General features: G+C 38.3%; 1 non-coding gene across 1 annotated transcript; it reads right to left on the reverse strand.

Moving 5' to 3' along the window:
• Nucleotides 1-137,705: 137,705 nt before the first annotated feature.
• Nucleotides 137,706-137,813, reverse strand: LOC148576940 (small nucleolar RNA R71). Its single transcript, XR_015904447.1, has one exon. It is a non-coding gene; the product is annotated as a small nucleolar RNA R71 (small nucleolar RNA).
• Nucleotides 137,814-144,179: the final 6,366 nt, after the last annotated feature.

Here is a 144,179-nt window from a genome sequence, read left to right on the forward strand (position 1 = left end):
GCGGATTGCAAAAAAAAATTTTTTTTTTTGAAAACCGAAATGAAAAATTCGGATATAAGTTCAAAAATTAAAAGGAAATTGTAAACTAAAATAATTAATTAATTAAAAAGATTTGAAAAATAAGGGGTAAGGATTTTCGAAAAATAAAGAGAGAGAAAGTGGTTAGGAAGTTTTGAAAAATTAAATTTTAAATTTTAAATTTTTTGAAATTTGAATTTTGAATTTTGAAATTTGAAAATTTGAATTTTGAATTTTTTTTAAAAAGTCAACAATATAAGATAAGGATTTGAAAGAGATTTAAATTTTGAAAAGAATTGATTTTTAAGTTTGAAAATTAAATTTTGAAATTTTAAATTTTGAAATTTGAAATTTGAATTTTGAATTTTGAATTTTAAATTTTAAAAGTTGAAAATTGAAATTTGAATTTGAAATAAGAGAAGATCAGATTTTGAAAAAGGTATGATCATTTTTTTTTAAAAAAGATTTGAATTTTGAAATTTTAAAACTAAGATAAGATAAAATAAAAATTTTTAAAATAAAAATCTGAATTTTTAAAAGCAATTTTCGAAAATTCAATTAAAATAAAGGAAAAAGATATTTTTGAATTCAATGAGGAAAGAGAAAAACAATAAAAAGACACAAAACTTAAAATTTTTAGATCTAATGCTCTTTATTTTCGAAAATTTTGGAAGGAAACACCAAGGAACATCAAACTTAAAAATTTTAAGATCAAAATACAAGGAAGACTCAAGAACACTTTGAAGACTCACAAGAACAACAAGAACATGAAGATAGAACACCAAACTTAAAATTTTTAGAAAATCAAAACAAAATTTTCGAAAATTAAAGAAAAATCAACAAGAAAACACCAAACTTAAAATTTGACACAAGATTTATTCAAAGAAAAATTAATTTTGAAAAAGTTTTAAAAAAGAAGATAGCCAATTACCAAGAACATAAGCATCACGCTCTAGCCAATTGAGCTATAAATTTAAAGTGTTTTAACAAGGTATTCAATAAATAAATTTTTTTTTATAGATACTACTAATTCGAAAATGCACAAGAAAAACAAGAAAAATCACAAAACAAGAAAAACTAAAGATCAAACAAGGAAAATAAACAAGAACAACTTGAAGATTAAGAAAGAACAATGAACACAGTTTCGAAAATTTAAAAGGAAATAAAAACATGCAATTGACACCAAACTTAAAATATAAAACTAAACTCAAACAGAAAAACTCAATTATTAGTAAAAATAAAAATAATATAAAATAAAATAAAAAATAAAGTTTCAAAAATTTTTTTGAAAAAGAAAATAAGGATTCTAAAATTTTAACAAGAATAATAATAAAAGACTCTGACCCAAAAGACAAAATCTTCCTAATCTAAGCAACAGGATGAACCGTCAGTTGTTCAAACTCGAACAATCCCCAGCAACGGCGCCAAAAACTTGGTGCACGAAAATTACTTCACACTATGTAATTTCGCACAACTAACCAGTAAGTGCACTGGGTCGTCCAAGTAATACCTTACGTGAGTAAGGGTCGAATCCCATGGAGATTGTTGGCTTGAAGCAAGCTATGGTTATCTTGTAACTCTTAGCCAGGATATAATATCAATAATAATTCTTAGTTTTAATTGTAAAAGTCAAGGGGCATAGAATAAATACTTGTTACTCAATAATGGAGAATATGTTGGGGTTTTGGAGATGCTTTCTCCTCTTTATTTCAGCTTTTCTCTTGTACTCCTCTCCACACACGCAAGGCTCCTTCCATGGCAAGCTGTATGTAAGGTGTCACCGTTGTCAATGGCTACTTCCCGTCCTCTCAGTGAAAATGGTCCAAATGCTCTATCACAGCACGTCTAATCATCTGTTGGTTCTCGATCATGTCGGAATAGAATCCCTTGATTCTTTTGCGTCTATCACTACGCCCAACAATCGCGAGTTTGAAGCTCATCACAGCCATTCAATCCTTGAATCCTACTCGGAATACCACAGACAAGGTTTAGACTTTCCGGATTCTCATGAATACTGCCATCAATTCTAGCTTATACCACGAAGATTCTGATTAAGAAATCTAAGAGATACTCATTCAATCTGATGTAGAACGGAGGTGGTTGTCAGGCACACGTTCATGGATTGAGGAAGGTGATGAGTGTCACGGATCATCACCTTCTTCATAGTGAAGCGCGAATGAACATCTTAGATAGGAACAAGCGTGTTTGAATGGAAAACAGAGATAATTGCATTAATTCATCAAGACGCTGCAGAGCTCCTCACCCCCAACAATGGAGTTTAGAGACTCATTCCGTCAAAGAGTACAAAGTTCAGATCTAAAAATGTCATGAGGTACAAAATAAATCTCTAAAAGTTGTTTAAATACTAAACTAGTAACCTAGGTTTACAGAAAATGAGTAAAGTAAGATGGATAGTGCAAAAATCCACTTTTGGGGCCTACTTGGTGTGTGCTGGGGCTGAGACTTAAGCTTCTCACGTGCTTGGTATGTTTCTGGAGTTGAACGCTAGGTTGTAACCTATTTCTGGCGTTGAACTCCAACTTGTAACTTGTTTGTGGCGCTGAACGCCAAACTGCAACATGGAACTGGCGTTGAACGCCAGTTTATGTCATCTATCCTTGAGCAAAGTATGGACTATTATATATTGCTGGAAAGCCCTGGATGTCTACCCTATTGGAAGCACGCTAATTGGACTCCTGTAGCTCCAGAAAATCCATTCCGAGTGTAGAGAGGTCAGAATCCAATAGCATCAGCAGTCCTTTTTCATCCTGAATTAGATTTTTGCTCAGCTCCCTCAATTTCAGACAGAAAATACCTGAAATTACAGAAAAACACACAAACTCATAGTAAAGTCCAGAAATGTGATTTTTATTTAAAAACTAATAAAAATATAATAAAAAGTGAATAAAACATATTAAAAACTACCTAAAAACAATGCCAAAAAGCTTATAAATTATCCGCTCATCACTCACCTCAGGTAATACTTGGACAACCTTGTGCACTTGCTAGTTCAGTTGTACGGAGTGTGGGAATCCGTGTACCAGATGTCACTAGGTAAGCTTACAATCTAAATTCACAATTCCACAATCTAAATGCATTAAATTGGTGATATGAATGAAAACCACAACAAGTAAGTACCACCTAATAACAAATGCATCAAACAAAAGTAATTTCCTAATGATAGATAATGAAGTCAAATCCAAAAACATGTAATTTTAGAAATCCAAAACCATTCTTGAAGGCATTTTTATAAGTACTTGGTATGCATTAGTATCAAACAAGCAATACTTAATACCAAGCAACAAATAACAACCTCAATAAACAAATTGTTCAAGTCCTAATCCACCGACCAAGAGGCTTCAAGTATTGTTACTAATTAATTTCATTATTACAGCATTTGATCCCATTTTAATCTGTTATCAATTTCATTCGATTTCTCTAAAACAGTCTAATTTAATTCATAAGACTCACATGTTCACTAAAAATATCTTTTTCCACATTGATATCGATTTATGACAATTTCTTGAAATAAAATAAGCTTAAGTAAAATCCCCTACCTCAATGGCGACTCAACTATGCGACAAACTTCCTTTTATTCTTATTTCGCATCAGCGACAACAATTCCGACCGTTCCCGCAGTAGCAACATCATCGAACATGGCTTACAGTTGCAGTTCTAGCATTTTCGAGGACTCCCCACAGCAGCGACAGCCACAAACGTAGCATACAACTATGGTAACACAACCCTATGACATCAACACCTCAAAATATTTAACAAACTATAACAGAACACTAACAGTGAGGGCATCGGAACAAGAATACTTACTGTAACTAACGGAGAAAAAATATCGGTAAAGAATTTCACAAAGATGTCGCGTTGCAAGTATAGTTCTAAACCGACAATTAAACCTCAATCAACATTTAGATTGTTTGAGACAAATACAAACCCAATAAAATTAACCAAAGTATTTAAATCTCGGGTCATTTCTCAAGGAATTGCAGGGAAGTGTAGTTTATTATTGGTTATGGGAAAGTATCTTTTTGGGGTTTTTGAAATAAGGAACAAGAAAAAAATGACGAGAAAATAAACTAATAACTAAGAAAGCTCTTAGCAAGGAAAGCGAATTAGAAGTCCTATCCTCATTATCATCGTCAATTGTGATGGTAAATGTGAATTGCCTTCACTTAGTTAACCTCTAACCAATGGAGGAAGGTCAAGTGCATACAATCAACTTGAGTTTACAAGTCCTATTCAACTCATAGTGAGAGACTAGCTTTGGTGAAGTTCAAGCTAACCGGCAATCTTCAATCACAAATCAACAAAAGACTTTTGATAACTCAGAAGTCTCTAAATAGTCAGTCCAAGTCAAGAACATAAAAATCTAAATTAAAATCCACCCAAACATTTTATCAAACACTTGGAAGGCACAAAATAAAAGCATGGTAAAATTGCAACAATAATAAAATCTAACAACTACCAATTGAAAGAAATTAACAATGACAACTGAAGAAAGGAATAACAACATGAACGTATACCTTGCATTAACAAAGATCCAAAGTATCAAGAGTGCATAAACATAAGGATGACAAAGTGAACGAAATAACAAGTAGAATTAAAGAACAAAGATGCTAGAACAATAAATTGCAAGGAATTTTAAATAAAAACAGAAATTAAATCTAAATCTAAGAAGAAATTAGAGTAGAATCCCTAAAACCTAAAGAGAGGAGAGAGCCTCTCTCTCTAGAATTCTACATCTAAAACCTAAAATTGTGTGAATGAAAGTTTTTTCTCCCTTCCAGCTCCACTCTGCAGCCTCTAATCTATTTTGTTGGGCCTGAAACTGGGTCAAAAGCAGCCCAAAAATTGCCCCCGTGAATTCTGTTTAATGCAGCACGTGATTCTCGTCACGCGTACACGTCGCTGGACCTTTCACTGGCCACGCGTAGGCGTCAGCCACGCGTGCTCGTCATTTGTACGCTGCACCAATGATGCACCTCTATTTTGTAGTACATTTTATGCTGAATTGAGTGGATTTTATCCATTATTCTCACACTTATTCATATAATTCGCATGTTTTGCATTTTCCTTCCTAATTTTGTGCTGTGATTGAAAACATGTTTCTTTGGCCTTAAATTTACTAACTTTTAATCCTCTCTTATTACCATTCGATGCCGTGATTTGTGTGTTAAGTGATTTCTAGTTTTCCAGGGCAGGAATGGCTTAGAGGATGGAAAGGAAGCATGCAAAAGTGGAAGGAACACAAGAAATGGAGAATTTCACTAGCTGGTAGCGACGCGCACGCATGGACGACGCGTACGCGTGACTAGCGCATCAGTCAAGCGACGCGTACGCGTGGATGACGCGTACGCGTGACCAGGAAAATGACCAGCGACGCGTACACGTGACAAGCGTCACGTGCTGCAACTTATAGAAAATGCTGGGGGCAATTTCTGGGCTACTTTGGACCCAGTTTCAGGCACAAAAACACTGATTAGAGACTGTAGAGTGGAGCTGGAAGGGGGAATCAATCATTCACACATTCATTTATATTAGTTAGGTTTTAGATGTAGTTTTCTAGAGAGAGAGGCTCTCTCCTCTCTCTAGGTTTTAGGATTTGTAGTCTTGTTTCTTCTCAAATTTAGATTTCTACCTTGCTTTTGTTTAGTTTTCTTCTACTTTCATTTGTTCTAGTACTTTGGTTTGTCTACTTCTATCATTGATTCTTTTATGTTGCCAATTTAGTTTATGAACTCTTATGTTTCCTTTGATCCATAGTAATGCAATTTACGTTTCCATATTTATAATTGCTTTCTTTAATTTGTGTTATTGATGCTTGTAATTTATTATTTAAATTTAATATTCCTTGTTAATTTTTCTATGCTTTTAGTTTGTGCCTACCAAGTGTTTGATAAAATGCTTGGTTGGATTTTAAATTAGATTTTTACGTTCTTAACTTGGATTGATCAATTAGAAACTCTTGAATTGTCAAAGTCTCTTGTTGGATGGTGATTGAGACTCGCTAGTTGGCTTGAGCTTCACTAACTCTAGTCTTTGATTAGGACTTGTGAGCTCAAGTTGAATTACTCACTTGACTTACCTTCAATTGTTAGAGATTAACTAAGTGAGAACAAAAGGCAATTACTATCACAAGTGACTATGATAATGGGGATAGGAATTCCAATTATCAATCCTTGCTAGGACTTTTCTTAATTGTTAGTTTACTTCTTTGTTGTTTACATTACTTATCTCTTATCACAAAAATCCCAAAAATACTTTTCCATAACAAATTAAAAGCATACTTCCCTGCAATTCCTTGAAAGATGACTCGAGGTTTAAATACTTCGATTAATTTTATTGGGTTTGTTTAAGTGACAAAAAATTTAAACATTGACTGAGGATAATTTGTTGGTTTAGAACTATACTTGCATCGCGATCATTTTTGAGAAATTCTTTACCGACAATTTTTCTCCGTCAAGTTTTTGGCGCCATTACCAGGGAATTGCAAATGTGTGCCTTATTATTGGTTATTGTGAATATTGTGAATAATTTTGCTTTTTTGTTTCTTTTTTAGTTGTTTCTAGTTTTAGAAGTTTATTTTCATTGTTTCTTATTAGTTTTTGTTTTTATTTTCTCTTGTTACTATGAATTCTCACCCCTTTGGATATGAGTTTGGTTCAAATTATGTTGTAGGGAATTGAAGCTACAATGAAGGCTTGCATCAAGGATGGGACAATCAAAGATGAGAGGAGCCACAAGGATTTGATCAACCCTCTTGGCAACAACCTCCTCCAACTTACTATGAGCAAGAGTCATTCCAAGATGCATACCAAGACAATGGCTATGGTGGACCCCCTTGTAGTTACCAACAAGCCCCATCGTATGCCTTTGAACCCACTCCTCAACATAGCTTTGAACCACCATACTCACAAGCCACCTACAACAATTCACCTCCATATTATCCTAACCCTTATCCACCACACCAACCACCATATGAACTGTACGAACCATACATAGAACCAACCCAATTCCAACACAATTACCCCCAAGAACCACCACCTCAAATTACACCATCTCTATATCCTTATCAGAAAGAACCACCTTCCCATTATGAGCCCTTTCTCCCAACAAATGAACCTTTCTATCCACCCCAAGCTCCCATAGATGATACTTTTAGTGTTATTTGCCAAGGGCAAAGAGAGCTTCAAACCACACTTACCTCTACTCTCACTGGTCTCACCTCTACTTTCCAAGCTCTTATATCCCGTGTGGATCCACATTCTAACCCCAATACTCAACCCTCGAGCTTTAGTGCACTTCCTTTTCACCCATATCCATCAATCCAAGAGCAATATGATCCCAATTATGCCAGTGACATGGAACAAGAGAGAAGGGATCGTCTTAGGGACTTAATGGATTGGGTTCACACATCCATACTTCAAGAGAAGTAAGAGGAGGCCCAAAAGGTGGAGGTAGGAGAGACCTTTGAAGAAAGTTTTCAAGAGGTGGAAGTCATCAAGGAGGAGCTGGATTTTGTACTAGAGAAAGTGGAGAACGCTGAAATTATTGAAGAAGAGGAAGTGGTTGAAGACTTAGGAGATGCGGAACCTCCATGGGAATCTCAAGTCATAGAACCTCCCTCCAAGAAGCTTGAAATTGATGTTGAGGAGGGTGTACAACCTCTAAAGCATATTATAGTTGGGGACCTTGAAGAGGTTGATCAAGAGATGGATTCAATCATTGATGAATTCCTATCTACAATTGAATCCTCTCCCATTGATGTGAAATAGCCAAAGAAGAAGTTGGTGAACAAGGAATTGAAGTTGAAGATACTTGTCAAGAGGTGGAGGAATTTAAAGGGGAGCACAAGGGAATAGAACTTGCATTGTCAAAGTGTGGGGAGGTCCCCCTTCCTAAGTCACCATCATCTTTTACACCATTCAAGTGGATAAATCTCTTATCTCTAGGCTTTCTAATTCCACTTGAGTATGGGTTGCTAGAAACGGATGGTCAACTTAGAGCTCTTTACGGATTAAAGACTAAGGGAGAATTGTGTAGTGGTTGGAAACATCACTCTAGGTTCATGATGGTCGCACGCTCAAAGTTTGATAACAATGGTTGGTGTAGAACCAAAGTGAATGGGTCTAAGAGGATGTTTAGATGCTTAAATGAGAATTCCAAGGCTAAACCACTGATAAACTCCAATTTTAGAATTTATTTTATGTAGAATATGAGGGGTTTTATCAACATTCTATCACACTTATTCATATAAAAGCATAGTTTTGTGCTTCCTTCCTAATTTTGCTTAATGGTTGAAAACATGCTTTTTAGGCCCTAAATATGCTACATTTTAATCTCCCTCTATTACCATTCGATGCCGTGATCTGTTTGTTAAGTGATTTCAGAGTTTATAAGGGCAAGAATGGTCTAGAAGAGAGAAAGGAAGCATGCACAAGTGGAAGGAGCATGGAAAATGGAGCTTTGTTGTATTGGCATCGATGCGCGAGCGTGGCTGACGCGCACGCGTGGGAGCTCGGTTCTGGGATTGGCACGCAAAAGTTGACGCATTCGCGTGGCTGGGCAAAAATATCATCAATGCGTACGCATGCTTGAAGCGTACGCATGGCTTGCAAAAACCCGGACGACGCGTACGCGTGACCAACGCGCACGCGACTTCATTAGTGAAATCGTGGCTGGCGATTTCTGAGGAGCTTCAGGCCCAATTTGAGTTAAATTATGGAGGGAAAAGACCCAAGGGACCAAGGATTGAGGGGGATTGAGACATTAGACAATTTTTAGCTAGTTTTGGAGTTTATGTTTCTAGAGAGAGAAACTCTCACTTCTCTCTAGGTTCTAGCTTTCTCAATTTCAATTTCACTTGGATCCTTTGGTTAGATCTGAATTTGATTCAATTTTACATTGTTCTAATTTGTAGATCTCATTCTTCTACTCTCATTTTAGTGCTCTTGTTACTCTAATTACTTTGGATCTAGGATTTGGATCTTGTTTACTTTGATTTCTATTAATGCATTGAGGAATTTCATGTTCATTGTTGTTAATTGCTTGATTGGTGTTAATTGTGTGTAGTAGATAGCTTTAATTCAAATTCTCTTCTCAATTTCATAATGTCTTTCATTATTGCTCACCAAGTGCTTGAGAAAATGTCAACTATAGTTATGGAGTAGATTTCCCTCTTGGCTTGGGGGTTGGGTAATTGGAGACACTTGAATTGTCAAGATCTTTTGTTGATTGACAATTGAAAGTTGCTAGTTGATTTGAATTCCACTAAAGCTAGTCTTTCCTTAGGATTTGACTAGGACTTGTGGACTCAAATTGATTAGACCACTTGACTTTCCTTCATAGTTAGAGGTTAACTAAGTGGAGCAATAGCCAATTAATGTCACAATTGATGGAGGCAATGATGATAGGAATTCCAATTCTCACCCTTAGCCAAGGATTTTATATTGATTGATTGTCACACCCTTGTTTAGTTTAAGTTCTTGTGTTCCTTAGTCTAATTATTAGTTGCTCATTGTTTTAATTCAAGTTTATTTAATTTTCTTGTATTCAATCTCAAAATACCAAGAGAATTCCTAACCAATGATATGCATCTTAGGGCAACTATTAGGGAGAACGACCTGGGATTCTACTCCCGATTATTATTTTGAATTGTGGACACACATTTTCTAAGTTTGATGTGTTATAGCTTGTTGGTTTAGACTATACTCACGATGGAATTTTATTGGAAAATTCTAGAACGACAAAATATTCTCTTCATCAACCACCCGGATAGAACAATGATGATTAACTTGAAGACGGGTGTAGAAACAAGATTTTGGATCCTGGCATACAAGAGGATCTACTTTGGGAGCTCAAAGCTTGTGAAAAACTTCATCAAGGCTTGGTGAATTCACTTCAAAATGTTGGAGCTTATTGGACGTCCAAGCATTGGTGGAAGTTTCAAGATGAGTTCAAGCACAAGCCACCATGACAAGGAGCTCACCAAATGTCCAACTTAAGGACTTTAACCAAAAGTGCTAGGTGGGAGACACCCCACCATGGTAACTTCTTCCTATTTTCTCTTTTATTTATATTGGTAATAAATTGAATTTTTATTTTTAGTTAGGATTATTGAGTTTAAACTGTGGTTTTACTTATTTAATAAAGTTTGGCTTTACTCTGGTAGCTTGTTATTTAAAAAAAAAAAGGTTGTCGCGCGTGCGCGTGACCGACGCGTATGCGTCGATGCCCAAAAATGGCCCATGCGAAAACAGTGCTGGGACGATACGAGCGCGCGGCCTGGACAGAGAGTTGTGCCAGGACCGCACTGGTAGGGTGCTGGGCGCACAACCCAGCCCACGCGTACGCGTCGATCTCAAAATTTTGATCGTCCAGTTTTAAACAAAGAGTTGGGCTGCCACTGTGCGAGTATTGTGCAAGGAGCACAATTCACACCCACACATACGCGTGACTGACGTGTACGCGTCACATCCATATTCTGCAAACCACGCGTACGCATGAGCGACACTTACGCGTCGTTTCCTGTTTTCCATTTCTTTCTTCTTTTTTCTCTCCTTTCTCCTTCTTTCCTCTTCCATTCTTAATTTCTTCTTCTTCTTCATTTCTTTAACTTCTCATCCTTACTCTTTTTCATTCTCTTTTACTTATTGCATTTGCACCATTTCATTCATTGCATTTTAACTTTGTGAATGTTTTTATTTTCTTTTCTAGGTTTAATATTTTTCCATTGGGGTTGTATTTTCTACTCAACTGCCGAGTATTTCTTCTATTATTTTGGTGCTTAGTGACTTGTTTTACATTGTTGGGTGATATTATTTATATGTCAATGCCAATCTTTTATGCTACTTGTATTCCTTTTGCATTGACATGAATTTATATTGTCTTTCATGACCCATTTTCTCTCCCTCCTTGTTGCATTTCTTGCACTATTGATATGCCATGTCCCTATATTATTCCCTTACTTACATGTTGTAGCTACCATGTAGTTGAGAATCTTATTATTTGGCAATTACCCACATATATTTTATTTCTTTCAATATCTTTGTTTGTGAGTTATTTTCCTTCCTTTTCCTCTTCTTTCAGGATGGCCACCAAGAAGGGAAAAGGAAAAGTTTCTAACTGGAACATAACAAGTCTCTCCGCACCATCTTGTAAGGAAAAGCATCAGTTGTAGCCACCTGTCCACTTGCATATCTTTGCATGCACCGAGGATGGTGCAATCTTTAAGTGTGGGAAGGTCGATACTGACTTCCATGAGTTAGTTATTTTCTTTTCAACAGCAATTCTTACTCTTTTTTGTTAGATTAGTTGTTACATTGCATTATAGATCGCATGTGTAGTTAGTTGCTTGCATTTATTTACCACTTGGTTGAAGTGATAATTTCTTTTCCAAGAAACTTTTTATAACATTTCACTAATTTGAATTGAAATTTTTTTTTTGAACTTGCTTGAAGAAATTTATTTTTGGAACATGGTTTTAGAGCTTGAACACAGAAAACCAGTGAGATTTTGAACCTGTTTGATTGGTTGCATCTTATCAACCAATTTTTTATTTTGGTGTGCGTTGTTCTCTCTAAAATTGTGATCTTTGTCTTGTTTGATTCTATATTTTCATTGTTTGATGTATGCATGCACTTATGTGATTGAGGCCTTGTTTCACTATAGCTCACTGGTATGCGAAATTGTTACTCTGAGGTTGTAAAATTTGTTGTTCGTTCTCTCCCTGGCAATGGCTCCAAGAACTGGTGCACAATACCATGGTCCAGACATAACTTCACAACTTCGCACAACTAACCAGCAAGTGCACTGGGTCGTCCAAGTGATAAAACCTTACGTGAGTAAGGGTCGATCCCACGGAGATTGTTGGTATAAAGCAAGCTATGGTCACCTTGTAAATCTCAGTCAGGCGGATATCAAATGGTTATGGAGTTTTCGAATTATAATAAATAAATAGAAAATAAAGATAGAAATACTTATGTAATTCATTGGTGAGAATTTCAGATAAGCGTATAGAGATGCCTTCGTTCTTCTGAACTTCTGCTTTCCTGCTGTCTTCATCCAATCAGTCCTACTCCTTTCCATGGCAAGCTTTCTGTAAGGGCATCACCGTTGTCAATGGCTACATCCCATCCTCTCTATGAAAATGGTCTAAATGATCTGTCACGGCATGACTAATCATCTGGAGGTTCTCGATCATACTGGAATAGGATTTACTATAATTTTGCCTCTGTCACTACGCCCAGCACTCGCGAGTTTGAAGTTCGTCACAGCCATCCCTTCCCAGATCCTACTCGGAATACCACAGACAAGGTTTAGACTTTCTGGATCTCAGGAATGGCCATCCATGGGTTCTAACTTATACCACGAAGATACTAATAACTCGGACTCGGTCCCCTGTATTAGATATCCAAAAGATATTTATTCTAGCTTGGTTGCATGTAGAACGGAAGTGTTTGTCAGGCACGCGTTCATAAGTGAGAATGATGATGAGCATCACATAATCATCACATTCATCATGTTCTTGGGTGCGAATGCATATCTTAGAAGCGGAATAAGTTGAATTGAATAGAAAACAGTAGTACTTTGCATTAATTCAGGAGGAACAGCAGAGCTCCACACCTTAATCTATGGAGTGTAGAAACTCTACCGTTGAAAATACATAAGTGAAAGGTTCAGGCATGGCCGAGAGGCCAGCCCCCAAAACATGATCACAGGATCAAAAATACAATCCAGGATGATCCCAAAGATGTTAAGATGTCTAATACAATAGTAAAAAGTCCTATTTATACTAAACTAGTTACTAGGGTTTACAAAAGTAAGTAATTGATGCATAAATCCACTTCCGGGGCCTACTTGGTGTGTGCTTGGGCTGAGCTTGAATGTTACACGTGCAGAGGCTCTTTCTGGAGATGAACGCCAAGTTGTAACGTGTTTTTGGCGTTCAACTCTGGTTCGTGACGTGTTTCTGGCGTTTAACTCCAGACTGCAGCATAGAACTGGCGTTCAACGACCTTTTGCGTCATCTAAACTCGGCCAAAGTATGGACTATTATATATTGCTGGAAAGACCTGGATGTCGACTTTCCAACGCAATTGGAAGCGTGCCATTTTGAGTTCTGTAGCTCCAGAAAATCCACTTTGAGTGCAGGGAGGTCAGAATCCAACAGCATCAGCAGTCCTTCTTCAACCTCTGAATCTGATTTTTGCTCAAGTCCCTCAATTTCAGCCAGAAAATACCTGAAATCACAGAAAAATACACAAACTCATAGTAAAGTCCAGAAATGTGAATTTAACATAAAAACTAATAAAAACATCCCTAAAAGTAACTAGATTCTACTAAAAACATACTAAAAACAATGCCAAAAAGCGTATAAATTATCCGCTCATCACAACACCAAACTTAAATTGTTGCTTGTCCCCAAGCAAATAAAAATCAAATAGGATAAAAAGAAGAGAATATACTATAAATTTCAAACTATCAATGAAATATAGCTCCAATCAGATGAGCGGGACTTGTAGCTTTTTGCCTCTTGAATAGTTTTGGCATCTCACTTTATCCATTGAGGTTTAGGATGATTGGCATCTATAGGAACTCAGAGTTCAGATAGTGTTATTGATTCTCCTAGTTCAGTATGTTGATTCTTGAACACAGCTACTTTATGAGTCTTGGCCGTGGCCCTAAGCACTTTGTTTTCCAGTATTACCACCGGATACATAAATGCCACAGACACATAATTAGGTGAACCTTTTAAGATTGTGACTCAGCTTTGCTAAAGTCCCCAATTAGAGGTGTCCAGGGTTCTTAAGCACACTCTTTTTTTTTTTTTTGCTTTGGACCTTGACTTTAACCGCTCAGTCTCAAGTTTTCACTTGACACCTTCACGCCACAAGCACATGGTTAGGGACAGCTTGGTTTAGCCGCTTAGGCCAGGATTTTATTCCTTTAGGCCCTCCTATCCACTGATGCTCAAAGCCTTGGGATCCTTTTTATTACCCTTGCCTTTTGGTTTTAAGGGCTATTGGCTTTTTGCTCTTGCCTTTTGGTTTTAAGAGCTTTGGCTTTTTCTGCTTGCTTTTTCTCTCTCTGTTTTTTTCTATTTTTTTTTGCTATATTTTTTTTTCTTTTTTTTTTCTGCAAGCTTTGTTCTTTGCTGCTTTTTCTTGCTTCAAGAATCATTTTTATGATTTTTCAGATTATCAAATAACATGTCTCCTTGTCATCATTCTTTCAAGAGCCAACATATTTAACATTCATAAACAACAACTTCAAAAGACATATGCACTGTTCAAGCATTCATTCAGAAAATAAGAAGCATTGTCACCACATCAATATAATTAAACTAAGTTCAAGGATAAATTCGAAACTCATGTACTTCTTGTTCTTTTGAATTAAAACATTTTTCATTTAAGAGAGGTGATGGATTCATAGGATATTCATAACTTTAAGACAAAGTTACTAAATACTAATAATCATGTAATAGGACACAAACATAGATAAGCATTTAACATAAAGAAAATGAAAAACAGAAAATTTAAGAACAAGGAATGAGTCCACCTTAGTGATGGTGGCATTTTCTTCTTAAGGAACCAATGATGTCCTTGAGCTCTTCTATGTCTCTTCCTTGTCTTTGTTGTTCCTTCCTCATTGCTTTTTGATCTTTTCTAATTTCATGGAGGATGATGGAGTGCTCTTGATGTTCCACCCTTAGTTGTCCCATGTTGGAACTTAGTTCTCCTAGGGAGGTGTTGATTTGCTCCCAAAATTTCTGTGGAGGAAAGTGCATCCTTGAGGTATCTCAGGGATTTCTTGATGATGAGCTTCCTCATGCGTTTCTTGAGCTCCATGAGTGGGCTCTCTTGTTTGCTCCATCCTTTTCTTAGTGATGGGCTTCTCTTCTTCAATGGGAATGTCTCCTTCTATGAAAGCTCCAGTTGAGTAACATAGATGGCAAATAAGATGAGGGAAAGCTAGCCTTGCCATGGGGGAGGACTTTTCGGCTATTTTGTAGAGTTCAAGGGAGATGACTTCATGAACCTCTACTTCCTCACCAATCATGATGCTATGAATCATGATGGCCCGATCCACAGTAACTTCAGATCGGTTGCTAGTGGGAATGATGGAGCGTTGAATGAACTCCAACCATCCTCTAGCCACAGGCTTGAGGTCCAGTCTTCTAAATTAAATCGATTTGCCTTTTGAGTGAATCTTCTATTGAGCTCCTTCCACACATATGTCCATGAGGACTTAGTTCAACCTTTGATCAAAGTTGACCCTTCTAGTGTAGGGGCGTGCATCTCCTTGCATCATAGGCAAGTTGAATGCCAGCCTCACATTTTTTCCAGACTAAAATCTAAGTATTTCCCCCGAACCATGGTGAGATAATTCTTTGGATTCTGGTTCTTACTTTGATCATGGTTCCTAGTGATCCATGCATTGGCATAGAACTCTTGAACCATTAGGATGCCGACTTGTTGGATGGGGTTTGTTAGAACTTTCCAACCTCTTCTTTGGATTTCATGTCGGATCTCCGGATACTCATTTCTCTTGAGCTTGAAAGGGACCTCGGGATCACCTTCTTCTTGGCCACAACATCATAGAAGTGGTCTTGATGAGCTTTGGAGATGAATCTTTCCATCTCCCATGACTCGGAGGTGGAAGCTTTTATCTTCCCTTTCCCTTTTCTAGAGGATTCTCTGGTTTTAGGTGCCATCAATGGTAATGGAAAAACAAAAAGCTTATGCTTTTACCACACCAAACTTAGAATATTGCTCACCCTCGAGCAAGAGAAGAAAGAATAGATGAAGAAGGAGAATAAAATATGGAGGAGAGGAGGGAGAGGTGTATTCGGCCAAGAAGGGGAAGAGAGGGTTGTGTTGTGTGAAAATGAGGAAGAATGGAGGGGTTTATATAGGGAGGGGAGGGGGTTAGGTTCGGCCACAAGGGTGGGTTTTGGGTGGGAAATTGATTTTGAATTTTGAAGGTAGGTGGAGTTTATGAGGTAGGTTTATGGGGAAGATGGATGGATGTGAGTGGTGAAGTGGTGATAGGGAAGAGAGATTGAGGTGATTGGTGAAGTGTTTTGGGGAAGAGTGTTTATTGGGAAGAGAGGATGAACATTGAGAAGAGGGAAGAGAGTTAGTGGTGGTGGGTGGGGATCCTGTGGGGTCCACAGATGCTGAGATCATTCTGTGGGGTCCACAGATCCTGAGGTGTCAAGGATTTGCATTCCTACACCCATTAGGCATGTAAAATGCCTTTGCATGCAATTCTGGCGTTTAAACGCCGAATTGATGCTTGTTCTGGGCGTTCAGTGCCCTGATGCAGTATATTTCTGGCGTTGAACGCCAGTTCCATGCTTGTTTCTGGCGTTCAGCGCCAGCTTTCCTCACTGTGCATTTCTGGCGTCTGAACGCCAGGATGCTGCTTGTTTCTGGCATTCAACGCCAGATCCATGCTCTGTTCTGGCGTTGAACGCCAGCCAGATGCTCTTTACTGGCGTTTAAACGCTAGTAAGATCCTCCTCCAGGGTGTGATTTTTCTTCTGTTGTTTTTGATTCTGTTTTTGATTTTTCTATTTATTTTGTGACTCCACATGATCATGAACCTAATAAAACATGAAAGAACAATAAAAATAAAAATAGAATTAGATAAATAAAAATTGGGTTGCCTCCCAACAAGCGCTTCTTTAATGTCAATAGCTTGACAGTGGGCTCTCATGGAGCCTCACAGATGTTCAGAGCATTGTTGAGACTCCCCAACACCAAACTTAGAGTTTGGATATGGGAGTTCAACACCAAACTTAGAGTTTGGTTGTGGCCTCCCAACACCAAACTTAGAGTTTGACTGTGGGGGCTCTGGTTGACTCTGTTTTGAGAGAAGCTTACTGTGCCTCTTTTCCATGTTTACAGAAGGATGTCCTTGAGTTTTAAACTCAAGGGAGTCCTCATTCAATTGAAGGACTAGTTCACCTCTGTTAACATCAATCACAGCTCTTGTTGTGGCTAGGAAGGGTCTTCCAAGGATGATGGATTCATCCTCATCCTTCCCAGTATCTAGGATTATGAAATCAGCAGGGATGTAAAGGCCTTCAACCTTTACTAGTACGTCCTCTACTTGTCCATAAGCCTCTTTTCTTGAATTGTCTGCCATCTCTAATGAGATTCTAGCAGCTTGCACCTCAAAGATTTTCAGTTTCTCCATTACAGAGAGTGGCATGAGGTTTATTCCTGACCCCAGGTCACATAGAGCCTTCTCAAAGGTCATGGTGCCTATGGTACAAGGTATTAGGAACTTTCCAGGATCCTGTTTCTTTTGAGGCAATCTTAGTTGATCCAATGCATTTAGTTCATTGGTGAACAGGGGAGGTTCATCTCCCCAAGTTTCATTACCAAATAAATTGGCATTCAGCTTCATGATTGCACCAAGGAACTTGGCAACTTGCTCTTCAATAACATCTTCATTCTCTTCAGAATAATAGTACTCTTCAGAGCTCATGAATGGCATAAGGAGGTTCAATGGAATCTCTATGGTTTCTAGATGAGTCTCAGATTCCTTTGGTTCCTCAGAGGGGAACTCCTTATTGATCACTGGACGTCCCAGGAGGTCTTCCTCACTGGGATTCACGTCCTCAACCTCCCTTACAGGTTCGGCCATGGTAATTAATTCAATGGCCTTGCACTCTCCTTTTGGATTCTCTTCTGTATTGCTTGGGAGAGTACTAGGAGGGGTTTCAGTGATTCTTTTACTCAGCTGGCCCACTTGTGCTTCCAAATTTCTAATGGAGGACCTTGTTTCATCATGAAACTCACAGTGGCCTTAGATAGATCAGAGACTAAGTTTGCTAAATTAGAGGTATTTTGTTCAGAGTTCTCTGTCTGTTGCTGAGTGGATGATGGAAAAGGCTTGCTATTGCTAAACCTGTTTCTTCCACCATTAGTAAAGCCTTGTTGAGGCTTTTGTTGATCCTTCCATGAGAGATTTGGGTGATTTCTCCATGAGGGGTTATAGGTGTTTCCATAAGGTTCACCCATATAATTTACCTCTGCTATTGTAGGGTTCTCAGGATCATAAGCTTCTTCTTCAGAAGATGCCTCTTGAGTACTGTTGGATGTAGCTTGCATTCCATTCAGACTCTGAGAAATCATATTGACTTGCTGAGTCAATATTTTATTCTGAGCCAATATGGCATTCAGAGTATCAATTTCAAGAACTCCCTTCTTCTGAGACGTCCCATTACTCACAGGATTCCTCTCAGAAGTGTACATGAACTGGTTATTAGCAACCATGTCAATGAGTTCTTGAGCTTCTGCAGGCGTTTTCTTTAGGTGAATGGATCCACCTGCAGAAGTATCCAATGACATCTTAGCTAATTCAGACAGACCATCATAGAATATATCCAGGATGGTCCATTCTGAAAGCATGTCAGAAGGACACTTTTTGGTCAGTTGCTTGTGTCTCTCCCAAGCTTCATAGAGGGATTCACTTTCCTTCTGTCTGAAGGTTTGAACATCCACTCTAAGCTTACTCAGCTTTTGAGGAGGAAAGAACTTCGCTAAGAAAGCCTTGACCAGCTTATCCCAAGAGTTTAGGCTATCCTTAGGTTGAGAATCCAACCATATCTTGCTCTGTCTCTCACAGCAAAAGGGAAAAGCATGAGCCTGTAGACTTCAGGATCTACTCCATTAGTCTTAATAGTATCACATATCTGCAAGAATTCAGTTAAGAACTGAAAAGGATCTTCAGATGGACGTCCATAAAACATGCAGTTTTGTTGCATTAGAGAAACTAATTGAGGTTTCAGCTCAAAATTGTTTGCTCTAATTGTAGGGATGGAGATGCTTCTTCCATGTAAATTAGAATTAGGTGCAGTAAAGTCACCAAGCATCCTCCTTGCATTATTATTTTCGGCTATCATCTCTTCTTCCTATTCGAAAATTTCTGTAAGGTTCTCTCTAGATTGTTGTATTTTAGCTTCTCTTAGTTTCCTCTTCAGAGTCCTTTCAGGTTCAGGGTCTGCTTCAACAAGAATGTTCTTGTCCTTGCTCCTGCTCATATGAAAAAGAGGGAACAGAAAAATAATAATAATAGGGATCCTTTTTACCCAGATATAGAGGTTCCCCTGTGTGAGTAGAAGAAGAAAAGAATGTAATGTAAAGAAGGGAAGAAGAGAAAATTCGAACACAGATGGAAGAGGGGGTTCGAATTTGGGTGAGATGAAGTGTTAGTAGATGAATAAATAAATAGAAGGAGATGAAAGAGAGAAGTTTTCGAAAATAATTTTTGAAAAAAAGAGTTAGTGATTTTTGAAAATTAAAGGGGGAAAAAATTAAAATCAAAATTTGAAACAATTGGTTAATTAAAAGAATTTTGAAAAAGGAGGGAGATAATTTTCGAAAATTAGAGAGGGAAAATTAGTTAGGTAGTTTTCAAAAAGATAAGAAACAAACAAAAGGTCAATTAGTTAGTTGAAAAAGATTTGAAAATCAATTTTGAAAAGATAAGAAGATAAGAAGTTAGAAAAGATATTTGAAAATCAAATTTTTGAAAAAGATAAGATTTTTTAAAAAAAAAGATATGACAGAAAGATATGATTAGAATTAGTTTTGAAAAAGATTTGATTTTAAAATCACAGTTAATGACTTGGTTCACAAGAAATCACAAGATATGATTCTAGAACTTAAAGTTTGAATCTTTCTTAACAAGCAAGTAACAAACTTGAAATTTTTGAATCAAAACATTAATTGTTGATGATATTTTCAAAAATATGATGTAAAATTAAGAAAAATATTTTTGAAAAATATTTTTAAAATTTTCGAAAATAAATAAGAAAAATGAAAAAGATTTGATTTTTGAAAAAGATAGGATTTTTAAATTGAAAATTTGATTTGACTCATAAGAGACAACTAAATTTTAAAAAGTTTTGAAAAAGTCAACTCAAATTTTCGAAAATTTATGATTGAAAAAGGGAAAGATATTTTTTTGATTTTTGAATTTTTAATGATGAAAGAGAAAAACATGAAAATGATGCAATGCATGAAAATTTTGGATCAAAACAATGAATGCATGCAAGAATGCGATGAATGTCAAGATGAACACCAAGAACACTTTGAAGATCATGATGAACATCAAGAACTTATTTTTGAAAATCTTATATGCAAAGAAAACATACAAGACACCAAACTTAGAAATCTTTCATGTTCAGACACTATGAATGCAAAAATGCACATGAAAAACAAGAAAATACACAAAACAAGAAAACATCAAGATCAAACAAGAAGACTTACCAAGAACAACTTGAAGATCATGAAGAACACTATGAATGCATGAATTTTTCGAAAATTTTATGCAAACTTTAAAACATGCAATTGACACCAAACTTAAAATTGACTTAAGACTCAAACAAGAAACATGAAATATTTTTATGATTTTTATGATTTTCTAATTTTTTTGGTATTTTTCGAAAATTAATTTGAAAAAGAAAAATAAGGATTCCAAAATTTTTAATATGAATTCCAGGAATCTTTCAATATTAGCCCAAAGCTCCAATCAAAGGGTTGGACATGGCTTAATAGCCAGCCAAGCTTCAGCAGTACAAGCAATTCCCTAACATGTGGAGGCCTCAGTCCAAAAGAATTTAGACATGGCTCTACAGCCAGCCAGGCTTCTACATGCTTCATGAAACACTAGAATTCATTCTTAAAAATTCTGAAGAAAAATATATTTTTGAAAAGATTTATATTTTTTTGATAATTTTTTTTTTCGAAAACATGTGAGAAATTTTTGAAAGATTTTTGAAAAAATTTTTGAAAATAAAACAAAAAGAAAATTACCTAATCTGAGCAACAAGATGAACCGTCAGTTGTCCAAACTCGAACAATCCCCGGCAACGGCGCCAAAAACTTGATACATGCGAAATTGTTACTCTGAGGTTGTAAAATTTGTTGTTCGTTCTCTCCCTGGCAATGGCTCCAAGAACTGGTGCACAATACCATGGTCCAGACATAACTTCACAACTTCGCACAACTAACCAGCAAGTGCACTGGGTCGTCCAAGTAATAAAACCTTACGTGAGTAAGGGTCGATCCCACGGAGATTGTTGGTATGAAGCAAGCTATGGTCACCTTGTAAATCTCAGTCAGGCGGATATCAAATGGTTATGGAGTTTTCGAATTATAATAAATAAATAGAAAATAAAAATAGAAATACTTATGTAATTCATTGGTGAGAATTTCAGATAAGCGTATAGAGATGCCTTCGTTCTTCTGAACTTCTGCTTTCCTGCTGTCTTCATCCAATCAGTCCTACTCCTTTCCATGGCAAGCTTTCTGTAAGGGCATCACCGTTGTCAATGGCTACATCCCATCCTCTCTATGAAAATGGTCCAAATGCTCTGTCACGGCATGGCTAATCATCTGGAGGTTCTCGATCATACTGGAATAGAATTTACTATCCTTTTGCCTCTGTCACTACGCCCAGCACTCGCGAGTTTGAAGTTCGTCACAGCCATCCCTTCCCAGATCCTACTCGGAATACCACAGACAAGGTTTAGACTTTCCGGATCTCAGGAATGGCCATCCATGGGTTCTAACTTATACCACAAAGATACTAATAACTCGGACTCGGTCCCCTGTATTAGATATCCAAGAGATATTCATTCTAGCTTGGTTGCATGTAGAACGGAAGTGTTTGTCAGGCACACGTTCATAAGTGAAAATGATGATGAGCGTCACATAATCATCACATTCATCATGTTCTTGGGTGCGAATGGATATCTTAGAAGCGGAATAAGTTGAATTGAATAGAAAACAGTAGTACTTTGCATTAATTCATGAGGAACAGCAGAGCTCCACACCTTAATCTATGGAGTGTAGAAATTCTACCGTTGAAAATACATAAGTGAAAGGTTCAGGCATGGCCGAGAGGCCAGCCCCCAAAACGTGATCACAGGATCAAAAATACAATCCAGGATGATCCCAAAGATGTTAAGATGTCTAATACAATAGTAAAAAGTCCTATTTATACTAAACTAGTTACTAGGGTTTACAGAAGTAAGTAATTGATGCATAAATCCACTTCCGGGGCCTACTTGGTGTGTGCTTGGGCTGAGCTTGAATGTTACACGTGCAGAGGCTCTTTCTGGAGTTGAACGCCAAGTTGTAACGTGTTTCTGGCGTTTAACTCCAGACTGCAGCGTAGAACTGGCGTTCAACGCCCTTTTGCGTCATTTAAACTCGGCCAAAGTTTGGACTATTATATATTGCTGGAAAGCCCTGGATGTCTACTTTCAACGCAATTGGAAGCGCACCATTTTGAGTTCTGTAGCTCCAAAAAATCCACTTTGAGTGCAGGGAGGTCAGAATCCAACAGCATCAGCAGTCCTTCTTCAAACTCTCAATCTGATTTTTGCTCAAGTCCCTCAATTTCAGCCAAAAAATACTTGAAATCACAGAAAAGCACACAAACTCATAGTAAAGTCCAGAAATGTGAATTTAACATAAAAACTAATAAAAACATCCCTAAAAGTAACTAGATTCTACTAAAAACATACTAAAAATAATGTCAAAAAGCGTATAAATTATCCGCTCATCACTCACATACCCATATGGCCTTACCTTTTCATTATCCTTTGTAAATCAATGTTGAGCCTTTTTAACCCCGTTTATTCTCTACTTTAGCTCATCACTAACTCTACGCGGAAAATAATAATGTCCTTAATTTGAATCCTTAGTTAGCTTAGATTTGTGAGAGTGCTCATGATTTAAGTGTGGGGAAATTGGGTTTGAAAACATTTGGTTTGGGAATTGGGTGTTGTGTATTTTTATTAAAATGTGAAAAAATGTTGAGGATATGTTCATGCATTCAATACCTTAATCATATGCATTGAGAAAAACAAAAGAAAATAATATAAAGCAAAAAAAAATAAAGAGAAAAAAAAAGAAAAGAGCAAAGAATAAAAGGGGACAAAATGCCCCGAAGTAAATGGTGATAGAAATGCATATGCACTATACTCCAGTCATGTGTATATGTCATCCACGCGTGTGTGTTGCTACTAGATTCTGAAATCCTTAATTTCTTGTATTCCTTCCACTTTTGCATTCTTCTTTTCCATCCTCTAAGCCATTCCTGCCCTATAAACCCTGAAAACACTTAACAAACATGTCACGGCATCGAATGGTAACAAAAGAGGATTAAAAATTAGCAAATTTAAGGCCAAAGATAAATAATTGATGAAATTTATATGAATAAGTGTATGAATAATTGATGAAATGCACTCAATTCAATACAAAATAAATCGCAAAATAGTAGTTTATCAATCTCTCCATACTTAAACATTAGTATGTCCTCATGCTAAGCTCAAGAGAAGCTATAAAGGAGGGGAAGATGAATGGTAGAATTTATGAAATGAAACCTATCTATATGAATGCATGATAAAACCCAATTTTAGGGTTTATCTTCTGTTGATTTTAGGGGATTTTATCATCTTTTCTCACATTTATTCAATGAAATAGCATGGTTTTGTGAATTTCTCCTAATTTGTGCTTAAGAGTAAAAACACGCTTTTTGGGCCTTTAAATCGCTAATTCTAATTCACTTTAATTCCATTCAATGCCTTGATATGTTTATTAAGTGATTTCAGGATTAGAAGGCAAAGATTGGGTTAAAGGAATGAAGACTGAAGAACTGAAGATTGATGGTTTAGAAGTTATAGTAAATTCTCGTTGCGAGTATAGTTGCTAAACCAAGCAATCAACCTTTCTTACAAACGTTTTGGTTGTCACAAGTAACAAACCCCTTGAAAATTGATAACCAAGTATTTAAACCTCAGGTCGTCTTCTCAAGGAATTGCAAGGAGATGTTCTTATTATTGGTTATGAAAAAGTGTGTTTTGGGGTTTTGGATTAAGGTAAAAAGTTAGTTGAATGACAAGTAAAATAAAATAATAATAACTATAAAATAAATTCTTGGCAAAGTACGAAAATTCGGAAGTCCCATCCTAGTTATCCTTATCAATTGTGATGAGAATTGGATTTTTCTCCCACTTTGTTAACCTCTAACTATGAAGGTAAGTTAAGTGGATGAATTAATTCTGATTCCTCAAGTCCTAGTCTTTCCTTGGAAAAGTTAGAGTTAGTGGAACTCGAATTAATTCTTGAAGAATTCTAATTTTCAATCAACAATGAGTTTGATAACTCAAGTGTCACCAATTAATTAACCAAAGCCAAAAAGGGAAAATATCTAAATTAAATTAAAAGCATTTATAAATGAAGCAAAGCAAATTAAATCTGAAAATACCTCGAATTGCATTCACAAAAGAACTTAAATCTGACATGGACATTCATAAATTAAATTGGAGAAATAAATAAAAGAAACATTGAACCTAGGATTGAGAGTCACTCCTAAAACTAAGAGAAGTCCTAAATCCTAATCCTAAGAGAGAGGAGAGAACCTCTCTCTCTAAAAACTACATCTACTCCTAAAATTGTGAATGTGAAAACTTCTTATGAATGGATGCATTCCCCCACTTTATAGCCTTTAATCTATGTTTTCTGGGCTGTAAACTGGGTCAAAAACAGCCCAGAAATTGCCCCCAGCGTATTCTGGTACGTACAGGTCGCGAAAAACTGACGCGGAGGCGTCGTCTACGGGTCCGCGCGGGTTGCGTTCCTGCCAGGTCACGCGTTTGCGTTGCTTGGCGTCGACACAGCTATGACAAATTATATATCAAATCGAAGCCCAGACATTAGATTTCCAATGCAACTGAAACCGTATCGTTTGGATCTCTGTAGCTAAAGTTATAGCCGTTTGAGTGCGAAGAGGTCAGGCTGGATAGCTTAGCAGTTTCTCCAACTTCTTGTATTCCTTCCACTTTTGCATGCTTCCTTTCCATCCTCTGAGCCATTCCTGTCCTGTAATCTCTGAAATCACTTAACACATATATCAAGGCATCTAATGGTGATAAGAGAGGATTAATATTAGCAAATATAAGGCCAAAGAAGCATGTTTTCAATCATAGCACAAAATCAGGAAGGAAAACGTAAAACCATGCAAATAGTATGAATAAGTGGGTAAAGAGTTGATAAAATCCACTCAATTAAGCACAAGATAAACCATAAAATAGTGGTTTATCAACCTCCACACACTTAAACAATAGCATGTCCTCATGCTAAGCTCAAGAGAAACTATAAAGATGAAGAGGAATGGCAGGATGTATGAAATGTAACCTATCTATATGAATGCAACTACATGCAAAAATGTTTCTACCTGCTTGGTTTAAAAGTAAATAAATTCTCCAAGACAAACATAAATTAGATTTCACTAATTAAAATTATACAGTAAAAACAAGTAAACTTGTAAGAAGATAGCTCATGAAAGCAGGGAACATAGAATTAAGCACTGAACCCTCACTGGTAGTGTATATCACTCTAATCTCTCAAGTGTATAGGGTTAATCACTCTACTCTTCTCTAATCATGCTTTCTAAACCTTGTTCTTCATCTAACCAATCAACAAATATTTAGCATACCAATGCAAACATCATGAGGTCTTTTCAGGGTTGTAATGGGGCTAAGATAAAGGTAAGGATATATATATATATATATATATATATATATATATATATATATATATATAAGGCTAAGTGAGCTAACAAAGTGAATCCTTGATTAGTCTAAGATCTCACCTAACATATACATACTTTATAAAATTTAAAATGCTTTACCTAGTTACCCAAAATTTTCCCACTTTTGTATTACATGCTCATGTATCAAACTTATTTTTGAATTTTGTCCCATGTGCATTGATTCTTTTTATTTTGCATTGGGGATTTTTTTTTTGTATCCCCTTATTTAATTACTAAAATTTTTTTTTCAATGCACATGGTAATTTAATTATTTTGATTTCACATGAGCATGCTTCCCAAATTTTTGAAATAACTTATTCAATTTAATTCCCTACTTTTTCTATCATCCCATGTTCCCATAAAATTCCCCACACTTAAATTATACACAATATTTATCTTAAGCTAACCAAGGATTCAACTTGGGATTTTTATTTTATTTTTCTGTTTAAGGCTAGTAATGTGGTTATAAAATAGAAGGGGGTTAAAAGGCTCAAAGTGGCTAACAAGGGTGACATAAAAGGTAGGCTTATTTGGGATAAGTGAGCTAATAACAAATAATGGCCTCAATCATATGCAAGCATGTAAATATACTAACATATAGACTGGAACAATGTAAAGATTGCAATTATAGTGAAGAAACACACAAGAATAAAAATTTATGGTTAAATAATGTAACCATGTAAATAAGCTCAAAATCTCATCGGTTGTGTGTTCTTTGGCTCAAAAACCATGTTCCAAATACAACTTCAAACAAGTTTTAACACAAAAATTTTTTTCAATTTAAATTAGTAAAATTTTTCAAAGATAGGGTCTTAAAAGAATTTTATTACTTTAACCAAGTAGTAACTAAATGCATAAAATCAAACAAATATGCAAATGTAACAATGAACTAACAAATAAAATAAAATATTGGTGTTGAATTAGGAAATAACTAACCCATGGAGATCGGTATCGACCTCCCCACACTTAAAGATTGCACCGTCCTCGGTGCATGCTAAGATATACAAGTGGACGGGTTGCTTCAACTAGGGCTCTTTTTGTTCCTTTCCTTGTCGGTGATTTGGGAGTAGCTTTCTCTTTACCCTTCTTGGTGGCCATCCTGAAAAGGGAAAAAGAAAGTGACTTTTAAAGATAAGGGTTAGAGCAAGGAAGAGAGCGGGAAAGGTGGTAATCAATGCACAATAAAGAAGAATGACGTTAACACACGCTCATGAGTACATATGAAAAGTCATCAATGGAAAATAGATAGTGCATATGACAACAAGTGAATGCAAGATGTTTATTGGCATGCTGGCAAAGGCATGAGTAGCATAGATCAAGCATTCAATGTCCAAGTTAGATTACCAAGTCTTTCAAACTAACAACATGTTCCAAATAAATTTCTAACACCAATGAAAATAATGCAATGAATGAAAGTATGCAAATAAATTAAAATAAAAAGAAAAAATAAGAAGAATGAAAAAGGAAAGAAGGGAAGAAGAAGTAAATAAGAAAGGAGGGAGGAAAAATTAGGATTGGGGAAGAAAAGATAAGATTTTGGCTGATATGGATAAGCTGTACGGCGCAAGCGACGCGAACGCGTGGGGAACGCGGTCGCGTCACTTGCGCTTTAAGTTAATCGACGCGGTCGCGTGACACGTTTTATGCTACTGGCGCGAGGGCAGCCTCGCGCTTGCAAAACTCTCTGTTCAAAATATTATTTTGCCAAATTTTGGGTGACGCGATTGCGTGGATGGCCAATTTTGGAAAATGACGCGGCCGCGTGGCGCCCGCATTCGCGTCGGAAGGCTTGGGTTTCCAGCACAAGCCTAGCCCAATTCCAGCTCAACTTTCGGCCATACACCCTTGTTACGTCGATTTTCATGGCACGCGGCCGCGTGGGAGGCCAAAGTTCCCACATGACGCAGTCGCGTGGGGTCAAATTATGCTAAAGGCGCGCCTCCAGCCACGCTTTCGCGTGACTCTCTGTTCAATTCTTTTCTTCCAAAACGCACTGGTGACGCGGACGCGTCAGCGACGCTGCTGCGTCGCGTGCGTGCTTTTTTTTTTTTGTAATCTGAAAAAAAATGCAGAATGCAGTGTTAATATGAATGTGATGCAAAACTCTAGGTTCAATATAATAAAATAAAATAAAACTCGAAAACAAATAAAACTAAATAAAAATGAAAAAGGAACGATTATACCATGGTGGGTTGTCTCCCACCTAGCACTTTTAGTTAAAATCCTTAAGTTGGACATTTGGTGAGCTCCCTGTTATGGTGGTTTATGCTTGTACTGATCCAGGAATCCCCACCAATGTTTGTACTTCAAATATCCTCCGGGGTCCCAAACTAGGCGCAGAAAGCCTTCAAGTAAGTTAAAGCAAGTGACAAGACCCCAAGAGTGTTGATTTCTGGGATGAATTCCGGGGTCCCAAATCTTGCTTTTGCACCCATCTTCCTGTTGATCATTATGATTCCATCCAGGTAGCAAGCAATCTGAATTCTCACTAGAGCGGCCAAACAACTTCCTAGACCCATTCAGTTGAGCTTTACACCAACCTTTGCGTTTAAACTTAAAGCTTCCAACCATGATGAACCTTGCAGGACAATTCTTACCACTGGCCATCTTCCTCTTACTTTTAATGTTACAAAGAGCTCCAAGTTGACCATCCGTCTCCAGTAGCCCATATTCAAGTGGAATTAGAAAGCTAAGGGATATGAATTTTACCCACTTAAATGTTGTGAAGGATGATGGCAACTTAGGGGGAGGTATTTTTAATGAAATTGCAAGCTCCACTCCTTTGTGCTCTTCTCTGATAATTACCACCTCTTTGCAAGCTTCTTCAATTTCAACCTCTTCCTCTTGGTAGTTTTCTTCCAATTCAATCTCCTCTTCATTGCTTTCCAAGGGCATGGGAGGTTGTGCTTCTTCTTTTTGAATCTCCATCTCTTGATCAACCTCTTCCAAGTCTTCAACTGTGATATGCCTTGGAGGTTGTACACCCTCCTCAGCATCAATTTCAAATGTCTTGGAAGGGGGTTCTATGACTGGACGTTCCCATGGAGGTTCTGCATCTCCTAAGTCTTCAACCACTTCTTCTTTTTCAATAATTCCGGCTTCCTCTACTTGTTCCAGTACAAAGTCGTGCTCCGTACTGTTCACTGGAGTTTTTAATATCTCCTTCATGCTACGTTCTTCATTAGATTGTCCACATGAAGCCATGGGGGTTCCTTGAGTGTCCAAACGTCGGAAAGCTAATTGATTTATCGCTTGCTCCAATTGATGAATGGTTGCCTGAAATCGATCTACTGTTTCCTTAAAACGATCCTTTGTCTCTTGATGCACTCGGCTTTCATAAATAGGATCATAGTGCTCTTGGATTGATGGATATGGAGATGGTGAATATTGAAGTGGTGGTTCTTGTGAGTAATTGGGTTGGAATTGGGGTGGTTCTATATATGGTTCATATGGCTCATAAGGTGGTTGGTATGGTGGTTAAGGGTTAGGGTCATATGGAGATGAATGGCAGAAAGGGGCTCGTGAGTTTGGTGGTCCAAAGTTATGTTGAGGAGAGGGTTCATAGGTATATGGTGGTGGTTGTTGATAATCAAAAGAGCGCTCACCATAGCCATTGCCTTGATATGCATCACAGAATGGTTGTTGACAGTCCATTGGAGGTGGTTGTTGCCATGAGGGTTGATCAAATCCTTGTGGCTCCTTCCATCTTTGATTGTTCCAACATTGATGCCTGTTCTCATTGTAATTTCTTCTTCCTGCAACATAATTGTAACCAGACTCATAGCCAAAGGGGTGAGAGTTCATAGTAGTGAGAGAGAATAAAAACAAAAACTAAAAAGAAAATATTTTGAAAAAGAGATGATTTTTAAAAAAAAAATTGAATATTGAAAAATAAGATAAGATAAGATAAAAGTTTTAAAATAAAAATCTGAAATTTTTTTTTTTAATATTTACAATAACCAATAATAAGGCACACGTTTGCAATTCCCCGGTAACGGCGCCATTTTGAAGAATTGAAGATTGATGGTTTAGAAGATATAGTAAATTCTCGTTGCGAGTATAGTTACTAAACCAAGCAATCAACCTTTCTTACAAACGTTTTGGTTGTCACAAGTAACAAACCCCTTTAAAATTGATAACCGAGTATTTAAACCTCGGGTCGTCTTCTCAAGGAATTGCAGGGAGGTGTTCTTATTATTGGTTATGAAAAAGTGTGTTTTGGGATTTTGGATTAAGGTAAAAAGTTAGTTGAATGACAAGTAAAATAAAATAATAATAACTATAAAATAAATTCTTGGTAAAGTACGAAAATTCGGAAGTCCTATCCTAGTTATCCTTATCAATTGTGATGAGAATTGGATTTTTCTCCCACTTTGTTAAACTCTAACTATGAAGGTAAGTTAAGTGGATGAATTAATTCTGATTCCTCAAGTCCTAGTCTTTCCTTGGAAAAGTTAGAGTTAGTGGAACTCGAATTAATTCTTGAAGAATTCTAATTTTCAATCAACAATGAGTTTGATAATTGGAACTCGAATTAATTCTTGAAGAATTCTAATTTTTAATCAACAATGAGTTTGATAACTCAAGCATCACCAATTAATTAACCAAAGCCAAAAAGGGAAAATATCTAAATTAAATTAAAAGCATTTATAAATGAAGCATAGCAAAATTAGATCTGAAAATACCTCGAATTGCATTCACAAAAGAACTTAAATCTGATATGGACATTCATAAATTAAATTGGAGAAATAAATAAAAGAAACATTGAACCTGGGATTGAGAGTCACTCCTAAAACTAAGAGAAGTCCTAAATCCTAATCCTAAGAGAGAGGAGAGAACCTCTCTCTCTAAAAACTACATCTACTCCTAAAATTGTGAATGTGAAAACTTCTTCTAAATGGATGCATTCCCCCACTTTATAGCCTCTAATCTGTGTTTTCTGGGCTGTAAACTGAGTCAAAAACAGCCCAAAAATCGCCCCCAGTGTATTTTGGTACGTACAGGTTGCGGAAAAGTGACGCGGAGGCGTCGTCTACGCGTCCGCGTGGGTTGCGTTCCTGCCAGGTCACTCGTCTGCGTGATCCACGCGTTCGCGTTGTCTGGAATTTGGGCAGCTATGGTAACTTATATATCAAATCGAAGCCCCGAACGTTAGCTTTCCAACGCAACTGAAACCGCGTTGTTTGGACCTCTGTAGCTAAAGTTATAGCCGTTTGAGTGCGAAGAGGTCAGGCTGGACAGCTTAGCAGTTTCTCCAACTTCTTGTATTCCTTCCACTTTTGCATGCTTTCTTTCCATCCTCTGAGCCATTCCTGCCCTGTAATCTCTGAAATCACTTAACACACATATCAAGGGATCTAATGGTGATAAGAGAGGATTAATATTAGCAAATATAAGGCCAAAGAAGCATGTTTTCAATCAGAGCTCAAAATCAGGAAGGAAAACGTAAAACCATGCAAATAGTATGAATAAGTGGGTAAAGAGTTGATAAAATCCACTCAATTAAGCACAAGATAAACCATAAAATAGTGGTTTATCAAAGACAAAGCATGCAAAAATGGAGAATTCATGAAGAAACAAGGATTTGCTTAACTAAATGCCACGCGTACGCGTGAGAATGAGATTTGCTAGCAATGCGCACACGTCACCCATGTGCACGCGTGACCAGAGAATTATCAAGCGACGTGCACACGTCATCCACGCGCACGCGTGATGTTGGTTACGTGACTTCACTAAAGGCAAAACGCTGGGGGCAATTTCTGAGCTCAAGGAGGCCCAAATCCAACTCATTTCTGATACTTTTGAACCCAATGATGGCAAAGGAATGAAGGGGGAGCAATCATAGTGTAGTTTCCATCATGTTGTAAGTTAGAATTCTAGAGAGAGAAGCTCTCCATTCTCTCTAGAATTTAGGATAGTTTAGATTAAATTTTCTTAGATCCATTTTTAATTCTTGTTTTATTTCAATTCTCTATAAGTTTTATTGTTCTATTGTCCCAACCTTCTTAGATTTCCTTTCCAATTTTCTTATTTTGCCATTTTTAGTTTTATGAACCCTTGTTGGATTTCTATTTTCTTTCAATCTAATTTTATGTTTCCATGCCTTTTATGTTTATCTTCATTGCTATTGTTGATTTCTTGGTTGTGTTAGTTATGGGTTTCTTTAATTCTTGTATTTTGTGATGTTTACTTTTATTGCACTCTAGGTGTTTGTTGAAATGTTTTTTCTAGTTTTTTAGTAGTTTTCTTTACTCTTGGCCTAGGCTAAGGGAATTGTGTGACCTTGAGTCATTGGGTCTCATTGATTTGGTGATTTGAGAACCCTTAGTGGTCAATTTGATAACCATTGACACTAGCCTACTACTAAGTCAATTAGTAGCTAGGTTAGGACTTATGGATTGATGTTGATCAATCCTATTTGACGTACTTCATGCCTTGAGGTAGATATTGTACGTACTTCAAGCATAGAAATAGACTAAATGGGTTGGTCCCTCATAATTGTCAATATATGGCTTGTACACAAGGATGGTGATCTCAGTTCCCATGTCTTAGCCAAGAGTTCTTTGCTTTTCCTTTTACTAGTTCTTGTCATTTACTTTCTTGTTATTTACTTTTCTTGTCGAATCATCAAATCAAACCCCTTTTCCTTCATAGCCAATAATTGATCACTTCATTGCAATTCCTTGTGAGACGACCCGAGGTTTGGATACTTCGGTTAATTTTCATTGGGATTTGTACTTGTGACAACAAAAAAAACATATTAAAATTTGATTGAGAATTATTTGTTGCTTTGGAACTATGCTTACAACGAAGAAATTCCTTTTCTATAAGAGAAAATTTCTAGACCGATAATAATTCTCACCATCAAATTTTTGGCGCCATTGCCAGAGAATTGCAATGATGTTATGTTATTGGCTATTGTTCATATGTGAATATTGTGAATATCTTGATTTTTGCTTGCTAGTTGTAGAATTTTGTTTCTCTTGTCTATTATTAGTTTTTGCTCTATTTTCTTTTGATATTATGAATTCTCATCACCTTGGCTATGAATTTCGTTACCACTATGTTGTAGGGAATGGAAGCTTCAATGAGGATGTGCATCAAGGATTTGGGAATCAAAGATGGGAGGAGCCTCAAGGGATTGATCAACCTTCTTAGCAACAACCTCCTCCGGTCTCTTATAGGTATAATTCCACTCCTAATGCATATCAATCTAATGGATGTGGTGATCCTCATTGTGGTTGTCAACAACCACCACCATATGCCTATGAACCATCTCCTCAACATGGTTTACCACCAAACACCTCTATATGACCCTAATCCTTATCTACCAAACCAACCACCTTATGAGCCATACGAACCATACATAGAACCACAACCATTCCAACACCAATACTCCCAAGAACCACCTCAATATACACCATCTCCTTACCCTTACCAAGCTAAACCACCTTCCAATTATGAGCCCTTTCTTCCAAATAATGAACCCTCTCTTCCCACACCACCTGAAATGGATGAATCTCTCCATGCCCTCATGCTAGAACAACAAAGAGATATTAGCTCTTATATCCAAAGGCAAGAGGAAACGCAAAAGGAGTTCAAGAAGCTAGAAGTCATGATTGCTACCATGGCAGAAGCCGTTAGCAACATGTTCTCCTCCCGCCTAAGCCTATACGATCAAGGTACTTCCATTGTTGAATGTGGAGAAGTAATTAAGGATCATAGTGAGGGGGTGAATTTGGAGCTTCAAGGTGAAGAAGAGGAGTTGAAGCAAGAATTGCAACAAACGGAGGAAGTTGAGACAATTGACCGGAAAGGATGGGTTAAAGATTTAGGAGATGATGAAAGTCCATGGGAATGTAGAATTAGAGAGCCCTCTTCCAAGAAGCTTGATATTGATGTTGAGGAGGGTGTACAACCTCCAAGGCATATCATGGTTGAAGACTTTGAAGAGGTTGATCAAGAGATGGATCAATCATTGATGAGTTTCTATCTACAATATAATCCTCCCCTATTGAGCTTGACATAGAGATTAAAGAGGAAGATACCTCACTTTCTATACCCTTGGTAAGCAATGAAGAAGAGATTGAATTAGAAGGAAGCTACCAAGAGAAAGAGGTTGAGCAAGAAGCAAGCTCCATCATTGAAGATGATTCCACACCAACCAATGTGTCTTTTGGAATTGATGAACCTCCCTCATTGTGTTATGAAATTGATGACAAGGAGGACCGTGCACAACCTCTGACACATGGTTTGAGCAATGAGGGGTGTATATAAGAAGTTGGTGAGCAAGGAATTGAAATTGAAGAAGCTTTCAAAGAGGTGGAGGTAGTCAAAGAAGAGCATAAGGGAGTAGAACTTGCAAGATCATTGGAACCACCCCTTCCTAAGTCACCATCCAACACAATATTCAAGTGGGTAAAATTCCTATCCCTAAGCTTTACTTTCTCACTTGAATATGGTTTGCTTAAGACGGATGGGCAACTTAGAGCTCTTTGTGGAGTCAAGAGTAGGAGAGAATTATGTAGTGGTTGGAAAAATAATGTTAGGCTCATTAAGGTTGAACCCTCAAGGCATACGTCCCATGGTTGGAAGAGTGCCAAATTGTATGGGTCTAGGAGGAGAATTTGGTGCCCCAAGGAGAATTCTATGTGCCTACCACCCGGATGGAACAATGATGATCAACTAGAAGACGGGTGCGAAAATAAGATATGGGATCCCGGATCACAACATGAAGACCAATTTTGGGAGCTCATATCTTGGGAAGCGCTTCAACCAAGCTTGGTGAAGTCGGTTGGAAATTCTGACAACCGTTTGAGGAGCAAGCATCCTTGGAGTTTCAAGGATGAATACAAGCATAAACCACCTTGACAAGGAGCCTCCCAATTGTCCAACTTAAGGACAATAAATAAAAGTGCTAAGTGGGAGACACCCCACCATGGTAACCTCTTTCCATTCTCTTGTAGATATAATCAATGAATGAATTGAGTTACCATTGTAGGTAGTTTTTCTTAATTTCTATACTCTTTACATTGCTTTGATTGATAGGTTGTTTGTTAAATTCATGTTTTGATTAGAATAGTTGTTGTTGAATTGTATTTTGCTTGAAGTGTAAGTTTTGTTTGTTTTGTATTTGAAAATTTTTCGAAAACCAAAAGATTTTTTGTTATATTTGAATTTTGGTTGCTTTAGATTGTTTGTTGGATAGGAGAGTGCCCTATTTCTGTTTTATACTTTAAAAAAAAACAGAGTGCGTGCCACGCGTGGGCGTGGCTGACGCACACGTGTCATGTACGATGATGGGACTCCTGGTACAAAAACTAGAGAGTTACACTAGAGTGGTGCTGTGTTTGTGTGAATGGCACAATTTAGCCTCACGCATACGCGTGGGTGACGCGTACGCCTCACCTGTCTTTTCTGCAACCCACACGAACACGTGATTGACGCTTACGCGTCGATTCCTCTTCCTGCTTTCCGCGCGCATGCGTCGCCCATGCGCGCGGGTCGACTTCGCGCCCTGTTTTTCCTCTGCTCCTTCTCTCTTCTCTCTTCCTTTCTTACTTTCTTCTTCTCTCTTCTTCCTTTTGTTCTTTCTTCTTTTCCCTCTCTTCAAAATTCCATTTCTCATTTTTCTTATTTTTCATCTTCTTTTGTTTATTGCTTTTGCATAATTTCATTCAATTGCATTTTAATTTTTTTTGCATAGCTTGTTCTTGTTTTCTTTTCTAATTTTTCTTATTTTCATATTGGTGTTGAATCCCTCTACTCAATTGTTGAGAATTTCTTAGATTATTTTAGTGCTTCGTGACTTCTTTAGCATTAATTGTAATATTTGTTCCACACACAAGATTAGTGCTTTAGTCCTTCCTAGCTAACTCATTATTCTTTGTTTTGTACCTCATTATCATTGAGTTAGGATGTGACCAAATGCTCTCATGCTTATCACTAATCTTGTTTGTGTCAATTCTTGCTTGAACTTGATGCTTCCAAGTGCTCTTCATGCTTTGACTTTACTCCTACATCAAGTAGTAGTTGATATGCCCTTTGCTTACATTGCTTTCTCACTTACATGTGTAGCTACCATGTAGTTGAGAACCTTAGTCTTATTTGGCATTATCCCCTGCCTATGTTCTATTTGCTTTGACATCTTTGTTGTAGGCTTAATTTTCTTTCTTTCTCTTTCCTTTTTAGGCTGGCCACCAAGAAGGAAAATGAAAAAGCTTCTAAATGGGGCAACAAACAAGTTCCTCCGCACAACCTTTTGAAGAAGCTCATCAGTTGTAGCAACCCACCCACCTTGCTCTTCTTTGTATGCACCGAGGACAGTGCAAATTTCCAAGTGTGGGGAGATCGTCCGACCGACCTCCGTGGGTAACCACTTACGTTTTCAACACCAATTCTGAATTTTCTTTGGTTAGATTAGTTGTTGCATTGCATGATAAGTTGCATGTTAGTTAGAATTTGTACATATTTTACCACTTCTTAGTTAGAATTTGTACATATTTTACCACTTCTTTTTATGATAGAACTACTTGGTTAAAGTAATGATTTCTTTTCCAAGAAATTATTTTAGGGCACCCTACTAATTTGAAAAAAAATTGTGAACTTGATTGAAAGAATTTATTTTTGAACATGGTTTTTGAGCTAAGAACACATAAGCATGTGAGTTTTGAGCCCAATTGTGTGGTTACATCATATAACCACTTATTTTCATTCTTGTGTGTATTATTCTCTTTCTATGATTGTAATCTTTGATTTGTTTGATTTTTTATGTCCATTATTTCGTGTATGAATGCATTTATATGATTGAGGCCATCATTTCATTTAGCTTACTTACCCAAATAGCCTACCTTTTATCAACTATTGTTATCCAATTTTGAGCTTATTTAATCATTTTTGTTCTTGATTTTAGCACATTACTACCCCTAAGTGAAAAATAACAAATGTCACTTAATTTAGATCTTTGATTAGGTTAGGCTAGTGAGGGTGTGTATTATTTGGGTATGGGAAATTTGGGAACATTGGTTGAGGTAAAAGTGTATTTTTATATTTTTGTTGAAAATCATAGGAATTGGGTACATCCTCATCCATTAAATATGTAAAACCATATGTATTGATATGTTTGTATATACTTCAAAGAAAAAAATATGATAAAGAAAAATAAAAAGAAAAAATATACAAAAGAAAAAAGGAAAAAAAAAAGAGAAAAAGAAAGCAATAAAAAAGGGACAAAAATTCCCCAAAGCAATGTAAGAATAACAATGCATATGAAATGTGAATTAAAGAGAATGCATGAGTATGTAGGAAAACTGAGAATCATGGGTACCTAGGTGATGTATTAGAATTGTATAGGCTGTTATATGTGTTTGGTGAGAGCTTAGGCTAATAAAAGATGCAAATTTCAAGCTCACTTAACCATATGCATCCCTACCTTGACCTTAACCTCATTACAACCTATGAATAAGTCCTTATGATGAATGTATGCATGCATTGAATAATTTTTGATTGATAAAAGAAAAACAAATCTTGGAAAGCATAAGTAGAAGAGAATTGAGTGAATCAACCCTATACACTTGAGTGACTAGAGCGGATACACTTCCGGTGAGGGTTCGATGCTCAATTCCTTGTTCCCGACTTTCATGAGCTTTCTTCGTGCAAGTCTACTTGAACTTCATTTTTATTTGAATTGGTGGGATTCATGAATCGTCATATGACCTTAGCCTTACTTGTTCATATATGCTCTTGGAGATTAATTTATTTTTAATCAAGTAGGTAGAATCATCTTGCATTTAGTTGCATGCATGTAGATAGGTGCATATAGTTTATTTGCATTGAATAAATGTTCATACCCCTTTCCTTGTCTTTCTTGGTTTAGCATGATGACATTGATGAGTCCATATTTGATGATATATTTTGGCTATAATTGGATGGATTTTATCACAAAAATTCACATTTATTCACCTAAATAGCACACTTTTGTGTTTTCTCTCAAAATTGTGCTTGATTATGAAAACATGCTCTTTTGTGCTTATTTTGACTAATTTTATTCCATTGACCTTCCATTCGATACCTTGATGTTATTTGTGAGTGATTTCAGATGAATAAGGTAGGAATGGCTTGGTGGGAATGGAAGAGGAACATGCAATCGGGAGAAAGCATGAAGAAAACAAAGGAGGGGAGCTCAGCCATGCGTGCGTGCGCACAAGGATGCATGCGTACGCACCGAAGGAATTCAGCATGCGTGCGTGCGCACAACCACCCGTGCGTGTGCACAAGACCCCAAGCAGAGCGAGTCCAGAGCATCGCGAAGTGTTCGTGCGTACAACCCTCTGTGCGTCCGCACAGGTCCCAGTGCGTGCCTTCATTAAAATGCACGTGCACTCGCGTTTTGGGGCTCTTTTTAGCCCATTTTTGAAGGCTTGAGGCTGAAATCAAGGGGTATATCAAGGGAGCAACATCTCATATGAAGGCATTAGGACTTAGACATAATTTTTCATAGTTTTACATAGTAGGAGTAGGAGTAGTGTAGATTAGGTAATTTTCTCTCTTAGGGTTTTAATTAGGGTTTGTAGAATTTTGTACTTCAAGCTTGATTTTGGATTCTAGCAATTGCATTGTAAGTATTTCTTTAATTTCTCTTTTAATTATATCACTTGTTCTACACTTTCATCTAATGAGTTTACATAGTTTTTCATAGTTTACATTTCTTTTCAATTTTGAGTTTTGGTTCATGAATTTAATGTTTGATTCTTATTTCATGTTTGTTGAGTTGCTTTGGTTGCTTGTTATCATTTATGGTTCATAGCTTTCATCAATTTACCAATTTTGCCATGTTTTATGTTTATGCCCTCTATGTGTTTGATGAAATACCAATTTTGATTATGGGATAATTTCCACCCCTTGGCTTGGGGAAAAATGAGTCTATGGATTACTAGAGCCATAATGTCCAACATTTAGTGATAGTTCTTGGAAAGTTAGCTGATTCTTGTTTCCATTAATGCTAGCCTTTTATCAACTAGTTTGGTAAGTTGGTTAGAACTTATGGATTAAGGTCAATTATGCTTGCTTGACTTACTCCTCGATGTTTGGGGTTAACTAGGCGAGATTAACTCATGATAATTATCATAGTTGTGGTTATGGCAAGGAAGGGGTTCCATAACTCATCCCAAGTCAAGGTTTCATTTATGTTTTGAACTATTTTTTCATTACTTCATAGCTTTACTTGTCCATATTGCATACATAGCTCTTTTGTTCTTTCATTAGTTTATTAATTGCAATTTTGTTTAGTTTTTTTATCCCTTTATTTGTTTATTGCAATCATTGAAAACCCCTTTGCTCTCCACAACCAAAATTATGCACTTATTGGCATTAGATACTAGGGAGAACGACCTGAGGTTTAACAACTATCGGTTAATTAGAAATTGTAAGCTTCGATGTTTGGGATTTAATTTGCCGGTTCGGACTATACTTACAACGGAAATCTATCTAATTTCGAATTGGTATAAATCTCTCTCATCAGACATGCTTAGTTTAAGTGTGGGGAGGTTTGATATACCCCAATTTTGTGGTTTATCTTGTGTTGATTTTAGGGAATTTTATCACCTTTTCTCACATTTATTCAATGAAATAGCATGGTTTTGTGAATTTCTCCTAATTTGTGCTTAAGAGTAAAAACATGCTTTTTGGATCTTTAAATCACTAATTTTGATTCACTTTAATTCCATTCGATGCCTTGATATTTTTGTTAAGCGATTTCAGGATTAGAAGGCAAAGATTGGGTTGAAGGAATGAAGAAAAAGCATGCAAAAATGGAGAATTCATGAAGAAATGAGGGTTTGCTGAACTGAAGGCCACGCGCACGCGTCACCCACGTGTACGCGTGAGAATGAGATTTGCCAGCGATGCGCATGCGTCACCCACGCGCACGCGTGACCAGAGAATCATCAAGGGACGCGCACGCGTCATCCACGTACACGCGTGTTGTTGGTCACGTGACTTCACCAAAGGTAAAATGCTGGGGGTGATTTCTGAGCTCAAGGAGGCCCAAATCCAACTCATTTCTGATGCTTTTGAACCCAAGGATGGCAAGGGAATGCGGGGGGAGCAATCATAGGGTAGTTTCCATCATGTTGTAGGTTAGAATTCTAGAGAGAGAAGCTCTCCCTTCTCTTTAGAATTTAGGGTAGTTTAGGTTAAATTTTCTTAGATCCACTTTTAATTTTTGTTTTTATTTCAATTCTATTTATGCTTCTTCTTAGATTTCCATGCCTTTTATGTTTATCTTCATTGGTATTGTTGATTTCTTAGTTATGTTAGTTATGGGTTTCTTTAATTCTTGTATTTTGTGATGTTTACTTTTATTGCACTCTAAGTATTTGTTAAAATGTTTTCTCTAGTTTTTTAGTAGTTTTCTTTACTCCTGGCCTAGGCTAAGGGAATTGTGTGACCTTGAGTCATTGGGTCTCATTGATTTGGTGATTTGAGCACCCTTAGTGGTCAATTTGATAACCATTGACACTAGCCTTCTACTAAGTCAATTAGTAGCAAGGTTAGGACTTATGGATTAAATGTGATCAAGCCTATTTGACGTACTTCAAGTCTTGAGGTAGATATTGTACGTACTTCAAGCATAGAAGTAGACTAAATGGGTTGGTCCCTCATAATTGTCAATATATGGTTTGTAGACAAGGATGGTGATCCCAATTCCCATGTCTTAGCCAAGAGTTCTTTGCTTGTCCTTTTACTAGTTCTTGTCATTTACTTTCTTGTTATTTACTTTTCTTGTTGAATCATCAAGTCAAACCCCATTTTCCTTCATAGCGAATAATTGATCACTTCATTGCAATTCTTTGTGAGACGACCCGAGGTTTAAATACTTCGTTTAATTTTCCTTGGGGTTTGTACTTGTGAAAACAAAAAAAAATATTAAAATTTGATTGAGAATTATTTGTTGGTTTGGAATTATTCTTACAATGAAGAAATTCCTTTTCTATAAGAGAAAATTTCTAGACCGACAATAATTCTCACCATCAATGCAACTAAATGCAAAATGCTTTTACCTACTTGGTTAAAAGTAAATCAACCTTCCAAAAACAAATATGAACTGAATTCCACTAATTCAATTTCCAAAATAAAGTACAAGTAGATGTGCAAGAAAAAAGCTCGTTAAAGCCGGGAACAAAGAATCGAGCATCGAACCCTCCCCAGAAGTGTACACACTCTAATCACTCAAGTGTTTGAGGTTCGATTCTCTCAATTCTCTACTAATCTTGCTTTCTAAGGCTTACTCTTCTTCTACCAATAAACAAAAATTTAATGCACGAATACACATATCAATAGCTCTTTTAAGGGTTGTAATGGAGTTACGGTCAAGGTAGGATTGTATTTGGTTAAGTGGACTAAAATCTGAATCCTTGATTACCTAAACTTCCCCCTTAACTTAAGACGATCCATGTAATCAGAATATAAAATCTAACTACACATTAACTATGTTTTCCACATATTCATTCATCCGAATTTGAGTACAACTCATATGCATTGCTACCATCATTTACTTTGGGGCATTTTGTCCCTTTTTTTTCTCTCTCTTTTTTTCTTTCTTTTTATTCTATTTATTTTTATTTATTTTTTTTCTTTCTCTTTTTCTTATTTTTTTCTCAATGCATATAATTAAGGTATTGAATGTATGAACGTGTTCTCAACACAAAAATATACAACACCCAATTCCCAAATCAAATGTTTCGAAACACAATTTCCCCACACTTAAATCATGAGCACTCTCACTAGTCTAAGCTAACCAAGGATTCAAATTAAGGTCATTCATTATTTTTTGCTTAGAGTTAATGATGTGCTAAAGTAAAGAACAAATGGAGTAAAATGGGCTCAACATTGGTTTGCAAAGGATGATGAAAGGGTAAGGCCATATGCGTATGTGAGCTATAGTAAAACAAAGGCCTCAATTACGTAGGTGCATGCATACATCAAACAATGAAAATATAGAATCAAGCAAGACAAAGATCACAATTTTAGAAAAAACGACACACACCATAATAAAACATTGGTTGATAAGATACAACCAATCAAATAGGTTCAAAATCTCACTGGTTTTGTGTGCTCGAGCTCTAAACCATGTTCCAAAATAAATTTCTTCAAGCAAGTTCAACAAAAATTTTAATTCAAATTAGTGAAATGCTATAAAATAGTTTCTTGGAAAAGAATTCATCACTTCAACCAAGTAGTACATGAATGCAAGCAATTAACTACATATGCAATCTATCATGCAATGCAACAACTACTCTAACAAAGAAGAGTAAGAATTGGTGTTGGGAATAGAAATTGTTACCCACGGAAGTTGATATCGACCTCCCCACACTTAAAGATTTCACCGTCCTCGGTGCATGCAAAGATGTGCAAGTGGACGGGTTGCTACAACTAATGCACTTTCTCAAAAGATGGTGCACAGGAACTTATTTGTCCGCTCCATTTAGAAGTTTTCTGTTTTCTTTCTTGGTGGCCATCCTAAAAGAAGAGAAAAAGGAAGGAGAATAACCCACAAACAAAGATATGCAAACAATTAAAATATGGATGGGCTAATGCCAAATAATAATGAGGTTCTCAACTACATGGTAGCTACAACATGCAAGTGAGAAAGCAGTATAAGCAAATGGCATATCAACTAATACTTGATGCAAGAGTAAAATCAAAGTATAAGTAAATGGCATGAATACTCGGAAATATCAAGTTAACACAAGACTTGACAGAGACAAGATTATTGAAAAGCATGGGAGCATTTGGTCCCATCCTAACTCAATGATAATGAAGCGCAAAAACAAAGAATAATGAATCAGAAGGAAAGAAAGCACTAATCTTGTGTGTGGGGCAAAAAATTCCATCAATCCTAACCAAGTCACAAAGCACCAAAATGATCCAAGTTGAGTAGAAAATTTAACACCAATGGTAAAATAGGAAACGTAAGAAGGATAATAAAAATAAGCTACAAAAGTAAAGTGAAAATGCAATGAATAGAAGTATGCGAATACAATAAACAAAAGAGAATAAAGGAGAATAAGGATAAGAAGTTGACGGAATGAAGAAGAAGAAAGTAAGAAAGGAAAAAGAAAGAAAGAGAAAGGAGAGAAGAAAGAAGAAAGAAATGGGGAAGAGAAGCGACGTGTAAGCGTCATCCACGAGCACACGTGGATTGCAGGGTGCGAAGACGTTGCGTAAGCATCGCTCACGCATACGCGTGAAAAACAGAAAAGAGTAGGTGATGCGTGAGCATCAGGCATGCGTACGCTTGGGTGTGAATTGTGCTCCTCGCACACCACTCGCACAGTACCTGCACAACTCTCGGGTTTTAATACTGGAGGTGGTATCATTAACATACAACACGTGCCCGTCGGCCACGCTCACGCGTGGGAAGCCAAAATTGCAAATGACGCGTATGCGTAAGCGACGCGCATGCGTGAGCGACGCGCACCCATGGGTTGGGTTGTGCGCCTAGCACCCCACCCGCACGGTTCTAGCACAACTCTCGGGTTTTTGTACCAGAGAGCAAAATTGGCATCGATGCATACCCGTGACAGCCTTATTTTTTTTTTTAAAGCTGATTGAGAAGCTAACAAGCTACCAAAGTAATGTCAAAGATTATTAAACAAGCTAAATCGTAACTCAAAAAAAATAAATCTTACTAAAATTGAAAATTCAACTTATGACTAATATAAATAAAAAAGAAAATAGGAAGAATTTACCATGGTGGGGTGTCTCCCACCTAGCACTTTTAGTTAAAGTCCTTAAGTTGGACATTCGGTGAGCTCCTTGTCATGGTGGCTTGTGCTTGAACTCATCTTGAAACTTCCACCAACGCTTGGACTTCCAATAAGATATCCAACATTTCCAAGTGAATTCGCCAAGCCTTGATGAAGGTCTTCACAAGATTTGAGCCCCCAAAGTTGATCCACTTGTATGTCGGGATCCCAAATCTTATTTCTACACCCGTCTTTAAGTTGATCATCGTTGTTCCAACCCGATGGCAAGCAATTCCAATTCTCAATGAAGTACCAAACTCTTCTCTTAGATCCAACCAATTGATCACTAGTCCAATCCTTGCATCTAGCTCTTGAAATCTCAACCGTGATAAGTCTTAATTTGCAACTCCAACCACTAAACATCCTTCTCTTACGCTTCATTCCACAAAGCCTCCTAACTTGGCCATCCATTTCAAGAATACCATACTCAAGTGAGACAGTAAAGCTAATAGAGATAAGTTTTACCCACTCAAATAAGGAAGTAGAAGGTAACCTAGGTAGAGAAGTCTCCAATGTAACAACCCTGGTTTTCGAGAACGCGAAATCTTTTTTGAAAGTACGGATTTCTCCGGAAGATCAGTAAAGGAAAAACCTTTGATATATCATCAAGTATCTCAATACTCATTTTCATTATGCCATCTTTAAGTTAGAACCTTTTCCGAGACAAGCTCGATAACGCGGTCACGAAGAACCTGGTTTTTGAACCGTATCGGTTAGAAGTTTTGATTTGGTTTTTTTCGTAAATAGTCTCAGTTTGACGAACCGGACTCGATTTATGAGAGAAGAGAGATAATATGATGATATTATCATTATATTAGTATTAGAAGCTTCTTGAATAATATTATAAGGTTACCTGGTCAGTTTTAGTTAAAAACAGAAAATCGATTTAACCGGGTTTACGGTTTACTGGTGCAGCTTAGCACCAACACTCTCTGATGAATTTAGCAATGCTAAGGCCTCATTATACATGTACTATTCTCATAATAAATATGTTACTAGTGTCATTTATGCTAGTAGCTCAGAAAATAATTTTTAGAGATGTTTTTACGAGTGTTCCGATACACCTAGTTTTAGTAGTAGTACACCAGAGATATTTTAATATTATTTTAATCCACCTCCAAGCCAACCAATCACAACTCACCTTACACCCCCAAGACCTCCAAGGCTATCTCATCTCATCATTTTTGCCGAAATTGAAAGGAGAGAAAAGAGAGAAATTTTCATGAACACTTAATCTTCAAAGCTTGATTTCTTCTGAACTAAAACTCAAATCAAAACTCCGATTTCACCAAAATGATCCTCTCTTCTTCCTCTACATAACCATGTGACTTATCAAGGCTGGAAATAAGGTGAGATGGCTGTCTCCCTCCAATTTCAATTTGGTTTTCAAGGAAAATCATGCAAAACATGTGTTTTCTTGATGTTCTTTGGTGCACGAATTGTGAATCACACTTTTCACAACTCGTACCACTAACCAGCAAGTGCACTGGGTCGTCCAAGTAATACCTTACGTGAGTAAGGGTCGAATCCCACGGAGATTGTTGGTTTAAAGCAATCTATGGTTATCTTGTAAATCTTAGTCAGGAAGTCAATTATGTTTATCAATTGAATTGTGAGTAACCAGTAGAGCATAAATTAAAAGTTACTTGTTGTGCAGTAATGGAGAATATGTTGGAGTTTTGGAGATGCTTTGTCTTCTGAATCTCTGCTTTCCTCTGTCTTCTTGTTCACGCACGCACGTCCCCCTATGGCAAGCTGTGTGTTGGTGGATCACCGTTGTCAATGGCTACCTTCCATCCTTCCAGTGAAAACTATGCTCACGTGCTCTGTCACAGCACGGCTAATCACCGGTTGGTTCTCGATCCGGTTGGAATAGGATTTACTATCCTTTTGCGTCTGTCACTAACGCCCAGCCTTCAGGAGTTTAAAGCTCGTCACAGTCATTCAATCCTTGAATCCTACTCGGAATACCACAGACAAGGTTTAGACTTTCCGGATTCTCATGAATGCTGCCATCAGTTCTAGCTTATACCACGAAGATTCTGATTAAGGAATCTAAGAGATACTCATTCAATCGTATATAGAACGGAGGTGGTTGTCAGGCACGCGTTCATGGTTTGAGGAAGGTGATGAATGTCACAGATCATCACCTCCATCACAGTTAAGCGCGAATGAACATCTTAGATAGGAACAAGCGTGTTTGAATGGAAAACAGAAATACTTGCATTAATTCATCGAGACACAGCAGAGCTCCTCACCCCCAACAATGGGGTTTAGAGACTCATGCCATCAGAGAATACAATGTTTAGATCTGAAATATCATGAGATACAAAATAAGTCTCTAAAAGTTGTTTAAATACTAAACTAGTAGCCTAGGGTTACAAAATATGAGTGGACTATGATGGATGATGCAGAGGTCCACTTCTGGGGCCCACTTGGTGTGTGCTGGGGCTGAGATTTGAGTGAGTCACGTGCAGAGGCCATTTGTGGAGTTGAACGCCAGTTTTTATGCCAGTTTGGGCTTTCAACTCCAGTTTTTGATCCTTTTCTGGCGCTGGACGCCAGAATTGGGCAGAGGACTGGCGTTGAACGCCAGTTTACGTCGTCTATTCTTGTGCAAAGTATGGACTATTAAACATTGCTGGAAAGCCCTGGATGTCTACTTTCCAACGCAATTCGAAGCACGCCATTTCGAGTTCTGTAGCTCCAGAAAATCCACTTTGAGTGCAGGGAGGTCAGAATCCAACAGCATCAGCAGTCCTTTTTCAGCCTAAATCAGATTTTTGCTCAGCTCCTTCAATTTCAGCCAGAAAAATACCTGAAATTACAGAAAAACACACAACTCATAGTAAAGTCCAGAAGTATGAATTTTCCCTAAAAACTACTGGAAATAAACTAAAAACTAACTACAACATACTCTAAACTATATGAAATTATCCCCAAAAAGCGTATAAAATATCCGCTCATCACAACACCAAACTTAAACTGTTGCTTGTCCTCAAGCAACTAGACAAATAAAATAGAAGACTAATAGGTTGAGAAGCAATAATATCTCAGAGTTTTTGATTGAAGCTCAGATCCTAATTAGATGAGCGGGACTAGTAGCTTTTTGCTTCTGAACAGTTTTGGCATCTCACTTTATCCATTGAAGCTCAGAGTGATTGGCATCTATAGGAACTCAGAATTCAGATAGTGTTATTGATTCTCTTAGTTCAGTGTGATGATTCTTGAACACAGCTTCTTTATGAGTCTTGGCCGTGGCCCTAAGCACTTTGTTTTCCAGTATTACCACCGGATACATAAATGCCACAGACACATAACTGGGTGAACCTTTTCAGATTGTGACTCAGCTTTGCTAAAGTCCCCAACTAGAGGTGTCCAGAGTTCTTAAGCACACTCTTCGTTTCGCTTGAACCTTGACTTTAACCGCTCAGTCTCAAGTTTTCACTTGACACCTTTACGCCACAAGCACATGGTTAGGGACAGCTTGGTTTAGCCGCTTAGACCAGGATTTTATTCCTTTAGGCCCTCCTATCCACTGATGCTCAAAGCCTTGGGATCCCTTTTATTTGCCCTTGCCTTTTGGTTTTAAGGGTTATTGGCTTTTTCTGCTTGCTTTTTCTTTTTTTTTTTTCTGCAAGCTTTGTTCTTTGCTGCTTTTTCTTGCTTCAAGAATCATTTTTATGATTTTTCAGATTATCAATAACATGTCTCATGTTCATCATTCTTTCAGGAGCCAACATATTTAACAGTCTTAAACAACAAATTCAAAAGACATATGCACTGTTCAAGCATTCATTCAGAAGACAGAAAGCATTGCCACCACATTTAACTAATTAGAATTTCTCTTATTAAACTCGAAATTTTATTGCCTCTTATTCAAAAGATCTACTATTTTATTCATGTTTGCTGATGATGAGAAAAATAGACTATAACTTAATTGGGGATAAAATCAAACTAGACACTAATTACTACTAATGATCATGTAATGAAGACACAGACATAGATAAGCACTTATCATAGAGAAAACGAAAAACAGAGAAAGCAAGAACAAGGAATGAGTCCACCTTAGTGATGATGGCATTTCCTTCTTGAGGCACCAATGATGTTCTTGAGCTCTTTTATGTCTCTTCCTTGCCTTTGTGGCTTGATTCCTAGTGATTTTTGGTATTTCTATCCTCAGTTGCTTCCAATAATTATGTGGAGGGAAGTGCATCCCCTGAGGTATCTCTTGATTTGCAGCCACATGTTCTACCACTGAGCTATAGATCCTTTACATAATTGTTTTACCACACCAAACTTAGAATGTTGCTCGCCCTCGAGCAAAAGAAGAGGGAATTGCACACAACTCTGGGCGTTCAGCGCTAGGTTGGTGCCCATTTTGGGCGTTCAACGCCCATTTACTAGCCATTTCTGGCGTTGAACGCCAGAACCATGCTCTGTTCTGGCGTTGAACGCCAGACAGGTGCTTCCTCCAGGGTGAGATTTTTCTTCTGCTGTTTTTGATTCCGTTTTCAATTTTTAATATTTATTTTGTGACTCCACATGATCATGAACCTAACAAAACATGAAAAATCATGAGAATAAATAAAAATTGGGTTGCCTCCCAACAAGCGCTTCTTTACTGTCCTTAGCTGGACTTTGCTGAGCTTTTAATCTAGCTTCAGCCTTGAGCATTCTTGCTCAGTGTTGCCTTCAAGATAATGCTTGATTCTCTGTCCATTGACAATGAACTTCTTATCAGAATCAATATCTTGAAGCTCCACATAACCATATGGTGATACACTTGTAATCACGTATGGTCCCCTCCACCGGGATTTCAGTTTCCTGGGGAATAGCCTGAGTCTAGAGTTAAACAACAGAACCTTCTGTCCTGGTTCAAAGATTCTAGATGACAGCTTTCTGTCATGCCACTTTTTTTATTTTTCTTTATATAGCTTGGCATTTTCGAAAGCTGTGAATCTGAACTCCTCTAGCTCATTTAGCTGGAGCAATCTTTTTTCTCCTGCTAATTTGGCATCAAAGTTTAGGAATCTGGTTGCCCAGTAGGCCTTATGTTCCAGTTCCACGGGCAAGTGGCATGCCTTACCATACACGAGTTGGTATGGAGAGGTCCCTATAGGGGTTTTGAATGCTGTTCTGTAAGCCCACAAAGCATCATCCAAGCTCCTTGCCCAATCCTTTCTACGGGTATTTACTGTCCGTTCCAGGATTCTCTTTAATTCTCTGTTAGAGACTTCAGCTTGCCCATTGGTTTGTGGATGATATGGTGTGGCCACTTTGTGGCGAATTCCATACCGAACCATGGCAGAGTAAAGCTGTTTATTGCATAAGTGAGTGCCCCAATCACTGATTAACACTCTAGGGACACCAAACCTGCTAAAGATATGTTTCTGGAGGAACTTCAGCACTGTTTTAGTATCATTGGTGGGTGTGGCAATAGCCTCGACCCATTTTGATACATAGTCAACTGCCACCAGAATATAAGTGTTTGAATATGATGGTGGAAAAGGTCCCATGAAGTCAATTCCCCATACGTCAAACAACTCAATTTCCAAGATTCCTTGTTGAGGCATGGCGTAACCATGAGGCAGATTACCAGCTCTTTGGCAACTGTCACAATTACGTACAAACTCTCGGGAATCTTTATAGAGTGTGGGCCAATAGAAGCCACATTGGAGGACCTTGGTGGCTGTTCGCTCACCTCCGAAATGGCCTCCATATTGTGATCCGTGGCAATGCCATAGGATTCTCTGTGCTTCCTCTCTGGGGACACACCTACGGATAATTCCGTCTGCAGATCCCTTAAAGAGATAGGGTTCATCCCACAAGTAGTACTTCGCATCAGTAACTAATTTCTTCTTTTGTATTCTATTGTACTCCTTGGGTATGAACCTTGCAGCTTTATAGTTTGCAATATCGGCAAACCATGGTGCTTCCTGAATGGCAAATAGATGCTCATCAGGGAACGTCTCAGAGATCTCAAGAGAGGGGAGGGACGTCCCTTCCACTGGCTCTATCCGGGACAGATGATCAGCCACTTGGTTCTCTGTCCCTTTTCTGTCTCTTATTTCTATATCAAACTCTTGCAGAAGCAATACCCATCTGATGAGCCTGGGTTTTGAATCCTGCTTTGTGAGTAGATATTTAAGAGCAGCATGGTCAGTATACACAATCACTTTTGATCCTACTAAGTATGATCTGAACTTGTCAATGGCGTAAACCACTGCAAGTAGTTCTTTTTCTGTGGTTGTGTAATTTTTCTGGGCATCATTTAGAACGCGACTGGCATAATAAATGACATGTAGAAGCTTGTCATGCCTCTGTCCCAATACTGCACCAATGGCATGATCACTGGCATCACACATTAACTCAAATGGCAATGTCCAGTCTGGTGCAGAAATGACTGGTGCTGTGACCAGCTTAGCTTTCAGCGTTTCAAACGCCTGCAGGCATGCTGTGTCAAACACAAATGGCGTGTCAGTAGCTAGCAGATTGCTTAGAGGTTTTGCGATTTTTGAAAAATCCTTTATAAACCTCCTATAGAATCCTGCATGCCCCAGAAAGCTTCTGATTGCCTTAACATTGGCAGGTGGTGGTAATTTTTCAATTACCTCTATTTTTGCTTGATCCACCTCTATTCCCTTGTTTGAGATTTTATGCCCAAGAACAATTCCTTCAGTCACCATGAAGTGACACTTTTCCCAGTTTAAAACTAGGTTGGTTTCTTGGCATCTTTTCAGAACAAGTTTCAGGTGATCAAGACAGGAGCTGAATGAGTCTCCATATACTGAGAAGTCATCCATGAAGACTTCCAGAAATTTTTCCACCATATCAGAGAAAATAGAGAGCATGCATCTCTGGAAGGTTGCAGGTGCATTGCATAGCCCAAAGGGCATCCTTCTATAAGCAAACACTCCGGATGGACATGTGAATGCTGTTTTCTCTTGATCCTGGGGATCTACTGCAATCTGGTTATAGCCTGAGTAGCCATCCAAAAAGCAGTAATAATCATGACCTGCTAGTCTCTCTAGCATCTGGTCTATGAATGGTAAAGGAAAATGATCCTTTCTGGTGGCTGTATTGAGCCTTCTGTAGTCAATACACATGCGCCACCCTGTAACTGTTCTTGTAGGAACCAGTTCATTTTTTTCATTATGAATCACTGTCATGCCTCCCTTTTTTGGGACGACTTGAATAGGGCTCACCCAGGGGCTATCAGAAATGGGATAAATAATCCCAGCCTCTAGTAATTTGGTGACCTCTTTCTGCACCACTTCCTTCATGGCTGGATTTAGCCGCCTCTGTGGTTGAACCACTAGTTTGGCATTATCCTCCAGTAGGATTTTGTGCATGCATCTAGCTGAGCTTATGCCCTTAAGGTCACCTATGGACCACCCAAGAGCTGTCTTGTGTGTCCTTAGCACTTGAATAAGTGCTTCCTCTTCCTGTGAATTTAAAGCAGAGCTTATGATCACTGGAAAGGTGTCACCTTCTCCTAGAAATGCATATTTCAAGGATGGTGGCAGTGGCTTGAGCTCTGGTTTAGGAGGTTTTTCCTCTTTCAGAAGAAAGTTCAGAGGCTCTTTCATGTCCCATGAATCCTCCAAATCAGGCTGAACATCTTTAAAGATGTCTTCCAACTCTGATTCGAGACTCTCAGCCATGTTGATCTCTTCTACCAAAGAGTCAATAAGGTCAACTTTCATGCAGTCTGTTGATGTGTCTGGATGCTGCATGGCTTTGACAGCGTTCAACTTGAACTCGTCATTGTTGACTCTCAGGGTTATTTCTCCCTGTTGGACGTCAATGAGGGATCGTCCAGTTGCTAGGAAGGGTCTTCCTAGAATGAGAGTGGCACTCTTGTGCTCCTCCATTTCCAGCACAACAAAGTCAGTGGGAAAGGCGAATGGCCCAACTCTGACAATCATGTCCTCAATCACGCCTGATGGGTATTTAGTGGAACCATCAGCAAGTTGGAGACATATCCGGGTTGGTTTAACTTCTTCAGTTAAGCCAAGCTTCCTGATAGTGGATGCAGGTATTAGGTTGATGCTTGCCCCAAGATCGCATAAAGCTGTCTTGGTGCAATCACCTTCTAATATGCATGGTATCAGAAAACTCCCAGGGTCTTTAAGCTTTTCAGGAAAGCTTTTCAGAATGACTGCACTGCATTCTTCAGTGAGGAGAACTCTTTCTGTTTCTCTCCACTCCTTTTTATGACTCAAGATCTCTTTCATGAACTTGGCATAAGAAGGTATTTGCTCAAGTGCCTCTGCAAATGGAATCTTTATTTCAAGAGTCCTTAGATAATCTGCAAAGCGAGCAAATTGCTTATCCTGCTCCTCTTTCCGGAGTTTTTGAGGATAAGGTATCTTGGCTTTATATTCCTCAACCTTAGTGGTTAAAGAAGCCTTTTTAGAGGGGTTGTTGTCAGCACTTGTGTGTGTCTGATCCCTCACTGGCAATTGAATGCCAGAGTCAGAAGCTGGAGTGACGTTAGACGCCAGCTCACTGTCTGTTCCTGGCGCCTGAACGCCAAAAATGCGCCCCTGTTGGGCGTTCAACGCCAGATTCTTGCCCGTTTCTGGCGTTGAACGCCAATCCTGCCTTGTTTCTGGCGCTGAACGCCAGTTTTGGGCATGGTCTGGGCGTTCAGCGCCAGCCTTCCACCCATTTTCTGGCGTTTTAGTGCCAGAATTATTTTTCCCTGGGCTCTTACTGTCCTCAGGGGAATCTTTGGTGGGTCGCTCATTTCTTGAATTTTTGATGCCTTGAGGTGGGGTATTTAATGTTTTCCCACTTCTTAATTGAACTGTTTGGCATTCTTCTGCTATTTGCTTTGATAGCTGCTGCTTTGTTTGCTTAAACTGTTCGTCCATATGTATATTAGCTATCCTTGTCTCCTGTAACCTGTCTTTGAATTCAGCTAGCTGTTTTGTTAGAAAATCTAATTGCTGATTGAATTCAGCAGCTTGTTTTACAGTACTGAATTCAGCAGTTACTGTTTTAACCTCTTCATTCATGGAAGGGTTGCTGCTTAGATACAGATGCTGATTCCTGGCAACTGTATCAATGAGCTCTTGAGCTTCTTCAATTGTCTTTCTCATATGGATAGATCCACCAGCTGAGTAATCTAAAGACATCTGAGCTCCTTCTGCAAGCCCATAGTAGAAGATGTCTAACTGAACCCACTCTGAAAACATTTCAGAGGGGCATTTTCGTAGCATCTCTCTGTATCTCTCCCAGGCATCATAAAGAGATTCATTATCTCCTTGTTTAAAGCCTTGGATGTCCAGCCTTAGCTGTGTCATCCTTTTTGGAGGGAAATATTGATTCAGGAATTTTTCTGTCAGCTGTTTCCATGTTCTTATGCTGGCCTTTGGTTGGTTATTTAACCACCTCTTGGCTTGATCTTTTACAGCAAATGGAAACAGTAATAGTCTGTAGACATCCTGATCTATTTCCTTATCATGTACTGTGTCATCAATTTGTAAAAATTGTGCCAGAAACTCTGTAGGTTCTTCCTGTGGAAGACCGGAATACTGACAACTTTGCTGCACCATGATAATGAGCTGAGGATTCAACTCAAAACTACTAACTCCAATGGAGGGTATGCAGATGCTACTCCCATATGAAGCAGTAGAGGGGTTAGAATATGACCCCAAAGTCCTCCTGGACTGTCCATCTCCACTTATGTCCATGATGGATATATGGATATAACTTGGACTGATTTACCTTTTTATTTATTTTATTTTATAAGAAGTAAATACTTAAATAAAATAAAATAACTAAAAAGGATTTGAATTTTGAAATAATAAAATATATATATATATATATTTTTTTTTTTCGTAAAAAAATTAAAAATAGTTAGTTAAGAAAAAAAAAGGAAATTTTTGAAAAAGAGGGGAGATATTTTCGAAAATTAGAGAGAGAGAGTTAGTTAGGTAGTTTTGAAAAAGTTAAGAAACAAACAAAAAGTTAGTTAGTTGGTTGGAACAAATTTTGAAAAGATAAGAAGTTAGGAAGTTAGAAGAGATATTTTGAAAAGATATTTTTGAATTCAGTGAGGAGAGAGAAAAACAATAAGATAGTACAAGATTTAAAATTTTTAGATCTAATGCTCCTTGTTTTCGAAAATTTTGGAGGGAAAACACCAAGGAACACCAAACTTAAAAATTTTAAGATCAAGACACAAGGAAACTCAAGAACACTTTGAAGACTCACAAGAACACAAGAACATGAAGGAAGAACACCAAACTTAAAATTTTTAGAAAACCAAACCAAAATTTTCGAAAATCAAAGGGAAATCAACAAGAAAACACCAAACTTAAAGTTTGGCACAAGATTTAATAGAAAAAAAATATTTTTGAAAAAAAAAGTTTTGAAAAGAGTATAAAAGATTCTAACCCAATTACCAAGAACACAGATTAACGCTCTAGCCAAATGAGTTATGGGACCTTCAAAAATTTTAAGAAAGATTATTTTTGAAAACACCAAACTTAAAGTTTGGCACAGGATTTAATAGAAAAATTATTTTTGAAAAAGGTTTTAAAAAATATGATAGCCAATTATCATGAACATAAACACCACATTCTAAATAACTGAGCTATAAGTTTAAAGTATTTTAACAAGGGATAAATAATAAAAGACTCTAAACCAAAAAAAGAAAGATTTTTCCTAATCTAAGCAACAAAATAATCCGTCAGTTGTTCAAACACGAACAATCCCCGGCAACGGCGCCAAAAACTTGGTGCACGAATTGTGAATCACACTTTTCACAACTCGTACCACTAACCAGCAAGTGCACTGGGTCGTCCAAGTAATACCTTACGTGAGTAAGGGTCGAATCCCACGGAGATTGTTGGTTTGAAGCAATCTATGGTTATCTTGTAAATCTTAGTCAGGAAGTCAATTATGTTTATCAATTGAATTGTGAGTAACCAGTAGAGCATAAATTAAAAGTTACTTGTTGTGCAGTAATGGAGAATATATTGGAGTTTTGGAGATGCTTTGTCTTCTGAATCTCTGCTTTCCTCTGTCTTCTTGTTCACGCACGCACGTCCCCCTATGGCAAGCTGTGTGTTTGTGGATCACCGTTGTCAATGGCTACCTTCCATCCTTCCAGTGAAAACTACGCTCACGTGCTCTGTCACAGCACGGCTAATCACCGGTTGGTTCTCGATCCGGTTGGAATAGGATTTACTATCCTTTTGCGTCTGTCACTAACGCCCAGCCTTTAGGAGTTTGAAGCTCGTCACAGTCATTCAATCCTTGAATCCTACTCGGAATACCACAGACAAGGTTTAGACTTTCCGGATTCTCATGAATGCTGCCATCAGTTCTAGCTTATACCACGAAGATTCTGATTAAGGAATCTAAGAGATACTCATTCAATCGTATATAGAACGGAGGTGGTTGTCAGGCACGCATTCATGGTTTGAGGAAGGTGATGAATGTCACGGATCATCACCTCCATCACAGTTAAGCGCAAATGAACATCTTAGATAGGAACAAGCGTGTTTGAATGGAAAACAGAAATACTTGCATTAATTCATCGAGACACAGCAGAGCTCCTCACCCCCAACAATGGGGTTTAGAGACTCATGCCGTCAGAGAATACAAAGTTTAGATCTGAAATGTCATGAGATACAAAATAAGTCTCTAAAAGTTGTTTAAATACTAAACTAGTAGCCTAGGGTTACAAAATATGAGTGGACTATGATGGATGATGCAGAGGTCCACTTCTGGGGCCCACTTGGTGTGTGCTGGGGCTGAGATTTGAGTGAGTCACGTGCAGAGGCCATTTGTGGAGTTGAACGCCAGTTTTTATGCCAGTTTGGGCGTTCAACTCCAGTTTTTGATCCTTTTCTGGCGCTGGACGCCAGAATTGGGCAGAGGACTGGCGTTGAACGCCAGTTTACATCGTCTATTCTTGTGCAAAGTATGGACTATTATACATTGCTGGAAATCCCTGGATGTCTACTTTCCAACGCAATTGGAAGCACGCCATTTCGAGTTCTGTAGCTCCAGAAAATCCACTTTGAGTGCAGGGAGGTCAGAATCCAACAGCATCAGCAGTCCTTTTTCAGCCTAAATCAGATTTTTGCTCAGCTCCTTCAATTTCAGCCAGAAAAATACCTGAAATTACAGAAAAACACACAACTCATAGTAAAGTCCAGAAATATGAATTTTTCCTAAAAACTACTGGAAATAAACTAAAAACTAACTAAAACATACTCTAAACTATATGAAATTATCCCCAAAAAGCGTATAAAATATCCGCTCATCATTCTTCCTTAGGAATCATGCTTAACTTGACTTGAGGGCCAAGAAACGTGAATTTCTAGCAAGTCTAAGGAGGAAAAAGTGCTTAAGGACCACCTGAAAGTCTAACCGAATTAGGAGCAGCAAAACCAGGTAGGGTGTCACAAAATTAATCTTGATTATTTGTGTTTGAGTTGTGTGAATTTTGTATGATTTGGCTGTGCTAAAAATTGGTTGCATATATGATTGATTCTTGGTGAAAATTTGGTGAAATTTTGATGAAATTTGATGAAATTCAAGCTTTAAAGTTCATGTTCTTGGGAAGCTGGAAAAATGAAACCCTAATCTTAAATTGAGGTTCAATTTGTGTTGAAATCATGTAGAAAAGATGGGGTTTTAGTGGCTGCTAATTTATTATGAATTTTGGTAAAAATCAGTTGCTGAAAAGACTGAAAAACGGGTAAAAACAGAGAAAGAATTTGAAGAACTTACGAAGAACACGAAGAACACTTTGAGTGTGGTGAAGAATATTGAAGAACACCTTTTAGATCTTAGAAAGGGCAAGGAAGTAATTATTTTGGTATTTGAGGGGTTATTTGGTAATTTCTGAAAGTTAGGGTGGTAAAAGTAGAAATATTAAAAGTTACGGGTGGTAAAAAGTGAATTTTAAAGGTTAAAAGTTAAAATGGGGTAATTTTCGAAAATTTAATGATAAAATAATAAATAATAATAAAATATTAAATAATAATATTTAATTAAAAATAATATTTTAAAAAGAATAATAAAATAATACGAAAAAGGCAGTTTTCTGTAAAAGACTTAGAAAGACAACTTTAAGCGCAGAATCTCATAATTACCTTCATAAAATACTTAGGGAGTGGTAAGAACATATTAGTGAGGCAAAGATAAAGGAAAGATAAAAAGTTGAAGAAAAGTCTGTAAAGTTTTAATGACAGAAAAACAGACAGAGACTAGTGAACGAACTAGGGCAACATAGTTAGTCCTGGAATTGTGAATAGGGTTAGGTATTATATGAAAAGTTAAACTATAGAATTAATGAACGTAACTAATAACCCCGACCCTACTAAGAACTCCCCAGTTCTTACCCCTTCTCTCTCCCTTCCCCCTTCAGATGGAAGTAAGAGTACCTTACCATAGTTTGTTGATGACCGTTCGCAAGAAGAGGATTCTGCTCTAGATAGTCTTCTTAGTCTAGGGTGAATATCGTTCTCTGATTATATGTATATACTGTGGGACCAGCCAACGTCTGCACCCCGTTCGTATGCGTACTTTAACCTAAATCCTGTGTACGAGATTCCTATTGTGTGGCTACTTCATGAGGTACCAGAGAGACGTCCTATGGAAAAGTCTGATCGTGCAGAGGAGTAGCAGATGATGTTCTATCTTTTGATGACGTTCCACTGACTTGAGTTTTGAAGACCTAGAACGTACTTTCCCTCGCTTTAGTAGTTTAGAGGGACTAGGTGAGTGTAGAGTCTAGGCTAGCCTAGGTGCCAGCTTAGGGACCTCTTGAATAGGTCAGGACCTGGGATGTTGTGTGTATATACATGTATATAGATATTATTTAGCTATATCTAGGGGCGTTCTAACTAACAGTCTATATTCTAATAAAGGCTAAATCACCGAATGTTGTCAACTACTTGTGATGTATTTTTGTGTGGTTGTTTATAACTATTTTATCTGTTATTATTTGTGAATTGATTATAAATGATTCTGTCTATTAATCCAAACGTTTTCAAAAAAAAATACGGCTCGCAAATTAACTACGTTTTTAACAACGAATCAGGCTCATATGATAAATAATAGATAATAATTAGGAAGACAAATTGGTAGCGCTCAGTTTCCGGTATGATCTAGACATATTGAAAATTGGGTCGTTATAATTTGGTATAAGAGCAGTTCGTTCCCAGTAGAGCCTGGGGAGTGGACTGACTATGCTTCATTGCATACTCTGCTTGTGTGTCTCATGCCATTAGGGTATCTTTAAGATACATTTGGCATGAATGTCTATGAGTGCTCATTTTGGGAATGTTCGTGCCTTACTTGAAATATTAAGACTGATCACCTTAATGTTGATTGTTTGGTGCGGATAGGACCTTAATGACTGCGAATAGACATAGTTTAATCGAGTTCCGAATGACGAATTGATGCGAGGCACAGCTATCCTCATAGTTGTTATGATCTCCATGGTTATGGTTATGTTATATTTGGATGCTGTAAGGAACGAACGCTTATTTTACTTGTGAGGAATCTGGACACACAGCTAGGATGTACCCAAGAAAGTTTTTTCGGAATCTAGTGCGAATCCAGCAACAAGGTCGAGTGTTTGTCATGACTCCTGATGATGCTATGCACTCAGACGCCCTGATCCAAGGTCAGTGTATTGTCAAAGATCGATTTCTAACTGTACTGTATGACTCGGGTGCATCGCATTCCTTTGTTTCTTTAACTGTTGCTCGTGAGTTGGGACTAGATTTCTCTGAGTTGAACTTTGATCTGATTGTCCATACACCTGCATCCCAAAATGCTTTGACCAGTTTAGTGTGCCTGCAAGTACCATTCGCTATTAGGAACAGGACTTTTATACATGATCTAATCTGTTTGCCTCTATGTGGTTTAGAAGTTATTTTAGTATTAGATTTTGTTATCTAAGTATCATGTTTTCCTTGATTACACTACAAGAAAATGGAATATTTGTAACAAAAAATTTGTATCAAATTTAAAATTGTTACAAAAAAATAGTATTTTGTAATAATAATATGTGATTGTTACAAAAGAATAATGTTTTGTAACAACATTACAAGTTGTTGCAAAACATGATAATATTTTGTAATAACCTGTTTTATTTTGTTACAAATTATGTTAGTTTTTGTAACGAGACGGTATTTTGTTACAAAATATTGTAATATTTTGTTACAAAATATTGTAATATTTTGTAACAAAAAAAAAAACAAGTTGCAAAAATTCAAAATATTTTGTAACAAAACAACTTTTTGTTTCAAAAACTCCAATTGTTTTGTAACAAAAAAATTAATTTGTCACAAAATTTAATATTGTTTGTAACAAGTTAATTATTTGTCATAAAATATAAATATATTTTATAACAATTTTTTTTCAAAATGTTAAACACTTTAAGAGTAAAAAACATTGTGTATATATATTTTTCAAAATTATTTTATTTTGTAACATCCTGCATTTTTGAAAATCCAAATATAAATAAATTGTAATTTTATTTTATTAAATTTAAACTTTATAATTTTAGAAATTATTTTATTAGAAATAATTAAATAGGTTCGGAAATAGTTTTATTATAAATCAATTAAGATTCTTAAGTAATTTTATTATAATTGAATATTTTACATAATTTTAGTAATTGAAAAATAAGAAAGAATTATATAGCTTAATTTAAGTAACTTTTATCATGAAAATGTTATAACTTATTATTAATTTAAACTTCTTATTTTATAAACTAATCTATTAAGAGTAATTAAATTAGTTTTATTAATATTTGAAGTTAAATTAATTAATATTCTTGTGCAAATTTTATTATTGGTTATTTAAAATTAAAATTCAATAATAAAAGTATTATACAATTTGTAAGACCTAGAAATTTTAGAAGATTTTATTAAGAGCTAAGTATTTTAATCTCTGAAATTATTTTATTGAAGATAATTAAAACAAATTTTGATTAATTGAGTTTAAAGTAATTTAAGGTTTTATCTGATTTTATAATTATCGAATTATTTTCTATATTTAAATTATAAAGTTTAGCAAATAAAAAATAATAAAAAAATTTATATGATTTAGTTTAAATAATTGTGATTTCAGAATTTAATACAAATAATTTTATAAATAAAAAATTAATTATATTACCTTATAATTTTAATAGAGTATTTGATTTCAAATCAATTAGTATTTTAATATAATAAATAATATTTTAGAGTAATTTTAGAGATTTAATTAGATTCTAGATTAACCCAAAATCTCCAATTTCATACACACACAAAACCCTATTTTACCCTAAATTAAATCCTAACCTCACAGCCACTCACCATCCACCGCCCCCAAGCCCTATACACCCACATACAGAAGAAATGAAGAAAGGGAAGAGAGAAGTGGGAAGAACCGAGTGGGGAGGAGGAAAGGGAGAGCATATAGAGCAGAGGGAGGATAGAGAGAGGGGACGTGCTACTGCCGTCATCCAGTCGCCGCGCCACGGCCGCTGTTCATGCACCGCCGTCGTTGACAAGGGGAGAGACAGAGCTCGCAATGCAGGAGGAGAAGAGAAGCCATCGTCGTGCGTTGATTCCGGTTTCGCCGCGCCATCTCGCCGTCGGGGTCGCAACCACCATCGCCGTCGAAGCCGTGCGTTCGTCCCTGGTCGCGCCGCCGCTGTCGTCCAAGGAGCTGCCACCTCTGTTCGTCGACACCGTTCAGCGAAGAAGGAAGAGCCGCGCGAGCGTCAGTGGAGGAGAGAGCGTCTGCTGCGTCACCACCATGCCTGGGTGCTACTGTCGAAGCCACTCCTGCCACCGCTGCTACTAGGGTTTGTTGTCATCAAGCCCCACGTTGTCGCCGTTGGAGGAGTTTCATGCGTCGCTGCCGCCATCGCCGCCGGTGTGGTCGGAGCCACCGTTGCTAGTTTGGTCGGAGCCGCTATCGCTGGTGAGAGAGAGAGGCTAGCCTATTGCTCTGGCTCCGTTTTGAACCGTTAAACCGCTACTGTTTTGGTAAGCCCTACCTTTTTTCTGATTCTTCCTTGTGAAATTATTCGCCATCTTCCCTACAGTGAAATTATTCGCCATCTTCCCTGTTTGCACAAATTTCACAAAGATGTAAGAAGCACATCAAATGGAACTATTTATTTATATATTTTTCTGATAGATCTCTGATAAGAACATGTTTGGATTGGTCTATAGGAGGAGAGGTAAGGAGTAGATAAACTGAATTTTCACTGCTTTCACTACTTAGTTCATAATTGTTGCTGGTTGGCTGCTGGTTAGCTCCTTTAAGCTAGTTTAGCAGGTTAGGAGCAGAAATTCTAGGCTTAACTGCTGCATATAAATACTGGGGTTTAGTTGGTTTTAGTTAGATAATTTTTGTTCAGTTTGGTAGTTCAGGAGAAGGGAACTTTCTCCAGAGTTGGTTAGATCCAATAGTGTACTTCAATAAGGGATTGTGAAAATCCCCTATTTTCTGATGGACCCTATCAATCTCAAATGCTAATCTGTCCTAAACCTGTGATGTGCAGTGTATCGATCCTTGGCTCCATAGGAAAACATCATGCCCGGTGTGCAAGTCATCTATCACCTAATTTACTGCTAGTTTCAGATGGATAATTTCTTATTCTAATACAGAATGTTGGCTGTCCCATTTTGGTCTGAGGTACAACAATGGATGATAATATATTCCTGTTAGTTGATAAGTAATAGAAATGCTTCCTTTTTTTAGTATACTGTTACTATCTGGCCTGTTAGATATATAAAAAGTGAATACAAAGGGTCTAGAACTTACAAGTTGGTGTTTTGTTTCTAAACTACCCTGAGATATGATTCATTTTGCGGTATGCATATATAGGTAACTATTCTGATTCATGGTCTTGTAAGATGTAATTGATCACTTGCAGGTCCTAATGAAATCTGCCAAACCAGTGGCGAGTCTGAAGGCCGCAGTTTTTTCCCCATGACAGATTAGTTACAAATATACCTGGTTGATGGGGCTACATAGGTATATACTGGGATTTAGACTTAGTAAATTTGTATCACACTATTAAGGGCCGGCTTGCTTTTCTACTTTTTGGAGGCATGCTACTATTCGCATATAATATCTTATGATGCCTAGTGCAGTTTCATGAAACTAGTCATTACATCACATTTATGATTTATCTCGCGTTACTTGATGAACAAACCCTTTAATTTATGCCACTTACTTGTGATTGATAATTACTTGATTATGTGCTCTACACATACATGTGTATCACTTGTTTTGGCATTTTGAATTGTTGAGAAGTGAATAAAAACTTGCTTGTTTTGAAAATTTAGAAACTTTTTGAACTTAAGGAACTTTTGACTATGCACCTAACTTTTTGTTTTGGTTTTTCTTATTTACAGGAGTGTTGAAATGGTGACCACATGCTACTTTGAAAGCTCAAGAATATTTTGATTCATAGTGACACTAATCTATGTTACAACTTTTAATTTTTGGTTGAACTTTTATGTTAGAACTTTTATGTTTTGGTTGAACTAATCAATATACTCACTAGCTAATGTTATTTTGTTTCAAGACAATTTTAGCTAAAAGGATCTTGTTTGACTTATGTATGTTTTTGCATATTATATACATGTAAACTTGCTTATTAAAATCGTTAATATATTAGTTAATTTAAAAAATAATTTAGTAAATTATGCATGTAATTTGTAATAAAAAAAAGTTGTTACAAAATAATTACTTTGCTTTCGTAACTAAAGAAAAAAAATGTTACAAAATCATGTTACATTTTGTAACAAAATTTTTTGATAAGAAAAAATTGACTGTCACGAAAAATACCTTCAAGATCAAAATTTGTTACCACTTTTGTAACGGCTTCTGGTTTTTTGTATCAGAAAAAATTGTTACAAAATATGGTATTGAATTGTAACATTTTCATTTTTCGTTACAAAAACTTTTTGTAACGGGACTTACTGCAATGGACCCTTTTTTGTTACAAAAAACTTTTGTTTCAAAATTTTGACGTTTTGTAACAATATTTTTTGTTACAAACGCGCCTTTTTCTTGTAGTGTTATTTTAAAAGAACTGCTGTTATTCCATCTGATAGTCTATGTACTAAACCATTTCTGTCCCACACCTTATATCTGAATTCTGTAAGAGTTACCTTAGGCGGGAGTGATTATGAGGGGTACGTTCTGTTAGTGGCTAGCTCGAATGACAGTGAACTAAGCTTAGAATGAATCCGAGTGGTGAAGGAATTTCCTGATATTTTCCCGGACGACATACCTGAGTTTCCTCCTTAATGAGAGATAGAATTCAGCATTGAACTTGTACCTGGAACCGGACCGATTTCCATAGCACCGTACTGGATGTCACCACTGGAACTTGCAGAGTTGAAGAAGCAGTTGGATGAGCTACTTGGAAAAAAAAATTTATTCGTCCCAGCGCATCACCTTGGGGAGCTCCGGTGTTGCTAGTAAAGAAGAAGGATGGTGGAATGTGACTTTGTGTAGATTACCGACAGTTAAATAAAGTCACTATCAAGAACAAGTACCCACTTCCACGAATAGATGATTTGATGGATCAGTTAAAAGGTGCAACTGTGTTTTCGAAGATTGATTTGCGATCGGGCTATCACCAGATTCGAGTGAAAGAGTCAGATTTACCGAACACTGCATTTAGAACTCGATATGGTCACTATGAGTATACGGTTATGTCGTTTGGACTAACTAATGCTCCTGCGATTTTCATGGATTACATGAATCGTATTTTCCGTCCGTACCTTGATCAGTTCATAGTAGTCTTCATAGACGATATTCTCATCTATTCGAAGACAGAAAGAGAGCATGAAGAGCATCTAAGGACTGTATTGCAGATACTAAGGACTCGGAAGTTATATGCTAAACTATCAAAGTGCGAGTTCTGGACAGAGAAGGTGGCATTTTTGGGACATGTTATATCACAGGGAGGAATTGCAGTGGATCCTTCAAAAATTGAAGCAGTAGTGCAATGGGAAACACCTACGACCGTTACAGAAGTTCGGAGTTTTCTCGGACTTGCTGGATATTACCGAAGGTTTATTAAAGGGTTTTCACAGATAGCTTTACCTCTGACTTACCTTACACGAGAGGAAGTTCCGTTCATTTGTACGGCTGAGTGTGATAGAAGTTTCAAGATGCTTAAGGAGAAGTTAACAACTACACCTGTATTAGTACTACCCGACCCGCAGAAACCTTTTGAAGTATACTGTGATGCCTCTCATAAAGGACTTAGATGTATGCTGATCCAAAACAAAAATGTGGAGGCTTATGCTTCCCGGCAGCTGAGACCTCATGAACGAAATTATCCGACGCATGACTTGGAGTTGGCTGCAGTAGTGTTTGCTCTGAAGATCTGGAGACACTATTTATATAGCGCTCAACTAGAAGTTTTCTCTGACCACAAAATTTTAAAGTATATCTTTGACCAGAAGGATCTTAATATGCGACAACGAAGGTGGATGGAATTTTTGAAGGACTATGATTTCAAGTTAAGTTATCACTCAGGAAAGGCGAACGTGATGGCAGACGCCTTGAGCAGGAAGAATTTGAGTATCTCTTGGATGATGATAAAGGAAGAGAAGCTACTAGCGGAATTTGAGGACCTTAAGTTGGCTATGATTGAGACGTCAGGTGAAGTCCGTTTAGCGTAGCTGCATATAACACCAGATTTTAAGATTAGGATTTAGCAAGCACAAGCACAGGACTCAGAAATGATGACAATGCTGAGACGGATGAAAGTAGAGGAACCAGAAGCTGTAAGACGAGATCGTAGCAGTCTCTGGAGATACAAGAACAGAATTTGTGTGCCTAGCTCTGGAGATTTGCGGCAACGGATTCTTGCAGAAGCTCATCAAAGTATATTTTCTATGCATCCTGGAGTAACAAAGATGTATCAAGGATTTGAAACAAATGTTCTGGTAGTCGGGCTTAAAGAAAGAGGTAGCTGATTATGTCTCAAAATATTTAACCTGCCAGAAGGTGAAGGTGGAACACCATAAACCGTCAGGAACCCTGCAACCCTTGGAAATACCATAATGGAAATAGGAGCAGATCACTATGGATTTTGTCACGGGATTGCCAAGGAACTCAACAGGACACGATGCTATTTGGGTGATTGTGGACAGGTTAACAGAATCAACACATTTTCTTCCGATTCGAGTTGACTATACTTTAGAAAGGCTAGCACGGCTATATATTCAAGAAATCGTACAATTGCACAGGATACCTTCGTCAATTGTTTCAGATCGAGAACCAAGGTTTACTTCCAGATTCCGGGGAGCTTTCCAGAAAGCTTTAGGAACAAAATTGCATATGAGTACAGCATACCATCCTCAGATAGACGGACAATCAGAGCGAACAATCCAGACATTGGAAGAGATGTTAAGATCTTGTGTGATGGATAACCAGGGCAGTTGGGATAGGTATTTGCCATTGGTCGAGTTCGTCTACAACAACAGTTACCAACAAAGTATTGGGATGGCACCTTATGAAGCTCTCTACGGAAGGAGATGTCAGACACCATTATGTTGGAATGACGACGGAGAAGCTAGTGTCTTAGGTCCAGACTTAGTGCAAGAAACTACTGAGAAGATAAAGGGGATCCACCAGAAGATCCAGACAGCACAGAGCCGTCAAAAGAGCTATGCTGATAATAGAGGTAGACCCTTAGAGTTTAGTGAGGGAGACCATGTTTTTCTTAAAGTAACCCCGACTATTAGGATAGGTAGAGCCCTTAAGACTAAAAAGCTTAACCCTCGATACATAGGACCTTTCCAAATACTTAAAAGAGTCGGTCTAGTAGCTTATCAGGTAGCCCTTCCTCCATATCTATCAAACCTTCATGATGTTTTTCATGTCTCGCAACATAAGAAATATATTCTCGACGAGAGTCACATTTTACAACCAGAGACAGTACAGTTACAAAACGATTTGACATATCAAGCATCACCAGTTCATATCGTAGAAAGAAGTGATAAGCAACTGAGAGGCAAGACTGTTCGCTTAGTCAAAGTAGCTTGGGGACAAAGAGGAGAAGAAGAGCACACTTGGGAACTGGAAGATAAGATGAAAGCTGATTACCCGCATCTATTCTCAGGTAACTGAAATTTTGAGGGCAAAATTTTCTTTTAAGAGGGTAGAATGTAACAACCCCGGTTTTCGAGAACGTGAAATCTTTTCTGAAAGTACGGATTTCTCCGGAAGATCAGTAAAGGGAAAACCTTTGATATATCATCAAGTATCTCAATCCTCATTGTCATTATGTCATCTTTAAGTTAGAACCTTTTCTGAGACAAGCTCAATAACGCGGTCACGAAGAACCTGGTTTTTGAACCGTATCCGTTAGAAGTTTTGATTTGGTTTTTTTTGTAAATAGTCTCAGTTTGACGAACCGGACTCGATTTATGAGAGAAGAGAGATAATAGGATGATATTATCATTATATTAGTATTAGAAGCTTCTTGAATAATATTATAAGGTTACCTGGTTAGTTTTAGTTAAAAATAGAAAATTGGTTTAACCGGGTTTATGGTTTACTGGTGCAGCTTAGCACCAACACTCTCTGATGAATTTAGCAATGCTAAGGCCTCATTATACATGTACTATTCTCATAATAAATATGTTACTAGTGTCATTTATGCTAGTAGCTCAGAAAATAATTTTTAGAGATGTTTTTACGAGTGTTCCGATACACCTAGTTTTAGTAGTTGTACACCAGAGATATTTTAATATTATTTTAATCCACCTCCAAGCCAACCAATCACAACTCACCTTACACCCCCAAGACCTCCAAGGCTGTCTCATTTCATCATTTTGGCCGAAATTGAAAGGATAGAAAAGAGAGAAACTTTCATGAACACTTAATCTTCAAAGCTTGATTTCTTCTGAACTAAAACTCAAATCAAAACTCCGATTTCACCAAAATGATCCTCTCTTCTTCCTCTACATAACCATGTGACTTATCAAGGCTGGAAATAAGGTGAGATGGCTGTCTCCCTCCCATTTCAATTCAGTTTTCAAGGAAAACCATGCAAAACATGTGTTTTCTTGATGTTCTTCCTTAGGAATCATGCTTAACTTGACTTGAGGGCCAAGAAACGTGAATTTCCAGCAAGTCTAAGGAGGAAAAAGTGCTTAAGGACCACCTGAAAGTCTAACCGAATTAGGAGCAGCAAAACCAGGTAGGGTGTCACGAAATTAATCTTGATTATTTGTGTTTGAGTTGTGTGAATCTTGTATGATTTGGCTGTGCTAAAAATTGGTTGCATATATGATTGATTCTTGGTGAAAATTTGGTGAAATTTTGATGAAATTTGATGAAATTCAAGCTTTAAAGTTCGTGTTCTTGGGCAGCTGGAAAAATGAAACCCTAAGCTTAAATTGAGGTTCAATTTGTGTTGAAATCATGTAGAAAAGATGGGGTTTTAGTGGCTGCTAATTTATTATGAATTTTGGTAAAAATCGGTTGCTAAAAAGACTGAAAAACGGGTAAAAATAGAGAAAGAATTTGAAGAACTTACGAAGAACACGAAGAACACTTTGAGTGTGGTGAAGAACATTGAAGAACACCTTTTAGATCTTAGAAAGGGCAAGGAAGTAATTATTTTGGTGTTTGAGGGGTTATTTGGTAATTTCTGAAAGTTAGGGTGGTAAAAGTAGAAATATTAAAAGTTACGGGTGGTAAAAAGTGAATTTTAAAGGTTAAAAGTTAAAGTGGGGTAATTTTCGAAAATTTAATGATAAAATAATAAATAATAATAAAATATTAAATAATAATATTTAATTAAAAATAATATTTTAATAAAAATAATAAAATAATACGGAAAAGGCAGTTTTCTATAAAAGCCTTAGAAAGACAACTTTAAGCGCAGAATCTCATAATTACCTTCATAAAATACTTAGGGAGTGGTAAGAACATATTAGTGAGGCAAAGATAAAGGAAAGATAAAAATTTAAAGAAAAGATAAGAACCAAAGAAAACTCTGTAATGTTTTAATGACAGAAAAACAGACAGAGACTAGTGAACGAACTAGGGCAACATAGTTAGTCCTGGAATTGCGAATAGGGTTAGGTATTATATGAAAAGTTAAACTGTTTTAGTATAGACTTAATGAACCTATACTTGGGACAGACTAACTATTCATACCGAAATTTACATAAGCTTTAAATACATACGTTAAACAGAGAAATCAGAGTAGAGTAAAGAAACACAGAGAACAGAGTAACCAGAGCAGAATAAAGGGATACAGAGAAAAGAGTAATCAGAGCAAAGTAAAAAGACAAAGAGAAAAGAATAATGTGATAAAGAGAAATGGTTTGAATTAAGATGTTGTAAAAGTGAAAGATGTAAAGTTTGTATAGTATGATTGAACAGAAAAAGAAAGAGGTACTGCATAAAAATGTGAAAATGATGATGAATAATGAGAACGATGATGAATGATGATAATGAGAATGATTATGTGATGATTTGTTGCTTGAGGCAACCCAAGAGATATTTATTTGTTGCTTGAGGCAACCCAAGAGATGTGTTTATTCATTTGTTGCGTTAAGGCAACTCCAGATATACTTGTATGATCATCTGCTGCAGTGAGGCAGTCAGATAGATAACGGTGTGATCACTGAGAATGCTTTCCTAGGGTACAGATCCATATTTTATTTCTGTAAGGCAAAGGGGTTATTTCCTGCTACAGAAGTACCGTGACCACCTGTTCTATTTTTGTAGTGGCAGAGGGGTTATTTCCTGTATACAGAAGGTGTGTCGGCGTACATCCCTGCAGTGGCAGATGTGTTATTTCCTGCCTGCAGTGGACCCTGTGGTGGCAGAGGGGTTATTTCCTGTACACAGGGGTATAGCCAATAGGAAAGCCTTATCCAGACAGAGGTTGCTGGATAACGTCGGGAGCGGGTTAGTAACCGATAGATGAGCTGATTACCTGCACTAGGGCTAGACATGCATCATACATGGTTGCGCATTTCCTTTGTTATGTTTGTGGTATGAATGTATGCTTTCCTTGTTTGTATTTCATTCTCTGCGCTTGTGATATTTTCTTGTATTCTTCTGTTTGTGTTCTGCTATCTGTTTTCTCTATCTTCTCTACTTATCTGTGTTTTCTAATTACTGCTTCCTTGTATTCTGCTAATAGTTTGCTAAACAACATAGAATCAATGAACGTAACTAATAACCCCGACCCTACTAAGAACTCCCCAGTTCTTACCCCTTCTCTCTCCCTTCCCCCTTCAGATAGAAGTAAGAGTACCTTACCATAGTTCGTTGATGACCGTTCGCAAGAAGAGGATTCTGCTCTAGATAGTCTTCTTAGTCTAGGGTGAATATCGTTCTCTGATTATATGTATATACTGTGAGACCAGCCAACGTCTGCACCCCATTCGTATGCGTACTTTAACCTAAATCCTGTGTACGAGATTCCTATTGTGTGGCTACTTCATGAGATACCAGAGAGACGTCCTATGGAAAAGTCTGATCGTGCAGAGGAGTAGCAGATGGTGTTCTATCTTTTGATGACGTTCCACTGACTTGAGTTTTGAAGACCTAGAACGTACTTTCCCTCGCTTTAGTAGTTTAGAGGGACTAGGTGAGTGTAGAGTCTAGGCTAGCCTAGGTGCCAGCTTAGGGACCTCTTGAATAGGTCAGGACCTGGGATGTTGTGTGTATATACATGTATATAGATATTATTTAGCTATATCTAGGGGCGTTCTAACTAACAGTCTATATTCTAATAAAGTCTAAATCACCGAATGTTGTCAACTACTTGTGATGTATTTATGTGTGGTTGTTTATAACTATTTTATCTGTTATTATTTGTGAATTGATTATAAATGATTCTGTATATTAATCCAAATGTTTTCAGAAAAAAATACACCTCGCTAATTAACTACGTTTTTAACAACGAATCAGGCTCATATGATAAATAATAGATAATAATTAGGAAGACAAATTGGTAGTGCTCAGTTTCCGGTATGATCTAGACATATTGAAAATTGGGTCGTTACATCCAAAGATCTTGATAGAGCATATTCAACTCCCGTCCAACCTTGCGAAAGGACTTCCACCTTTTTAAAAGATTCTTCGCTTTCAAGCTCTTCCCCACCGAATTCATCCAACTCTTCTCCGTCACTCAAATCATAAATATGAGGTTGAGAGAAATCTACCTCAAAGTTGCTTTCAATTTCATTGGGAGAAGGTTCTTCAAACTCAAGGGGTTCACTTGTGGATGCAAATTCATTACTAAGAGGGCTTGATTCAAGATCATCATCACCAAGGGAACTTGCCTCTTGATCTATCCCGTCCAATTCTTCATAGGGAACATGCTTTGGAGGTTGTGCACTGGCCTCCTCAACATCAATTTCAAGCTTCTTGGAGGAATACTTTACAACTCTAGATTCCCATGGAAGTTCAGCATCTCCTAAGTCTTCGATCACTTCTTCCTCTTCAACAATTACGGCTTGATAAACCACTATTTTATGGTTTATTTTGTATTGAATTGAGTGGATTTTATCCATTATTCTCACACTTATTCATATAAATTGCATGTTTTAAATTTTCCTCCTAATTTTGTGCTATGATTGAAAACATGCTTATTTGGCCTTAAATTACTAATTTTTCATCCTCTCTTATTACCATTTGATGCCGTGATATGTGTGTTAAGTGATTTCAAGTTTTCCAGGGCAGGAATGGCTTAAAGGATGGAAAGGAAGCATGCAAAAGTGGAAGAAACACAAGAAATTAAGTATTTTAGAATCTGTAGAGTGGAGTTGGAAGGGGGAATCAATCATTCATACTTTCATTCACATTAGTTAGGTTTTAGATGTAGTTTTCTAGAAAGAGAGGCTCTCTCCTCTCTCTAGGTTTCTGCTTTGGACCCAGTTTCAGGCCCGAAAATACTGATTAGAGGCTGTAGAGTGGAGTTGGAAGGGGAAATCAATCATTCATACTTTCATTCACATTAGTTAGGTTTTAGATGTAGTTTTCTAGAAAGAGAGGCTCTCTCCTCTCTCTAGGTTTTAGGATTTTTAGGTTTAGCTTTTCTCAAATTCAGATTTCTACCTTGCTTTTATTTAGTTTTCTTCTACTTGCAACGCGACATTTTTGTAAAAATCTTTATCGACATTTTTCCTCCGTCACGGCTTCCTCCAATTGTTCCAATACAAAGTCACATTCCTCACTTTCCACCGAAGTTCCTAATCTCTCCTTTATGCCACGTTCTTCATTAGATTTTCCACATGTAGCCAAGGGAGTTACTTGAGTGTCCAAACGTTGGAAAGCTAATCGACTTACTAACTCGGTCATAGAAGCAGCGAATTCTAGTGTCGTCCCTTGCATTTCTCTTTGCCCTTGAAAAATAAGATCAAGGATGTCATCCATTGGAGGTTGGGATGGATGAAAGAGTTCATCGGTTGGAAGAAAGGGTTCATAATAGGAGGGTGGTTCATCATGATAAGGATGTGGCGGTTCAACATTCTCCATCTTTTCCACTTGTTGCACAACACACTCCAGTCCCTTGTTCTCAATTTAAGATTCCAATATATCCTTCATGCTCCGCTCTTCGGTTGACTTTCCACATTCATTCGTGGAAATGCTTTGTTTGTTGCATGAGTCCCATGAGTCGATGGTGGCTCTTGTTTTGGCAATGTTAGCCATGAGAGCTTCGTGTGCTTTTTGGCCTTCCTTTCACCCCATTTAATGGATGGTTGCTTGAAGTCGATCCATTGCTTCCTTAAAATGACCTCGTGGCTCATGTTCTGCTTGACTAACATAATTAGGATCATATTCCTCTTGGATTTATGGATATGGACATTCCCCTATGGAGGGTTGTGGTGGAAAGGAAAATTCATCTTGTGGTTGAAAGTTTGCATACATTGGAGGTGGTGTATATTGAGGTGGTGGTTCTTGGGAGTAATTGGGTTGGAATTGGGGTGGTTCTATGTATGGTTCACTTAGCTCACAAGGTGGTTGGTATGGGGGATAAGGATTAGGTTCAAATGGAAGTGTTTGGTAGGATGAGGCTTCTGAGTATGGTTGAGGGCTATATTGAGGAGCGGGTTCATAGGCATATGGTGGTGGTTGTTGGTAGTCACAAGGAGGTCCACCATATCCATTGTCTTGGTATGCATCATGGAATGGCTCTTGCTCGTAGTTCATTGGAGAGCGTTGTTGCCATGGAGGTTGTCCATAAGCTTGAGGATCCTCCCACCTTTGATTGTCCCAACCTTGATGCATGTTTTCATTGTAGTTTCCATTCCCTACAACATAATTTGAACCAAACTCATAGCCAAAGTAGTGAGAATTCAAAATAACAAGAGAAAATAAAAACAAATACTAACAAAAACTAATGAAAATAAACTCCTAAAACTAGCAAAAACTAACAAAGAACCAAAAAGGCAAATGATAAACCACTATTTTATGGTTTATCTTGTGCTTAATTGAGTGGTTTTTATCTTCCTTTGCACACTTGTTCATACAAATTGTATGATTTTACAATTCCTTCCTAGTTTTGTTCCATAATTGAAATCTTGCTTCCTAAGCCCTTAATTTGTGTATTTTAATCCCCCTTTATACCATTCGATGCCGTGATCTGTGTGTTAAGGGTTTTCAGGCTTTATAGGGTAGGAATGGCTTAGAGAATGGAGAGGAAGCTTGCAAAAATGGAACTGCAAGGAAGTATGTTCTTATTATTGGCTATAAAGGTTGTAATCGGGGTTTAGAAGGTGAGAAGCAAGTGATTTAAATGACAAGTAAAGTAAATGGCAATTGAAATAAATAATTACTGTAAAGCAACTTTTGGCAAGTTAAGAGAAATTAGAAGTCCACTTTGTTATCTCTCTCAACAATAATGAAAGTTGAATCTAAATTCCACTTGGTCGACCTTTAAAGTAAAAGTAAGTCAAGGGACTAATTAAATTGGCCTTTGAATCCTATTTATTTCCTAGGAAAAGGTTGGGATTACTAAAGTTCAGCTCAATTATCAAGATAACGATTATCAATTAAGTTTAGTTTGACAACTGTTGAGTTACTGATTTCTTAACCAGGATCAAAAGGGGAAAAAGTAAATTGCTGGAATAACAATGTCCTTAGATGGAAAGCAATGGTAACACAAATTAAAGAGAAAGCAATCAATAACTGAAATACATCAAATAATCATTAATTCAAATCTTAACATGGAAAGAATTCATAAGTCAAGTTGGTAACATTTATAGATACGAATAAAAGCATTAAAGTAAAAGCAGTATAGAAACATAATTTAAAGTAAATATTAAACCTGGATCGAGCGTCACTCTTAGAAACTAAGAGAAGTCCTAAATCCTAATCCTAATCCTAAGAGAGAGAGGAGAGAACCTCTCTCAAACTAAATCTAAATCATGGAAAGTGAAAATTGGCGAGCTCTCTCTCAATGGATGCATTCCTCCACTTCATAACCTCTGGTCTATGCATTCTGGACTTGGATTTGGGCCAAAAAGGGTTTCAGAATCCGCTGGGGGCGTGTTCTATAATTTCTGGTGTGTGGCCTCTGTCACGCGTCGGCGTGGGTCATGCGGTCGCGTCATCCGGAGCTTTTCCTTGCCACGCGGTCGCGTCAGTCACGCGTCCGCGTCGTATACGTTCTGCTTAAGGCACGCGGTCGCATTAGTCATGCGGCCGCGTCGCTGCTTCTTCGCTTCTGGCACGCGATCGCGTCGTCCATGCGATCGCGTGGATACCAGTTTCTGCCAAACTCCGTTTCGCACTTTTTCTTCCATTTTTGTACGTTTCCTTTTCTAACCTTTAAGTCATTCTGCCTTAGAAAATCTGAAACTACTCAACACACTAATCACGACATCGAATGGGAATAAAGGTAATTAAAAAAAATGATTAGTATTAAAGCATAGGAAACATGTTTTTCACATACATCACATAATAAGGAAGGAAAAGTAAAACCATGCAATTAATATGAATAAGTGGGTGAAGGATTGAATAAATCACTCAAATCAAGCACAAAATAACTCATGAAATATGGGTTTATCAACCTCCCCACACTTAAACAATAGCATGTCCTCATGCTAAATCCAAGGTAAAAAGTAAGGTTAAAGTGGTGGAATGTTATGCAATGCAACCTATTCTAAATGCATCTACCTAAATGAGTCATGCAATTCCAATTTATCCACTCATATATAAAGCTTACATGTAGTCAAGTTAGTTCACATTCTCAAGGAGTCATATATGTATATATATAGCCAACCCTTAAATAATAAAACATTTTAGCAAATGAGATGGGAAATAAAAATATTGTACAAACTTGCAAAACAATTATTAAATTAAGCACAGATATATGTTGATGAGTTATTGAACCCTCACTGGATTTTGTGTTTACCCTGTAGTCACTCAGTGTTTATTGGGTTTATTCGCTCTACTTTTCTTTTTATTCTTACTTTCTATAACTTTGATCTTCATCTAACCAATCAACAATTATAGAATACAGTCATACCAAAAGTCGTGAGGTCTTTAATTTAGGTTGTAATGGGGCCAAGGTAAAGGTAAGGATATATGTATAAGGCTAAGTGAGCTAATAAGTGAATCCTTAATTAGACTAAGATCTCACCTAACATACATATTTAGTAGAACAAAACTTCTTTACCAATTTTCCTATATTGTCCCACTTGTTGTTACATGCTCATGTTTCAATTTTATTTTTATCCCATGTGCATTGCTTTTATTTTGCATTGGGGGATTATTTTGTATCCCCTTTTATTAAATGCTGAAAAATAACTTTTTCTCTCTCTCTTTTTTTTTAGTGCACATGGTAATTGAATCACTTTGATTTTCTCATGAGCATGCTTCCCAAATTTTATTTTATTTCTTTTAACTTTTCTACCCTTTTGTTTCTATCATCCATGTTCCCAATAAGTTTCCCACATTTTAATCTATTCATAATTTTTCTATCTTAAGATAACCAAGGATTCACTTGGGATTTTATTTTGTTTTTTTCTGCTTAAGGCTAGTAGTGTGGCTAAATAGAATAAAAGGAGTTTTAAAGGCTCAAGGGGGCTAACAAGGGTGATGCGAAAGGTAGGTTATTTTGGGATAAGTGAGCTGAAATCAAATGATGGCCTCAATCATTCTTTTGGATATATAGATTAAAGCAAAGTAAAGAACATCAGAATAAAAAGAAGCGAAACACACAGGAATGAAATTATGGTTTAAATGCAACCATACAATTAAGCTCAAGACTCACAGGCTGTGTGTTCTCTAACTCAAATATCATATATCATTCATATATGTTATGCAGGTTTAGTTAAAAATTCCCATTATTCTCATAAAAAAATTTATTTAGGGTAGCCTTTAGAGTTTTAATGTTTCTCCTTGATGAAATGTTGTCAGCTTAACTACATCATGTAATGCTATATACAAGGTTTATGGATTTAAATCTGTTATGTTCAATTTCCTAGCTTACTTCCTTTTTATATTTTTTCAATTTAAGCTATACTATCTTATGCTAAAAAGGGTAAACTATACTAATTAATCCACTAATAAGTTAGAATTGCAAACTAAACTAAATAACTAAAATAAACTAAATGGCTGCAATATGAACTAAGAATGCAGAATGCAAAAATAGAGTAAAAATACATAAAAGTAGCAATGTATAAGTACTCAGAAAATAACAGTAAAAAGAAAAATACAGAAAAATATCCAAAATAAAAGAAAAGAAAGAGATGTAGTGGTTCACCAAAATAAAACGCCAGAGATGGCGACCTCCCCACACTTAAATGAAGCATCGTCCCTGATGCTCAGTCAAGCCGGGTGTGAAGGGGTGTCATCACTGGTAGGGATGGTAGCTGGAGGCTCTGTGGTGGTGGTGGGCTGAGGGTCTGGCTGCTGTAGAGACGGGGCTGACTGGATCGGGATCTCCGGATCTACAGCCTCTATCTGGTGCGTAACCTCCTGATGTTGTGCAGCCTGCTCGGTGGCTGCCTGCTAATGGGTCTCCTCCTGGAAATGAGTCTCCTCCTCGTGCTCATCCTCATCCTCCTCTGATGGCTCAGATGGTGTGTCGGGCTCAGAGGGGATGTCACCACCCTGTCGGATCATCAGCTTCAGATGCGAATAGCGTCGCTGGCTGTGATGCTCCAATCTCTCATACCGACGCCGGTTACGGCACTCCATCTGATCAAGCTGTCAGAATAGGCGGTGCACGAGGCGGTATACGGGCTCAGAGGCAGGTGAAGGTGCAGTGGTAGCAGCAGGGGCAGCAGTGGCAGCTGTGGATGAAGAGGGTCCAGCAGATGGTGGGACTGTCTCATCAGTAGCAGAGAAGGGTGGTGGTCTGTAGCCCAAAGCTAAGAAGTTTCTGCTGTGAGGAATGATCTTCCTGCAATCCGCCGCTGGTGGTCTCTCATCGGCATCCTCCCATGGCACGTCAGCTCGATGGCCTAGCTGTGTAACCAGATACGGAAAAGGGAGGGTGCCTCGGACGTGGACCCTGGCTATAAAATGCCAGATAAAATAAGGCAGATAAAGGTCCTTTTCCTCCATCACACACCATAGGAGGGTGATCATAGCAGCCGGGATCTCCGTCTTGTGAGTACTCGCCATCACATAATTACTCAAGATCTGGTGCCATAACCGAGCCTCATCATTTAAGTACGCCCTCTTGATCCCTCTAGGCATGGTGGTGTCCTGACCCATCTCCCAAGGAACAGTCGGGTCCAGAGCTATCCGTGCCTTCACAGCATCCCAATCAAACTGCATCTAGCGCATGTCCTCCTCAACCTTTGAATAACCATCAGGCTGATCGAACTTGGCTGGGAGCTGGAGAATGTCCTCTAAGGCCTCTTCAGTGACCAGAATTTGTTTTCCTCTCAGGTTTACGGCATCTGGGGTGGTGAGGTAGTAGTTGCAGTAGAATTCCCGGACCCAAGATGCGTTGACCTCTGTCAGTGTTCTCTCCAGAAAGAACCAGCCCCTTTGCTTTATTTGCTCAGTGGTGTACTGCTGGAGTGCTTCTGGAATCGTCAGAGTTCGCTCCAGGTATAGATTCCTGGAGTTTGCAAAAGTCGGGTACTTCAGCTCACAGTACCGGTTTGCAAATTTTATTGGATCAGTTGCAGGGAGCAACTGGTCAGCTTTTTCCTGCTGTGTAAAGTTCTTCTCCCGCCATAAGGAATCATGCATGAGGGCAATGATGGACTGGGAGGGATCTCCTCTCTTGCGCTTGCCAGTGGCCTTGCCTTTACCTTTCCTCTGTGAGGCAGACATCCTGAAAAATGGAAAACCAGGATATGGATAAAAATAGGGTAGCAAATAGGCAAATAAACAAAGAAAAATCAAAGCGGCAAAAGAGAATTAGAAATAGGTAAATGAGTTAAGTAATGGTGTATTAAGGATTGTATAGAAGTTTAAAAGTTTGAAAGGAAGATGTTACAATCCAAAATTTATCAGAAGCCAAGGTAAATAGAAAAATAGTCATTATGCCATGGTTAGAAAGTTAGAGGAAAGTGAAAAATCAGAAAAGAGATTTTAAAAGGTTAGCATGGTTAGAATTTGAAAAAGGAGTTTGAAAATTAAAATTAGTGAGTCAGTAAGTGGCAAAAAGAAAATATTCCATATAACAAGGAGTCACAATTATGGCTAGAATTAACTCACAACCGAACAAGGAAAACAGGGTGATGTTGATTCTAATAGATATAAAGAAAGTAAGAACTGGAAGCAGAATATCACAATTGCAGTTTATAAACCAGAAAATCAAAGAGGATAAGAAAGTCTACCATAGCATTCATGAAGCAGTTTGGGTAAAGCAGAGGACAACAGATGTTAGATTGCCAAACCAAAACATGAATGAAAATAATGCACAAAAAATTTGGGCAGCATTCCGGCTAAAGTTGGATTGTCCCAGAAAATAAACAGCAAACAAGGCAGTTCATATGAATTAACAACTTGCAGCAATTATCTATAACTAATGGAAACATGAAAAGTCAGAGTAACAAGCAGCAAATGCAGGAAAGCACAGCATATGAACAAGGTCACAGGAACAGCAGACTTGCAGTTTTGATAAAACAGATCATGAACAGTGCAAGTAAACAGACCTAGATCCACTAACCACAGCCTAATCTACCTAACAACCTAAAAATCCACTACAGCATGCATATCTATCTATCCTAATTAAGAACAGAAACAGAAAAAAATCGTGAAATAACTGCGAAGGACAGAAAGGCGGCGTTCATCGAAACATGGTAGGCGGGAGGAGTAGAACGGGGAAGAAAGTGGCTGGGTGGTGGCTGCGGCAGCGTCCGGCGCGGTGACGGAGTACGGCGGCACGGTGGCGGCTGAGGGGGCAGTGGAAGAGGGGGAATGGGGATAGGGTTTTAGGGTAATTGATAGAGGAAGGGAGGGGGGTTTGCGGGTTGGTGGCGGAGGGGTGCGGCTGGATGGTCGGCGGTAGTGGGTGGTGGTCGCGGAGGGCAGTGGTGGAGAGGGGAGAAGAGAGGAAGAAAGAAGAAGAAAGAAGGGGAGGGGGTGGTACGGCGGCGGTGTCTGGACGGCGGCGGCGTCTGGGTGGTGGCGCGGTGGTTGCTGAGTGGTGCTGGGTAGTGGCTGGGTGGAGGTTGGGAGAAGAAGAAGAAGAGAGGGAGAAGAGGGTTGGGGGGCTGCGCGACTGCTAGGGTTCGCGTGGCTGGGGGGTTATATTTTCAAATCCACGCAATCGCGTGGGGCACGCGGTCGCGTGGTTGGGGTGAAAAAGGGAGTGTCGCGATCGCGTAGGGCGCGCGATCGCATGGAAGGAGTAAAAGAGGGGATGACGCGATCGCGGGGGTCACGCGATCGCGTCACTGGAAATTGTGCTAAACGCACGACTCCAGCACCGTTTCAGCACAACTCTCTGTCTCCTTCTGGGGTGGTGTGCAATCCATGCGACGCGATCGCGTCGCTCACGCGGTCGCGTGGGATTGGTTTTGTGCAATGGATGCGATCGCATGGGGCATGCGGTTGCGTCGTGCATCCCTTTATATATATATATATATATATATATATATATATATAGATATATATATATATATGCATGAAAAATGCAGAATGCAATGATTAATATGAGTGCTATGCATGAGTCCAGGTTTAATAATAAAGAATGAAAAATAAAAACAAAGAACATGAATTAAACGGAAAAAGAAGCGACCATACCATGGTGGGTTGTCTCCCACCTAGCACTTTTAGTTAAATTCCTTAAGTTGGACATTGGAGGAGCTTCCTGTTATGGCGGTTTATGCTTAAATTCGTCCAAAAATCTCCACCAGTGCTTGGAATGCCAATAGCCTCCGGGGTCCCAAACTAGGCATGCAAAGCTTCTGAACAGCTTCAAACAGATTGTTAGGATCCCAAGCTTTGCTATTAAATTCGCCTCCGTCTTGATCTATATGTTTCCATCCGGGCGGTTTAAAAAGTAGAATCTCACCATGGTGACCAAACGTTCTCCGTGATCCATGCAATTGAGCATGATACCAATCCGTGTACTTCGAGGTGAAGCGTGGAACATTATTGAACGTTGTGCACCAGCTCTGAGTGCGAGCCATTTCCCTCTTACTCTTAAAGCCGCAAAGAGCTCTAAGCTGGCCATCTGTTTCAAGCAAACCATATTCAAGTGAATAAGTAAAGTTATAGGTTAAGGATTGTACACACTTGAAGCTTGTATTAGGTAGTAATGGCCTTGGGATAGGTGTTTCTGGTGGTTCTATAAGTTCTACTCCCTTGTGCTCTTCTGTGAATTTCTCCACTTCCTTGCAGGGTTCTACAATTGTATCTATGTCCTGGTCAAAGTCTTCTATGTCTTCCTCATCACTTGAGTCATAGATTGGAGGTTGAGAGAAATCTACCTCTACATCATCTTCGTATTCATTTGGGGAAGATTCTTCGATCTCGAAGAATTTACTTGCGGATGCAAGTTCATCACTAAGAGAGCTAGACTTGTGACTATCACTATCAAGGGAATTTGCTTCTTGGATTATTCCGTCTAATTCTTCATAAACAACTTGCCTTGGGGATTGTACAATATCCTCCTTAACATCAACTGTAACGTCCTTGACGGAGTTCTCCTCAACTCTGGATTCCCATGGAGGTTCAGTGTCTCCTAGATCTTCAACCAACTCTTCCTCTTGAACAATGACAGCTTCTTCTACTTGTTCTAGTACGAATTCGTTCTTTGTCTTGTCCACTGGAGTTTCTGGTATCTCCTTCATGCTACGCTCTTTGTTAGACTGTTCACATGGGGCTGTGGCTGATCCTTGTGTATTTGAGCACCTAGAGACCCATTGAATTACTACTTGCTCCAGTTGTCGAATGGTTGTTTGAAATTTGTTTACTGTTTTCGTTAGGCGAACCTCTGCTTCTCGGGTTGCTGGACTTGGACATGATACAAAGGAAAGTGGTGGTGATTGGGAGTGATTGGATTGGTACTGGGGTAAGGAAGGATCATATGGTGGCGAATGGTGAAGAGAAGCTTGTGAGTGTGGTGGTTCGAGGTTATATTGAAAGGATGGTTTATATGCACGGGGTGGGGCTTGTTGGTAGTTACAAGGTTGTCCACCATATCTTTCAGCTGGGTATGCATTGTAGAATGGTCTTTGTCCAGGATATCTCGGAGGGTGTTGCTGCCAAAAGGGTTGATTAGATCTTCTTGGTTCCATCCATCCTTGATTGGTCTGACCTTGATGCACGTTCCTGCTGTAACTTCTATTTCCTTTAACAATATTAGAACCAAACTCAAAGCGAGAGGGGTGAGAGTTCATGGTAGTGACAAACCCCAATTTGACGGTTTGTTTTGCATTGAATTTAGAGTATTTTGATAACCTTTTGTCACATTTAGCCTAGGAATTAGCATGATTTTGTTATCTCTCCCATATTTGTGCTTAAGTGTAAAAACATGCTTTCTAAGCCTTATTTTGATGAATTCTAGTTCTTCTTTGATTCCATAAGATGCCTTGATGTGTTTGCTAGTAATTCCAGGATTGAAATAGGCTAGGCATGGATCAAAGGAAGCAAGGAAGGAAGCATACAAGTGGAGAGAAGCATAAAAAAGTCAAAGAAGCAAAGTCAGCCATGCACGCGCACGCGCACAAGGCGCTCGCGCGCACATCGCAGAACTAGCCAGGGACGCGCACGCGTACCATGCGCGCACGCGTCGATGAGGGCACATGACCTCACTAATGCAACACGTGCCTGGCGATTTGAGAGGGTTTCTGAACCCATTTTTGGCGCCAAATTGCTATGGGAGAGGAATAAAAGGGTGAAGGGTTAAGGGGAAGGCATCATTATCATCACTTTTTGACCAATAATCACTTTTAGTTTAGAGTTTTAGAGAGAGAAGCTCTCTCTTCTCTCTAGAATTAGGATTAGGAATTAGGGTTAGATTAGGATCTCATAGTTCTAGGTTTAATTCAAGTCTCCTTCTACTTCTACCTTCAATTGATGATTGCTACTCTTTGGTTCTTCTCTCTATCCCTATTCTCTTGTTGTAATTTCTCTTATTTTGTTTCTAGGTTTTGTAATTGAGATACTCTTGTTCTCTTTATTTCCTTTTAATAATGCAATTTGAGGTAATTCATGATAATTGTGATCTCCTTGGTTGTTGTTGTTGATCCTTTACATTCAATTGTAGTTAGAATTCATTCTTGTTGTGATTGACTATACTTTTCTTTTGTGCCTTCCAAGTGTTTGATCAAATGCTTGGAAGAATTTTAGACTAGAATTTTATGTTCTTGGCTTGAGAAGGTAACTTAGGATTTCTTGAGTCACTAGTGTCCAATTGATTGATAGTTGATAGCCATTAACTCTAGCCTTCATTAATCCAATTAGTGGAAAGCTAGGACTTATGGACTAGGATTGATATAACTCACTTGACTTTCCTTTGTTAATCGATTTAAGGATGACTAAGTGGGATTAATCCTTGCAACTACCATACTTGTGGCTAGTGATAATGATGAAGACCCTTGACAACCAAACCTTGCCAAGACCATTTTGTGAATAAAGTTTTCCTACCATTTACTATTCACATTCCTCATTCAAAACCCCAAAATAAACAAGTCCATAACCAATAACAAGAACACTACCCTGCAAGTCCTTTGAGAGAAGACCCGAGGTTTAAATACTTCGGTTTATAGATTTTAGGGGTTTGTACTTGTGACAAACAAATTTTTGCATGAAAGGATTATTGTTGGTTTAGAGACTATACTTCAACGAGAATTCATTTGTGAAATTCTAAACCGTCAAAAATTCATTCGTCAAAATGGCGCCGTTGCCGGGGACTTGCAATGGTGTTATGTTATTGGTTATTGTACATATGTGAATAGTGTAAATAGTTTGTCTTTTGCTTGTTTACTAGATTTCGTTAGTTTTATTTTGTTTTTCCATAATGAATTCTCACTTAGGCTATGAGTTTGGCTCTAATTGTGTTGTAGGGAATGTGAACTCCAATGCTAACATGTACCAAGGATGGAACACTCCAAGATGGGAGGAGCCTCAAGGAATTGATCACTCCTATTGGCATCAACCTCCGGACACTTATAGGTATAATTCTCATCCTAATGCATGTCAATTCAATGGTTATGGTGACTCCTTTTATGACAATCAACCACCACCATATGCCTATGAATCTTATTCTCAACATGATGCTCAACCATACTCACAAGCCCCTTTCGACCAAGTACCTTTATGTGACCCTTATCCATCATATAACCAATCATCCATACCACATCCTTGTGATCATTATGAGCAAGAACCTTTAGAACCACCACAACCTTATCAAGATTACTACCATGAACCACCTCAACCCTCACCATCTCCATACCCTTACCAAGAAGAACCACCTTCCTACCATGAACCCTCTCTCCAAAATAATAAACCTTCCTATTCACCCCAAGCCCCAATAGACGATCCCCTCACTTTGTTACTCCAAGGACAAGAAGCTATGAAGCGGGATACACTTGAGTTTGTGACCAATTTGACCAAGGTGGTGCACACTTTAGCCCACCAATGCTTGAATACTCAAGGTACTTCCGTGACCACATGTGAAAAGTCAAAAGAAGAGCAAAGCATGAAGGAGAAATTGGAAAATTCGGTGAAGAAGGAGGAGTCAAATTTTGTATTGGAGCAACTAGAGGAACCTATAATCATTGAAGAAAAGGAAGAAGTTGTTGAAGATTTAGGAGATGTTGAAAGTCCAAGGGAATGTAGCCTCATGGAGCACTCTTCCAAGGAGCTCGATATTGAAGTTGAAGAAGGTGCGCAACCTCTAAGGCATACCGTAGTTGGAGACTTGGAAGAGGTTTATCAAGAGATGGATTCAATCATGGATGAATTCCTCTCTACAATGGAATCCTCTCCCATTGGACATAGAGTTGAAAGTATAAAAGAGTGTGCACAACCTCCCATACCCTTGGTGAGCAATGAGAAAGAGAGCTACCAAGAGGAAAATGTTGGCATGGTGTATATCGAAATTGAAGAATATGAAGAGGTTGACCAAGAAATGGATTTATTCATCAATGAATTTCTATCCAAAATTGAACAACCTCCCATTAGGCAAGAAATCAAAGTTCTTGAAGACAACACCAAGCTATGTGATAAAAGGGGAAAGGTTGAAATCAAGGAAGCTCGCAAAGAGGTGGAAACAACTAAAGAAGAGCACAAGGAAGTAGACCTTGCATTGTCTAAGTGTGGGGAGGTCTCCCTTCCCGAGTCACCATCCAACACAACATTCAAGTGGGTAAAATTCTTATCCATAAGCTCTACTTTCTCGCTTGAATATGGTTTGATTGAAACGGATGGACAACTTAGAGCTCTTTGTGGAGTTAAAAGCAAGAATAAGTTGTGTAGTGGTTGCAAGTTAGGAATTAGGCTCATTAAGGTCAACGTTTCAAGGCATAGGAACGATGATTGGAAGAATATCACATTGCATGGGTCTCAACAGAAGGTTTGGTATGTTAAAGAGAATTCTATATGTCAACCACCCGGAAAGAAAAAGTATGAAGATCAAATCGAAGATGGGTGTGAAGATAAGATATGGGATCCCGGTTCGCTATATGAAGACCAACTATGGGGACTCATATCTTGGGTAGAACTGTGCCCGAGCTTGATGAATATGGTTGGAAATTCTGTCAACCAATTGAGAAGCAAGGATCCTTGGAGATTCAAGGATGAGTACAAGCATAAGCCACCATGACAATAAGCATCTCAAAATGTCCAACTTAAGGACTTAAACTAAAAGTGCTAGGTGGGAGAGACCCCATCATGGTAAACTCTTTCCACTCTTCTAAATTTACTTAATAAGTGATTCGAGTTACCATTGTAGGTAGATGTTTCATACAAATTTGTTTGTACAACTTAATTGTTAGCTTAGTCACATGCATGTTGTGTTTAGTAGTAGATGAATAATACCAAAAATTGCATTTTTGTGAATTGTATGATGGTTGAGTGAATAAGAGTTGTGAACACTACGGGGAGCAACCAGCAAGTTTTTTTTTTCTGAAAAAAAAAAAAAAAAAAAAAGAGAAGAGGGCATGGACGCGCGCGCACAACGTACGCGTATGCGTCCCGGTGCGGATGCACCACGAGCCACACTCCCGAGAGTTGGGCCTCTCTTGGGCAAACATTGTGCCTTGAGCCCAACCTGACCCACGCGGACGCGCACTACGTGCGAGCGCGCCGACTATTAGATCATGGAAGTTCGCGCGGACGCGCACCTGCCGCGTCCGCGCCGATTTGCTGCTGCAAATGATTGAGCCAACCCCCAGAGAGTTAAGCCATTTCTAGCCTCGCTTTAAGCCCCAGGCCCAACCCGATCTGCGCGAGCGCATGGATTGCACCAGCGCGCCATTTCACAATTCGCCAATGTACGCGGACGCGCATTTATCGCGCGCGCGTCTTTGCGTGTGGCCACCAATCTAGGCCACGAACCCGAGAGTCGGGCGTGCCTCAAGCCCATTCTAAGCCTCAGGCCCAATCTCACGTACGCGTGCGCGCACCGTACGCACACGCGCCCCTGCCTAATATGCCACCCCACGTTAGCGCGCACTGCACGCTCATGCATGAATCCCCCTTTTTCCCAATGTGCGCGGACGCGTACATGCCGCGTGTGCGCAGGTCTGGTGCGCGACTCCCAGGCCAGTCTCTAGAGAGTTAGGCCTGAGTTAGGCCAACTCTAAGCCCCTAGCCCAAATCCATGCACGCGTGCGCGCACGGTACGTGCACGCGTCCTTTCCTATTTCTGCTCATCCCCGCTTAAGCGCGTTGTACGCGCACGCGTAGGGTCCACATTCTCTCAATGGACGCGGACGCGCAAGGTGTGCGCGCGCGCCGATTCAAAAATAGGGATAACCCTAGCTCGCGAAGCACACTGCGCAGTCGCGCAACCCTTTCCCCCAATCCTTCTTCTTCTTCTTCTCTCCCCCAACTGCCGTCGCGGCAGCAGCGCCGGTCGCCGCCGCACGACCTACTTCCCCACAGTCCTTGGCCATCACTTCTCTTCCCCTCCTCACCACCACCCGTTCTCTCTCTCTCCCTCTCACTCCTCTCACCCATCTCACCGGTACCCCCCGCCGTGACCAATCCCTCCGCCGCCACCCCGTCCTCACTGCCGGCGGTTCCCCCCTCTCTGTTCTGCCTGCACATCCTCCTATCCTTCTCCTCTCTCACCATCGCCCTCCCTCCTCCCCTCAGCTCTCATCCCTCCGGCCAAACCACCGCGCCAGCCGTCCTCACCGCCACCATTCATGGCGGTGCCAGGTTCTGCCTGTGCTGCCCCTGCCTTATCGTAGTCCCCTTTCTCCATTCTCAGTTTTTCCCGGCTCCCAGGTTCCTGCTCCATTTCTGTTACTTCTTTTTCTATTTTTTCTTTTCCTTTGTTCATTTCTGCTGGTTCCTGGAATTGCATGTTAGATTAGCTAAATTCAAATTTTGTATGTTAGGTTAGATAGATATAATTGCTGTTAGGTAGCTAGGGCTGGATAGAGGATTCTAGGCCTGATAATTGCTCCGTATGTGCATATCTGCTGCTTGCTTCCTTGGGTTCGGTATGTTGGTTTTGGGTTGATATTCCATGCAATATGTGTTGCCAGATAACATCTGTTTGCTGCTGTGCGTGATTGATGTTATTTTTTTGTGCTAATTGTGCTATTTTGCTATCCGGGAACGTCCAATTTTAAGCCGGAATGCTGCCCGATTTTCAAGGAAATTCATTTCACTTTGGTCTTTATTTCAATTTTGGGCAAAATTTCCACTTCCTTTTGACTTCCCGGACTTGCATCGATCATCGTGAACATAAACCACAACTTTTCTTTTCATTACGCATAAATATCATCATATCACTAACCTTCTTTTCTAACTTACTAACTTCTTTACCCTTTTCACTTCCACTCACCTTTAACCCTCTTTAACAAATTCCTTCAACTATATGATGATATTATTGCCTTTTGAATATGAGTTGTTGACTTTAATGAAGCTTGCATTTTTTGGTTTACTTGTTCACTTTTGCATATTCAGTGCAACATCATGATTGCTCTTTGATATTTGTATCCTGAGCATGCCTTCTTTGTTACATGCTAAATGTTTTATATATTCTATCATGTTTTTTAGGATGTCGGATAGAGGAAAAGCTATAGCCTTTGCTTCCAAAAAAAGGAAGCGCTCCAAGACCCCTACACCCCCACCATCTGCTAACTATGCGAGAAACCCGCTGAATGAGGAGGAGAAAGAAAATCAGTTACTTCCGTCCACTGATCCAACCAAATTTCCGAATCTCTACTGCGAGCTACGCCTTTCCCGTTATGCAAAGAAAAATCTGAATATTGAGAAGAAGCTGAATCTTCCCAATGATGTGAGGCGTGCCATAAACGCCCGTATTTCTGAGCTGGGCTTGGATTTCGTCGATCGGGACTTGGGACGGATTAACATCTCGTGGGTCAAGGAATTTTACTGCAATTTCTTTCGACCGGGCTTGGATTCAGTATTCTTGAGGGGTAGAGAGATTATGATCACTGAGGATGCCTTGAGGGATGCACTGCTCTGCAGAGTTGGCACTCCTGAGACTTGTGCCTACCAGCAGGCAGAGGTAGCTCTCCTCTCCATGACTTTCGACTATGAGGCACTTAGGCGCGTGATTGCTACACCAGATGCTTCGTGGGTAATGGATTCGAGCAACACAAAGCCCAAGGGCATGCTGTTTGCACATCTGACTAGGGAGGCTAGGACTTGGCAACAAATATTTGCCCACTATGTCTTCCCTACCACTCACTTTTTTCGGAGATTCCGATGGATATGCTGGTCTTGATTGGGTGTGTCATGGAAGGGAAGGAAATCTATTTTCCCCAACTGATTCGGCATAGCATGTGGAGAGCTCATATTCGCGGCTTGTTACCGTTTCCCACACTGGTTACTAGCTTAGCTGAGCTAGCTGATGTCCCGTGGGAGGACATTGACGTGACACCACCACCTCCTGATGACGACGACAAGGAAGTTACTATTCCCTGGGGTGTGTGGGTGCACGAGAGGCCCCCGACCAGCCGCCGTTCTCGAGCTAGAGCGGCAGTCGAGGCAGCTACACCATCTTCTTTGCCAGCAGCCCCACCTCCTTCAGCGCCCGAGCCCACTTACCTACTGGTTCAGCGTCTGTTTCGGTTCTTGGAACGCGAGAGGCTTCATGTCAGACGCCGACTGGATCGGATGGATCAGGCACTCATCTCCCGTGGCGCTGAGTTACCTCCGCTTCCAGACTCTCCGACCTCCGATGAGCAGGACCATCAGGAGGAGGACGCGGAGGCACCGGTTCAGCAGGATGCCCCTGACACTACAGAGCCACCACAGACTCAGGAGGAGCCGGTCCCACAGCCACAGTCAGAGCCAGAGCCTATCGTTGTACCTCCCACTGATCCTCCGGTTTAGCATCGAGGACGATGCTTGGTTTTAAGTGTGGGGAGGGCACCGGTAGCATTATTTGGGAACCGGTGAACTTTTCGGCCTAGTTATCTCATTTTGCACATCTTTGTATATATTTTGATGCATTTCTAGATTGCTTTGGATACTTTTATTGCTTATTTTGGATTTTAGATATTTTGATACTTTTGGATATTTTTAGATATTTTGGATGATAGATTCCGCACTTTTAGTTGGATTCTTCTTTATACATTTTGTTTATCTTTGATTTTAGTTTGTAGTTGTGATTAGAAATCATACTTTGGATTGCAAATATTTAGTCACCCTTTTTGCATAATATATTGGTTCTAAGTGAAAAAGGAAAGGGTGAACTAAGAAAATTTTTGAACTTTTCAATCACAACAATGCTTAGTCAAACATTGAGATTTTTTTTTCAAGAAGTTTAAATATAGGGCATTAACCCAATTGATTGAAAGAAAATTTTTGAAACTTGCTTGAATTTCATACCTTGTGAAGCATGTATTGAATTGAGAACACAAGCTTGTGAGACTTGAGCCTATTGATGTGGTTACATTTTATAACCATTCATTTTCCATTCTTGTGTGAAATTGTTCTCTTCCCATGATTGTGACCCTTGATTTGCTTGATTCTATATATCCGTTTATTTCTTGTGTTTGTGCATTTATATGATTGAGGCCATTCTTTCATTAGCCACTTACCCAAATAGCCAACCTTTTACTCCCCATTGTTAGCCAATTTTGAGCCTATGCTCAACCAACTTATTCTTATTTTAGCACATTACAAGCCTAAGACGGAAAACCAATGAAAAGTCCTTGTTTGGATCTTTGATTGACCTAGGCTAGTGAGAGTGTTTTATTATTCAAAGTTGGTGAGGCTTGGGAACATTGGATGGGATAAAAAGGGGCAGTACACTTTTATGTTTGAGAATTGGGCACATATTCATATATTGATTAAATGTAGAGACCTTATGCATTGATGTTCTCGTATTTAGTTTGAAAGAAGAAAAAGAAAAAAAATAATATAAAGAAAAAAAAATGATGAGGAAAAGAAAAGAAAAATGTATATAGAAAAAGAAAAAAAAAAAAGAGAAAAGCAATAAAGGGGACAAAATGCCCAAAGTGAAGCTCAATAAGAATCAATGCATAAGTGTTGTGAAATGAAAAGAAAATGCATGAGTATGTAAGAAAAAGTGAAGAATGGGTAGTTAGAATAGCTTGCATTTGTATAAGTCATTAAATAGGTTAGGTGGGAAAGTCTATGCTAATCAAAGATTCAAATCCTAGTCCACTTGACCATAAATGATCCTACCTTGACCCTAACCCCATTACAACCTAAATGAAAGACCTCATGATGAATGTATGCATGCATTGAATAAGTGTTGATTGTTAGAAGAAAATCAAATTTTGGAAAACATGATTAGAAGAGAATTGAGTGAATTAACCCTTAAACACTTGAGTGAATAGAGCGGATACACATCCGGTGAGGGTTCAAAAGTTCAATCACATGTGTTCACCCATATTATCTATATTCTTGCAAGTTTGAACTTCTTTTTGACAATTCAATACAATTGTGGTTTGGACTTAGTCCTTATTGCCTAGCTCTTGTGCTTACACATGCTCTCTTGGGAATTGATTTGTTTGAACTAAGCATTTCCAATTGCTTTAGATAATTGCATTTAGATAGGACTCATATAGTTTAGTTGCATTCAATAAATGTCATAACCCTTAGTTCCTTCTTATTTTAGCATGAGGACATGCTAAGGCTTAAGTGTGGGGAGGTTGACAAACCCCAATTTGACGGTTTGTTTTGCATTGAATTTAGAGTATTTTGATAACCTTTTGTCACATTTAGCCTAGGAATTAGCATGATTTTGTTATCTCTCCCATATTTGTGCTTAAGTGTAAAAACATGCTTTCTAAGCCTTATTTTGATGAATTCTAGTTCTTCTTTGATTCCATAAGATGCCTTGATGTGTTTGCTAGTAATTCCAGGATTGAAATAGGCTAGGCATGGATCAAAGGAAGCAAGGAAGGAAGCATACAAGTGGAGAGAAGCATAAAAAAGTCAAAGAAGCAAAGTCAGCCATGCACGCGCACGCGCACAAGGCGCTCGCGCGCACATCGCAGAACTAGCCAGGGACGCGCACGCGTACCATGCGCGCACGCGTCGATGAGGGCACATGACCTCACTAATGCAACACGTGCCTGGCGATTTGAGAGGGTTTCTGAACCCATTTTTGGCGCCAAATTGCTAAGGGAAAGGAATAAAAGGGTGAAGGATTAAGGGGAAGGCATCATTATCATCACTTTTTGACCAATAATCACTTTTAGTTTAGAGTTTTAGAGAGAGAAGCTCTCTCTTCTCTCTAGAATTAGGATTAGGAATTAGGGTTAGATTAGGATCTCATAGTTCTAGGTTTAATTCAAGTCTCCTTCTACTTCTACCTTCAATTGATGATTGCTACTCTTTGGTTCTTCTCTCTATCCCTATTCTCTTGTTGTAATTTCTCTTATTTTGTTTCTAGGTTTTGTAATTGAGATACTCTTGTTCTCTTTATTTCCTTTTAATAATGCAATTTGAGGTAATTCATGATAATTGTGATCTCCTTGGTTGTTGTTGTTGATCCTTTACATTCAATTGTAGTTAGAATTCATTCTTGTTGTGATTGACTATACTTTTCTTTTGTGCCTTCCAAGTGTTTGATCAAATGCTTGGAAGAATTTTAGACTAGAATTTTATGTTCTTGGCTTGAGAAGGTAACTTAGGATTTCTTGAGTCACTAGTGTCCAATTGATTGATAGTTGATAGCCATTAACTCTAGCCTTCATTAATCCAATTAGTGGAAAGCTAGGACTTATGGACTAGGATTGATATAACTCACTTGACTTTCCTTTGTTAATCGATTTAAGGATGACTAAGTGGGATTAATCCTTGCAACTACCATACTTGTGGCTAGTGATAATGATGAAGACCCTTGACAACCAAACCTTGCCAAGACCATTTTGTGAATAAAGTTTTCCTACCATTTACTATTCACATTCCTCATTCAAAACCCCAAAATAAACAAGTCCATAACCAATAACAAGAACACTACCCTGCAAGTCCTTTGAGAGAAGACCCGAGGTTTAAATACTTCGGTTTATAGATTTTAGGGGTTTGTACTTGTGACAAACAAATTTTTGCATGAAAGGATTATTGTTGGTTTAGAGACTATACTTCAACGAGAATTCATTTGTGAAATTCTAAACCGTCAAAAATTCATTCGTCAGGTAGCAAATAAAGATAAACTGGAAAAATAAAAATAAATAAACAAGCAAAAGAAAAATATTTACAATAACCAATAATAAGGCACACGTTAGCAGTTCCCCGGCAACGGCGCCATTTTGAAGAACTGAAGATTGATGGTTTAGAGGTTATGGAAACTCTCGTTGTAAGTATAGTTACTAAACCAAGCAATCAACCTTTCTTACAAAAGTTGTGGTTGTCACAAGTAACAAACCCCTTAAAAATTGTTAACCGAGTATTCAAACCTCGGGTCGTCTTCTCAAAGAACTGCAAGGAAGTATGTTCTTATTATTGGCTATAAAGGTTGTAATCGGGGTTTAGAAGGTGAGAAGCAAGTGATTTAAATGACAAGTAAAGTAAATGGCAATTGAAATAAATAATTACTGTAAAGCAACTTTTGGCAAGGTAAGAGAAATTAGAAGTCCACTTTGTTATCTCTCTCAACAATAATGAAAGTTGAATCTAAATTCCACTTGGTCGACCTTTAAAGTAAAAGTAAGTCAAGGGACTAATTAAATTGGCCTTTGAATCCTATTTATTTCCTAGGAAAAGGTTGGGATTACTAAAGTTCAGCTCAATTAGCAAGATAACGATTATCAATTAAGTTTAGTTTGACAACTGTTGAGTTACTGATTTCTTAACCAGGACCAAAAGGGAAAAAAGTAAATTGCTGGAATAACAATGTCCTTAGATGGAAAGCAATGGTAACACAAATTAAAGAGAAAGCAATCAATAACTGAAATACCTAAAATAATCATTAATTCAATTCTTAACATGGAAAGAATTCATAAGTCAAGTTGGCAACATTTATAGATACGAATAAAAGCATTAAAGTAAAAGCAGCATAGAAACATAATTTAAGGTAAATATTAAACCTGGATCGAGCGTCACTCTTAGAAACTAAGAGAAGTCCTAAATCCTAATCCTAATCCTAAGAGAGAGAGGAGAGAACCTCTCTCAAACTAAATCTAAATCATGGAAAGTGAAAATTGGCGAGCTCTCTCTCAATGGATGCATTCCTCCACTTCATAACCTCTAGTCTATGCATTCTGGACTTGGATTTGGGCCAAAATGGGTTTCAAAATCCACTGGGGGCGTGTTCTGTAATTTCTGGTGCGTGGCCTCTGTCACGCGTCCGCGTGGGTCATGCGGTCGCGTCATCCGGAGCTTTTCCTTGCCACACGGTCGCGCCAGTCACGCGTCTGTGTCGTATACGTTCTGCTTAAGGCGCGCGATCGCGTTAGTCATGCGGCCGCGTCGCTGCTTCTTCGCTTCTGGCATGCAATCGCGTCGTCCATGCGATCGTGTGGATAGCAGTTTCTGCAAAATTCCATTTCGCACTTTTCCTTCCATTTTTGTACGTTTCCTTTTCCAACCTTTAAGTCATTCTGCCTTAGAAAATCTGAAACTACTCAACACACTAATCACGGCATTGAATGGGAATAAAGGTAATTAAAAAAAATGATTAGTATTAAAGCATAGGAAACATGTTTTTCACATACATCACATAATAAGGAAGGGAAAGTAAAACCATGCAATTAATATGAATAAGTGGGTGAAGGATTGAATAAATCACTCAAATCAAGCACAAAATAACTCATGAAATATGGGTTTATCAAGGATCGATGCATGCACGTACCTGACGCGTATGCGTGAATTGGAGTTTGCACGACGACGCGTGCGCGTACCTGACGCGTACGCGTGACATGCGCTACCTGCAGAAATCGCAGAAAATGCTGGGGGCGATTTTGGGCCAAGTTTGGACCCAGTTTTTTGCCTAGAAACACAGACTAGAGCCAGGGGACAAGCAGAGACTCAGCAAACACATTCTCATTCGCATAGTTTTTAGTTTTAGATGAGAATCTTAGAGAGAAATCACTCTTCCTCTAGGTTTTCTTCACATTCATAGTTCTAGTTTTTATGCTTTTTATGCTTTTTATGCTTTTGCTTTGGATATTGAGAAAAGTCACTACCTCCGTTGAAGTTGCTATTATTCTAGTTTGCTTTCTTATTCCCTTACTCTTTTGGATTACTTATTAACCCTGTTCAGATAAGTATGTTGCACTTTGGGATTTATTAATGCAAAGAATTATTTATACTTTTAATTAATTTGAAATTCCTATTTTATTTAATTTATCATGTCTTCTTCTTATATTTCTGTGAACGTTATATTCATGTCAATGGAGTAGACTCCCAACTTGACTTGGGGGTTGATTAAAAGGAGACCCTTGAGTTGGAATGCTCAAGTGATTAGTTAAATTGGAAGTTGTTGGCTAACTCTCTAGGCACTAACGCTAATCCTTCCAAGGGAGAGGATTAGGACTCGTGAATAAGAGTTAGCACAATAACTTGACTTTTCTTTATTTAGTAAGGGTTAACTAAGTGGAAACAACAACCTCTTGATACTACACTTGAGAGAATTCCAACAAGGATAGAACTTCCAACTAATCATTCCCCTGGTCAAGGCTTTTTATTTGATTATATAAATCTCTTTTAATTTATATTGCTTTAATTCACAATCCTTTATTTTTCTGTTCTCCAACTCTCAAAATTTCTTGGAAAACTCCTGACTAATAAAATAGCACCCTTTTGTCAACTCGTTGGGAGACAACCTGGGATTTCTACTCCCAGTATTTTCATTCTAATTTTGTGACAACCCTTCTAAATTGATAAGCGGATTTTCGTCGATTAAGAACTGTACTTACAATGCTGTTCTTACTATAATTTCTTAATTGGCTAATTTCCGCTCGCATCAGCAAATATATTCACAATATTCATAATAACCAGTAATAAGGCACACATTTGCAATTCCCCGGCAATGGCGCCAAAAATTTGACGGAGGAAAAATGTCGGTAAAGAATTTCACAAAGATGTCGCGTTGCAAGTATAGTTCTAAACTGACAATTAAACCTCAATCAATGTTTAGATTGTTTGTCACAAATACAAACCCAATAAAAATTAACTGAAGTATTTAAACCTCAGGTCATTTCTCAAGGAATTGTAGGGAAGTGTAGTTTATTATGGGTTATGGGAAAGTATATTTTTGGGATTTTTGAAATAAGGAACAAGAAAGTAAAATGGCGAGAAAATAAACTAATAACTAAGAAAGCTCTTAGCAAGGAAAGCGAATTAGAAGTCCTATCCTCATTATCATCGTCAATTATGATGGTAAATGTGAATTGCCTTCACTTAGTTAACCTCTAACCAATGTAGGAAGGTCAAGTGTATACAATCAACTTGAGTTCACAAGTCCTAATCAACTCATAGTGAGAGACTAGCTTTGGTGAAGTTTAAGCTAACCAGCAATCTTCAATCACCAATCAACAAAACACTTTTGATAACTCAGAAGATTCTAAATAGTCAATCCAAGTCAAGAACATAAAAATCTAAATTAAAATCCACCCAAACATTTTATCAAACACTTAGAAGGCACAAAATAAATGCATGGTAAAATTGCAACAATAATAAAATCTAACAATTACCAATTGAACATGAACGTATAACTTGCATTAGCAAAGATCCAAAGTATCAAAAGTGCATAAACATAAGGATGACAAAGTGAAGGAAATAACAAGTAGAATTGAAGAACAAAGATGCTAGAACAATAAATTGTAAGGAATTGTAAATAAAAATAGAAATTAAATATAAATCTAAGAAGAAATTGGAGTAAAAACCCTAAAACCTAGAATTCTATATCTAAAACCTAAAATTGTGTGAATAAAAGTTTTTTCTCCCTTCCATCTCCACTCTGTAGCTTCTAATCTGTATTTTTGGGCCTGAAATTGGGTCAAAAGCAGCCCAAAAATTTCCCCCAGCGAATTCTGTTTAATGTAGCACGTGACACTCATCTTATATGAGAGCGAATCTGAAGCGGCATTTGAGGAAGAAACAAGCTCCTTTACTACTGATTCTGTCAATTTACGTGCAGATAATATGGCAGAGCCCAGAAGGATTACTCTCCAGGAAGCAGGAGCTCCAAACTTTACACTGCAACCGTATCAAGAGCGTCACCCAAATCTGGCTCTAGATTTTAAACTGAAGACTGCATTAATCAACTTAATGCCTAAGTTTCATGGCTTACCTGCTCAGGAGCCTATCAAGCACCTCAGGGATTTTCAGACCGCCTGTTTTACTGTTAGGCATCATGGTGCAAATGAGACTTCTATTTTACTAACCGCCTTCCCGTTTTCTCTTGAGGGAAAGGTGAGGGAGTGGTACTACACTCAACCTAAAGAAGTTGTTACTAACTGGGATACGCTCAGGAGAGAATTCTTGGAAAAATACTTTCCAGCTGAAGTTATAGATAGACTGAGGAAGGAGATTTCCTGCATTATCCAAGGCGAGTCAGAGACCCTTTATGAGTATTGGGAGCACTTCAGGAATCTTCTGGACACATGCCCCTACCACATGATTGACAAGTTGGTGTTGATCAGCTACTTCACATAAGGCATGAAGCCTCAGGATAAGACTACACTGGATGGTGCGAGTAATGGTTATCTGAAAAAGTACAAGACCGCAGATGAAGCGTGGCAACTGATCAGCGACCTAGCTGAGTCCACTCGGAATGCTAGGCACAGGAACAACCATCCCAAGGCTGTTGCAGAGGTTTCCTCTAGCAGTGAGACTACTGCTCTCACACAGACTCTATGTGAGATGACCAACCTACTGAAGCAGATACAGCTGAATCAACAACAACAACCTCAGCCTCCACCACAACAACAGTATCAACACTTGGCCCCTCAGAGAATTTGTGGAATATGTGCATGCAATACTCATTACACTAATGAATGCCCGCTGCTCCAACAAGAAGACAACACCTTGGCAGCTACCCACAACTTCTATGACCGCCCAAATTAAGGATACTATCAGTAAGGCGGTAATTATAACCAAGGTGGAAACTACAATCAAGGTTGGCAAGACAGCTCCAACCAGGGACGGAGGGATAACTCCAACCAAGGGTGGAGAGGTAACTCCAACCAGGGATGGAGAGACAACTACAACCAAGGAGGCAAAGATAATGGTGGAAATCAGAGGTGAAACAACAACAACAATCAGCAGAACCGGACTCAGCAAAACCAAAACCAGCTTTACTGGGGACCTCACCAAAGACAAGCCCAGGGATCTCAAAATAACCAACAGCAGGGCCCTCAAGTCACTTACCCATCTTCCTCTCCCAATGACGAGTTGCTTCACTCTCTTGCACAAAGACAACAGACCATGGAAAGCACACTTACTGGTCTGACCTCTGCTATACAAGCTCTCGTCTCCCAGATGGGATCATCGAGTACCTCCAACCCTCAACCTGCAAGCTCCAGTACACTTCCGTCTCAGCCTTTACCCAACCCCAAAGGAGGAATCAACGCCATTACTTTGAGGTCCGAGACTATACTACCAGAGAGGAGTCATGCGGAACCAAGCTTAAAAGAAGACACTCCAGTTGAAAGTACTGTGGAGGTAGAGGATGCTGAAGAAAAAGATGTAGTACAAGACATGGTTGATGAAGAAGCAGCTCAACCAAGGAATGGAGCACCAAGGGACGCAGAAACTGCAAGTGGCGCCATTCCTATTCCATTTTCATACCTTGCTAGGAAGCCCAGAAAGCAGATGAAACTAGACCCTAAAATGGTAGAAATATTTAAAAAGGTTGAGGTAACCATTCCACTTTTTGATGCCATTCAGCAGGTACCTAAATATGCTAAGTTTCTAAAAGATTTGTGCATGCATAAAGATAAAATAAATGATTTAGAAACTATTCCTCTAGGTAGCTTCTGCTTTAGTGGGTGATATACCTGAAAAATGTAGTGACCCAGGTCCATGCATGGTTACTATTACTATAGATGGTGTGAAATTTTCTGACTGCATGTGTGATTTAGGCGCATGTGTTAGTATAATGCCATTATTTGTATATGATGCTTTGAGGCTCCCTCCCTTAAAAGATCGGCAGCACGTTTTGTTTTGGTAGATAAAAGCATTATCTCGGTGGTTGGAATTGCTGAGGACGTGCTGGTGAACATTAAGGGGCTCACATTTCCTATTGACTTCTATATCTTGGAGATGCCCCCTAATGACTCAGGAAGACCATCATCCATCCTGCTTGGGAGGCCCTTTCTGAAGACTTCAAAGTTCAAGTTGGATGCATTCTCAGGAACTTACTCCTTTGAGATAGATGGCAGAGCAGTGAACTTCAACTTGGATGAAGCTGTGAAGCATCCTCCGGAATATCATTCCATTTTTCAGTGCGACATCATTGATAGGACTGTAGCTGCAGTTTACCAGGAGGAAGCAGAAGAGAAGGACATGGAGCAAGATGCAAGTATGGGGACACCCCCTGAACTTACTGACGATATTGTGCCACCATCACTAGCTCCAGATGATTAAGTGCCTAGCCATGAACAGAAGTTGGAGTTAAAGCCCCTTCCACCCCACCTCAAGTACGCTTACCTTGAGGACAATCAGAAGCTCCCAGTTATCATTACAAGGGAACTCACTTCTGAACAGGAGGAGCAGTTGCTTAGTGTGTTGAGAAGACACAAGAAAGCAATTGGGTGGAGCTTGGCGGATATAGTAGGCATCAGCCCTCAAGTTTGTTTTTAGGTAGTTTTTAATATGTTTTAGTCACTTTTTATTATATTTTTATTAGTTTTTAAATAAAAATCACATTTCTGGACTTTACTATGAGTTTGTGTGTTTTTCTGTAATTTCAGGTATTTTCTGGCTGAAATTGAGGGAGCTGAGCAAAAATCTGATTCAGGCTGAAAAAGAACTGCTGATGCTGTTGGATTCTGACCTCCTTGCTCTCAATTGCGTTGGAAAGTAGACATCCAGGGCTTTCCAGCAATATATAATAGTCCATACTTTACTCAAGGATAGACGACGTAAACTGGCGTTCAACGCCAGTTCCATGTTGCATTCTGGCGTTAAACGCCAGAAACAGGCTGCAAGTTGGAGTTAAACGCCAGAAATAGGTTACAACCTGGCGTTTAACTCTAGAAACAGCCTAGGCATGTGTAAAGCTCAAGTCTCAGCCCCAGCACACACCAAGTGGGCCCCAGAAGTGGATCTCTGCACTATCTATCTTAGTTTACTCATTTTCTGTAAACCTAGGTTACTAGTTTAGTATTTAAACAACTTTTAGAGATTTATTTTGTACCTCATGACATTTTTAGATCTGAACTTTGTACTCTTTAACGGAATGAGTCTCTAAACTCCATTGTTGGGGGTGAGGAGCTCCGCTGTGTCTCGATGAATTAATGCAATTATTTCTGTTTTCTATTCAAACATGCTTGTTTCTATTTAAGATGTTCATTCACACTTCAATATGATGGATGTGATGATCCGTGACACTCATCACCATTCTCAACCTATGAACATGTGCCTGACAACCACCTCCGTTCTACCTTCAATTGAATGAGTATCTCTTGGATTCCTTAATCAGAATCTTCATGGTATAAGCTAGAATCCATTGGCAGCATTCTTGAGAATCCGAAAAGTCTAAACCTTGTCTGTGGTATTCCGAGTAGGATTCAGGGATTGAATGACTGTGAAGAGCTTCAAACTCACAAGGGTTGGGCATAGTGACAGACGCAAAAGGATCAATGGATCCTATTCCAGCATGAGTGAGAACCGACAGATGATTAGCCGTGCAGTGACAGTGCACCTGGACCATTTTCACTGAGAGGACGGATGGTAGCCATTGACAACGGTGATCCACCAACACACAGCTTGCCAAAGGAGGAACCTTGCGTGTGTGAAGAAGAAGACAGGGGGAAAGCAGAGATTCAGAAGACAAAGCATCTCCAAAACTCCAACATATTCTCCATTACTGCATAACAAGTATTTAATTCATGCTCTTTTATTTTTCGCAATCCAAACTGATAATTATAATTGATATCCGGACTAAGAATTACAAGATAACCATAGATTGCTTCAAGCCAACAATCTCCGTGGGATTCGACCCTTACTCACGTAAGGTATTACTTGGACGACCCAGTGCACTTGCTGGTTAGTGGTACGAGTTGTGAAATGTGTTATTTATAATTCGTGCACCAAGTTTTTGGCGCCGTTGCCGGGGATTGTTCGAGTTTGGACAACTGACGGTTTATTTTGTTGCTTAGATTAGGAAAAATTTTTCTTTTTGGTTTAGAGTCTTATATTATTGTTTTGGGTTGACATTTTTTTTTAAAATCCTTATTTTCTCTTTTTAAATTTTTCAAAAATTTTTATAAACTAATAATTGAGTTTTTCTGTTTGAGTTTAGTTTCATGTTTTAAGTTTGGTGTCAATTGCATGTTTTTTATTTTCTTTGTTTGATCTTTAGTTTTTCTTGTTTTGTGATTTTTCTTGTTTTTTCTTGTGCTTTTTCAAAATATCAGTTTTTAAAAAAAAATATTTATTAAATACCTTATTAAAATACGTTAAATTTATAGCTCAATTGGCTAGACCGTTGTGCTTATGTTTTTGGTAATTGGCTATCTTCTTTTTTAAAAACTTTTTCAAAAATAATTTTTCTTTGAATAAATCTTGTGCCAAACTTTAAGTTTGGTGTTCTCCTGTTAACTTTTCTTTAGTTTTCAAAAATTTTATTTTGGTTTTCTAAAAATTTTAAGTTTGGTGTTCTTTCTTCATGTTCTTGTTGTTCTTGTGAGTCTTCAAAGTGTTCTTGAGTCTTCCTTGTGTTTTGATCTTAAAATTTTTAAGTTTGGTGTTTCTTGGTGTTTTCCCTCCAAAATTTTCGAAAACAAGGAGCACGAGATCTAAAAATTTTAAGTTGTGTGTCTTTTGTGTGTTTTTCTTTTTCATCATAAAATTCAAAAATCAAAAAAATACCTTCTCTAACTAGTTTTGAGCAAATATTTCGAAATTTTTTCAAAAAAAATTTTAGATTTTTATTTTAAAATCTCTATTTTATCTTATCTTAGTTTTAAAAATTTCAAAATTCAATTTTTTTTTTCAAAAAAATCATATCTTTTTCAAAATTTTATCTTATCTTATTTCAAATTTCAAATTTCAACTTCCAAAATTTCAAAATTCAAATTTCAAAATTTAAAATTCAAAATCTAATTTTCAAATTTAAAAATCAAATCTTTTCAAAATTTTAATCTTTTTCAGATCCTTATCTTATATTGTTGACTTTTTCAAAAATTCAAAATTCAATTTTCAAATTTCAACTTTCAAATTTCAATTTTCAAATTTCAATTTTCAATATTTTTTATTTCCAATTTCAAATTTTAAAACTTTTTAATTTAAATTCCTTATCTTCTCTTACCTAGCTTATCTTATCTTTTCTAATCTCAAATCTTAAAATCAAATCTTTTTCATATCTTTTCTTTTTTTATTTTATTTTATTTTCTTACAAATATCTTTAATTTTAAGATATATCTTTTTCAAAACTTCCTAACCAATTTCTCTCTTCATTTTTTTCGAAAATTCTCACCCACATCTTTTTCAAATCTTTTTAATTAATTAATTTAGTTTTAAATTTTCTTTTATTTCTTTTTCTTCTAATTTTTGAAATTATAGTCAATTTTTCATTTATTTTGTTTTATTTTATTTTAATTTCGGTTTCAAAAAAAAATATATATATTTGCAATCCGCATCATCTCCCTTTCTCCATCATGGACCTAAGTGGAAATGAACAGTCCAGAAGGACTCTGGGGTCATATACTAACCCCATTACTACTGCATATGGGAGTAGCATCTGTATACCTCCCATCAAAGCAAGCAGTTTTGAGCTAAATCCTCAGCTCATTGTCATGGTGCAGCAAAATTGCCAGTATTCCGGTCTTCCACAGGAAGAACCTACTGAGTTTCTGGCGCAGTTCTTGCAAATTGCTGACACAGTGTGTGACAAGGAGGTAGATCAGGACGTATACAGGCTGTTGCTGTTTCCGTTTGCTGTAAAAGATCAAGCTAAAAGGTGGTTAAATAACCAACCCACAGCAAGCATAAGGACATGGAAACAGTTATCAGACAAATTTCTGAATCAATATTTTCCTCCAAAAAGGATGACACAGCTAAGGCTGGACATCCAAGGCTTTAAACAAGAGGATGATGAATCCCTTTATAATGCCTAGGAGAGGTACAGAGGGATGCTAAGGAAATGCCCCTCTGAAATATTTTCAGAGTGGGTGCAATTAGACATCTTCTACTATGGGCTTATAGAAGGAGCTCAGATGTCCCTAGACCACTCAGCTGGTGGATCTATACACATGAGGAAAACTATTGAAGAGGCTCAAGAGCTTATTGATATAGTTGCTAGAAACCAGCATCTGTACATAAGTAATGGGTCCTCCATAAAAGAAGAAGCCAAAGCAGTGTCTACTGAACTTGGTCCTCCAGAACAAGTTGCTGAACTCAATCAACAATTGTGTTTTCTAACAAAACAGCTAGCAGAATTCAAGGAGATGCTACAAGACAATAAAAATGCTAATAAAAATATGGAAGCATAATTGAATCAGACAAAACAGCAGTTATCAAAGCAGATAACAGAAGAGTGCCAGGCAGTTCAATTAAGAAGTGGGAAAACATTAAATACTTCACTTCAGAGCAGTCGAAAGCTAAGAAAAGAACAACTGACAGAGGATGAGCAAAATATTATCCAAAATCCCTCTAAGAACAGTAAGAGCCCAGAGAGGAATAACTCTGGCGTTCAAACGCCAGAAAAGGATGCAAAGTTGGTGTTAAACGCCCAACCTACGCGCAGTTCTGGCGTTCAAACGCCAGGAACAGGCAAGGAGCTGGCGTCAAACGCCCAATGGAAGCTTAGTTCTGGCGTTCAAACGCCAGAAATAGGTAGGAAGTTGGCGTTCAACGCCAATCAAGCTTCCAACCCTGGCATTCAAACGCCAGTGAGGGATCAGACACACACAAGTGCTGATAACAACCCCTCTAAAAAGGCTTCTTCAACCACTTCTGTAGGAAATAAACCTGCAGCAACCAAGGTTGAGGAATACAAAGCCAAGATGCCTTATCCTCAAAAACTCCGCCAAGAGGAGCAGGATAAGCAATTTGCTCGCTTTGCAGACTACCTCAGGACTCTTGAAATAAAGATTCCGTTTGCAGAGGCACTTGAGCAAATACCCTCTTATGCCAAGTTCATGAAAGAGATCTTGAGTCATAAGAAGGATTGGAGAGAAACTGAAAGAGTTCTCCTCACTGAGGAATGCAGTACAGTCATTCTGAAAAGCTTTCCAGAAAAGCTTAAAGATCCCGGGAGCTTTATGATACCATGCATATTAGAGGGTGATTGCAACAAGACAGCTTTATGTGATCTTGGGGCAAGCATCAACCTAATACCTGCATCCACTATCAGAAAGCTTGGTTTAACTGAAGAAGTCAAACTAACCAGGATATGTCTCCAACTTGCTGATGGCTCTATTAAATACACATCAGGCGTAATTGAAGACATGATTGTCAGGGTTGGGCCATTCGCCTTTCCCACTGACTTTGTAGTGCTGGAAATAGAGGAGCACAAGAGTGCTACTCTCATTCTAGGAAGACCTTTCCTAGCAACTGGACGAACTCTCATTGATGTCCAAAAGGGGGAAGTAACCCTGTGGGTCAATAAGGATGAGTTCAAGTTAAATGCTGTCAAAGCCATGCAGCATCCAGACACACCAAAAGACTGCATGAAAGTTGATCTTATTGACTCTTTGGTAGAGGATCTCAACATGGCTGAGAGTCTCGAATCAGAGCTAGAAGACATCTTTAAAGTTGCTCAGCCTGATTTGGAGGATTCAGAGGAGATAAAAAAGCCTCTGGAAATTCCTCAGGAAGAGGAAAACCTCCAAAACCCGAGCTCAAACCATTATCACCATCCCTGAAATATGCATTTCTGGGAGAAGGTGACACTTTTCCAGTGATCATAAGCTCTGCTTTAAATCCACAAGAAGAGGAAGCACTACTTCAAGTGCTAAGGACGCACAAGACAGCTCTTGGGTGGTCCATAAGTGACCTTAAGGGCATAAGCCCAGCTAGATGCATGCATAAGATCCTATTGGAGGATGATGCTAAGCCAGTGGTTCAACCACAGAGGCAGCTAAATCCAGCCATGAAGGAAGTAGTGCAGAAAGAGGTCACCAAGTTATTGGAGGCTGGGATTATTTATCATATTTCTGTTAGCCCCTGGGTGAGCCCTGTCTAAGTTGTCCCTAAAAAGGGAGGCATGACAGTGGTTCATAATGAAAAAAACAAACTGGTTCCTACAAGAACAGTTACAGGGTGGCGCATGTGTATTGACTATAGAAGGCTCAATACAGCCACCAGAAAGGATCATTTTCCTTTACCATTCATAGACCAGATGCTAGAAAGACTAGCAGGTCATGATTATTACTGCTTTTTGGATGGCTATTCAAGCTACAACCAAATTGCAATAGATCCCCAAGATCAAGAGAAAACAACATTCACATGTCCATCTGGAGTATTTGCCTACAGAAGGATGCCATTTGGACTGTGTAATGCACCTGCAACCTTTCAGAGATGCATGCTCTCTATTTTCTCTGATATGGTGGAAAAATTTCTGGAAGTCTTCATGGATGACTTCTCAGTATATGGAGACTCATTCAGCTCCTGTCTTGATCACCTGACACTGGTTCTGAAAAGATGCCAAGAGACTAACCTGGTTTTAAACTGGGAAAAATGTCACTTTATGGTGACTGAAGGGATTGTCCTTGGGCACAAGATTTCAAACAAGGGAATAGTTGTGGATCAAGCTAAGGTAGAGGTAATTGAAAAATTACCACCACCTGCCAATGTTAAGGCAATCAGAAGCTTTCTGGGGCATGCAAGATTCTATAGGAGTTTTATAAAGGATTTTTCAAAATCTGCAAAACCTCTGAGCAATCTGCTAGCTGCTGACATGCCATTTGTGTTTGACACAGTGTGTCTGCAGGCATTTGAAACTCTGAAAGCTAAGCTGGTCACAGCACCAGTTATTTCTGCACTAGACTGGACATTACCATTTAAACTAATGTGTGATGCTAGTGACCATGCCATTGGTGGAGTACTGGGACAGAGGTATAACAAGCTTCTGCATGTCATTTATTATGTTAGCCGCGTTTTAAATGATTCCCAGAAAAAATACACAACCACAGAAAAAGAATTGCTTACAGTGGTTTATGCCATTGACAAGTTTAGATCATACTTAGTAGGATCAAAAGTGATTGTGTACATTGACCATACTGCTCTTAAATATCTACTTACAAAGCAGGATTCAAAACCCAGGCTCATAAGTTGGGTGTTGCTTCTGCAAGAGTTTGATATAAAAATAAGAGACAGAAAAGGGACAGAAAACCAAGTGGCTGATCATCTGTCCCAGATAGAGCCAGTAGAAGGGGCGTCCTTCCCCTCTATTGAGATCTCTGAAACCTTTCCGGATGAGCAACTGTTTGCCATCTAGGAAACACCATGGTTTGCAGACATTGCAAACTATAAAGCTGCAAGATTCATACCCAAGGAGTACAGCAAGCAACAAAAGAAAAAATTAATTACTGATGCAAAGTACTACCTGTGGGATGAACCATATCTCTTTAAGAGATGTGCAGACGGAATAATCCATAGGTGTGTACCTAGAGAAGAAGCACAGAAGATCCTATGGCATTGTCATGGATCACAATATGGAGGGCATTTCGGAGGTGAGCGAACAGCCACAAAAGTCCTCCAATGTGGCTTCTACTGGCCCACTCTCTATAAAGACTCCCGAGAGTTTGTGCGTAACTGTGACAGGTGCCAGAGAGCTGGTAATCTGCCTTACAGTTACGCCATGCCTCATCAAGGATTCTTAGAGATTAAGTTGTTTGACGTATGGGGTATTGACTTTATGGGGCCTTTCCCACCATCATACTCAAACACTTTTATTCTGGTGGTAGTTAACTATGTATCCAAATGGGTAGAGGCCATTGCCACACCCACTAATGATACTAAGACAGTGCTGAAGTTCCTCTTGAAACATATCTTCAGTAGGTTTGGTGTCCCTAGAGCACTAATTAGTGATGGGGGCACTCACTTCTGCAACAAACAGCTTTACTCTGCTATGGTCCGGTATGGAATTAGTCACAAGGTGGCAACTCCGTATCATCCATAGACAAATGGGCAAGCTGAAGTCTCTAATAGAGAAATAAAAAGAATTCTGGAACGGACTGTAAGTACCCGTAGAAAGGATTGGGCGAGAAGCTTGGATGATGCTCTGTGGGCTTACAGAACAGCATTCAAGACTCCTATAGGGACCTCTCCATACCAGCTTGTTTATGGTAAGGCCTGTCATCTGCCCGTGGAACTAGAGCATAAGGCCTACTGGGTAACCAGATTCCTAAACTTTGACGCCAAATTAGCTGGAGAAAAAAGATTGCTCCAGCTGAATGAGCTAGAGGAATTCAGACTCACTGCTTTCGAAAATGCCAAGCTTTACAAAGAGAAAGCAAAAAGGTGGCATGACAGAAAGCTGTCATCTAGAGTCTTTGAACCAGGACAGAAAGTTCTGTTGTTTAACTCTAGGCTCAGGCTATTCCCTAGGAAACTGAAATCCCGGTGGAGGGGACCATATGTGATTACAAGTGTGTCACCATATGGCTATGTGGAGCTTCAAGACATTGATTCTGATAAGAAGTTCATTGTTAATGGACAGAGAATCAAGCATTATCTTGAAGGCAATATTGAGCAAGAGTGCTCAAGGCTGAGGCTAGATTAAAAGCTCAGCAAAGTCCAGCTAAAGACAATAAATAAGCGCTTATTAGGAGGCAACCCAATTTTTCCTTATCTATGTTAATTTTCTATTTTCCATTTTTATTTTATGTTTTCTTTAGGATGATGATCATGTGGAGTCACAGAAATCAAAGCAAAGTCAAAAATAGCATTAAAACAGCTCACCCTGGAGGAAGAGCTTACTGGCGTTTAAACGCTAGTAAGAAGCATCAGACTGGCGTTTAACGCCAGAAAGAAGCATCAAGCTAGCGTTAAACGCCAGAAACAAGCACCAAGTTGGCATTCAATGCCAAGAAAGGGGAAAAGCTGGCATTTAACGCCAGAAACAAGCAGCAGTCTGGCGTTAAACGCCAGGATTGCACACTAAGGGCGTTTTGCATGCCTCAATGGAGCAGGGATGCTAAGTCCTTGACCCCTAAGGATCTGTGGACCCCACAGGATCCCCACCTACCTCACCATTCCAATTCAAACCATTCCCCTCCCATACCCACCTATTCACACACCTCCTTCTCCTCCACTTCTCCTTCTACTCCCTTCTATCTCTTTTGCTCAAGGACAAGCAAACCTTTTAAGTTTGGTGTGGAAAAAAGCGTTGCTTTTTGTTTTTCCATAACCATTTATGGAACCTAAGGCCGGAGAAACCTCTAGAAAGAGGAAAAGGAAGGCAGTTTCTTCCACCCCCGAGTCATGAGAGATGGAGAGGTTCATCTCAAGGGTCTATAGTTCAGTGGTAGAGCATTTGACTGCAGATCAAAAAGCTATGAGGAAGGAGCAACAAAGACTAGGAAGAGACATAGAGGAGCTCAAGAGCACTATTGTTTCTTCAAGAAGAGGAAGAAGCCACCCTCACTAAGGTGGACCCGTTCCTTAATCTCCTTGTTCTTATTTCTCTGTTTTTCGTTTACTATGCTTTATGTTTATTTATGTTTGGGTCTTATTACATGATCACTAGTATCTAAGTGTCTATGTCTTAAAGATATGAATGTCCTATGAATCCATCACCTTTCTTAAATGAAAAATGTTTTCTGAAAAAGAAAAAGAAGTACATGAATTTCGAATTTTAAAATAGTTTAATTATTTTGATGTGGTGGCAATACTTTTTGTTTTCTGAATGAATTCTTGAACAGTGCATATGTCTTGTGAATTTGTTGTTTATGAATGTTAAAATTGTTGGCTCTTGAAAGAATGATGAAAAAGGAGAAATGTTATTTGATAATCTGAAAAATCATAAAAATGATTCTTGAAGCAAGAAAAAGCAGTGAAGAACAAAGCTTGCAGAAAAAAAATGCGAAAAAAAAGAGCAAGAAAAAGAAAAAGCAAGCAGAAAAATCCAAAAGCTCTTTAAACCAAAAGGCAAGAGCAAAAAGCCAATAGCCCTTAAAACCAAAAGACAAGGGTAATAAAAAGGATCCAAGGCTTTGAGCATCAGTGGATAGGAGGGCCTAAAGGAATAAAATCCTGGCCTAAGCAGCTAAACCAAGCTGTCCCTAACCATGTGCTTGTGGCGTGAAGGTGTCAAGTGAAAACTTGAGACTGAGCGGTTAAAGTCGAGGTCCAAAGCAAAAACAGAGTGTGCTTAAGAACCCTGGACACCTCTAATTGGGGACTTTAGAAAAGCTGAGTCACAATCTGAAAAGGTTCACCCAGTTATGTGTCTGTGGCATGTATGTATCCGGTGGTAATACTGGAAAACAGAGTGCTTAGGGCCACGGCCAAGACTCATAAAGTAGCTGTGTTCAAGAATCAACATACTGAACTTGGAGAATCAATAACACTATCTGAATTCTGAGTTCCTATAGATGCCAATCATTCTGAACTTCAAAGGATAAAGTGAGATGCCAAAACTGTTTAGAAGCAAAAAGCTAATAGCCCAGCTCATCTAATTAAGACTGATCTTCATAGATGTTTTTGGAATTCATTATATATTTTCTTCTTTTTATCCTACTTTGTTTTTAGTTGCTTGGGGACCAGCAACAATTTAAGTTTAGTGTTGTGATGAGCGGATAATTTATACGCTTTTTGGCATTATTTTTAGGTAGTTTTTAATATGTTTTAGTCACTTTTTATTATATTTTTATTAGTTTTTAAATAAAAATCACATTTTTGGACTTTACTATGAGTTTTTGTGTTTTTCTGTAATTTCAGGTATTTTCTGGCTGAAATTGAGGGAGCTGAGCAAAAATCTGATTCAGGCTGAAAAAGGACTGTTGATGCTGTTGGATTCTGACCTCCCTGCACTCGGAATGGATTTTTTGGAGCTACAGGATTCCAATTGGCGCGCTCTCAATTGCGTTGGAAAGTAGACATCCAGGGCTTTCCAGCAATATATAATAGTTTATACTTTTCTCAAGGATAGACGACGTAAACTGGCGTTCAACGCCAGTTCCATGTTGCATTCTGACGTTAAATGCCAGAAATAGACTACAAGTTGGAGTTAAACGGCAGAAACAGGTTACAACCTGGCGTTTAACTCTAGAAATAGCCTAGGTACGTGTAAAGCTCAAGTCTCAGCCCCCCCCAGCACACACCAAGTGGGCCCCAAAAGTGGATCTCTGCACGATCTATCTTAGTTTACTCATTTTCTGTAAACCTAGGTTACTAGTTTAGTATTTAAACAACTTTTAGAGATTTATTTTGTACCTCATGACATTTTTAGATCTGAACTTTGTACTCTTTGACGGCATGAGTCTCTAAACTCCATTTTTGGGGGTGAGGAGCTCTGCTGTGTCTCGATGAATTAATGCAATTATTTCTGTTTTCTATTTAAACACGCTTGTTTCTATCTAAGATGTTTATTCGCACTTCAATATGATGGACGTGATGATTCGTGACACTCATCACCATTCTCAACCTATGAACGTGTTCCTGACAACCACCTCCGTTCTACCTTATATTGAATGAGTATCTCTTGGATTCCTTAATCAGAATCTTCGTGGTATAAGCTAGAATCCATTGGCAGCATTCTTGAGAATCCGGAAAGTCTAAACCTTGTCTGTGGTTTTTCGAGTAGGATTCAAGGATTAAATGACTGTGACGAGCTTCAAACTCACAAGGGTTAGGCGTAGTGACAGACGCAAAAGGATCAATGGATCCTATTCCAGCATGAGTGAGAACCGACAGATGATTAGCCGTGCGGTGACAGCGCACCTGGACCATTTTTACTGAGAGGATGGATGGTAGCCATTGACAATGGTGATCCACCAACACACATCTTGCCATAGGAGGAACCTTACGTGCGTGAAGAAGAAGACAGGGGGAAAGCAGAGATTCAGAAGATAAAGCATCTCCAAAACTCCAACATATTCTCTATTACTGCATAACAAGTATTTAATTCATGCTCTTTTATTTTTTGCAATCCAAACTGATAATTATAATTGATATCCTGACTAAGAATTACAAGATAACCATAGATTGCTTCAAGCCAACAATCTCCGTGGGATTCAACCCATACTCACGTAAGGTATTACTTGGATGACCCAGTGCACTTGCTGGTTAGTGGTACGAGTTGTGAAAAGTGTGATTTACAATTCGTGCACCAAAGGCCTGTCCGTCAACCTCAAAGAAGACTGAACCCCACCATCTTAGAAGTTGTCAAGAAGGAAGTGACCAGACTCCTTGAAGCTGATATCATATACCCCATCTCAGACAGTGAATGGATCAGCCCAGTACAAGTGGTGCCCAAGAAGTCTGGAGTCACAACAGTGAAGAATGAGCATGGAGAGCTCATAGCAACTAGAGTGCAGAATTCATGGAGAGTTTGCATTGATTACAGGCGCCTCAACCAAGCTACTCGCAAGGATCATTACCCCTTGCCATTTATTGATCAAATGCTTGATCGCTTGTCAGGTAAATCACACTACTACTTTTTAGATGGTTATACAGGCTATTTTCAAATTCATATAGCTCCTGAAGATCAGAAGAAGACTACTTTTACATGTCCCTTTGGAACATATGCATACAAAAAGATGCCTTTTGGCTTATGTAATGCACCGGCTACTTTCCAAAGATGCATGATGAGTATTTTCTCCGATCTTATTGAAAGCTGTAAGGAAGTTTTCATGGATGATTTTAGCATTTGTGGTGATTCATTTAGCCTTTGCTTGGATAGTTTAGCTAGAGTATTAGAAAGGTGTGTCAGTTCAAACCTTGTGTTAAATTTTGAAAATGTCATTCTTTGGTAAAACAAGGTATTGTTCTAGGATACGTTGTTTCTAATACTAGTATTTATGTAGATCCAGCAAAGGTAGATGTGATTTCTAGTTTGCCTTACCCCTCCTCCGTGAGGAAAGTCCGTTCGTTCCTTGGCCATGTAGGTTTCTACCGGAGATTTATCAAGGACTTCAGTAAGGTAGCATTGCCTTTATCCAGACTGCTGCAGAAAGATGTTGAGTTCGAGCTGAATGCAGACTGTAAGGAGGCGTTTGATAAGCTGAAGATCGCCTTGACTTAAGCTCCGATTGTGAGAGGACCAGACTGGAGCCAGCCTTTTGAGATTATGTGTGATGCCTCCAACCATGCCGTAGGAGTGGCGCTGGCTCAGCGCGAAGGTAAGGATCCTTTCGTAATTGCTTATGCTTCTAAGACCTTAGACGCAGCTCGGTCTAATTACACTACCACTGAAAAAGAGCTTCTGGCTATTGTTTTTGCTCTGGATAAATTCCGAGCCTATTTACTTGGTACTAAGTTGGTGGTGTACTCAGACCATGCAGCTCTAAAATATTTATTAGCTAAAAAAGAGTCCAAACCAAGGTTGATACGTTGGATATTGCTGCTGCAAGAGTTTGATTTAGAAATTAAGGATATGAGTGGTTCCCAGAATTTAGTGGCAGACCACTTGAGTCGCCTTGAGCACATCAAGGACGACTCCACTCCTATTAATGATGCTTTTCCATTTGACAGCTTGCACGCAATATCTGAAGTAGTTTCTTGGTATGCATCTGTAGCTAATTATCTAGTTAGTCATACCTTCCCTCCTAATTTTACTAAGAATCAAAGGGACAAGCTGAAAAGCGAGTCCAAATATTATATATGGGATGACCCATATTTATGGAGGTATGGTGCTGACCAGGTAATTAGAAGGTGTGTGCCTCAATCAGAATTCCAGTCCATTTTAGAGGCCTGCCACTCTTCTGAGAGTGGAGGACATTTTGGCCATCAAAGAACAGCTAGAAATATTCTAGACTGTGGATTCTGGTGGCCCACTCTTTTTAAAGATGCTACTGCCTTCTGTAAATCTTATTCCCCATGCCAAAGGTTTGATAATATATCCAAGAGGGATGAGCCCCAACAGCTTATGCTATTCTGTAAAATTTTTTATGTTTGGGGCATTGACTTCATGGGTCCATTCCCAAACTCTAGTTGTTTCTTATATATACTGTTGTTGTAGATTATGTTTCTAAATGGGTGGAAGCAATTCCTACCCGTACTGATGAAGCTAACACTGTTGTCTCTTTTGTTAGAAACCATATTTTTTGTCGCTTTGGGTCACCACGAGCAATCGTGAGTGATCAAGGCACTCACTTTTCTAACAGGAGATTAGCAGGTCTACTGAAGAAGCATGGGATTATTCACAAAGTAGCAACAGCTTACCATCCTTAGACCAATGGGCAAGCAGAGGTGTCTAACAAAGAAATAAAGCATATTCTGGAGAAGATAGTAAAGCCTCATAGGAAGGACTGGAGCACCAGACTTGTAGATGCGCTTTGGGCTTATCGGACAGCATACAAGACACCCATAGGAATGAGCCCCTTCCGCTTAGTGTACGGAAAGGCTTGTCACCTCCCAGTGGAGGTGGAACACAAAGCTTTCTGAGCTATAAGGGAATGCAACACGGGATTTGAGAAAGCTGGTGTTGAAAGGAAGCTGCAACTGGCAGAACTGGAAAACCTTTGACTCGAAGCATATGACAACTCCAGACTATACAAAGAGAAGGTGAAGGCTGTGCATGACAAGCATATCAAGAGAAGACATTTCATACCTGGAGAGCTAGTCCTCCTCTACAACTCAAGGCTAAGGCTCATGCCAGGCAAGTTGGGATTAAGATGGGAAGGCCCCTACAGAGTGGAGAAGGCAGAGCCATACGGAGTCTTCCACCTGCATAATCCTTCAAGTTCCAATTTCATCAAGGTCAATGGACATCGCTTAAAGCTATATCATGGTGAGAAGGTGAAGGATAATAAAAAGCTAAAGGTCTTCCTCTTGGAGGACCCACCAACAGAAGCAGATTGAGCTTGTAGACCGTCCAACTTAAGGACGTAAAAGTAAAGTGCTAGGTGGGAGACAACCCACCATGGTATAATCGTTCCGTTTTCATTCCTAGTTTTATTTTCTTTTGTTTTTCCATACTATTCATTTATAATTTTTGCATATTCATCTGCATTCTGCATTTTTCATTTTGCATATAAAAAAAAGCACACGACGCGCAAGTGTCACTGACGCGTACGTGTCATATGTGTGTGCGTGAAAAATAAAAAAATTGAACAGAGAGTTGGGCAGGAGTGGTGCTGGTGGCGTGCCTTGCGCACAAGCAAGTCCACGCAAATGCGTCGCTTGCGTTTTCCCCAGACCACGCGTATGCGTCCTTCACGTGTACGCGTCCCTCACGCGTACGCGTGACCCTGCAAATCGGCGTAAATAGGTGTATGGCCAGAGAGTTATGATGGTGTGGGGTTGGAACTGTGCTGGAAGCACGAGCCCCGCCACGCGTACGCGTCCCTGATGCATGCGTGTCGTTTTCCCATCCAGGCCATCCACGCATGCGCGTCCCTGATGCGCATGTGTCATATACAATTTTGGCACATGTGCGTATCAAACAGAGAGTTATGCGCGCGCGAGGCTGCCTTCGCGCCAGTCGCACAACCCATATCACGCGTACGTGTGACAAAAGGATATTTGCTAGTAAAGAATTCACAAAAATAATCATGTTGCAAGTATAGTTTATAACCTAACAAAGAATCCTTTCATACAAAAACTTGTTTGTCACTAAAGCAAACCCAATAAAATTAATAACCGAATTATTTAAACCTCGGGTCGTCTCTTAAGGAATTGCAGGGAGGTATGATTTATTATTGGTTATGGAAAGGTATCTTTTTGGGTTTTTGAATAAGGGACAAGAAAAGTAAATTGCAAGAAAGTAAATTAATAATTAAGAAAACTCTTGGCAAGGTATGAGAATTAGACGTCCTATACTAGTTATCCTTATCAATTGTGATGAGAATTGTTTATTGCTCCCACTTGGTTAATTGTGCACGAAATTGTGATTACACTTTTCACAACTCTGCATAACTAACCAGCAAGTGCACTGGGTCGTCCAAGTAATACCTTACGTGAGTAAGGGTCGATCCCACGGAGATTGTCGGCTTGAAGCAAGCTATGGTTACCTTGTAAATCTTAGTTAGGAGATTAATGATAAAAATGATTTTTGTTTATGAAAAGTAAATAACATGAAATAAATTGTACTTGTGATTCAGTAATGAGGAATAGGTTGAGGTTTCGGAGATGGTATGTCACCTGAATCTTTGCTTTCCTACTGTCTTCTTCTCCAAACATGCATGGCTTCCTTCAATGGCAAGCTGTATGATCTTCTCGGATGAAAAATACCAGGTACGATCTCTACCGGCTAATCAACTGTCGGATTTCTCCTCTTGGATGAAAAATACCAGGTACAGCTACCGCACGGCTAATCATCTGTTGGTTCCCGCTAGCGTCGGAATAGGACCCTTGTCCTTTTACACACTGTCACTGCGCCAAACATTCACAAGTTTGAAGCTCTTCATAGTCATCCCTTCCCAGATCCTACTCGGAATACCACAGACAAGGTTTAGACTTTCCGGATCCCAGGAATGTTGCCAATTGGTTCTAGCCTCTACCACGAAGGTTCCGTGGATCAGAGACCCAAGAGATATGCACTCAAGCTGTCGCCCAATGACTACGTTGAGCTCAGATAGAACGAGAGTGGTTGTCAGGCACGCGTTCATATATTTGAGAATAACGATGTCACGGATCATCATATTCTCTATATTGAAGTACGAGTGAGTATCTTAGAATAGAATCAGGCGTGATTGAATAGAAAACAGTAGTAATTGCATTAATCCATTAAAACACAGCAGAGCTCCTCACCCCCACCTATGGGGTTTAGAGACTCATGCTGTAGAAGATACAATATGAAATATAAAAAATGTCATGAGTTGTAAACTGAATCTCTAAAAGTAGTTTTTATACTAGACTAGTAACTTAGGTTTACAGAAAATGAGTAACTAAGTGCAGATAGTGTAGAAATCTGCTTTCGGGACCCACTTGGTGAGTGTTTGGGCTGAGCTTTTAAGCTTTCACGTGCATATGACTAAAGTTGGAGTTAAACACCACCCTGGGCGCCAAAATGGGCGTTTAACGCCAAGAAATGTGCCAGTTCTGGCGTTTTACGCCAGAAAGTTTTTGGCTATTTTCAACGCCAGTTTGGGCCATCAAAACTCGAGAAAAGTATGAACTATTATATATTGCTGGAAAGCCCAAGATGTCTACTTTCCAACGCAATTGAGAGCGCACCAATGGGGCTTCTGTAGCTCAAGAAAATTCACTTCGAGTGCAGGAGGGTCAGAATCCAACAGCATCTGCAGTTCTTTTTCAGCCTTTGAATCAGATATTTGCTCAGGTCCCTCAATTTCAACAAGAAAATACCTGAAATTACAAAAAAACACACAAACTCATAGTAAAGTCTAGAAATATGATTTTTGCATAAAAACAAATAAAAATATAATAAAAAGTAACTAAAACATATTAAAAACTATGTAAAAACAATGCCAAAAAGGGTATAAATTATCCACTCATCACAACACCAAACTTAAATTCTTGCTTGTCTCCAAGCAACTAGAAACAAAATAGGATAAAAAGAAGAGAATATACAATAAATTCCAAAATATCAATGAAGCTTAGTTCCAATTAGATGAGCGGGACTAGTAGCTTTTATTTTGCTTCTGAACAGTTTTGGCATCTCACTTTATCCTTTGAAGTTCAGAATGATTAGCATCCATAGGAACTCAGAATTTAGATAGTGTTATTGATTCTCCTAGTTCAGTATGTTGATTCTTGAACGCAGCTACTTTATGAGTCTTGGCCATGACCCTAAGCATTTTGTTTTCCAGTATTACCACCGGATACATAAATGCCACAGACACATAACTGGGTGAACCTTTTCAGATTGTAACTCGGCTTTGCTAGAATCCCCAGTTAGAGGTGCCTAGAGCTCTTAAGCACACTCTTTTGCTTTGGACCACGACTTTAACCACTCAGTCTAAAGCTTTTCACTTGGACCTTCATGCCACAAGCACGTGGTTAGGGACAGCTTGATTTGGCCGCTTAGGCCAGGATTTTATTCCATTGGGCCCTTGAAGAACTGAAGATTGATGGTTTAGAAGTTATAGTAAACTCTCGTTGCAAGTATAGTTACTAAACCAAGCAATCAACCTTTCTTACAAACGTTTTGGTTGTCACAAGTAACAAACCCCTTTAAAATTGATAACCGAAGTATTTAAACCTCGGGTCGTCTTCTCAAGGAATTGCAGGGAAGTATGTTCTTATTATTGGTTATAAGTCTTGTAAATTGGGGGTTCTGAAGTTTGGGCAATGGGCACAGGTATATTTATAAATTAAAGCAATAAAAATAAAAAAGAGATTTTATGTAATTAATTTAAAACCCTTGACCCGGAGAAGATTAATCAGAAGTTCTATCCTTGTTGGATTTTTCTCAAGATCAATTGATAATTGAAGGTTGCTTCTACTTAGTTATCCTTTACCAAGTAAAGTAAAAGAAAGTCAAGTAAGTTGGAAGTCTACTTCTATTCACAAGTTCTAATCCTCTCCCTTGGGAAGGATTAGCATTAGTGACTAGAGAGCTAGCCAACAATAAACCCAATTACAATTTAACTCTTGAGTAATTCAACTCATGGGTCTCCAAATATCAATCAACTCCAAAATCAAGTTAGGATCTAACTTAGAACATCAATTAATAACAAACAATAGAAGAAGTGATAAATCCGAAATACCTCAATTATATTAAATAAAATATTCAAATCTTAACATGGAAAAGTTCATAAATTAAATTGGAAAATTAAATAAAAGAAAAATTGAACCTGATAAAAAGAAACAATCCTAAAATTGTGAATTATGAACTGGTGATTATGAATGAATGGATTCCCCCACTTTATAGCTTCTAATCTGTGTTTTCTGGGCCAAAAACTGGGTCGAAAATAGCCCAGAAATCACTGGAGAAGAAATCTGCCACGCTGATTTTCGTCACTGCGATGCATCCGCGTGGAGCACGCATTCGCATTGCCTAGCGTCAGGGAAACTATGGCATATTGTATATCAAATTGAAGCTCCGAATGTTAGCTTTCCAACGCAATTGGAACCGCGTCGTTTGGACCTCTGTAGCTCAAGTTATGACCGTTTGAGTGCGTAGAGGTCAGGCTGGACACCTTAGCAATTTCTTCAACTTCTTGTATTCCTTCCATTTTTGCATGCTTCCTTTCCATCCTCTAAGCCATTCCTGCCCTATAAACTCTGAAATCACTTAACACACATATCAAGGCATCTAATGGTAATAAGAGAGGATTAATATTAGCAATTTAAAGGTCCAGGAAACATGTTTTCAATCATAGCACAAAATTAGGAAGGAAAATGTAAAACCATGCAAATAGTATGAATAAGTGGGTAAAGAGTTGATAAAAACCACTCAATTAAGCACAAGATAAACCATGAAATAGGGGTTTATCAACCTCCCCACACTTGAACATTAGCATGTCCTCATGCTAAGCTCAAGAGAAGCTATAAGAGAGTGAAGAGGAATGATAGAATGTATGAAATGCAACCTATCTGTATGAATGCAACTACATGCAAAATATTTCTACCTACTTGGTTATAAGTAAATAAGCTCTTCAAGATAAACATAAATCAGATTTCACTAATTCAAATCATACAATAAAAAGCAAGTAAACTTGTAAGAAGATAGCTCATGAAAGCAGGGAATATAGAATAATTAAGCACTAAACCCTTACTGGTAGTGTATATCACTCTAACTCTCAAGTGCCTAGGGTTAATTACTCTACTCTTCTCTAGTCATGCTTTCTAAACTTTATTTTTCATCTAACCAATCAACAAATATTTAGCATATCAATGCAAACATCATAAGGTCTTTTCAGGGTTGTAATGGGGCTGAGGTAAAGGTAAGGATATATGTATGGCCAAGTAAGCTTTATAAAGTGAATCCTTGATTAGTCTAAGATCTCACCTAACATATACATACTTTATATAATTTTAAAATACTTTACCTAGCTACCCAAATTTTTCCCACTTTTGTATTACATGCTCATGTATCAAACTTATTTTTGAATTTTGTCCTATGTGCATTGATTCTTTTTATTTTGCATTTGGGGTAATATTATTTTTCTCTTCTCTTTTTTTTTTGTATCCCCTTAGTTAATTACTTAATATATTTTTTTTTCTTCAATGCACATGGTAATTTAATTATTTTGATTTCACATGAGCATGCTTCCTAAATTTTCAAATAACTTATTCAATTTAATTCCCCCTTTTTTTTTTATCATCCCATGTTTCCATAAAATTCTCCATACTTAAATTATACACAATATCTATCTTAAGCTAACCAAGGATACAACTTGGGATTTTTATTTTGTTTTTCTGCTTAAGGCTAGTAATGTGGTTATGAAATAGAAGGGGGTTAAAAAGTTCAAAGTGGCTAACAAGGGTGATGTAAAAGGTAGGCTTATTTGGGATAAGTGAGCTAATAACAAATAATGGCCTCAATCATATGCAAGCATGTAAATACACTAAATAATGGACATATAGAATGGAACAAAGCAAAGATTGTAATTATAGAGAAGAAAACACACAAGAATAAAAATTTATGGTTAAATAATGTAACCATGTAAATAAGCTCAAAATCTCACAGGTTGTGTGTTCTTTGGCTCAAAAACCATGTTCCAAATACAACTTCAAATAAGTTTTAACATAAAAAAAAATTTTCAATTTAAATTAGTGAAATTTTTCAAAAATAGAGTCCTAAAAAGAAATTTATTTCTTTAACCAAGTAGTGACTAAATGCATAAAATCAAACAAACATGCAATTAAACATGCAAATGCAACAACTAATTTAACAAAGAAAATTTAAATATTGGTGTTGAAAAGAAGGTAACTAACCCCTGGAAGTCAGTATCGACCTCCCCACACTTAAAGATTGCACCGTCCTCGGTGCATGCTAAGATGTGCAGGTGGACGGGTTATTCCAACTGATGCTTTTCTTCAGGGATTGTGCAGATGGACTTGTTTGTCTCCCTTTTTAGAAGTTTTTCCCTTTTTCTGTCTTCGGTGGCCAGCCTGAAAGAAGAGAAAAAGAAGATCAGTAACCCAGAAATAAAGATAAGAAAATAAAGGAAGTATGGGTGGGTTAATGCCAAATGATAAGGGTCTCATTTACATGGAAGCTTCAACATGTACGTGAGAAAACAATAGAAGTACATGGCAAATCAAGAGTGCAAAAATTTGCAACAATGGGGAAGAGAGTGCAAGAATATATAAATTAATGTCAATGCAAAATTAATACAAATATCATAAAAGATTAGCATTGACTTAAATAATATTACTCAATAGTGTAAAACAAGTCACTGAGCACCAAAATAATATCAGAAAAGACACAACAGTTGAATATGAACAAGTGACACCAATGGAAAAGTAATAAATTTAGAAAAGAAAAGAAAAATATCCACAAAATTAAAATACAATGAATGAAATATGCAAATAAATTAAGGAAAATAGAATGAAGGTGAAAAAGAATGAGAAGTGAAAGAAATAAAGTAAGAAAGAAAGAAGAAAAAAAGAAAAGATAGAAGAGATTAGGATTAGAAAAGAAAAGACAAGATAATTGGCGCTGATCTGGATAAGTTGTGCGGCGCAGGCGACGCGGACGCGTGAGTGACGCGGTCGCGTGGTGCGCGATAAGGTCAGGTGACGCGGACGCGTGGGTCATGCGATTGCGTGACCTGGTTTGTGCGATTGGCGCGAGTGAAGCCTCGCGTTCACGCAACTCTCTGTTCGAAACTCTTTTTGCCAAATTTTTGGGTGGCGCGGTCGCGTGGGTGATGCAATCGCGTGAATGGCCTTTCTTTTAAAAATGACGCGGACGCGTGGGGCACGCGTTCGCGTGGGGCACGCGTTCGCGTGGTAGGGCTTGTGCTTCTAGCATGGTTCCAGCTCCATTCCAGCCCAACATACTGCCATACACCCCTTTACTTCAATTTTACAGAGCCACGCGTTCGCATGGGTGACGTGGACGCGTGGGGAGGCTATTTCGCAAAACGACGTGAACGCGTCAGCTATGCGGTCGCGTGAGCGTATTCGTGCCAAAGGCAAGCCTCCAACCATGCTCTCGTGTGACTCTCTGTTCACTTTTCTTTTCTTCCCAATGCACTGGCGATGCGGACGCGTCGGCGACGCTGCCGCGTCGCGTGCGATTTTTTTTTTAAATGCAAAATGCATAATGCAGTATGATATGGATGTTATGAGTAATTCCAGGTTCAATGAAATAAAATAAAATAAAACTCAAAAACAAACAAAACGAAATAAAATTAAAATTGAAAAAGGAACGATCATACCATGGTGAGTTGTCTCCCACCTAGCACTTTTAGTTAAAGTCCTTAAGTTGGACATTTGGGAAGTCCTTTGTTATGGTGGCTTGTGCTTGAACTCATCCAGGAATCTCCACCAATGTTTGTACTTCCAGTAACCTCCGGGATCCCAAACAAGGCACGTAAAGCCCTTGAGTAGTTTTAAACAGGTTCTCAGGCTTCCAGTGTGCTGAATGTCAGAATAGACTCCAGGGTCCCAAACTTTGCTTTTGCACCCGTCTTCTTGTTGATCATCATGATTCCATTCGGGTGGCAAGCAATCTGAATTCTCACTAAAGTGGCCAAACAACTTCCTAGACCCATTCAGTTGAGCTTTACACCAACCCTTGCATTTAAACTTTGAGTATGCAACCATGTTGAACCTTGCTTGACAACTCCAACCACTAACCATCTTCCTCTTACTCTTAATGCCACAAAGAGCTCTAAGTTGACCATCCGTCTCCAGTAGCCCATATTCAAGTGGAATTAGAAAGCTGAGGGATATGAATTTTACCCACTTGAATGTTGTGAAGGATGATGGTAACTTAGGGGGAGGTATTTCTAATGAAATTGCAGGCTCCACTCCCTTGTGCTCTTCTCTGACAACTTCCACCTCTTTGCAAGTTTCTTCAATATCAACCTCTTCCTCTTGGTAGCTTTCTTCTTCTTTAATCTCCATTTCTTGACCAACCTCTTCCAAGTCTTCAACTATGATATGCCTAGGAGGTTGTACACCCTCCTCAACATCAAATGCAACCGTCTTGGAAGGAGGTTCTATGTCTTGACTTTCCCATGGAGGTTCAGCATCTCGCAAGTCTTCAACCACTTTTTCCTCTTTAATAATTACTGCTTTGTCCAGTAGTTTTAATATAAAATCGTACTTATCCTTGATGATTTTCTTTCTATGACAACTCCTTTCAACTATTCTTTCATCTTCAAGGGTCTCTCCTATCTCCACATTTTGGGCCTCCTCTTGCTCTAAGACAAAATCAGACTCCTCCTTCATGTCTTCCTTCACTAATTCTTCAACCACTCCTTCGACTTCAAGGGTCTTTACTACCTTCACCTTTAGGGCCTCCTCTAGCTCCTTATGAAGTATGGATTTGCGAAGATGATCCCTTCACTCTTGTTCTATGTCAATAGCATCATTGGGATCATGTTGCTCTTGGATTGATGGATGTGGGTGCTCTTCCATGGATGGTGGTGATGGGATAGAGAGATCATTCTGTGGCTGAAAAGGAAGTGCACTAGAGCTGGAGGGTTGATTGTTGAAGGTATTTGGTGGTCCGATTTGGGCGACGAAAGCTTGTATAGTAGAGTTTAGATCGCAAGTGCTTTCTCCATGGAGGTTTGGGGTGGATAGGAGGGCTCATTTGTTGGTAGAAAGGGTTCATGGCAGGAAGGTGGTTCTTCTTGATAAAGATATGGGGATGGTGAATATTGAGGTGGTGGTTCTGGGTGTGGTTCATATGGTGGTTGGTATAGTGGATGCGGGTTATATGGTGGTGTTTTGTTGTAAGGGGCTTGTGAGTATGGTGGTCCAAAGCCATGTTGAGGAAAGGGTTCATAGGCATATGGTGGTAGTTGTTGATAATCAAAAGAGCGCTCACCATAGCCATTGCCTTGATATGCATCACAGAACGGTTGTTGATAGTCCATTGGAGGTGGTTGTTGCCATGAGGGTTGATCAAATCCTTGTGGCTCCTCCCATCTTTGATTGTTCCAACCTTGATGCCTGTTCTCATTGTAATTTCCTCTTCCTGCAACATAATTGTAACCAGACTCATAGCCAAAGGGGTGAGAGTTCATAGTAACAAATAAAAATAAAAACAAATTTAAATTAAAAGGTTATTGAAATTTAAATTTTTAATTCGAAAATTAAATTTTGAATTTTTGAATTTTTAAATTTTAAATTTTGAAATTTGAAATTTGAAATTTGAATTTTGAAATTTGAAAATTTTTAAATTTGAAAAAGTCAACAATATAAGATAAAATTTTGAAAAAGATTTAAATTTTGAAAAGGTTTGATTTTTTTAAAATTTTAAATTTATAATTTTAAATTTGGATTTTGAATTTTGGAATTTAAATATTGAAATTTGAAATTTGATTTTGAAATAAGATAAGATAAGATTTTGAAAAAGATTTGAATTTTAAATTTTTTAAATTTGAATTTTGAAAATTGAAATTTGAAATTTTGAAATTTGAATTAAATTTTTTTTTAATTTGAATTTTGAAAATTAAAATTTGAAATTTGAAATTTGAGTTTTAAATTTTGAATTTTTGAATTTAATGAGGAAAGAGAAAAACAATAAAATGACACCAAACTTAAAATTTTTAGATCAAAACGAAGAAAACAACTATGAACAACTTGAAGGTCAAGATGAACACCAAGAAAATAAAAGTTTTTGAAAAATTTTTTTTAATAACGAAATAAAAACCAATAACCTCTTAATTTACGAAAAAGAAAAAATAAAAACAAATAAACAAGTAAAAAGCAAATATTTACAATAACCAATAATAAGGCACACGTTTGCAATTCCCCGGCAACGGCGCCATTTTGAAGAACTGAAGATTGATGGTTTAGAAGTTATAGTAAACTCTCGTTGCAAGTATAGTTACTAAACCAAGCAATCAACCTTTCTTACAAACGTTTTGGTTGTCACAAGTAACAAACCCCTTTAAAATTGATAACCGAAGTATTTAAACCTCGGGTCGTCTTCTCAAGGAATTGCAGGGAAGTATGTTCTTATTATTGGTTATGAGTCTTGTAAATTGGGAGTTCTGAAGTTTGGACAATGGGCACAGGTATATTTATAAATTAAAGCAATAAAAATAAATAAGAGATTTTATGTAATTAATTTAAAACCCTTGACCCGGAGAAGATTAATCGGAAGTTCTATCCTTGTTGGACTTTTCTCAAGATCAATTGATAATTGAAGGTTGCTTCTACTTAGTTATCCTTTACCAAGTAAAGTAAAAGGAAGTCAAGTAAGTTAGAAGTCTACATCTATTCACAAGTTCTAATCCTCTCCCTTGGGAAGGATTAGCATTAGTGACTAGAGAGCCAGCCAACAATAAATCCAATTACAACTTAACTCTTGAGTAATTCAACTCAAGGGTCTCCAAATATCAATCAACTCCAAAATCAAGTTAGGATCTAACTTAGAACATCAATTAATAACAAACAATAGAAGAAGTGATAAATCTGAAATACCTCAATTATATTAAATAAAATATTCAAATCTTAACATGGAAAAGTTCATAAATTAAATTGGAAAATTAAATAAAAGAAAAATTGAACCTGATAAAAAGAAACAATCCTGAAAGCAAGAGAAATCCTAATTCTAAATCCTAAGAGAGAGGAGAGAACCTCTCTCTCTAAAACTACATCTAAACCTAAAATTGTGAATTATGAGCTGGTGATTATGAATGAATAGATTCCTCCACTTTATAGCTTCTAATCTGTGTTTTCTGGGCCAAAAACTGGGTCGAAAACAGCCCAGAAATCGCTGGAGAAGAAATCTGCCACGCTGATTTTCGTCACTGTGACGCGTCCGTGTGGAGCACGCGTTTGCATCACCTACCGTCATGGAAACTATGGCATATTATATATCAAATCGAAGCCCCGAACGTTAGCTTTCCAACGCAACTAGAACCGTGTCGTTTAGATCTCTATAGCTCAAGTTATGGCCGTTTGAGTGCGAAGAGGTCAGGCTGGACAGCTTAGCAATTTCTTCAACTTCTTGTATTCCTTCCATTTTTGCATGCTTCCTTTCCATCCTCTAAGCCATTCCTGCCCTATAAACTCTAAAATCACTTAACACACATATCAAGGCATCTAATGGTAATAAGAGAGGATTAATATTAGCAATTTAAAGGTCCAGGAAACATGTTTTCAATCATAGCACAAAATTAGGAAGGAAAATGTAAAACCATGCAAATAGTATGAATAAGTGGGTAAAGAGTTGATAAAAACCACTCAATTGAGCACAAGATAAACCATGAAATAGGTGTTTATCAGCCCTCCTATCCATTAATGCTCAAAGCCTTGGATCCTTTTTACCCTTGTCTTTTAGCTTAAAGGGTTATTGGCTTTTTCTGCTTGCTTTTTCTCTTTTTTTTTTTTTTTTGGCAAGCTTTTGCTTTTTCACTGCTTTTTCTTGCTTCAAGAATCAATTTTATAATTTTTCAGATTATCAATAACATTTCTCTTTTTTTCATTATTCTTTCAAGAGCCAACAATTTTAACATTCATAAACTTCACTATAAAAAATATGCTCTGTTCAGGCATTCATTCAAAAAACAAAAAGTATTGCCACCACATCAAAATAATTAGACAAATTTCAAGATAAATTTTGAAACTATGCACTTCTTGTTCTTTTGCAAATAAAAACATTTTTCATTTAAGAAAGGTGAGGGATTCATGGAATCATTCATAGCTTTAAGACATAGACTCTAAACTTTATTGATCATGGAATAAAAATAAAACATACATAAAATAAACATAAAAGCAGACAAATAATAATAAAAGAAAGGAAATTAAAGACATAAAAATAAATGACTCTAATACTAATGCTTATGTAACTCTTAAAATAGGTTTCTAATAATAAAAGTTATCACAGAGTTAGGACTCAACAACCTTGATTTTGAGGGGTAGGTGCTCCTTCAATCTGTGGGATGTCCAACTCTTCAAGAGACAGCTTCTGACGCTTTAGCTCCTGTATTTCACGCCCTTGTTTCTCTTGTTATATGAGCATTTTGCAAAGCATGCTATTTTGATTCCGCTGCTCTTCTTTGAGTTGATTCACAGCTTCTTGCAGCTTAGTGACAGATGCTTCTAAGCGGGCCCAATAATCAAATTGAGAAATTTATGGGAAGAGCTCATGCGCCCCCCTCTTGATGAGGTTATCTTGAATTTGAGGTCCATCCATCACTTTTTTGGTTATTGGGCATTCAACTGTGATATATTCATCCACACACATCTTTACCCCCGCATCTTTGCATAACAGACTAATCAAGCTTGGGTAGGCCAATTTGGCCTCAGTGGATTCCTTGTTTGCAAACATGTAAATTTCAATAGGGATCAGCTGATGAATCTCTACTTCCTTTCCCAGCATAATACAGTGAATCATCACTGCCCTCTTAATAGTGACTTCAGATCGGTTGTTGGTTGGGAGTACAGAACGCCCAATGAAATCCAGCCAACCTCTAGCAACTGGTTTGAGATCACCTCTCTTTAGTTGGTTTGGGACACCTTTTGAATTAGTAATCCACTTGGTTCCAGGGAGGCATATGTCCTCTAGAACTTGATCTAGCCTTTTATCCTTGGCCATTCTCCTACTAAAGGACTCTGGGTCATCTTGTAGCTGAGGAAGTTTGAGAACTTCTCTCACTTTGTCAAAATGGAAGTAAATAATCTTCCCTCTGACCATAGTCTGAAAGGAGTAGAAAGCAGTTTCTTCTAATCTTTGCTTTTCTGTCATCCACAAATTTGCATAAAATTCTTGGACCATGTTTCTTCCAACATGTATCTCAGGATTAGCCAGGACTTTCCAGCCCCTGTTTTGAATCTGCTCTTGGATCTCCAGGTATTCGTCTTCTTTCAGATTGAACCTAACTTCCGGGATCACTGATCTTCTGCACACAATTTTGAAATAATGGTCTGCATGTTCTTTGGAGCAGAAGTTCTCGTGCATCCAACGTGGTTTTTGATTGCTTTCTTTCTTCTCTCTTGAAGCAGTTTGTCTTCCATTGGGTGCCATGAGATTGGTTTGTTTTGGCTCAGGGATCACGGAAATCACACCAAACTTAGAGATTTGCTTGCCCTCAAGCAAAATAAAAAGAAATAAGATGAATAGATGGAGAGAAGGATTCAAATGATGGAGTAGAGGGGATGGCCGAATGTATAAATAAAGGGAAGGGAGGGAATGGGTTCAAAATTTTAGAAAAAGATATGATTTGAAAGATATGATTGATAAAAGATAAACATGATATGAAAAAGAGAAGATTGTTTTCAAAATTTAAGAGATATGAAAAAGATTTGAGGAAGTTAGATCTGAATTTTTGTTTATGCATCTAAGAAATAAAAGATAATATGAATGAGTTCAAAATATTTGAAAAGAAATTGGAAAGATGAATGAGTTTTGAAAAAGAATTGAGAAGAATTGAAGAAGAATTAAAAAAGAATCTTTAAGATTATGAATTTTTGGGAATGGAAATTGAGAATTGAATGTTTGTAATGTTTGGATGCATAAAATCTTGAATTAAAACATGAAAAGTCGAAAAAATTTGAAGTGGAAACGAAATTACCTCTCCCCTAGCTGTTCTGGTGTTAAACGCCCAGAATGACTATCATTCTGGGCGTTTAACGCCCATCTGGTGGACATTTTGGGCGTTTAACGCCAGCCAGGGTACCTGGCTGGGGGTTAAATGCCAGAAATCCTTCTTTACTGGGCGTTTTTCTGAATGCCCAGCATGCTGCCATTTTGGTGTTAAACGCCCAGAATGGTAGCCATGCTGGCGTTTAACGCCCAAATTGCCTCTTTACTGGTGTTTTAACGCTAGTGAGCTCTTTTTCTCTGTGATTCCTCTGCTTTCTGTTCTGAACCTTTATTTCCTTGACTTGTTCACTGAAAAGCATTAACAAATATGAATAAGAAATTAAATGGACTTATATAATTGTTATAAACATCTAATTTTTTGATAATGACTGGGTTGCCTCCCAACAAGTGCTTCTTTACTATCTTTAGCTGGACTTTTATTGAGCTGTTAATTTAGTCTCAGTTTTGAGCACTCTTGCCCAACATTGCCTTCAAGATAATGTTTGACTCTCTATCCATTAACAATGAATTTTTTGTCAGAGTCAATATCCTAAAGCTCTACATATCCATATGGTGACACACTTGTAATCACATATGGTCCTTTCCACCGGGATTTTAATTTCCCAGGGAACAATCTGAGCCTGGAGTTAAACAGCAGAACCTTCTATCCTGGCTCAAAGACTCTAGATGACAGTTTTCTGTCATGCCATCTTTTCGCTTTCTCTTTATAAATTTTATCATTTTCGAAAGCATTGAGTCTGAATTCCTCCAGCTCATTCAACTGGACTAATCTTTTCTCTCCAGCTACCTTAGCATCAAGGTTGAGGAATCTGGTTGCCTAGTAGGCTTTGTGTTCTAGTTCCACTGGCAGATGACAATCTTTTCCATGCACAAGCTGGTATGGAGAGGTCCCTATAGGGGTCTTGAATGCTGTTCTGTATGCCCACAGAGCATCATCCAGACTTCTTGCCCAATCCATTCTACGGGTACTTACAGTCTATTCTAGGATTCGTTTTAGTTCTCTATTTGAGACTTCAGCCTGCCCATTTATCTGTGGATGATATGGAGTCGCCACTTTGTGGTTAATTTTGTATCGGACCAGAGCAGAGTCAAGCTGTTTATTGCTGAAATGAGTGCCTCCATCACTGATCAGTATCCTAGGAACACCGAACCTGCTGAAGGTATGCTTCTGGAGGAACTTCATCACTGTTTTAGTATCATTAGTGGGTGTTGCAATTGCTTCTACCCATTTAGATACATAGTCTACTGCCACCAGAACATAAGTGTTTGAGTATGATGGTAGGAAAGGCCCCATGAAGTCAATACCCCATACATCAAACAAATCAATCTCTAAGATCCCTTGCTGAGGCATGGCATAACCGTGAGGTAGATTACCAGCTCTCTGACAACTGTCACAGTTACATACAAACTCTCGGGAGTCTCTATAGAGAGTAGGCCAGTAGAAGCCACATTGGAGAACTTTTGTGGCTGTTCGCTCACCTCCGAAATGTCCTCTATATTGTGATCCATGGCAATGCCAAAGGATCTTCTGCGCCTCTTCTCTAGGCACACATCTACAGATTACTCCGTCTGCAAACCTCTTGAAGAGATATGGTTCATCCCACAAGTAGTACTTTGCATCAGAAATCAATTTTTTCGTTTGCTGCTTACTGTACTCCTTGGGTATGAATCTCACAGCTTTATAGTTTGCAATGTCTGCAAACCATGGTACTTCCTGAATGGCAAAGAGTTGATCATCCGAAAAGGTTTCAGAGATCTCAGTAGGAGGGAGGCACGCTCCTGCTACTGGTTCTATCCGGGACAGGTGATCAGCTACTTGGTTCTCTGTCCCTTTTCTGTCTCTTATTTCTATATCAAACTCTTGCAGAAGCAACACCCATCTTATGAGTCTGGGTTTTGAATCCTGCTTTGCGAGGAGATATTTTAGAGCAACATGGTCAGTGGACACAATCACTTTTGATCCTACTAAATAAGATCTGAACTTGTCAATGGCATAAACCACTGCAAGCAGCTCCTTTTCCATGGTTGTGTAATTCTTCTGTGCATCATTCAAAACACAGCTAGCATAGTAAATGACGTGCAGAAGCTTGTTATACCTCTGTCCCAATACTGCACCAATGGCATGGTCACTGGCATCACACATTAGTTCAAATGGTAATGTCCAGTCTGGTGCATAAATGACTGGTGCTGTGACCAGCTTAGCTTTCAGAGTTTCAAACGCCTGCAGACACTCTGTGTCAAATACAAATGGCGTGTCAGCAGTTAGCAGATTTCTCAGAGGTTTTGCAATTTTTGAAAAATCCTTTATAAACCTCCTATAGAATCCTGCATGCCCCAGAAAGCTTCTGATTGCCTTAACATTGGTAGGTGGTGGTAATTTTTCAATTACCTCTACCTTAGCTTGATCCACCTCTATCCCCTTGTTTGAAATTTTGTGTCCAAGGAAAATTCCTTCAGTCACCATAAAGTGACATTTCTCCCAGTTTAAAACCAAGTTAGTCTCTTGGCACCTTCTCAGAACAAGTGCTAGATGGTCAAGACAAGAGCTGAATGAGTCTCCAAATACTGAGAAATCATCCATGAAGACTTCCAGAAATTTCTCTACCATATCAGAGAAGATAGAGAGCATGCACCTCTGAAAGGTTGCAGGTGCATTGCACAGACCAAATGGCATCCTTCTATAGGCAAACACTCCAGATGGACATGTGAATGCTGTTTTCTCTTGGTCTTGAGGATCTACTGCAATTTGGTTGTAATCTGAATAGTCATCCAAAAAGTAGTAGTATTCATGACCTGCTAATCTCTTTAGCATCTGGTCTATGAATGGTAAAGGAAAATGATCCTTTCTGGTGGCTGTATTGAGCCTTCTGTAGTCAATATACATATGCCACCCTGTAACTGTTCTTGTAGGAACCAGTTCATTCTTTTCATTATGAACCACTATCATGCCTCCCTTCTTGGGGAAAACTAGGACAGGGCTAACCCAAGGGCTATCAGAAATAGGATAAATAATCCCAGCCTCTAGTAGCTTAGTGACCTCTTTCTGCACCACTTCCTTCATGGCTAGATTCAGCCGCCTCTGTGGTTGAACCACTGGCTTAGCATCATCCTCCAATAGGATCTTGTACATGCATCTGGCTGGGCTAATGCCCTTAAGATCACTTATGGACCACCCAAGAGCTGTCTTGTGTGTCCTTAGCACCTGAATTAATGCTTTCTCTTCCTGTGGTTCTAAAGTAGAGATGATGATCACAGGAAAAGTGTCATCTTCTCCCAAAAATGTATATTTCAAGGATGGTGGTAGTGGTTTGAGCTCGGGTTTAGGAGGCTTCTCCTCTTCCTGAGGAGTTTTCATAGTTTCTTCTGTTTTCTCTGGTTCCTCCAAATCAGACTGAACATCTTTAAAAATGTCCTCTAGCTCTGATTCGAGACTCTTAGTCATATTGACTTCTTCTACCAGGGAGTCAATAATATCAGCGCTCATGCAGTCCTTTGATGTGTCTGGATGCTTGATAAATCACTATTTCATGGTTTATCTTGTGCTCAATTGAGTGATTTTTATCAACTCTTTACCCACTTATTCATACTATTTGCATGGTTTTACATTTGCCTTCCTAATTATGTGCTTTGATTGAAAACATGCTTCTTTGGCCTTAAGTTCCCTATGTTTAATCCTCTCTTATTACCATTAGATGCCTTGATATGTGTGTTAAGTGATTTCAGAGTTTATAGGGCAGGAATGGCTTAGAGGATGGAAAGGAAGCATGCAAAAATGGAAGGAATACAAGAAGTTGAAGGAACTGCAAAGCTGTCAGCCTGACCTCTTCGCACTCAAACGGCTATAACTTTAGCTACATAGGTCTAAATGATGCGTTTCTAGTTGCGTTGGAAAGCTAACGTCTGGGGCTTCAATTTGATGTATAATTTGCCATAGTTGCCCTAATGATAAGTAACGAAAACGCGTGATCTATGCTGACACGTCGCAGTGGCGAAAAAACCAGCGTGTTTGAATTCGAAACCAGCGAATTCTGGGTTGTTTCCGACCCAGTTCTCGGTCCAGAAAACACATATTAGAGGATATAAAGTGGGAGAATGCATCCATTCACAATCATCAGCTCATAATTCATAATTTTAGGATTAGATATAGATTTTAGAGAGAGAGGTTCTCTCCTCTCTCTTAGGATTTAGTTTTAGGATTTAGGATTATTTCTTCTTCATCACAGGTTCAATGTTCCTTTTATTTATTTTCCCAATTTAATTTATGAACTTTTTTATGTTACATTTGATATCTTTATTAGTGCAACTTGAGGTATTTCAGAATTATGATTGCTTTTCTTTATTTATATAAATAATTTAGATTTTTCCCTTTTGGCTTTAATTGATCAATTGGAGACTCTTGAGTTATCAAACTCATCGTGATTGATAATTGTTATTTTTGCTAATTGAATTGGATTCCAATAACTCTAGTCCTTTCTTAGGAATTGGCTAGAACCTGAGGATCAAACTAATTAGTCCACTTGACTTTTCTTTGCTTTAGTGAAGGTTAACTAAGTGGGATTAAACTCAATTCTCATCACCATCGATAAGGATAACTAGGATAGGACTTCCGAATTTTCATACCTTGCCAAGAGTTTATTTTACAGTTATTTATTTATTTTACTTGTCATTTAAATTACTTGTTCCTTACTTTCAAAACCCCCAATTTACAAAACTCATAACCAATAATAAGAACACCTCCCTGCAGTTCCTTGAAAAGACGACCCCAGGTTTAAATACGTCGGTTATCAATTTTAAAGGGGTTTGTTACTTGTGACAACCAAAACGTTTGTAAGATGGGACTTTTGTTGGTTTAGAAGCTATACCTGCAACGAGGATTTATCTGCGAATTTCTAGACCACGCAAAAGTTCTCTCTTCAAAATGGCGCCGTTGCCGGGGAATTGAAAACGTGTGCCTTATTATTGGTTATTGTAAATATTTACTTTTTGCCTGTTTATTTGTTTTTATTTTTGTTTTTATTTTTGCTTTTTCGTAAATTAAGAGGTTATTGGTTTTTATTTAGTTATTAAAAAATTTTTCAAAAAAAAATTTGTTCTTGGTGTTCATCTTGATCTTCAAGTTGTTCTTCGTGTTCATCTTGACCTTCAAGTTGTTCTTAGTTGTTTTTTTCGTTCTGGTCTAAAAATTTTAAGTTTGGTGTCATTTTATTGTTGTTCTCTTTCCTCATTAAATTCAAAAATTCAAAAATTTAAAATTCAAAATTTCAAAATTTTAGATTTCAATTTTCAAAATTTAAATTTGAAAATGTAAAATTCAAATCTTTTTTCAAAAAAATCATATCTTTTTCCAAATCTTATCTTATCTTATTTCAAAATTCAAATTTCAAATTTCAAAATTCAAATTTTATATTTCAATAACCTTTTAATTTAAATTTGTTTTCGTTTTTAATTTTTATTTATTACTATGAACTCTCACCCCTCTCGCTTTGAGTTTGGTTCCAATGTTGTTGCAAGGAATGGAAATTATAACAGGAACATGCATCAAGGTCAAAACAATCAGAGATGGAAGGAGCCACGAGGATCTGATCAACCCTTTCGGCAAAAACACCTTCCACAGTACCACAGACAAAGACCATTCCACGATGTATACCAAGACAATAGTTATGGTGGTCCCTTCCATGACAACCAACATCCACCAAATTACTATAGTCAAGAGCCATTCCAGGGGGCATACCAAGATGATAGATATGATGGAGCCCCATCATACGCCTATGAACCTCCTCAACACAACTTTGAACCACCACACTCACAAGCCAACTACCACCATTCACCTCCATATGACCCTAACCCGTATCCACCATACCAACCACCTTATGAGCCAAATGAACAATACACAGAACCACCCCCATTCCAACACAACTACTCTCATGAACCACTACCTCAATATTCACCATCTCCATATCCTTATCAAGAAGAACCACCTCCCTATTATGAACCCTCTCTCCCAACCAATGAACCCTCATATCGACCCCAACCTCCAGTGAATGACAAACTTCGTGTTCTTCTTCAAGGGCAAGCAAAGATAGAACAGGGCGTGCTGGAACTCACTACTGCCTTAACCGAGGTAGTAAAAATAATAGCTTCCCAACGTCTGAGCACTCAAAGAACTCCCATGGCTACATGTGGAGAATCAAAAGAAGAGCAAAGCATGAAGGAGACACTAGAAACTTCGGTGGACAATGAGGAACATGGCTTTGTATTGGAACAAGTGGAGGAAGCCATAATAGTTGTAGAGGAAGAAGTGGTTGAAGACTTAGGAGATGCAGAACCTCCATGGGAAAGTCAAGACATAGAGCCTCCTTCGAAGACGGTTGCATTTGATGCCAAAGAGGGTGTACAACCTCCAAGGCATATCATGGCTAAAGACTTTGAAGAGGTTGATCAAGAGATGGAGATTCAAGAAGAAGAAGCACAACCTCCTATGCCCTTGGAAAGTAATGAAGAAGAGATTAAATTGGAAGAAAGCTACCAAGAGGAAGAGGTTGAAATTGAAGAAGCTTGCAAGGAGGTGGAAGTTGTCAAGGAAGAACTCAAGGGAATGGAGATGGAAATCACCTTGCCAATGCTGTTGGAGACCTCTTCCTCAAAGCCATCACCATCTATTCCTTCGTTCAAGTAGGTAAATCTTTCATCTCTAAGCTTAATTAGCTCGCTTGAATATGCTTTACTTGAAACAGATGATCAGCTTAGAGCTCTTTGTGGCATTGAGCGTAAGAGGAAGATGATTAGTGGTAGGAGTCGTCATGCAAGATTCAATAGGGTGGAAAGCTCAAAGTTTAAATGCAAAGGTTGGTGTAAAGCTCAGCTGAATGGGTCTAGAAAGTTGTTTGGCCACCTTAGTGAGAATTCAGATTGCCGGCCACCCGGATGGAACAATATTGCTCAACAAGAAGACGGGTGCAAAATCAAGGTTTGGGACCCCGGAATTCATTCTGGCAATCAATACTCTTGGGGCCTTGTCACTTGCTTTAACTTGCTTGAAGGCTTTCTACGCCTAGTTTGGGATCCCGGAGGCCATTGGAAGTCCAAGCATTGGTGGCAGTTTCAGGATGAGTTCAAGCACAAGCGGCCATGACAAGGAGCTCACCAAATGTCCAACTTAAGGACTTTAACTAAAAGTGCTAGGTGGGAGACAACCCACCATGGTATGATCGTTCCTTTTTCATTTTTATTTATTTTTATTTGTTTTCGAGTTTTATTTTATTTTATTGTATTGAACCTGGAGTTTTGCATAACATTCATATTAGCATTGCATTCTGCATTTTTCATGCATAAAAAAAAATCGCACGCGACGCGACAGCGTCGCTGACGCGCCTGCGTCACCAGTGGATTGGCACAAATTGATCCACGCGACCGCATCGCTGATGTGTCCACGTCATGTGGGAAAAATTCCTCCCACGCATCCGCATCACCCACGCAAACGCGTGGCCCTGTGAAATCGATGTAAACGGGTGTATGGCAGCAAGTTGTGATGGAGTAGGGCTGGAACTATGCTAGAAGCACAAGCCTTGCCACGCGAACGCGTGTCCCACGCGTCCGCGTCGTTTTTCAAAGTATGGCCATCCACGCGATCGCGTCAACCACGCAACCGCGTCACCCAAAAATTTGGCAAAAAGAGTTTTGAACAGAGAGTTGCGCGAACGCGAGGCTGCACTCGCGCCAATCGCACAAATCAGGCCACGCGATCGCGTGACCCACGCATCCGCGTCACCTGACCTTATCGCGCACCACGCGACCGCGTCACTCACACGTCCGCGTCACATGCAGCGCACAGCTTATCCAGATCAGCCAAATATCTTATCTTTTCTTCTCTAATCCTAATTTCTTCTATCTTTTCTTCTTTCTTTCTTACTTTATTTCTTTCACTTCTCATTATTTTTCACCTTCATTCTATTTTACTTAATTTATTTGCATATTTCATTCATTGCATTTTAATTTTGTGCATATTTTTATTTTTCTATTCTAAATTTCTTATTTTACCATTGGTGTTAAATGTTCTTATTCAACTGTTGCATCTTTTCTTGAATTATTTTGGTGCTAAGTGACTTTTTTTACACTATGGGATGATATTAATTATCTGCCAATGCCAATCTTTTATGATACTTGCACTTCATTTGCATTGACATGAACTTATATTGATATTTTTATTACCCACACTCCTCTCCTTTGTTGCAAATTTTGCACCACTGGTATGCCATGTGCTTCTATTGTTTTCTCACGTACATGTTGAAAGTTCCATGTAAATGAGTGATAAGCGGATAATTTATACGCTTTTTGGCATTGTTTTTACATAGTTTTCAGTATGATTTAGTTAGTTTTCAATATACTTTTATTAGTTTTTAAACAAAAATCACATTTCTGGACTTTACTATGAGTTTGTGTGTTTTTCTGTGATTTCAGGTATTTTCTGGCTGAAATTGAGGGACTTGAGCAAAAATCAGATTCAGAGGTTGAAGAAGGACTGCAGATGCTGTTGGATTCTGACCTCCCTGCACTCAAAGTGGACTTTTTGGAGCTACAGAACTCTAAATGGCGCGCTCTTAATTGCGTTGGAAAGTACACATCCAGGGATTTCCAGAAATATATAATAGTCCATACTTTGCCCGAGTTTAGATGATGCAAACTGGCGTCAACGCCAGCTTCCTGCCCTATTCTGGCGTTAAACGCCAGAAACAGGTTGCAAAGTGGAGTGAAACACCAGAAACAGGTTACAAACTGGTGTTCAACTCCAAGAAAAGCCTCTACACGTGTAAAGCTCAATACTCAGCCCAAGCACACACCAAATGGGCCCCGGAAGTGGATTTCTGGATCATTTACTCATTTTTGTAAACCCTAGTAACTAGTTTAGTATAAATAGGATTTTTACTGTTGTATTTACGTCTTTGGATCTTATCTTTGATCAGTTTTATGCTATCTTAGATCTTTATGGGGGCTGGCCATTCAGCCATGCCTGGACCATTATCACTTATGTATTTTCAACGGTAGAGTTTCTACACACCATAGATTAAGGTGTGGAGCTCTACTGTTCCTCGCAGATTAATGCAAAGTATTACTGTTTTTCTATTCAATTCAAGCTTATTCCTATTCTAAGATATCCATTCGCACACAAGAACATGATGAATGTGATGATTATGTGACGCTCATCATCATTCTCACTTATGAACGCGTGCCTGACAAACACTTCCGTTCTACATGCAAACAAGCTAGAATGAGTATCTCTTAGATATCTAATACAGAGGACCGAGTCTGAGATATTAGAGTCTTCGGGGTATAAGTTAGAACCCATGGATGGCCATTCCTGAGGTCCAAAAAGTCTAAACCTTGTCTGTGGTATTCCGAGTAGCATCTGGGAAGGGATGGCTGTGACGAGCTTCAAACTCGCGAGTGCTGGGCGTAGTGACAGACGCAAAAGGATAGTAAATCCTATTCCAGTATGATCGAGAACCTATAGATGATTAGCCATGCAGTGACAGCATTGAACCATTTTCACAGAGAGGACGGGATGTAGCCATTGACAACGGTGATGCCCAACATACAGCTTGCCATGGAAAGGAGTAGGAATGATTGGATGAAGACAGCAGGAAAGCAAAGGTTCAGGAGGAACGAAAGCATCTCTATATGCTTATCTGAAATTCTCACCAATGAATTACATAAGTATCTCTATCCTATTTATATTTCAATCACATTTTAATTATCAAATCTCCATAACCATTTGAATCCGCCTGACTGAGATTTACAAGGTGACCATAGCTTGCTTCAAGCCGACAATCTTCGTGGGATCGACCCTTAATCACGTAAGGTGTATTACTTGGACGACCCAGTGCACCTGCTCGTTAGTTGTGTGAAGTTGTGACAAAGTGTGATTCACGTTTGAGAGCTCCAAGTTGTTGGCGCCATTGTTGATGATCGCAATTTCGTGCACCAAGTTTTTGGCGCCGTTGCCGGGGATTGTTCGAGTTTGGACAACTGACGGTTCATCTTGTTGCTCAGATTAGGTAATTTTATTTTAATTTCAAGCTTTTTGTTTTTGTTCTTTTATTTTCGAAAATTTTTCAAAAAAAAAATTATATTTTCAAAAAAAAAAATAAATTATTCTATGGCTTCAGAATTTTTAAGAATGAATTCTAGAGTTTCAAGAGATATGTCGAATCCTGGCTGGCTGTTAAGCCATGTCTGATCTTTTGGACCGAGGTTTCACTTATCCTCAAGAGAAGAGCTTCTTTATCTTCTTCAGCAAATCAGCTGTTATATGCCTTATTTGTATCTGCTGAAGCTTGGCTGGCCATTGGCCATGTCTAGTGTTTTGGACCGGAGCTTTCACTGAAAGCTTGGCTGGCTAGTAAGCCATGTCTAATTCTTGGAATTCTCATTAAAAATTCTGAAATCCTTATTTTCTTTTTTCAAAATAATTTTTGAAAAATCCAAAAAAATTTAATAAAATCAAAAAAACCAAAAAAAATTAATTTTGTGTCTCTTGTTTAATAAAATCAATTTGTTAGTGTCTAAAAATTAAAAATCTTTAAGTTTGGTGTCTTGCATGTTTTCTTTTCTTGAAAATCTTTCAAAAATAAGTTCTTGGTATTCATCTTGACATTCAAAGTGTTCTTAGTGTTCATCTTGACATTCATAGTGTTCTTGCATGCATCATGTGTTTTGATCCAAAATTTTCATGAATTGAGTCTTTTTGATGTTTTTCTCTTTCATCATTAAAAATTCAAAAATAAAAAAAAATATCTTTTCCTTTTTCACTCATAAATTTTCGAAAATTTGAGTTGACTTTTTCAAAACTTTTTAAAATTTAGTTGTTTCTTATGAGTCAAATCAAATTTTCAATTTAAAAATTCTATCTTTTTCAAATCTTTTTCAAAAATCAAATCTTTTTCATTTTTCCTTTCATATTTTCGAAAACTTTATGATTGATTTTCAAAATCTTTTTCTTATTTCTAATTCATATTTTCAAAATTAATGCTAACAATTAATGTGATTGATTCAAAATTTTTAAGTTTGTTACTTGCCTATCAAGAAAGGTTCAATCTTTAAATTTTAAAATCATATATTTTTGTTTCTTGTTAGTCAAGTAATTAACTTTAGTTTTCAAAATCAAATCTTTTTAAATTTCTTTTCAAATCTTTTTCAAAATAAATTTCAATCACATCTTTTTCAAAATTTATTTCAAAATCTTTTCTAACTTCTTTTCTAACTTCTTATCTTTTCAAAAATTGATTTTCAAATCTTTTTCAATTAACTACTTGATTTTTTGTTTGATTTTAAAAGTTTACTATTTCAATCATATTTTTTTTCAAAACTATCTAACTAATTCTCTCTTTAATTTTCGAAAATCACCTTCCTCTTTTTCAAAATTCCTTTTTAATTAACTAATTGTTTTAAATTTCAATTTAAATTAGTTTCATTTTTCCTTCTTATTTTCAAATTCTAACTTTGATTTTAAATTAAAAACAAAAATATTTTTATTTTAATTTATCTAATTTTCGAAAATTCCTCTCCCTCATCTCCTTTTAATTATTTATTTATTTACTAACACTCCTCTTCATCTAAGAATTCAAACCCACTCCTCACCCTTGTGTTTGGATTCTCATCTTTCCTTCTTCTTTTCTTATCTTCTTCTACTCACGTAAAGGAATCTCTATACTATGACATAGAGGATTCCATATTTTCTTTTCTGTTTTCTTCTTTTTCATATGAGCAGGAACAAGGATAAGAACATTCTTGTTGAAGCTGATCCTGAACCTGAAAGGACTCTGAAGAGGAAGCTAAGGGAAGCTAAAGCACAACTCTCTGGAGAAAATCTGACAGAAATTTTCGAAAAAGAAGGAGACATGGGCAAAAATAATAACAATGCAAGGAAGATGCTTGGTGACTTTACTGCACCAAATTCCAATTTACATGGAAGAAGCATCTCAATCCCTGCCATTGGAGCAAACAATTTTGAGCTTAAACCTCAACTAGTTTCTCTGATGCAACAGAACTGCAAGTTTCATGGACTTCCATCTGAAGATCCTTTTCAATTCTTAACTGAATTCTTGCAGATCTGTGATACTGTTAAGACCAATGGGGTTGATCCCGAGGTCTACAGGCTTATGCTTTTTCCGTTTGCTGTAAGAGACAGAGCTAAAGTATGGTTGGACTCTCAACCTAAAGATAGCCTGAACTCTTGGGATAAGCTGGTCACGGCTTTCTTAGCCAAGTTCTTTCCTCCTCAAAAGCTTAGTAAGCTTAGAGTGGATGTTCAAACCTTCAAACAGAAAGAAGGTGAGTCCCTCTGTGAAGCTTGGGAGAGATACAAGGAACTGACCAAAAAGTGTCCTTCTGACATGCTTTCAGAATGGACCATCCTGGATATATTCTATGATGGTCTATCTGAGCTATCAAAAATATCACTGGACCATTCTGTAGGTGGATCCATTCACCTAAAGAAAATGTCTGCAGAAGCTCAAGAACTCATTGACATGGTTGCAAATAACCAGTTCATGTACACTTCTGAAAGGAATCATGTGAGTAATGGGACGCCTATGAGGAAGGGAGTTCTTGAAATTGATACTCTGAATGCCATATTGGATAAGAACAAAATATTGACTCAGCAAGTCAATATGATCTCTCAAAGTCTGAATGGATTGAAGGAATCATCCAACAGTACTAAAGAGGCATCTTCTGAAGAAGAAGCTTATGATTCTGAGAACCCTGTAATAGTAGAGGTGAATTACATGGATGAACCCTATGGAAACACCTATAATCCCTCATGGAGAAATTATCCAAATTTCTCATGGAAGGATCAACAAAAGCATCAACAAGGCTTTAGTAATGGTGGAAGAAACATGTTTAGCAATAGCAAGCCTTTTCCATCATCCACTCAGCAACAGACAGAGAATTCTGAGTAGAATCCATCTAGCTTAGCAAATATAGTCTCTGATCTATCTAAGGCCATTTTAAGTTTCATGAATGAAACAAGGTCCTCCATTAGAAGTTTGGAGGCACAAGTGGGCCAGCTGAGTAAAAGAGTCACTGAAACCCCTCCTAGTACTCTTCCAAGCAATACAGAAGAGAATCCAAAAAGAGAGTGCAAGGCCATTGATTTAACCATCATGGCCGAACCTACAAGGGAGGGAGAGAACGTGAATGCTAGTGAGGAAGACCTCCTAGGACGTTTAGTGACCAATAAGGAGTATCTCTTTGAGGACCTAAAGGAATCTGAGGCTCACCTAGAGACCATAGAGATTCCATTAAACCTTCTTCTGCCCTTCATGAGCTCTGATGAGTATTCTTCTTCTGAAGAGAATGAAGACGTTACTGAAGAGCAAGTTGCTAAGTACCTTGGTGCAATCATGAAGTTGAATGCCAAATTATTTGTTAATAAGACTTGGGAAGATGAACCTCCCTTGTTCACCAATGAACTGAATGCATTGGATAGGCAGAAATTACCTCAAAAGAAACAGGATCCTAGGAAATTCCTAATTCCGTGTAACATAGGCACCATGACCTTTGAAAAAGCTCTGTGTAACCTGGGGTCAGGAATAAACTTAATGCCACTCTCTGTAATGGAGAAACTTGGGATCTTTGAGGTGCAAGCTACCAGAATCTCATTAGAGATGGCAGACAACTCAAGAAAATAGGCTTATGGACTAGTAGAGGACGTGTTAGTAAAGGTTGAAGGCCTTTACATCCCTGCTGATTTCATAATCCTAGACACTGGGAAGGATGAGGATGAATCCATCATACCTTGGAAGACCCTTCCTAGCCACAGCAAGAGCTGTGATTAATGTGGACAGAGGAGAATTGATCCTTCAACTGAATGAGGACCACCTTGTGTTTAAAACTCAAGGATCTCCTTCTGTAACCATGGAGAGGAAGCATGAAAAGCTTCTCTCACTGCAGAGTCAACCAAAGCCCCCACTGTCAAACTCTAAGTTTGGTGTTGGGAGGCCACAACTAAACTCTAAGTTTGGTATTGAACCCCCATATTCAAACTCTAAGTTTGGTGTTGGGAGGTTCCAACAATGCTCTGAACATCTGTGAAGCTCCATGAGAGCTCACTGTCAAGCTATTGACAATAAAGAAGCGCTTGTTGGAAGGCAACCCAATGTTATTTAATCATATCTATTTTATTTTCATTTTGTTATTTCGTGTTTTATTAGGTTAATGATCATGTGGAGTCACAAAAACTACTGAAAAATCAAAAACAGAATGAAAAACATCATTAAAAACAGCACACCCTGGAGGAGGAGCATTCTGGCATTTAAACGCCAGAAATAAGCATCTGCCTGGCGTTTAAGGGCCAAAAACAAGCATCAAGCTGGCGTTTAACGCTAGAAACAAGAATCTACCTGGCGTTAAACGCCAGAAACACGCTACATTTGGGCGTTTAACGCCAGAAACAAGCAGCAGTCTAGCGTTAAATGCCAGGATTGCACAGCAAGAGCATTTTACACGCCTAATTGGAGCAGGGATGTTAAGTCCTTGGCCCCACTGGATCTGTGGACCCCACAGGATCCCCACCACTTCTCTTCACACCTTTTCATAACATTCTTCCCCAAAATAACCTCCACCAATTACCTCATTCTCTCTTTCCCATCACCTCTTAACCACTCACCTCCCTCCATCTCCTCCATTTTCTTCTTCTTCTACTACCTTCTTCGTTCTTTTGCTCGAGGACGAGCAAACCTTCTAAGTTTGGTGTGGTAAAAGCATTGCTTTTTGTTTTTTCATAACCATTTATGGCACCTAAGGCCAGAGAAACCTCTAAGAAAGAGGAAAGGGAAGACAAAAGCTTCCACTTCCGAGTCATGGGAGATGGAGAGATTCATCTCAAGGATCCATAGCTCAGTAGTAGAGCATTTGACTGCACAATAAGAGAGCCCACTTATGGACCTCAACAAGAGCATGAGGAAGTTCCTCACCATGAAATCCCTGAGATGCCTCAGGGGTTGCACTTTCCTCCACAGAATTATTGGGAGCAAATCAACACCTCCCTAGGAGAATTAAATTCCAACATGGGACAACTAAGGATGGAGCACCAATAGCACTCCATCATCCTCCATGAGATTAGAAAAGATCAAAGAGCTATGAGGGAGGAGCAACAAAGACAAGGAAAAGACATAGAGGAGCTCAAGAGCACCATTGGTTCTTCAAGAAGAGGAAGACGTCACCCTCACTAAGGTGGACCCATTCCTTAATCTCCTTGTTCTTATTTTCCTGTTTTTCGTTTACTATGCTTTATGTTTTATTTATGTTTGTGTCTTTACTATATGATCATTTAGTGTCTAAGTGTCTATGTCTTAAAGCTATGAATGTCCTATGAATCCATCACCTCTCTTAAATGAAAAATGTTTTAATTACAAAAGAACAAGAAGTACATGGTTTCGAATTCATCCTTGAAACTAGTTTAATTATTTTGATGTGGTGACAATACTTTTTGTTTTCTGAATGAATGCTTGAACAGTGCATATGTCTTTTGAAATTATTGTTTATGAATGTTAAATATGTTGGCTCTTGAAGAATAAGGAAAAAGGAGAAATATTATTTGATGATCTGAAAAATCATAAAATTGATTCTTGAAGCAAGAAAAAGCAGTGCAGAACAAAGCTTGGGAAAAAAATAGCGAAAAAAAAAAGAAAAAGAAAAAGCAAGCAGAAAAAGCCAAAAGCTCTTTAAACCAAAAGGCAAGAGCAAAGAGCCAATAGACCTTAAAACCAAAAGGCAAGGGTAATAAAAAGGATCCAAGGCTTTGAGCATCAGTGGATAGGAGGGCCTAAAGGAATAAAATCCTGGCCTAAGCGGCTAAACCAAGCTGTCCCTAATCATGTGCTTGTGGCGTGAAGGTATCAAGTGAAAACTTGAGACTGAGCAGTTAAAGTCAAGGTCCAAAGCAAAAATAGAGTGTGCTTAAGAACCCTGGACACTTCTAATTAGGGACTTTAGCAAAGTTGAGTCACAATCTGAAAAGGTTCACCCAGTTATGTGTCTGTGGCATTTATGTATCCGGTGGTAATACTGGAAAACAAAGTGCTTAAGGCCACGTCCAAGACTCATAAAGTAGCTGTGTTCAAGAATCAACATACTGAACTAGGAAAATCAATAACACTATCCAAATTCTAAGTCCCTATAGATGCAAATCATTCGGAACTTCAAGGGATAAAGTGAGATGCCAAAACTATTCAAGAGGCAAAAAGCTACAAGTCCCGCTCATCTGATTGGAGCTAAGTTTCATTGATATTTTGGAATTTATAGTATATTCTCTTCTTTTTATCCTATTTGATTTTCAGTTGCTTGGGGACAAGCAACAATTTAAGTTTGGTGTTGTGAAGAGCGGATAATTTATACGCTTTTTGGCATTGTTTTTACATAGTTTTCAGTATGATTTAATTAGTTTTCAATATATTTTTATTAGTTTTTAAATAAAAATCACATTTCTGGACTTTACTATGAGTTTGTGTGTTTTTCTGTGATTTCAGGTATTTTCTGACTGAAATTGAGGGACTTGAGCAAAAATTAGATTCAGAGGTTGAAGAAGGACTGCAGATGTTGTTGGATTCTGACCTCCCTGCACTCAAAGTGGATTTTCTGGAGCTACAGAACTCCAAATGGCACGCTCTCAATTGCGTTGGAAAGTAGACATCCAGGGATTTCCAGCAATATATAATAGTTTATACTTTGCTCGAGTTTAGATGACGCAAACTGGCGTTCAACGCCAGATTCCTGCCCTATTCGGGAGTTAAACGCCAGAAACAGGTTGCAAAGTGGAGTTAAACGCCAGAAACAGGTTACAAATTGGTGTTCAACTCCAAGAAAAGCCTCTACACGTGTAAAGCTAAATGCTCAGCCCAAGCACACACCAAGTGGGCTCCGGAAGTGGATTTCTGCATCATTTACTCATTTCTGTAAACCCTAATAACTAGATTAGTATAAATAGGACTTTTTACTATTGTATTTACGTCTTTGGATCTTATCTTTGATCAGTTTTATGCTATCTTAGATCTTTATGGGGGCTGGCCTTTCGGCCATGCCTGGACCATTATCACTTATGTATTTTCAACGGTAGAGTTTCTACACACCATAGATTAAGGTGAGGAGCTCTGCTGTTCCTCACAGATTAATGCAAAGTACTACTGTTTTTCTATTCAATTCAAGCTTATTCCTATTCTAAGATATCCATTCGCACACAAGAACATGATGAATGTGATGATTATGTGACGCTCATCATCATTCTCACTTATGAACGCGTGCCTGACAAACACTTCCGTTCTACATACAAACAAGCTAGAATGAGTATCTCTTAGATATCTAATACAGAGGACCGAGTCCGAGATATTAGAGTCTTTATGGTATAAGTTAGAACCCATGGATGGCCATTCCTGAGGTCTGGAAAGTCTAAACCTTGTCTGTGGTATTCCGAGTAGGATCTGGGAAGGGATGGCTGTGACGAGCTTCAAACTCGCGAGTGCTGGGCGTAGTGACAGACGCAAAAGGATAGTAAATCCTATTCCAGTATGATCGAGAACCGACAGATGATTAGCCATGCAGTGACAGCGCATTGGACCATTTTCACAAAGAGGACGGGATGTAGCCATTGACAACGGTGATGCCCAACATACAGCTTGCCATGGAAAGGAGTAGGAATGATTGGATGAAGACAGCAGAAAAGCAGAGGTGCAGGAGGAACGAAAGCATCTCTATACGCTTATCTGAAATTCTCACCAATGAATTACATAAGTATCTCTATCCTATTTATATTTCAATCATATTTTAATTTTCAAATCTCCATAACCATTTGAATCCGCCTGACTGAGATTTACAAGGTGACCATAGCTTGCTTCAAGCCGACAATCTCCGTGGGATCGACCCTTACTCACGTAAGGTTTATTACTTGGACGACCCAGTGCACTTGCTGGTTAGTTGTGCGAAGTTGTGACAAAGTGTGATTCACGTTTGAGAGCTCCAAGTTGTTGGCGCCATTGTTGATGATCGCAATTTCGTGCACCAATGAGACCCTTATCATTTGGCATTAACCCACCCATACTTCATTTATTTTCTTATCTTTATTTCTGGGTTACTGTTCTTCTTTTTCTCTTCTTTCAGGCTGGCTACCGAAGACGGAAAAAGGGAGAAACTTCTAAAAGGGGAGACAAACAAGTCCATCTACACAATCCTTGAAGAAAAGCATCAGTTGGAACAACCCGTCCACCTGCACATCTCAGCATGCACCGAGGACGATGCAATCTTTAAGTGTGGGGAGGTCGATACCGATCTCCATGGGTTAGTTACCTTCTTCTCAACACCAATGTTTTATTTTCTCTGTTAATTCATTGTTGCATTTGCATATTTAATTGCATGTTTTTTTGATTTTATGCATTTAGTTACTACTTGGTTGAAGTAATATTTTCATTTTCAATAAATTTTTATAGTATTTCACTAATTTAAATTGAAAAAATTTTTGTGTTAAACTTATCAGAAGTTGTATTTGGAACATAGTTTTTAAGCCAAAGAACACACAACCTGTGAGATTTTGAGCTTATTTAAATGGTTACATTATTTAACCATAAATTTTTATTCTTGTGTGTTTTCTTCTCTATAATTGCAATCTTTGCTTTGTTCCATTCTATATGTCCAATGTTTAATATGTTACATGCTTGCATATGATTGAGGCCATTGTTTGATTTTAGCTCACTTATCCCAAATAAGCCCACCCTTTA

Source organism: Arachis ipaensis, chromosome B1 (assembly GCF_059453495.1).
Source record: "Arachis ipaensis isolate K30076 ecotype BB chromosome B1, ASM5945349v1, whole genome shotgun sequence".
Taxonomy (NCBI): Eukaryota; Viridiplantae; Streptophyta; class Magnoliopsida; order Fabales; family Fabaceae; genus Arachis; species Arachis ipaensis.